This window comes from Macrotis lagotis, chromosome 2 (assembly GCF_037893015.1).
Source record: "Macrotis lagotis isolate mMagLag1 chromosome 2, bilby.v1.9.chrom.fasta, whole genome shotgun sequence".
Classification (NCBI taxonomy): domain Eukaryota; kingdom Metazoa; phylum Chordata; class Mammalia; order Peramelemorphia; family Peramelidae; genus Macrotis; species Macrotis lagotis.
In genome coordinates this window covers 9408557-9552735 of record NC_133659.1, presented here as the reverse complement: position 1 = coordinate 9552735, position 144179 = coordinate 9408557, and the positions used below count along the sequence as shown (strand labels likewise).

The 144179-nt window shown below is 36.5% G+C and overlaps 1 long non-coding RNA gene across 1 annotated transcript; it reads left to right on the top strand.

Moving 5' to 3' along the window:
* Positions 1 to 34824: 34824 nt before the first annotated feature.
* Positions 34825 to 99371, top strand: LOC141510917 (uncharacterized). The gene is made up of 3 exons (XR_012475190.1): positions 34825 to 34958; positions 92568 to 93060; positions 99214 to 99371. It is a non-coding gene; the product is annotated as an uncharacterized LOC141510917 (long non-coding RNA).
* The last annotated feature ends 44808 nt before the right edge of the window (positions 99372 to 144179 follow it).

The window sequence follows — 144179 nt, the reverse complement described above, 5'->3', positions numbered from 1 at the left end:
CAATCTTACTAGATGAAATTTCTTGGCTGAAATTCTGACTCCATTGCTTTACAGATATGACATTCCAAACCCACTGTTTCTTTTATGTGGAAGCTGCTAAATCTTGTGTGATCTTGATTGTGACTCCACAATATTTGAATAATTTCTTTTTTATTTTATTATATTTTATTTCCCCCTGGTTACATGAAAAGTGAATTTTAACATTCACCTTTAAAACCTTGAGTTCTGAGTTTTCTCCCTTCCTCCCACCCCAATCTCTCTCATTGAGAAATCAAGTTATTTGATATAGGTTAAAAATATGTAGTCATGAAAAGCACCATCATATTCATGTTGTAAAAGTAATCATACCCTCACAAAAAAAGAAACCTCAAGAAAAATAAAATAAAATAAAATAAAATAAAATAAAGCTATTCTTCATTCTGTATTCAGTTACCATCAACTCTGTTTTAGGGATCAATAGTATTCTTTATCATTAATCCTTCAGTCCTGGGTCACGGTATTTATTACTGAGAAAAGGTAAGTCATTTGCAGCTGGTCATCCTACAACATTGCTGCTAATTTATATACAGTACATTTCCCATTATCTCTGCTCATGAGCTGTGCTCACTACTGAGAGCATTCTTTTGAGCATTTCTTAGAATAGCAGACTAATTTTTAAATATAATTATAAAATAATTAAATATACATTATATTAGATCATATAATTGTCTAATATAATTAAATATAAATATAATGATGTCTTTATTCTTTCTTTCTTTCTGACTTTTAAGTAATCCAGTAATTTAAATGATCTCTCTTCTATCTAGGTGATAGCTCACATTTTCTTTTTTTTTATTATTCTGGATTTATTTTAATTTTTCCTGATATTTCATGGACTCATTAGCTTCCATATACCCAGTTATAATTTTAAGGAATTATTTTCTTCATTGAATTCTTGTACCTCTTTTTACCATTTGACCAATTCTGCTTTATAAAGATTTTTTCTCTTCAGTGCATTTTGTGTCTCTTTTATTGATTGGTCAATTCTGTCTATAAGGTGTTATTTTCTTTGGCATTTTTTCTCTTCTACCAAACTATTTATTATTTTTTATAATTTTCTGCATCACTTTATTTTATTTTCCAATTTTCCTCTACCACTCTTAACTCTTCCTTTGACTCTCCCAGGAATTTTTGTTGGGATTCATTCTAAATTGCATTTTTCTTTGAGGTTTTGCTCCAGGATATTTTCATATTTTTGTCTTGGGAGTTTGTATCATGAGCTTTCCTGTCAATAGAGTAGCTTTTTTCCAAAAAAATTGCTATTTATTTCTCTAGTCTATTTCTTGAAACTGAATATTATACTAAAATAAGGTTTGGATCATCTTGGTGTGAGGAGGCACAGTCCCTTATTTCAAATATTTTAGTGCTGTCCTTTTCAGAGCTAATTATGGTGTTCTGTAAGTTTTCAGTGTTTTCCAAGATGGTGAGATGCCTGGAAAAATATGGTCCCTGGATCCTGCTCTGTGCTCTGGTCTTTTCCCAGAAACAGTTCCTGATTGTTACAACCACAAGTTTTAGTACTACTCTCTGCCCTTGAAATGCAATGAAGATCCTGATTCCCTTGTGACCATTCATAAGGGCTCCTTTCTGCCCTGGAACTATGAACCAGAAATGCATAAATCAATGGACTAACAAGTATTAACTCAACATCCCCTAAAATGTCATTTTGACCAGCTGTCCAATACTATCCCCATCTCTGGTATGAGAGCTCCAGAAGTTGCTTCTGCCACTATCCTAACTGCTTCCAAGATTCACCTCTTCTATTGCTGTAGCATGGACTCTAGGCTGACCCCCATCACAGTATCATAGACCTCTTCATCCATCTTCCTAAATTGCCTTGGGCTAGAAAAATGCCTCACCTTAACCCCTTTTTTTGGTTATGCCTTTCCAGAATTTAATTTGATAAATTATTTCAAAGTTGTTTGGAGGGGAATATTGAATAGTTCAGCTCAGTTGCAGACTCTACTCTGCCAGCTTCCATTTTTAGACTTTTGAAATAATGGAACTGCTCTCAACACCCTTTAAATTTTAACCTGGAAAAGAAAAATAAAAACTTTCATTGCCTTGCCCTGTTTATAGTTCTGCATTCAATATAACATTAATTATAAATAAGGCATTTCTCCTTCCAGCTTAGACTTACTGCTTTCATGGGAGTTATAGTTAGGGATGCCATTTATATTTTTCATTGCTTTGTTACAGTACTCTCAAAGCAAACTGATCCCCAACACTTACCCATTTTTCTAGAGCTCTCTCAAATTTTTTAATATTTGAAGTTCTTTCATTCAAAGCTCAGGTTTTTAACATTTTCAATGTTAATTTGCTTTCCATCTTGTTTTAGGCACTCGGGTACAGTAGGTATATGTTTAAAGTAGTTCTGATCAAAGAAAAGGAGACATGAGAATTTTTGCTATTTGCTTGATTTCCTTAATTATGTATTAATTCATTTGTTAGTTCTTTGAGTAGTCATGCATCTACTTGCCTTCTAGCTGAAAAGGAATTCAGAAAAAGAAAAAAGTCTAGCAAAGTTGAGCTATAAATATAGGATAAAAAATAATACTTTCTATTTTGAATCATCCATGTTGTTTAATAAATAAAATACTAACATTAGATTCAAGAAGACTTGTTCAGATCCTGCTTTAAATACTAGGAAAATCCCCTTGACTTTTCTTGATCTCCATTTCCACATGTAGAAAATGCAAATAATAATAGCATCTATCTACAGATGTTATGCTCTATAATAGTGTTACATGAGACATAAGAAAAATATCTGGCTAGGGCTTTGCTAGATTCGTTCTTTCAATTCAATTCAATCTCAGCTGAGGTAATACTTCTAAAGTGCTTTGTGAAGGCTAAAATGCTATATTATATTTTAAAATGGATCATTATTTGTCTACGGTAAATAGAAAAGTTAGTATAGACAATATGGAGAAATTATACCACAGCAAATTAATGGAGATTTCTAGAAGTTGGTTTAGTGAAAAAAATCTACATTTCCATTTCAAGACATCTTTAATGTTATGATGCTCATTCTATTTACATGCAATTTGAAAGATTGTCCATAGATGACGGATCATTTCCCCTTCCCCCAAAATTCTCAGAAGTACAAAGAGCTATAATAACAATGATCGGATAAATTGTGAGGCCAGAAGACAGCAATTCTATTTTTTCCTTTTATTTATTTTTTTTAGGTTTTTACAGGGCAATGGGTTTAAGTGGCCTGCCCAAGGCCACACACCTAGGTCATTATTAAGTGTCTGAGGCCGGATTTGAACTCAGGTACTCCTGATTCCAGGGCCAATGTTCTATCCACGGTGCCACCCCAAGACAGCAATTTTAAATGTAAAAACCCAATGATTCAGTGTCTGCTCCTCTACCACAGAGCTTTTGTTACTATCTATTGTTAAGAATTTGGATAAGGGGCAGCTAGGTGGCATAGTATGCGTATTTGCATATTATGTGTAAAAACATGAAAAAAAGAATTTGGATAAGATTTTTGGTACCAACATTGCTTTGTGCCATTGGCTTTAATGTCATTTGAGATTTTTACACTCAACAACATACAATATTTTAACAAAAAGATAAATTGAAATGCAATTTACATGTTATATATAATGTTTACTCTCATTGCTCTACTCACTTATAAATTAGGAAATAGGGACTTGATGTTCTCTTTCAGAGATATAGAGAATTCATAAATGAGAAAATATGGTGTCCCAGGGCATGTAAGCATCTTCTAAACCCCTTTGCATTTGTATATACAGATGCATGTATAATAAATTAAAATAAAATACATGCATCCATATTTGTCTATACATGTATATGGACATATCTGTATATAAAAGATGCACATATATTTACAATGGTGAAAATTGGGTTACACAGAGGCAGGTGTGTGTGTGTGTGTGTGTGTGTGTGTGTGATTACACTGAAAAGTGGAAATAAATTTTGAGTGACTAATATGTTATACTTCAATTCATACTTTGATTTTTCAAGTGTATTATTATATTCATAATTACGCAAGTAGACAGAAGTGATACTGAAGACTGAAGTAGAAGTATAGACAAGGAGACAGACAGTGCAGCTCTGGTTAGGAACATACCAGATATGATGTTGATGATATTTGTTGTTACATGGGGTTCAATATCATGTTTCATGCAGTATCATGTAATGAGATATGTAGGTTGTTATAGTGTAGTGAGTCTCATGTCAGGAAAATTTGAGTTCAAAACAAGTCTCAGAAAATGACCAGCTGTGCTACTCCAGATGAGTCATTTCATTTCTGTTTGCCTCAGTTTCCTCAACTGTAAAATGGCATAATAGCACATGATTCCCATGGCTATTTTGAAGATCAAATGAGATAATATGTTTAAAGCTCTTAGGATCTGACACTATATAATTGTTACTTGTTAATATTATTAGAGCATGAACAAGAAATGGTAAAGGAACACAGATGGAAAAGCATGGTAAAGGGGCAAAATATTGTCAGGAGCCACTGTGGAACCTAACCCCACAAAATAATGTTTAAAGAATAAAATTATTTCTTCTTCCTCCCTAGCCTCCTCTCATTCTAGTCTTTAAACATTATTTTGTGGGCAGTTAGGTTCCACAGTGGATAGAACACTAACTTGGAGTCAGGAGGTTGGGAGTTCAAATCCAACCTCAGATACTTGCCACTTACTAGCCGTGTGACCTTGGGAAAGTCACTTTGCAGTGATTGCCTCATATCTGGGGCCATCTCTAGTCATCTTGATTCCAATCTGGCCACTGGACCCAGATGACTCTGAAAGAAAAAGTGAGAAAGTGAAGCTGCATGTGTGTGTGTGTGTGTATACAGACACAAAGGGGTGGAGAAGGCACCGACATGCCTTTTTATTTCCACAGCCCCTCTCATTCAAATCCAGTTCATGTGCTTGTGATGGCATCACCTTCTTGTTGGCATGGTCTTCTAGAATGAAGGACAAACATCATCATCATTCTCAGCATCAGCAGCAACATTAGATAAATACCAGACATCATAACTAAATGGATAGAGAACTAACCTAGAACCTGGGAAGAGGGTTCAATATCCACTTGGTTATGAAATCCTGAATAAGTCATTTTAACCAGTCTAGGCTCTTTTCTAAGATTATCCGTTGCAGAGGAGTTTCCAAACTATATTGATAGAAAGTTGCCTTCACTTGGGAATCCCAGGTGTTACCAATGCCATAACTAGTTCCATCCAACTCTTTACTGGCATAGATGGTCTGCTTACCAACTGCAGAGACCACAGAGATCTAGGAGGAACAGCTGAAATTTTGTTTCTTAACTATGTTGAGGTGGTGGTGTATGGGTATAAGAACTCGGAAGTCTCTTGTAGTTCTAAGATATATTGATTTGATTATTTATGATCTTTTAGCTAGCATAGGATTATAGAATTTTAGATTTAGAACTGGAAGTAGATTATTATCTACTATTATTATTATTATCAACTATTATCTATTATTATCTGCCCCAATCCTCTCATTTTTCAGCGAGGGAAAACGAGGAATAGATATGTTTACTGACTTCTTAGAATCACATTTTCACAGGGTTAGCAATGGAAGGGACCTTAGACCATAGTTCCCTTATTTTATAAATGACATATTTGAAACACAGAAAGACTAAGCAATTTGTTCACGGACACACAGCTAGTAATTGTTTATGGGAGGATCTTAGTCCAGGTCTACTGGGTCCAAATTCAATTCCTTATTCTCTCCCCCACCCTGTACCTATCCTGTTCATGCTTGAACAAATGGGAAATAGTAGAGTTGACTTATAAAGCTAGTTTCGCTGATTCCAAATCCATAATCCCATTCCTCCATTCCTTGCCCTCAAGTCTTCTCTTACTATGCTTAATATCCTTAATTCCTAAGAATAAGTTTCCTGGATCACTAATATTCCCTAATTTAAGCAAATAGGATTTTGACCAGTTGGAGGAAGATGAAGTTGTTGTTTCATCTTCCTTTCTTTTAATGATTCTAAATTTCTTTCATCCAATCCCTCTATAGTTGAGCCTGGTAACTCTGCCTTGGCTCCTTCCAGTCTCAAACCACCTGGATTCCTGAGTGATATATTTCTGAAATATTTGGAACAGATATGAGTTCTACCCTTATTCTTGCCAATTAAGCATCTTCCTGCTGACACTCATAAACTACAAAGCAATGCTTCTTGGTCTTCCATTTCATTTCCTCACTTCTCTCATTATTACATTGTATGTTATCTCATGCAATGAACTGCAGGATTGCCAATTGAGTTACCCTTGGGACATGGGTATTTCATCAATTGATAGGCAGTATCTAAAGTTTTTTGTTGCTGATGCTATTTCTTATCTTCCTAGACTTGATAAAAAGATCAAGAACAAAGGAAAAAGATAGGAAAGTCTGCACTAGCATTGTTCCATCTTCAGTTAAATTTAAAGGTCATGCTGTCCTTCAGTGGATGTGTCTCAGGTTAAAGTGAACCACATCTTAACCTTTCCTGTTGAGAAAACCATCCCCATTTCAAAGGAATAGTTTGGGAAAATACTGTTCTGCATTTGGGAATTTGTCATATTTAAGATAGAAGGAAGTTTGGGTCCTAGGACTTTCAGATCCTATATATAATCTCATCTCATAGTTTTAAAATGATAGTGAACCAGGGTTACTCAGTAGATACAGGTTCTTAGACAGCACTGGAAGGAACCATCTAATGAAAAACTGCAATTCGACCAAAGAAGAGAGCCTTAGGACAGTCAAATAAGTTATCCAAGGTCATCCATGTAAAACTCAACAGGAATGAATGCTTGACCTCTGACTCCAGAGCTGATTCTCTTTTGATCTGTACCACAAGACAGATTCATGGAACTCTTAATTCTCCTTTGGATATAAATTACCAAGTGAGGAATACTAATGAAATGAACACTTTCGCTTCCTTTAAAGTAAAAATGAACTATTTTTGCTTTGAGGGTTGGGATAGCTTTGTTAGTATCATCTATGTAGCATTGGTCTAGGCTGTTCCTCACATCAAAAAAAAATAAATGTAACAACTTAGAGTTTAATTTGTATGGGAAACTTTCACTGTGAAATCTCCCTTCTTTGAGAAATATATTTGAAAGGGGCAGCTAGGTGGCACAATGAATAGACCACTGGTCTTGGAGTCAGGGAGACCTGAGTTCAAATGTGACCGCAGACACTTAATAATTGCCTAGCTGTGTGAACTTGGGACAGTCACTTAACCCCATTGCCTTAAATAAATAAAATTTATGTATGTTTGTGTGTATGCCTCTGGGATATATGTTTTTAGAGAGTGACCTAGAGTCCTGAAAGAGTAGCTCATCTGCCCAAGGTCCCATTACTAGGTTTTCCCCAGAGGCATTACTGATTCTAGGTATGGCTTCCTACTATTCAAGGCTCCTTCTCACCTAGCACCTAGTTGTTTCTTAATAAATATTTACTACATGGAATTCAGTTCTTTTTGGGGGGTGGGGGGGGGGTTGAAAGGCAATGGGATTAAGTGACCTACCCAAGGATCACATAGCTAGATAATTATTTAAGTGTCTGAGGTCGGATTTGAACTCAGGTCCTCCTGATTCAAAGACTGGTGCTCTATCCACTGTGCCACCTTAGCTGCCCCCAGAATTCAGTTCTGAAATAGAATCAGATTGTTTGATCTCTTTATCAATTAGGTCAAAGAACATTTTATGCCCCACCACCAGTTGGAAGATGATCCATATTAAAACGCCCAACTTAGAGAAGGTGCTACTCATATTTTGTCTGTATTCTGCCAGTCATTCCAATTCAGTTTAACAAACCTCTATCAAATATTTATCAAATAGTTAAGTCACTCAAAGTGGTTACAAAGTCCCTCAACCTGCATCATCACCTCTATGCTCAAGTGATCTATGAATTAGGAGAGGATAAGACATGTATACAGATAACTGTGATACAAATTTGAATTCTAAAAGTGAACAGAGAGATATAAAAAGAGAATTGTAAGGGGTGGCTAGGTGGTGTAGTGGATAAAGCACCAGCCCTGGAGTCAGGAGTACCTGGGTTCAAATCCGGTCTCAGACACTTAATAATTACCTAGCTGTGTGGCCTTGGGCAAGCCACTTAACCCCATTTGCCTTGCAAAAACCTAAAATAAAATAAAATAAAAATAAAAAAAGAGAATTGTAAGCAGCTAATTATGAGTCTGTGGAATGTTCCAGAGGTAACACCCTTCTGAAACTCATCAGATGCAGTATTACTGCCCATCATGAGATAGTAAAATTTGAGGGAGGGTCCAGGAAAGTATATTCGTATGACACTTTTTTATTCTTTGGATAATCTGCCTGAACTGATTCTTCAGTAGTATCAAACTCCCATCTTTTATATCCCACCTATATCTGTGATCATGAACCCCCAATTATTTTTGTACAAAGTCCATTTTATATTCCCTGCTGCCTTCCCCTTCATTCTTAACTCTTTCATTCAAAGATTTTTACAGCTTTCTCCTTTCCTACCTTTCCAATATTCTTCAACTTTACTGGACCCTTCATTCCACCTCAACCATCCTACAAATAGTCTGTTTTCTAGTGAAATTGGCCTCTTTGTTTTTCCTCTTACAAGACACAATCTCTAATCTAAATCCCCAAACTTAGAATGTTTTTTTTTCCCTCATCTCCACCTTCTGACTTTCCTGGCTTCCTTTAATTCCCAATTCCCAATAAAATGCCATCTTTTGATAAGAAATCTTTTCTATTCTTTCTCAGTTTTAACACTTTCTCTTTGTTCATAGCTGTGGAGACATTATTTCCTCCATTAAACTGTGAACTTCATGAGTTCAGAGATTTTTTTTTTTGTCTTTTTAACCTCAGTGATTAGCGCAGTGTTTGGTGTTTAATACATAAATGAAGCACATTGTGGATGTTTAATAAATGATTAAAGATTGCCAGAGTACTCTTAGGGACTGACAATGTCACCCGGTTGATCCGTCCATTCCTTTACACTGTGCTCTCTGATATGCCTGCTCCATAGTTATGAAATTGGTTTTAAGCTTAAATCTTTTCTAGTTTCACTGATTCCTGGCTCCCTCCTGTTGACATGGAAACCCAGATCAACCTTTAAAATACTAATTGCCTTTTCATTCCTATTTTTGCCTGACCCTTCATCCTACCTCTAACTCACTGGTCATTTGAGATGAGTTCAAATATTCCTTACTCCTTATTATATGCAGACTCTCCCTCTACCAAATTCTCCTTTAAAGTTCATTCAATCTATATTCTAGTAACTATTATCTACCAATCCTTAGGATATTCTCTTCCCTTTTTCAATGAGTTCAGTGCTTGCACCTCTGCTCCTTCCCTCATACTTGAGAATATTTGTACATACATCCATAAATAAAATTTGCATGCCTATATATATATATATATGTATATGTATATATATATATATATATATACATATATATGTATATATATTCCCCTTAAGAACCCTAAAGTCCTAGTTTCTCTATTCACTAATTTTTCATGACTTTTGCTTCATCCTACCTCAGCTACTTACAGAGTAGCTTGGATTTCTTTGCCATTACCCATAAGTATTAACATTCCTGGTTCATGAAATTTAAAATCATTTTATATGCTCATAATTTTTATATCATTCTACTTTCTCTTCTGTCTTACAATTATTTACCCTGTTTTTCATTTTCAGTGTGACTTTCAATTTCTTTAGGCCTCAGCCTGCAGCAAGCCATCACTCCTACACTGACTCTCTAACCTTCTCTACCTTGACCAGTGGGAACCAATTCAACTCAATACAGATAAGCAAGGGATGACTTGTGATTGAAAGAGAAGGAAAGGAACTGAGTGTAGAAGCATATTTGTTGATTGGTAAGGCACTGAATGAGTTGGTTAATTTAGAAAGACTTGTCATTTTTATTATAATAGAAATGTGACTGCGATCCAACAATAGGCAATGCAGAAGAAGCTTACTTCTGATTAGAGCCAAAGGGGCTTGAGAGGTCTGGGTTGAGAGGTCTGGAAATTGCCAGTCACCCTGAAGTTTACTTTTGGTTTGTTGGGCCCCAGTCTGCTCTAGTGCAATCTGCCCTGAACTGCACTCCTCTCTCACCCTGGTGTAATATCTTTCCTACCAACCTTCTATGTTGTGTTGGGCTAGAAAATCCTTTTGTGAGTTTTGCTGCTCTATAATTTGTTTAGAGCCTTTTTTACATTTGGGAGAGAGTCCTGCCTTCATGTTGCCATTTTGGCTCTCCCAGTGAGGGAATATGTCTTATGATTCCTATTTTATGAGTAAAATTCTTTTACATTCATATTGAAGCTGAGAGATACAGTGACTTGCTCACAGTAACTCAACTGATAAGTGTCACAATCCAGTTTACAACTCCTCCATGACACCAAATCCAATGGTTATTCCCCAAATCCTCTGTCATATGGGGAATATTGTTGCTGCTTTCTCTCCCATTGTTAACTTGTATATACCTTTTATTTTGGAGACACTTCTATGCAAATGCAAGCATTTATGACTTTTTTCTCTTTCTCATGGCAGGAAGTATGTTGTTATAGCCTAATCTTCCACAAACTATGGAAACGTTTATGGGTGATTATTCTTGGCACATTGTCCTCTCCTATTAGACTATAAGATCATGGAGAGTAGGGACAGTTGTGGCCTGTCTTTGTATCCTCAATGCTTAACACAACAGTAAATACTTAGAAAATGCTTGGGAATTATACCCACAAAGCTACAAAACTGCCTCCTTTGCATTCAATTCATTATCATCATTATTAAAAAATATACTTATATGAAAATAAATATATATCTACACATGTATATAATGTAAAATATATATGTGTGTGTGTGTGTGTGTGTGTGTATGTGTGTCCTGAGTGAATCGGATACACTTTGGGAAACTTTATTTCTTTCCCCAGTTACCATGTCCTGAGATTTGGAATTATTTTTATTACTATTCTGGGTCGAGAGTTTTCATTTTCCTGGCTTGTCCTATACCTGAGAATGTAGGTAGAGCCTCAGGGCTATCCCTTGTCAGTTTGGTATGAAAACCTTCAATCCTTTGGGTTTGATATCTCCCAGGTGACTCAAAGCCATTTGCTAATGGTCTGGTTGGGAGACACCCCCATATCTCTCCTGCTTGATCAGAGAAAATATTCCTAAATGAGACAAGGTTATCTTCAGATTCACTCTGGTTCTGGGAAGAGAAGCTGAGCCGGGGCAAGCATCACCATAGAGATGTAGATATGTTCTTTGATTAGACCACTGAGGGGTGAAGGCAGCAGAAGGGGCAAGTTGTGATTCAAATGCCATGATGGGATTGATATAATAATTACAATTATTTTTATTATTGCTGCTTTATTAATATTGCAGAATAGAATTTGAAAAAGTCTTTCTTGCTACCACTGTGAACAAAATGAAGACAATATAGGCCAAAAATTGCTTTGCTTTGGAAGGGATTAAATGACTAAATTCAAAGAGTAGTCATTAATGGTTCCATCTCAACTTAGAGGAGGTCCCTAGTGTTACTGTTTTTTAATATTTTTATGTATATCATATTAAAGGAGAGCTGGCATGATTATTAAATTTGCAAGTGAAATAAAATTAGGAGGCACAGCTTATAGTGGCTTGTAGTGACAGCATCAGAATCCAAAAAATAAAAATCTGGAGCCAGATATGATCAACTCAATTTAAGCAAACAAAAGCAAAATAACTGCCTAGTATATCAAAATGCAACCAATGAGCATTTATTAGATATTTACTGTATGATAGAAACTCTGCTTCTCCTTGGGAAAACTGAAAAAATACATTTCCTCATAAAGCTTATATTCTACTAGGAAGATACAGTAATGAAATTATAGGTATGTGTGTATATATGTGGTAAAGACAAACACATATATGCATACATATATCTTTTTACTCATGCATTTAAATACAAAAACAACACATGAAAGGAATGAGTACATATAATCCAAGGCATGATCCCCTTGTGTGAGTAGAAAGAGGGAGACCTGTGCCTGCATTACCGGCAGTTGAGATAAAGGAGATAGCAACACTGAAGCCATAATTGGTGAGTCTGATTGATCCCTGCTATTTCTTTTTGACATGATAATTTTATTATACATTTAAAAGAAACATCAAGTTGTACATACTACATTTGCAGTTTTATATACAATCATCTTTTTTCTATTCTTTTTAAAACATGTTTGTAATTTTTTCCATTTACTTGTAAAAAATAGTTTTCAACATTCATTTTTGAAAGATTGAGTTCCAAATTTTTCTTCCTCCCACAATTCCCTTCCCCTTCTCAGGACTGCAGTTGTTTTTATAGGGTATATATGTTCAATCATTTTAAACACATTTCTATATTAGTCATGTTTGGAAAGAAAAATCAATACAAAAGGGAAAAACATGAAACAAAAATCAAAAAACTAATTTTAAAAAGTGAAGCTATGCTTTGTAAAAAATTGCAAGTGTAAAAATGCACTGATCTGCATTCATATTCCATAATTCTTTCTCTGGATATGGATGGCATTTTCCATCACAAGTCTTTTGGAACTGTCTTTGATCACTCTATTGCCAAGAAGAACCAAGTCTATCATAGCTGATCAGCACAAGATGTTGCTGTTATTGGATAAAATGTTTTCCTGGTTCTCCCCACTTCACTTAGCATCAGTTCATCTAAGTCCTACCAGTTTTTTCTAAAATCTACCTGCTCATCATTCCCATTAAACAAGAATATTCCACCACCTTCTCACAACACAATTTGTCAAACCATTTCCAATTGCAGGGTATCTTCTGAGTTTCCAATTCTTTGCCTCTATGAAAAGAATTGCTCTAAATATCTTTTACATATGGGTTCTTTCCCCTTTTTTTTTGATCTCTTGGGGATACAGACCTAGCTGTGGCATTTCTGTAACAAAGGGTATGCATAATTTTATTGTCCTTTGGGCATAGCTCCAATTGCTCTCCGGAAGAGTTGGATCAGTTCACAACTGTACCAAAAGTGCATTAGTGTCCCAATTTGCCCACATCCTCTCCAACACTGATCATTAGCCTTTTTTGTCATTTTATCCAATCTCATAGGCATGAATTGGTACCTCAGAGTTGTTTGAATGTGCATTTCTCTAACCAATGATTTACTTTTTTCCCTATGACTAAAGTTAGCTTTGGTTTCTTCACCCCAAAACTGCCAGTTCATAGGCTTTGACCCTGTCCCACTTCAACAGTGTTTTGCTTCTGCCACTGCCTCTCTCATACTGACCTCCTTTATATCTGCCTCCCCATTTTATTTACTCTTTCCCCTCCTACTAAAGCTCCCCCTTGTGCTCTCCCTTGTGCCCTTCCTACCATCACTTCACAATTTTTCTTGTTTTTCTCCTTTACCCTCCTACTTCCCTATAGGACCAGATTACCCAATGGAGTGTGTATATTATTCCTGTTCTGAGCTAAATCCGATGAGAGTAAGTTTCAAACACTTCTCCTCCACTCCCTTCTTTCACTTTAATGTAATAGATCTTTTGGGCTTCTTCATAGGATGGAATTTTACCTATTCTGCCTCCACTTTTCTCCCAACACAATTTTTCTCAGACCTTATTTTTTTAAATATCATAACTTCAATATCTACTTTTATACCCTCTATATACTCCTTGTCTAGTGGCACCTCTTGTGTCAGGCTTCCAGCCCTGGTGATTCACCTTCTTTCCTGGGTCTGGAGATCTCACAGATGACCTCCTGTGCCACTAGTCTGCTGAAGCAGGACTGGGGAGCTCTTTTGCTGAGCTTTGCCTTGGCTAAGTGTCTCCCGCAGGTTTGCCCAGATGCTGTCTGTGCTGGGCTGCTCTCCCCTTTTCCCCAAGTGAGACAGAGCTTTCTTAAATCCTACTAAGCTATCTTAAACTGCAAAAACATTGTTCTACTACATCTTTATGTGGGTTCTGTTCCTCCAGGATGAATTTAGAGGCTTGTTCTCGTGTTGTTTCTGAGGGAAACTGGGGAGAACTACAATATCTTCCTGGATTTTCCCACAATCTTTATTCAACCTCTCTTCAATAATTTTTCAAGTAAGAAATCCATTGCCTCCTCTAGGTGCTTCCTGATCATGTTAATCTCTCTGCCTATGTTTCTATCTTCACTTGTCTAAATCATATGTATCCTTTAAGATCAAACATTTGTCCACTTCTTAAGCAAGACTTATCTGGTTTTTCTAATTGGTAGGTAAGTCCCCTATCCCCCTGGATCTCAGAGTTTGCCTGTTAGATGAGATGACTTTAGAGGCCCCTTCTACTATGAAGATCCCAGGATACCTTCAATCTTACTGTGCATGTATGTTAAATCTATTTTGCATATATATATATATGTATATACACACACACATATATATGAAGAAATGAGAATATTATAGTACCAGTCTTTCTGATCCCAAATCCAATGTCTATCTCTTAATCCATATAATTGTCATCATTATGCAAATGATAATGATGATAATAATATCTATCAGCATGTATATAATGGATTAAGATCTATAATATTTATATATGTTATTTCATTTCTTCTCTTCACCAAAAACATTGGTGCTACAATTTGGGGAGCAGATCCAAGTTGGCCATGCTCTCAGGTTTCCCATCCCCTTCTGACTTTCTAACTCTGCAGTTTATATGACTTGGGACCCACATGGGTCCCTTTGCCCACTCTCTGACTTTTACCTCTCAGCCCTTTTTTGTCTGTTTGTTTTCTCTGTTGTCATCTTCTTGAAGGCCATGGCTGTCCTTATCTTTGCTTTTATTAGGATTCTTAGCACTTAGCATTTTGCCTATACATAAATAAATGCCTGTTGTCTAGAGCAGATGCTATCATTTCTATTATTTTCCAGGTGAGAAAACTGAATTATAGAGAGGTGAAGTGAATTACTCGTTTTAGCCAGGGTCACATGATTTGTTATAATCTGACTAGGTTTCTCATACTCATCTTTTCCAGATTCTATTTTTTTGTATACCATTCTTAAGCCACATTGAAACAAGCATTTGGATTAAAAGCTCCTTGAAGACAAGAACTTAGATCTTCACTTTTGCATTTCCCTGGTTCCAGGCATTTAACAGTCACATTTGTTGAATTACAATAACTGATATTGCATATGAATTGGAACTTGGAGGACAACTCTTTTGTGTTCACATAGAAACAAAACATCACTAGAGATCCTGGGACTAGTGGTCACCCAATCTGAACTTTTGTAGACCCAGCTTCAGTTTCTTGATGAGCAAAGAGTGCAGTGGAAACAAAGCAGAGGAAAGAAGGAAACGAGGGAGAGTATTCTAATTTTAGGTTTTGCGTTCTGCTGCCTAGTTTTAATCACGCCTACCCAGCTTCATTTTAAGCTCAGCAACATACTTGTTTTTATGACTGCCCCCTTGCCCCTGCCTCATCTCATAGCACATCTTCAGCCTTAATAAAATTAAAGTTGTCTGCTGAGGCAGGAAAGGTCAGGAAGCCTGTGTGGGCTGAGAGATGTTGAGAAAGGGGATTATAGAATAGTGAATTTCTGGGTTAGAAAAGACTTACCTCAGCAGCCATCTAGGCCAGCCCAAAGCTGAGCAAGAATCCCCTCCCTCTTCCTGGTTTCCCTTCCAACATGCCTGACAAGAAATCACCCAGGCTCTGCATAAAGCCCCTGAGTGATGGAGAGTCTATTGCTAATTCCACTTTTGGACAGCTCTGATGCAGAGGGAATTTCCCCTAACCTAAAGCCACATCTGCCATTCTGCACCTTCCACCCAGTGCCCCTAATTCTGCCCTCTGCTGTCAAGTAGAACAAGTCTAATCCTTCTTTGTGTCATCTCTTCAGCCATCATCCTCATCCCACCCAAATTCTTCCCTAAGTTAAACAGCAGTGTCCCTTTCCATTGCTCTACCTAGGTCAGGACCTTGGACGGACCCCTTCACTGTTGAGACTGCCTCCTCTGGATACTACAATTTATCAGAGGTCTTCCTAAATTGGGATCTCAACAACTGAATATGCTCCAGATGGCGCTGGCTAGGCCAGAGAGCAGCAGTCTACAATTCTTAATCATACAATATGTTTCTTTTAATGCCATTGAAACCCAATGTAGTTTTAGGGTCATAGGATCCTGGAATTAAAAAGAAAGACAACCTTGCCAGATCTAAAATTATATTATAAAGCATCAGTCATCAAAACTGTCTGGTATTGGCTAAGAAATAGAGTGGTGGACCAGTGGAATAGACTAGGTGCAGCAGCAGGAAACGATTATAGTAATCTGCTGTTTGATAAACCCAAAGAGTTCAGCTATTGGGATAAAAACTCTCTCTTTGATAAAAACTGTTGGGAAAATTGGAAGTTAGTATGGAAGAAACAGATTAAACCAACACCTCACACCCTACACCAAGAGAAGATCCAAATGGATACAGGATTTAGACATAAAAAACTGTATTATAAACAAAGTAGGAGATCATGGACTAGTTTACCTGTCAGATCTATGGAAAGGGGAACAGTTTATGACCAAGGAATATATGGAGACCATCATTCAAAACAAACTAGATAATTATGATTACATTTAATTAAAAAGCTTTTGCTCAGAAAAAACCACTATAACCAAGCTCAAAAGAAATGTAGTAAACTGGGAAACACTTTTGACAACTAATATCTCTGATAAAGGACTCATTTCTAAAATATACAGAAAACTAAGTAAAATCTTTTAAAAATCAAGTCATTCCTCAATTGACAAATGGTCAAAAGATATGCAAAAGTAGTTTACAGCTGAGAAAATCAAAGTGATCCATAGTCATATGAAAAATTGCTCTAGATCATTATTTATTAGAGAAATGCAAATTAAAGCATCTCTGAGGTACCACCTCACACCTCTCAGACTGGCCAATATGACCAGAAAGGACAATGATCAATGTTGGGAGGGATGTGGGAAATCTGGAACACTAATGCATTGTTGGTGGAGCTGTGAACTCATCCAACCTTGCTGGAGAGAAATTTGGAATCATGCCCAAAGGGCAACAAAAATGTGCATACCCTTTGATCCAACAACACCACTATTGGGTCTATATTCTGAAGAGATGATTGAAAAAGGGTAAAAACATCACTTGTACAAAAATATTCATAGCAGCCCTATTTGTGGTGGTAAAGAATTGGAAATCAAGTAAATGTCCTTCAATTGGGGAATGGCTTAGCAAACTGTGGTATATGTATGTCATGGAACACTATTGTTCTATTAGAAACCAGGAAGAATGGGAATTCTGGGAAGTCTGGAAGGATTTGCATGAACTGATGCTGAGTGAGATGAGCAGAACCAGAAGAGCATTGTACACCCTAACAGCAACATGGGGGTGATGATAAACCTTGATGGACTTGCTCATTCCATCAGTGCAGCAATCACAGACAATTTTGGACCATCTGTGATGGAGAATCCCATCTGTATCCAGAGAAAGAACTGTGGAGTTTGAATGAAGATCAAAGACCTTCAATTAAGGAAAAAAAACCCATTGTCTTATTAGGTATTTTTCATATCTCTTATACTTTATGTTTCTTCTGTAAATATATGATTTCTCTCTCACCACATTCAGTTTGGATCAATGTATACCATGGAAACAATGGAAAAACTAACAGACTGCCTTCTGTGGAGGGTGGAGGGGGGAAGCAAGTAGGGGGGAAATTGTAAAACTCAAAATAAATAAAATCATTTTAAAAAGAGGCAAGAATGAAGGAAGGAAGGAAGGAAGGAAGGAAGGAAGGAAGGAAGAAAGAAAGAAAGAAAGAAAGAAAGAAAGAAAGAAAGAAAGAAAGAAAGAAAGAAAGAAAGAAAGAAAGAAAGAGAAAGAAAGGAAGGAAGGAAGAAAGGAAGGAAGAAAGGAAGGAAGAAAGAAAGAAGAAAATGAAGAAACAAAGGAAGGAAGGAAGGAGGGAGGGAGGGGGTGAAGGAAAGAAGGATTGGAGGAAGAAAAAAGAAAGGAAGGAAGAGAGAGGGAGGGAGAAAGAAAAGAAAAAGAGAAAGAAAGAAAGAAAGAATAAAGAAAGAAAGGAAGGAAGGAAGAAAGAGAAAGATGAAGAAAAAGAGGAAAAGAAATAGAAAGGAAAGAAAGAAGAGGAAAAAAGAGAAAGATGATAAATTAAAAATTGTTCCATATCATTACTGTGCTAAGGGGCTACACATAAAAATAAAAGCGAGAAGGACAGTCCCTCCCATCAAGAATCTTAAATTCTAATAGAGGAGGACATCACATATGGGGCCAAGGTTGCTGGGGAAGAGGTAGAAGGCTCTATAGAGTCCAGGTTATATGAAGTTATGAGTGAAATGAGTATGGATGACTAGGGCATCTTACAACATGGTAGCTAATACTACAAACTCCATAATTAGAGATGAACATGAATGAAGACAGAGGATGGAGAACTATCTGATAGAGATTTTATAAATCAGATTTTAGAAATCTTTATAAAGATTTTAAAAAATTTACACAGAAAGTCCAACAGATGAAGAAACTGAGGATTAAATATTTTAACTGACTTGCTCATTGTCACAGTAAATACACAAGGCAAGATTCAAATCATATCTTCTTAGCATGAACCAATGATCTTTTCATTGAACCACCTCAGAATTCCAAAATTGGAAGGAAGATTAGAGGATAGCTAGCAAAAATGGTATCTAAATGGATCTCCTTTACAGCATAACTGAGAAACAATTGGGTACTATAGCAGGGGTACTCCATTTAGATTTATAGGATCTGGGTTTAAATTATGGTTTTATTACTTGTGGCCTTGGAGATGTCATTTGGTTGAGCCTCATTTTCAATGTCCATAGATATCCATAATTTGATTATCTGCTTCCTTATCTATGACCCTAATATGTTTTCTCTTCTTGTCTCTTCTTGCAAACTTTCATTGAGAAAGGGCTTCCTGAGACAACCCATTCCAATATTGTTCAGTGTTAATTGTTATGAAAACTTTTTTTGACCTCAAACCTAAATTCTCTTTTATGCGACTTTCTCCCTTCATTCCTGGTTCTGCCCACAGGAGTCCTGTGTGATTCCTTTATTCAGATACTTAAATAGGGCTATTATTTCTCCCTGTCTCTACCATTCCATTCTGAGTCTTTTCTTCTTTTCTTATGGCTAAATGTTTCTACTGCTTTCAACTAATAATCATTTGTTGTGGACTCAAATCAGAGTTTAGAATCTAATTGTGGTGTGGACATGAGAGATTAATGGAAAATAATAATATAATATTCTAGCATGATCCAAAGTGCCAAATGAATGATAAAGACAATAAGGACTCTAGCTAGGTCCTGATTAGTGTGAATAATGAATCTTCTGAAGTGGTCCATTTATCCAAATTCACACTCTGAAATTATAATTATGGAAAATCTGATAATTGCCTCCAGTCTAATGGATATATGCAGTTTGAATGGATATGATTCAGAGGTAGGAGTGAGCACTGTGGACTGTGGTGGTCCCAGCTTCCTGTAGGTTAAGGAGATTCAATTGTATGCAGAAGGATGAGTGGAATCTGATAGACATAGAGAATGAGAGGACATTTCAAGCGAAGAGAACAGAGAATTAATTAGTCAAGAGCCTAAATTGCCAGTGATATTATGGGTCAAATTGATAAATTTTGGAATTTATGTACAGAAGGCTTATAGCAAAAGGTAATTAGAAAGAGAGAGATGAAGTGAATTATGCAGGACTCTGAATTCTAAATGAAGGGATTTGGACAGTATCAAGTGACCCATGTTAAACTGACATTTTAGGAAAATTAATCTATGAGTGATCACATGGCAAGGAGGAGATCATGCAGTCAGTCAATGATGATTCAGGTTCAAATCACACCTCAGGAGGATTGGGAGAGGTGGTTAAGTGACTTTAATTTGTAGTGACCCTGGACAAATCTCCATGACACTAAGGTACAAAAAAAAAAAGTTGCTGGCAAATATTTGTAATGGGTTTTATTGTCTGGTTCCCTACACCCACCCAATCATGAATCTGGAGGAAAAATTGTAGAAGTTGTTACTGGTTAGAGGTTGATACTGGATCAAACTGAAGCAAAATGTTGATCAATCAACAAGTATTCATTAGGCACATAAGTCAGGTCCTCTGCTAAATTAAGGAATCATAAGGTAGTTAAATTTCCCCTGCCCTCAAGGAGCTTGCCTTCCATTTAGAAAATACCACTTGGGTATATGAATAAATACAGAAGTCTTTTTATAAAATAAATAGAAAGTGATTGTGGAGTATTTGCAGCTGAAGAATAAGGCAAAGTCTCTTAAAGGACAATTGAAAGGAGCTTTGAAGGAAGATATGGCTAAGGTATAGAAAGACCCGGAGAGGACATTCTAGTGCAAAGTAGAGTTGGGAGATAGAATGGTAGCAAATCTGCCAGATAAGATAGTAGAGAATGGATGAAGGGAAAGAGAAATTAAACTAGTGTGTATTAAAAAGAACTTACTTGCTAATGCATTTTTGGTAGGTTGTTTTAAGGCCAATGACACCACAGGGTGATGTTTTGACTTGATTGAAGTTGCACAAAATCATCCACCTAATTCTTCAGGTGTCCTTTAAGTCCACCAGTCACTGAGGATGACTGTGATAACCTGAGATGGAGTAGATGACCTTGACTTCCTTGATGCCTGATTAATCTCCAGAATGAGATCAGGTGTGTATGAGATGAAGAGGAGAAAAGAGAGAGCTCCTGAGACTTCTGGCCAAGATGGTGGAGAGAAGACAGGCACAGTTCTAAAGTCTCCTGATCTCTTTCCCATCTATCACATGAAAAAAAAACTTTTAAAAGAATTCCCAACCAGGAAACCCAGAAAGAAAAGCCAGGAGAGGAAAATCTACCTCAGGATTTGTCTCCTGCAGCAGCCTTGGCTGAGTACCGGCAGGTGAGTCTGGGCTCCGAGGGAAGATCAGCCCGGGATCAACCAGATTGACAGCTGAATTGGAACCAGGAGTCTGAGGGCCCGAGAGGTGGACCTGCTGGATCAGAGGTGGGGTTGTACAAGGGGGGCTTGGGTCCGCGGGGAAGCAGAGGCGCTGGTGTTGGTGCTGTCCCTGTGGAGCTTGGGGAAGGGGCTGCGGGGAGAGGTCTGGTGCAGGAGAGCTGCAGACACCATCCCTGGGCTCCTCAGGTCTGAGAAACTCTGAGTCCATGCCTCCATTGCACAGAGGCCTCCTTCCAAACAAATGCAAACTAATTCTGCCTCAGGCCCAGGTGTGTGAGCAGAAGAACCAGCCCAGCTGAGGAATAACCTCAGGCCAGGGTAAAGCCCACCATTGATTGAAGGCAAAAGAATTCAATAGTTCCAACTCCTCCCTTTGGGCAAAGGGAGAAGGCCTCTCCACCAAGGTCACAGACACTCCAGAGAGGGCAACCAGAAACTCCTACTGGCCAGCCAGAGAAACTGCACTCAGTAAAGCCTTTAGCAATCCCAAGCCCAGGTGAACCAGCCCCCCCCCCCCCCCAACTCAAGGTCTTAGCATAATGAAGAAGGGTCAGCAGAAAGGTGGATCCATAGAAAAATTCCTGGAAGAGAAAGACCCCAACTCACAGAGACCTGGAACCTCTAAGGAGAATACAATCTGGTCTCCAGCACAGAAAGACTTCCATGAAGAAATAAGGAAGGAGCTTAAAAATTTGGGAGAGACAATTAATACCTTGCAACAAGGAAAAAAACCTTAGAAAGTACAATTGGACAAACACAAAAGGAGAATAAATCTCTCAGATCCTCAAATGAGCAAATGCAAAAAGAAATTAATTCTCTCAAAACCTCAATTGGTCAAATGGAAAGCTCTTTCAAAAGTAGAATTGACCAATTGGAAAAGGAGTTGCAAAAGGTTAATGAAGAAAGCTCCTCCCCCCAAAAAAGAACAGAGTCTACAGAAACTAATGACGCCATGAGACAGCAAGAGTCAGTTAAGCAAAATCAAATAGAAAAAATAGAAACAAATATAAAATACCTCATCAACAAAACTACTGACCTTGAGAATAGATCGAGGAGAGGCAACCTGAAAATTATAGGACTTCCTGAAAACATTGAAGAGAAAAAAAGCCTGGACTTAATATTACAGGATCTGGTGATGGAAAACTGCCCTGATATCATGGAATCGGAGGGCAAAATAGTTATTGAAAGAGTACATCGATCCCCACCAGAAAAAGATCCTAAAATGAAAACACCAAGGAATGTTGTGGCCAAAATGCAGAACTATCAGATAGAAGAGAAAATCCTGCAAGCAGCCAGAAAGAAGCAATTTAAATATCAAGGAGCTACAGTAAGGATCACGCAGGACCTGGCTGCATCAACTTTAAGGGATTGAAGGGCCTGGAACAAGATATTTCGAAGAGCACGGGAGCTTGGAATGCAGCCAAGAATCTACTTTCCTGCAAAGCTGAGCCTTCTCTTCCAGGGAAAAAAGATGGACATTTAATGAAATGGAAGAGTTCCAAAAATTTCTGATGAAAAGACCAGAGCTAAAAAGAAAATTTGGATATCAAACAGGAGGTTCAAGAGACACATGAAAAGGTATAAAAAAGGGGGGGGGGCGGTAAAATGAAAAAAATGCAATCCAGTAAGTTGAAACTGGCTATATTCCAGCATGGGGGTGGGGAAGAGACTCTCATAAATCATAAATCAAGAAAAATGTAACTCTAACAGAGAGAATACATCTAGCCAGAAATGATGGACATTCATGACCTATCCATGAGACTGCTATCTAATGGGATGTAACTGGATTTAACCCCACTTGGGAGAAAGACTCTAATAACTCTCAGGAATTTGGACTCTATCCAATAGAATATACTGAACTAAAAGGGACAAACATTCAGAATTTTCTATGACCTAGATAGAATGATCTAAAAAAATACACTACCTCCCTAAAAAAGGGGACAGGAAAGAGACGGGAGGAGGGAGGGTATTGAATGGGACAAATCTCATTACACTAAGAGGTACCAAAAACCTATGGTAATAGAGGGGAAGAAGGGAGCAGAGGAGAAACACCTGAATCTTCCTCTCATCAGACTTGGCTTAAAGTCAACCTACACATACTCAGTTAACTTATAAAACATCTAACCTTTCAAGTATTAAAAGGGGAAAAGGGGAGGGGGGGATGGAGAAAGGGAAGGGGAGTGGGGAAAATAAGGGGAAATAGCAAAAGGAAGGGAAGGAAAAAGTGAAAGGAGAAAGAAAGGGGAGGGTGTGATATAGGAAGACAAACACACTGAAGGGGTGGTATTCAAAAACAAAATACTGGGGAATATGGATAAAAGCGGGGGGGAAGGGGGAAAAATACCAACAGAGGGAAGATAGCACAGAGGGCAATAAAGAATTAGTAATCATAACCTTGAATGTGAATGGCATGAACTCTCCCATAAAACGTAAGCAAATAGCAGAGTGGATTAAAAACCAGAATCCTACAATATGCTGCTTACAAGAAACTCATTTGAAGCAGAGAGATACATATAGAGTAAAGGTAAAAGGTTGGAGCAAAATATATTTTGCTTCAGCTGAAGTAAAAAAAGCAGGGGTAGCAATCCTTATCTCAGACAAAGCAGCAGCAAAAATAGATAGCATTAAAAGAGATAAGGAAGGAAACTTTATCCTCCTAAAAGGTACCATAGACAATAAAGTCATTTCAATACTGAATGTATATGCACCCAGTGGGACAGGACCCAAATTCTTAGAGGAGAAGGTGAAAGAATTACAGGAATACATAGACAGCAAAACTCTACTAGTAGGAGACCTCAACCTCCTGCTATCAGATCTAGATAAATCAAATCATAAAATAAACAAGAAAGAAATTAGGGAAGTAAATAGATTGTTAGAAAAATTAGATATGGTAGACTTATGGAGGAAACTGAATGGGGATAGAAAGGAATATACCTTTTTCTCTGCAGTTCATGGAACTTATACAAAAATTGACCATGTACTAGAACATAAAAACCTAATGATCAACTGCAGAAAGGCAGAAATAATGAATACATCTTTCTCAGATCACAATGCAATAAAAGTCACATGCAATACTGGGCCAAGGAGATAAAGACTCAGAGCAAATTGGAAACTGAATAACCTCATTTTAAAAAATGAGTGGGCCAAAAAACAAATTATAGAAAGAATTAACCATTTTATCCTAGATAATGATAATAATGAAACAAGATACCAAAACCTATGGGATTCATTTAAAGCAACTTTCAGGGGATATATTATAGCTCTAAATGCTTATATGAATAAATTGGGGAAAGAGGAAATCAATGAACTAAACCTGCAACTAAAAAAATTAGAGAAAGAACAAATCAAAAATCCCCAATCAAATACCAAATTAGAAATTTTAAAAATTAAAGGAGAAATTAATAAAATTGAAAGCAAAAAACTATTGAATTAATAAATAAAACCAAAAGTTGGTATTATGAAAAAACCCAATAAAATTGATAAACCTCTGGTCAATTTGATTTAAAAAAAGAAAGAAGAAAACCAAATTGCTAGTATCATAAATGAAAAAGGTGAACTCACCACCAATGAGGAGGAAATTAAAGTAATAATTTGAAATTATTTTGCCCAACTCTATGCCAATAAATTTGATAATCTAAATGAAATGGATGAATATTTACAAAAATATAAGTTGCCCAGGTTAAATGAAGAAGAGATTAAATACCTAAACAACCCTATCTCATAAAAAGAAATTCAACAAGCCATTATTGAACTCCCTAAAAAAAAAATCTCCAGGGCCTGATGGATTTACAAGTGAATTCTACCAAACATTTAAGGAACAATTGGTTCCAATCTTATATAAACTCTTTGGAAAAATAGGGAAAGATGGAACTCTGCCTGACTCTTTCTATGAAACCAATATGGTACTGTTACCTAAACCAGGAAGAGTTAAAACAGAGAAAGAAAATTATAGACCTATTTCCCTGATGAATATAGATGCAAAAATCCTAAATAAAATCTTAGCAAAATGACTACAAGTCATCACTAGGATAATACATTATGATCAAGTAGGACTCATTCCAGGAATGCAGGGTTGGTTCAATATTAGGAAAACTGTTAGTATACTCAATTACATCAATAACAAACCTATCAGAAATCATATGATCATAGCAATAGATGCTGAAAAAGCTTTTGACAAAATACAGCATCCATTCCTATAAAAACACTAGGGAGTGTAGGAATAAATGGACTGTTCCTTAAAATAATTAGCATTATCTATCTGAAACCATCAACAAGCATTATACTCAATGGGGAGAGGCTAGAGGCATTCCCAATAAGATCAGGGGTCAAACAAGGGTTCCCATTATCACCACTACTATTCAATATTGTATTAGAAATGTTAGCATCAGCAATTAGAGAAGAAAAAGTAATTGAAGGAATTAGAATTGGGAAGGAAGAGACAAAACTCTCACTCTTCACAGATGACATGATGGTCTACCTAGAGAATCCCAAGAAATCATCTAAAAAAGTACTGGAAACAATTAGCAATTTTAGCAAAGTTGCAGGTTATAAAATAAACCCCCATAAATCCTCAACTTTTCTATATATTTCTAGCAAGAAACAGCAGGAAGAGCTAGAAAGAGAAATCCCATTCAAAGTAACCTCAGACAGTGTAAAATATTTGGGAGTCTATTTGCCAAGACAGACTCAGAATCTTTTTGAAAACAATTATAAAACACTTCTCACACAAATTAAATCAGATTTAAATAACTGGGCAAATATCAACTGCTCATGGATAGGGAGAGCTAATATAATAAAAATGACAACTCTACCAAAACTAAACTATCTGTTTAGTGCCCTACCACTCAAAATTCCAAAAAATTACTATAATGAGTTAGAAAAAATTGTAAGTAAATTCATATGGAGAAATAAAAGGTCAGTCAAGAATTGCCAGGAGCTTAATGAAAAAAATGCAAATGAAGGTGGCTTAGCACTACCCGATCTAAAATTATATTGTAAAGCATCAGTCATCAAAACTGTTTGGTATTGGCTAAGAAATAGAGTGGTGGACCAGTGGAATAGACTAGGTGTAAAAGCAGGAGAGGAGTATAGTAATCTGCTGTTTGATAAACCCAAAGAGTCCGATCACTGGGATAAAAACTTCCTCTTTGATAAAAACTTCTGGGATAATTGGAAGTTAGTATGGAAGAAACTTAGATTAGACCAACACCTCACACCCGTTACCAAGATAAGATCCAAATGGTTACAGGACATAGACATAAAAAATAATACTATAAGCAAATTGGAAGATCAAGGACTAGTCTACCTGTCAGATCTATGGAAAGGGGAACAGTTTATGACTAAGGAAGAGTTGGAGAACATCACTAAAAGCCAATTAGATGATTTTGATTACATTAAATTAAAAAGCTTTTGCACAGATAAAACCAATGTAATCAAGATCAAAAGAAAAGTAGTAAATTGGGAAACAATCTTTACAATTAATGATTCTGACAAAGGACTCATTTCTAAAATATACAGAGAACTGAGCCATATTTTTAAAACAAAAAGCCATTCCCCAATTGACAAATGGTCAAAGGATATGCAAAGGCAATTTACAGATGAGGTGGATCAAAGCAATCCATAGCCATATGAAAAAATGCTCTAAATCATTAATTATTAGAGAAATGCAAATTAAAGCTTCTCTGAGGTACCACCTCACACCTCTCAGGTTGGCCAGTATGACCAGGAAGGATAATGATCATTGTTGGAAGGGATGTGGGAAATCTGGGACACTATTATACTATTGGTGGAGCTGTGAACTCATCCAACCCTTCTGGAGAGCTATTTGGAACTATGCCCAAAGGGCAACAAAAATGTGCATACCCTTTGACCCAGCAATACCACTACTGGGTCTATACCCTGAAGAGATGAGGAAAAAGGGTAAAAGCATTACTTGTACAAAAATATTTATAGCAGCCCTGTTTGTGGTGGAAAAGAATGGGAAATCCAGTAAATGTCCTTCAATTGGGGAATGGCTTAGCAAACTGTGGTATATGTGTGGAACACTATTGTTCTATTAGAAACCAGGAGGGATGGGAATTCAGGGAAGCCTTGAGGGATTTGCATGAATTGATGCTGAGTGAGATGAGCAGAACCAGAAAAACACTGTACACCCTAACAGCAACATGGGAGTGATGTTCAACCTTGAAGGACTTGCTCATTCCATTAGTGCAACAATTGGGAACATGTTTGGGCTGTCTGCAAAGGAGAGTACCATCTGTATCCAGATAAGGAGCTGTGGAGTTTGAACAAAGTACAAGGACTATTCCCTTTAATTTGGAAAAAAACCAAACCAGATATCTTATTGTCTGATCTGGTTACCTCTGAGAATTCTGTTCTCTTTAAGGATATGATTTCTCTCTCATCACACCCAATTTGGAGCAAGGTACAACATGGAAACAAAGTAAAGACTGACAGAGTGCTATCTGTAGGGTGGGGGTGGGGGGAGGGAAGCAAGTTTGGGAGAAAATTGTAAAACTCAAATAATATCTTTAATAAAAAAAATTTAAAAAAAGAATGTAAGCTCCTTGCAGCAGGTACTACTTTTGCTAATTCTTTGAATTCATAGTGCCCAGCACATGCTAAGCTCTTAATAAATACTTGGGGAATGATTGATCAAAAAGAAAGAGAGAGAGAGAGAGCTCCTGATGAGGGACTTTAGCATTTTAGATGGCATATAAGGTGAAGTCCTTAGTTAGAACTGGGCAGGGCGGGGTGGGAAGGAGTTAGTGGTAGGCTTGAGGAGAAAACAGATTTGGAATGGCTACTATGACAAATGGGATATAAAAGTCAACCAGGTAGGTAAAGGATGACCTTAAGATTTGTTAATGTTGTTAATGTTGGTTTTGAGTTGTGTCTGATTCTACAAGACTCCATATGTGATTTTCTTGACAAAGATAGTGAAATTTCATTTACTTCTTTAGCTCATTTTACAGTTTAGGGACTGAGCCAAATGGGGTCAAGTGACTTGACCAGAGCCACACAACTAGATGTGTCTGAGGCCAGATTTGAACTCACATAGAGTAGTCGTTCTTTCTTCAGGTCTGGTGTTCTCTCCAGTGAGCCACTTAGGTGAGATTAGGCAACATAATTTTCAGAGTCTAGTCAACACTGATTCATGACTTCCTCCAACTTTGTCCAGCAATACAAGAATGGATGAAATCCAAAGAGGGTTGAACTAATCCAAGGTTCAGGATTTGACAAGGAATAAGTCAGAATGACAAGGGAACAAGGGATTCTAAGGAAAGAACAAGGAAGATTTCCACATGCTTCCATGGCAGTGAGTTGCACCATGGATGAAGAATAGAATCTAGAGTCAGGAAGACCTATTTTCAAATTGTGCCTACTATCTGTGTGACCCTGGGCAAGTCATGTAACCTTTGTTTGCCTCAGTTTCTTCAAATATCAAGTGGAAATAATAATTTACCTCCAATATAAAGTGAGAACTCTCTGAAAATGTCGTGTGAGCTTCAAATGAGATCATATTTCTGAAATGCTTAACACATAATAGGTGCTTATGATTATTTCCCCATTTAAATACTTAGAAATACAGGAGCCAGACTTTTAAGGTCCATGACCCTTAGCAAACCAAACTTAACCTGTTTCTTCATTTATGAAAGGGACATGATAACACAGGTTGGAGTATTTGATTTTCTATAATGTCTTAATGGGTAATATAAAACATATATATATGTATGTATATGTGTGTGTGTGTGTATGTAGTAGTAGTAGTAGTTTTGTAAACCATGAAAAGTTAGGAATAGTCTGGAGACTAGCTTTTTGTTTCATTAATATTATTGTTATAGGCAAGTCCTAGATGAGGAAATCCTTTTTTAATGATATCAACACCTTCTCTGTGACTTATTTTTACCTAGAACAGTGAAGAATTAAATGACTTATCCATGGTCACTTTTAGTCATTATGAATTTGAACCCAGGTCTTCCTGCCTCTAAGGAGAGTTCTCTAGCTAGTGGGCAACACTACAAGGAATATTCTATAAGGGACAGTTATTTTTAATCATTCTGGAAAGCCATCGGAAGCTGATTTTGTTAAATCATGACAAGGCATGTCCTAAGATGGCAGCTAGATGTTCAAGGGAAAACCAGTGGTCTGAATGCATATTGAAGGCTGTTCACAATTTTATTCTTTATGGAAATAAGAGCCAAGAAAATCATCATCCACAGCTTCAGTATTCCTGGGCTAGTGATGGAGTATTTCTTGGGACAGAAAGCCTAGACATGGAAGGAACTTAAGAAATGGAGAATCACAAAAAAATTCCCTCCCACGGATGTCTAAAAATGATGTTGCTAACAGCTTTAGGTATCACGGTTGTGCAGGCAGAAAAGTATTTGATTAAGTTTCCTGGCATCTCTTTGTAGTGTGGGTGTCTTTGAATCAACATACATGCTCTTCCCAAAATTTCAGCTGCAGTGAGGGCCCCTGTTGGAGTTCTGTATGGGCTCTGTATGGTAGATGGCCTGCCCTTTGACTCACATTATTGACTTTCTCCTTGCTCTTTCCAATGGCATGACCACCTACTTATCTGGCACAGTGAGTCATTTGACCTTTATGGAAAGTTGTATCCAAATAGATGAAGGCTGACATTTATGGAGACTGTATGAATAGACTTGAGAGATTTGGTATTCTTTAAAAAGCCAGGAGCTATGTTGGTTCTGGGATAGGTCATTTATTTCTTGTCCTGGTATCTATCACATTACTCCTGGTCACCCCCCCCACCCTCCATGAGTAAACTGTTTATCCTCTAGTTTCCTCATTTGGTTCAAACTGACATTTTTAATATTCTTGAAACTAAAAAAAGAACATTTTATAATGAAACTCACTAGTTTTTTTTTTCAGTTTTACCAAAACACATAGTTTTTCATTGTATCTCACTTAGACTTTTCAAGGAAAATGGTTGAGGTCTTGTGGGGTATTGGGGCAGGGATGTTATTTTTTTTCATTGTGGTTTTCCTACTGGATGAAGTAGTAGACCCGAATGTAGGAAGACCTGAGTTTGAATTCTGTTCCATCTGTGAAACATTGAATAAGTCATTGTTTCATCATCTATATAATGGGGATAATGATAATATCTATTTTTTGAAATTAAAGAAAGCTAACAGCATTTTATTTAATTTAATTACTATGAAATTTATATTTAATTATTATATTTAATCACTATGAAAAGTAAATTTTTTGGTCATAGTTCTGAAGCAGGGGTTCTTGAAGTCACTACATATATTTTCTTTATTTATATATTTTATATATATATAATATGTGTGAATGTATATGGATATATAAGATATCTGCATAAACACATGTGAATATGTATATAAACATATACACATTCATATATGCACATTTTGGACAACTTTCAAAACAGTTTATTCTTAATTATATTTATTCAGTTTTCTACATTTAGAAAGTAATTCTGATAAAGATTCTCTAGATTCCATCATCAACCAAAAGGGTCAATAACACAACCAAGCCTAAAACTTCATGATATAACTGGGAGTCCTGCAATTATCTACTCCACTAGCTTATTTTATGGAGAAGAAAATTGAGTTGGGAAATGACTTGTCCAATCTAGAAAAAAAATCAGAGGGAAGATCTGAACCCAGGTTCTCTGACACTGGATGCAAGAACTGAGTCACAAGAATCCTCATTTTGGCTATTTTAAAATTTATTTTATAAATATTCTATTGATCCATTTTAAGCATTGCTGTCATTTCCCACTAACCGCCATTTTCTTAATAGAACTCTAAATAATGATGAAGAATTAAGGGAAAAAAGACCATGACTCAAGCAATAACAGACATTGGTTCCCCCCTTCCCTAGTTTCCCCCAAAGGGAGACAAACCATTCATTCCACATGAATATGCCCAGATAAATCAGTATATCTGGAAAACTTATGTTGTATAACCCTAAGTCAGTTGAAGATTCCTTACTCCAATTTCCAGTAATGCCTAGGAGATGATAATAATAATAAAATACATAAAATTATGATGATGATAGCAACAAAATAATTACCTAGGCTATTCATTATGTAGAACTTCAAGGGTTTCAATTTGCCTAGAAAGGCTAAGTGAGTGTCTAGGGTTAGAAAGCTAGTATCTAAGGTAACTTTGGAGCCCAGGTTTTCCTGACCCAACTAGACTTCAATGTGCTGCTTCCCCAAACAGGAGGAAAAAACCATTCTTCCAAAGACAAATGGATAACTTTGTCTTCTTGATTGGAATGGAAGCTCCTTGAGGATAAGGGTTATTTGCCTTTTTCCTCTCTATCTTCAATATAGTGTCTGGCAAATATTGCTTGTGACTTATTAACTCAGTCCCACATAAATCATATTTAAAGACTGAATTAGTTTCCAAAGTACTTTCCTTCTTATAACCATGAAAGGAAGCTAGTTTGATAGTTTTTATTTCTATTTTGCTGATGAATCAATTCCTATTCTCTTGATCCCATGCCCCTTGCTCCAATGTCAACACTGCCTATTGATTGACACCCCAGAAATGAAAAGGATAGTAAAGGCCCGGTTTTGGTGTCTTGCTCTAATACTGTCCTCAGAATTTATTCACAGGGTTCTATTTGACATGAGGTAAAGTTAGAATGAGTTTCTCCTGGTGTTTCCAGAAATAAATCCTCTTGGGCAGATACCAGAGAGGAGATGACATACTAGATTTCAGGTTCCTGTGAATAGAGGTCTATTGAGGTTCCTGTGTATTAACAGGCTTTTGAAAAAAGGGCATCTCTGATAGGCAGTGTTGACATTAGCCTCTCTGGTTCAGAGGCGATGGGATTCTTGATTAGGTACAGGTTGGTCTTACTAACCTCTGAGGAGCCTTACCATAGAGAGATTCTATGATTCTTTGAGTAAAAAGTGATAAAAAGATTTTTCTAAAGAAAGTTTTATTTTTTAAAGATTAGAAATCTATTTTCTCTCTCTCCCAACTGTACCTATTTGGAGAAAAAAAAGGAAAATGTATTCCTTTCAATAAATGGGCACAGCTAGGGAAAATGAATTTCCTCATTGTATGCATTCAAATATGTCATGCCCTTCCTCGAATCCCTCATCTCTATCATCAGGTAAATAAAATTTTCCATCAGCACTGATGGTCATTGTGGTGATCAGAGTTCTTACAACTTTCAAATATATTTGTAATTACATTATTATTTTATAAATTATTCTCCTGCTTCTGCTCATTTCATTCTTCATCAGTTTATAAAAATATTCAAGAGGGTAGGGGATGTCTCTCTTTCTTATTTGCATCCTCAGCATTTAGTAGATACCTAATAAATATATATATTGAATTCAATTAAATTCAAAATTTTTTTTATAATACTGATGATATAGCATGTCATTCTCCTGGTTCTTCTCACTTTCCTCTTCCTCCATTTGTACAGAGTATTTCTCATTTCATATAGCATGATAATATTAATATATACTGTCATCTATTCAATAATTCCTTGGTTCTTAGACATTCCTTTATTTTCCATTTTTTCACAGTTACATAAAGGCTAATTATATATATATGTATATATATATATATATATATATATATATATATATAATCTTTTTCTCTTTCTTGTATCTCTTTTGAGTCTAGCTGTGTCAAGGAGCATGCACTAATTAGTAATTTTTTGCATATAATTCTGAATTCTCTCCCATAATCAAGACCCTTAACTGCACCAGTGCACCTGTTGTTCTATAGCTTCTCCAACATTTGTCATTTTCCCTTTTTTGTCATCTTTGCCAAATCTGAGGGGTTTGAGATAATTATCTGGCAAATGGCTCCAAGTAATGTTGGCTGCAGGTCAAGACAAGACTGAGCAGCAATGGACAATGAGGTAATGAGGTGAGAATCAAAATGGGGCAGCCTTTATTTTCACACTGTGTTTCCTCATGGTCAGCAATAGAAAAGTGGTCAATCTGTCAGACCAGAATGGTAAAGAAAATGTGATTTTTCTCCATGGGGACCCACCTCCATCATGAAGGCAATGCAGTACAATGGAAAGAACCTTGAAACTGAAATTGAAGGTGTTGTGTCTGAATCCTTTATCAGCAACTTATTACCTGTATGATCTTAGACAAATTTTGTTTTCTGAGTTTTACTCTCTGGGAAAATAAGGCCTAGATAAATATAAGGTCTCTTCTATGATTGAGTCTATGACAAATTCATTTGCAAAGTACCAGCTAAGGTGTGTGTGCATGTGTGTGCATGTTTGTATGTATGTGCACACATGTCTGTGTATTTAGGGCTAAAATTGAATTCCTCAAATAAATATCCAAGTATTCGTTTTTCTTCTTCAAATCATCAATTAATCAATCAACTAACATTAATTAACTATTTATCTTTTGCCATATACTGTATTAGAAGCTCACAATGAGAAATTAGGGTGAAAAGTCTGAATTACATTTTATACTAGATCTGAAATCAGTATAGGTAGTGAAATTATGGGAGCAAGTTGCCTACACTATCAGGGAAACTGCCACTCTATTGCCATTAGATAAAGTAAAAATTCTACTGGCATTGAATGACCTTTCCATCCTGACTCCAGTTTGCCTTTCCAGCTATTATTAATGTATCTTGCTTTCTATGATCTACCCACTCACCTGGCTATTGTCCTCTACCCAGACTATCCTTCCTGCCTAGAGTGCCTTTTCTCCTCACCTCCCCCTTTTAAACTAATGCCTCCCTCCAAAATTCATTCAAATGCCACCCTATAGTATCTTTCCAAGCTCTTAGTGGACCCTGTAATTATTCCATACATCTTTTATATAACATTATATTGTATATGTTCATAACATCTTCCTCCCTCTAGAATGTAAGCTCCTTCAAGATAGGGAATGTTTCTTTGTCTTTATATGCTCTGTGTTAGAACAGTGTTTGACATATAGTAAGTGTGTTTAATATATGAAGGTTATTTCATCAGTTGGTTGATTGATTTTGTTTGTATTAGCAATTGCCATCTCAAGGAAGTCCTCAGAGCTACACCCATGGAAAGAACAACATGATAGTCCACAAAAATTGCTTTGGAAGGAAAAGGACAGGATTAAAATTATGAACATGGAGGATAAGTAAAGAGATAGTGCGGAACTTAAAGTGACATTTGAATTCAAGTCTATATTGTCCATATGGAATTTAATGTTGGATCCTAAAAGGGTTGACAGATATATCTGTTGGGCCACTCAGTTCATTTCTGAAAGACTTTGGAAACCTCACTAGATATCAGTAGAGTTGTAAAAAGATTTTTGAAAGGACCAAAAAGATCTTTTAAAATAAGGAAGCAAAAGCAGGCAATAAACTCTAAGTCAATGAGCATGATTTTGATCCCTCAGAAATATCTAAAATGAATTATGCATAAACAGATGGTTGGTAAACATGTAGAAAAAAAGGATTGCTTATGAAGAGCTAACATGGTTTCCTCATTGCGTTTTGTCAAAGTAAAATCAGTTTTATTTTTATTGATAGATTTGATTATCTAATTGATGAGAGAAGATTGTGACAGTCATTTACATATGTGAAGATTGAAATCTGTGAACTAGACTATAACACAATTAAATGGATTCAGAAGTGGTTTGATTGCAGAACTCAGAAGTTGTGATGGTTCAGTAGCGAAAGGATAAGTCTCTAATGAATGACCTCAGAGAGATGTGCTCTACTGTTTCACATTTTCTTTTTTTAATATTTTATCTATTTATTTTTCCAACCACATACAATAGTAATTTTCAACAAACATTTTTGCAAAGTTTTGAGTTTTATATTTTTCTTCCTCCCTCCTGACAGAAAGCAATCTAATATCGACTATACATGTATATTCATGCTAAACATAAATCCATGTGAAGCAAGAATCAAATCAAAATGGACAAAAGCACAAGAGAGAAAAAAATAAATCAGAAGACAACTTTTAAAGATTGAAAATAGTAAGTTTTGAACTGTATAGTTCCTTCTTTGGATATGAATAGTATTTTTGATAATGAGTCTTTAGAATTGTCTTTAAATATTGTATTGCTAAAATTTAGAACAAGTCCAGTGTGGTTGATCATTACCTAAAATTACTGTTAGTGTGTCTAATATTCTTCTGGTTCTGTTCACTTCACTTAGAATTGATTCATACAATTCTTTCCAGGCTTTTCTGAAGTCCTGTCCCCCATTATTTCTTACAGAACAGGAGTGTTTTATTACATTCATATACCGCAATTTATTCTTTCATTCTCCAATTAACAGGCATCCCCTCAATTTCCAATTCTTTACCTCTACAAAAGGACCTGCTATGAATATTTTTGTACATGTTTGATTTTTATGCTTTTTCATTATTTCTTCAGGATACAGACACAGTAATGGTATTGTTGGATCAAAGTGTATGCCATTTCCTTACCCTTTGGGCATAATCACAAAATGCTTTCCAGAAAGCTTGGATCAGTTCACAACTTCACCAACAATGCATTAGGGCACCACATCCCCTCCAATATTGATCATTTTTCTTTTTGATCACCTTGGTCAATCTGATCAGTGTGAGGTGATATCTCAGAATTGTTTAAATTTGTATTTCTCTAAACAGTAGCTTCACATTTTCAAAAATGGCTAGGTTAAAGGCATATAATACTTATTGAATCTCCATTTAACCAAAACCTTTCAGTTTTGTCATGGTAGGGCCAAGATCTAAAAGGCTGGAACAGTAAGATGAATCTAATAAGATGGGAAGCAAAGGAATGAAAGATACATATACAGTCTTACATGACAGAAATAAGAAAGGGATGGAAAGAGTGACAGTATTTATGGATTTTCCTGGACTATTGAGTACAGTCATCAGTGATAACTGCAATTAAAAAGAAAACAAAACTAATGTGCCTTGGGTTCCATCAAGAGGGACAAAGATGACACAATGAGATGACACTCCTGCTGTCCTCTCCTTTGTCAGACCTCATTGGGAGCATCATTTACTGACCCCGACAGTTTAGAAAGACTATTGATAACTGTAGAATACCCTCAAGTGAAGGACCTTGCTTCTATGTCATATAAGCAACAGTTCAGAAATTTATGTTTAGCCTAGCGAAGAGAAAAATGGGGCAAAGATACATCATTGGTTATCTCAAGGATTTTCATGTGGAGGAGAAAGTAGAGATACTTTGAGTTTCCCCTGATAGACAGAAGCAGGTCCTAAAGAGAGGAGGTAGGGACAAGACCAACTGGTCCCAATTCTTTGAAGAATTGTTTGCTTGTCTTAGTATAATTGTTTTCATATTGTCTCCTTTATTGCAATGTAAGCTCCTTAAGAGCAGGGACTGTTTATACTTTTATTTTCCTCTATAGCACTTAGCTTTCAGCCTGGCCCATAGTATCTTTTGCATGAATATTTCTTGGCTTGATTTAAAAGAAGGATTAAACTTGATTTTATTTTGGTATTAGAGGACAGAACAAAGAACTATGTGGGGAGGGAATCACAAAGATACCAATTAGGTCCACATTAGGGAAACAAATATGAATCATTGGAGCTGCTGAAAAGAATGAATTGTCTCAAGAGGTAGCAGTTTCTCTCCTTGGAGCATCTTCAAATACAGGTTCAATAATTGCTTATCGATTATGTTATAATAGGCATTCGTCTCATGAATAAGTTGAAACAGATAGTCATTAAGGTCCGTTACAACTTTTAATTCATGTGATTCTTTAAGAGAAAAAATTACTATACTTATTCTTTTATTTTTTCTTCTTGTTCTAGCTCTTGCTCTCTCATGGCTCATTCTACACTAATTTATTTTAAAATTATTTTTTAAAATTATTTTATTTTTAATAATTTTTAATTAACATTTTATTTTCATTACCTCCAACATTCCCACCCATGAAGGGAGGGATCCAAACTCTAACAATTATGAATATTTAATCAGAATGAATTAACCCAGTGGCCATTTCCAAAAATATATCTTAGTAGCTTGACTCCATCCTTTCTCTGTTAGAAGATAGCATGCATCATCATTGCTCCTTTGGAATTTTGGCTTGTAATTTCCAAGTTCAAAGTTCTCAAGTTTTTCAAAATTCTTTACTCGTACAGTATTTTGGTTATTATAGAAATTGTTCATTTGAATCTGATGAAATCACTCTGCATCATGTTATAATAATTTTTCCAGGTTTTCTCTGAACCCATCTTAGTAGTGATTTCTTACAGAACAACAAATTCCACCACATTCATAATTTGGTTAGCCATTCCCCTTAAATTTAGAGTTCTTTGATACAACAAAAATAATTACCATGGATTAGATTTGATTTATGTTAATGATTTCATTAGACTCATATTCATTAGCATATACATTGCTTATAAGTAGGAGATCCCACACAAGGGAGAGAAAGACAAGAAACTGGCTCATTTGCAAGGTGAAGTCAGGGCTCTTATCTGGGGGGAAAATGATGAAAAAAATTCTAAAGCACAGAATTTCCAAGTTGACAGACAATGAGAAGATGTAAGCCTAGGTACTAGCCTTATCCACCTCCAGTGAACAAATTGATAGAAATCAAGGACAGTTTGGTTTCTCTATTGAGCTCAAAAGAATTTGTAGGAGTTACAGCATAAAATCACTGAGGCAATTTCTGTTCTGGTTTGATTCCAGTCCAAACAATAACTCCCTCATTAAAGAAGGACTAAGATTCTGTTTATGACTATGAAAGTGGTCTGGGGAGACCCATGGGACAGACCACAGAGATCCAGGAATTACTGCAACACATTGAATGGTGGCATTTGCTGTGTAATTTTCTTGGCTTCTTCTCTTTCTTTGCAAGAAGCATTCAACCTCCACCCCCACAAGCACATGCATTCTAGGATTGGGGGAATGTAGCTATTTCTAGGTTCTTGGTAACAGTGACAAAATTCCCAAAGAGAAGCCAAATGGATAGGTTCAAGAGGTCACTACTGATCCATCACTGGCATTCCAGAGCCACAGACATGTTGGTCTCTGTTGGAGCTTTTCAATTCTCTGCTTCTATTTCTTCAATGGAAGAATTTCCTCAGAACTTTCTGCCTCATAGATTCCATGAAAATTTCTGACAAGATCACACAGTAGAGCAAAGGTCTTTCCAGGAAACCAGCTTGCATGCTCAATGTGAGTTCTCAAGACCTCTTAGCAGAATAGCATTATGGCTTTAGGTACCTTCTATCTGGGGGCGTGGTCCAGGGCTATTGTTTTTTGATTCAGCTATATTGGAGGAAATGAGTCACAAATGATTAGGGGGTTGACACCACCTACTCTCCAAACTGTGCAGCTGGGGGCAGGATGAAAGAGAGTGCCATGGCATGGTTGAGGTTCATTCCTTTGCCTGAGTTCCATCTCCTAATTTTTGCAAAAACTGCCTTCTATCATATCTTTTTCCATAGGCCAGTGACTACACAATCATGTGTCCAGTGCTTCAAGTTTTCATATATATATAGCTTAAGAAGCAATTTCTACATAATTCTGATTTGCACAATGCCTTATAGAGAGATGTAATCGGTTGCACCAGATATGAAGACTTGAAAAAATTCAAAATCAGTTATTCTTTAATGTATTGTTATATAGACTGATATTTATATACGGTTTCCAGAGTTCTTTTCATAATGATCTTCTTTTATAATTACCTTCTACCATGAAGCCCCATTCTCATGATGATAAAGTTTGTCCTTTATTCTTTTTTTTAAGTTTTTTTCAAGGCAAATAGGGTTAAGTAGCTTGCCCAAGGCCACACGGCTAGGTAATTATTAAGTGTCTGAGACCAGATTTGAACTCAGGTACTCCTGACTCCAGGGCTGGTGCTTTATCCACTGCGCCACCTAGCCACCCCTTGTCCTTAATTTTTGAGGAAGATGATGACATCAGGGAAATGACACCATGACATGCACATGAACAGGATTTGAGTGAGGGAGGGGCTGTACTCAGTCATCTCACTTTCTGTTCCAGAGTCATTTGGGTACAGTGGACAGATATGAATCAAGACTACTGAAGATGGTCCTGGGTATGAGGCAGTCGGATTAAGTGACTTTCCCAAGATCATACAGCTAAGTAAGGGTCAAGTGTCTGAGGCCAAATTCAAATTCTTGGTCTTCTGACTCCAAGACCAAAAAAATCTTGATTTGGTGACTGACTTCCCAGGCCTACTATTTTAGGCTTGCCCAACCATGCTTTATTTGACATGCCATTCTCTGTCTTCTTGACATCTTCAAAAGTAACTCTACTACTGCATACCCTCCTAGAATTATTCTTTGAAGGTATGTGTCAATGGTGAGTGAATACTCCTAATAACCATTCTTACAGATATGTAGGCTTTAGGGAACTCCTCTGCTACCAATCCTCTCTATATATTGCTTCCTCCATTAGAATGAGTTAGATTTGAGGACAGAAAGGAAGTTATTTATAGGGTTCATTGTTCTGCAACTACATCATTTCTTAGTATGTGACATAACATTGCAATCTTCATAGTCATTGAGTGTTCAATGCCTTCTGGGGAAAGTTTCTCTTTATAAAGATACCAACATAGATATGTTAAAATTATCAAAGTTCTGAGTTTTCCCCAGTAAAGGGAGAAAGGGAAAAAGTACTCACAGTGAAAACACACTTTAGACAGGGAGGAGGAATTTATTCCCACACAGAAAAAGGAAAATTAAGGAATACGAATCAGCTAAAAAAAACAGAACTTAATAACTCTTTACTACTGGTTCAACGATTTGGACAGTTAAAATGTAAGCCTCCCAAATTGGATGTTGGCAAGACTGCAAATTAGTTAGTTATGGGCAGTTACAATGGAAAGAGCACTGTCCTTGTAGTCAGGAGGATGGGAGTCCAAATCCAACCTCAGACACTTGTCACTTACTAGCTGGTGACCTTGGGCAAATCACTAAACCCTGATAGGGCCATATCCAGTTGTCCTGGTTTCTCTCTGGACCCAGATGGCTCTGGAGGAGAAACTGAGGCTGGTGACAGCACAGTCCCCTTCCTACTCAAACCCAATTTATGTGCTTTTTATGGAATCACTTTCCTGAAGTTATGATCTTCTTTAAGAAGGAGGGACAAACATTAATTAATTAGCTGTTTCACATTTCAACTTTGCATTGGCTGGCATTATCCTAGTAAACATTCCATTCAAGTGGGTATCATTTTCCTGATGACCTATTCTCTAATTCTCCTCCTTTCTTTGTGGCATGTCCAGTATTGTAGTTTTGTGATTACTGATATGCCCCCAAATATCAGGTAGATGCTTCTCTTATTTACAACACCCTGGGATGTAGATGATCTTTATAAGTCCAGTAGTGGAGAAGTAGAAGATTTTTTTAAAAGGCAAGGGTCAGAGTCTTCTAGTGGGAGCCTAGGAAGTTCAGTTCATGGTCCACCTGTGCAGGACTCTTTCTTCCTCCACCTTCAAGTGAAGTCACCTCTTATTTCCTAGCAGATCTGATACAAGCTACCTCAGTCATTGCCAATCAATGAAATTTGGGTTCTTCAATTACCTGGGTGTCCTACACCATTCTCACACATAAGAGCAAGGTCATATTAAGTAGTAGTAATAGCTCTCAAATCCTACATACAGACTTTTAAGGAAAGATGGGAAAATTGGTTTTCTCTGAGTATCCATCTTCTCCCATATGACCTTGGTGGTAGAGCCAGGCTGTGAGGCCAGGGTTGGCTGTTCACCTAAGCTCCCATTGCATCCTATACTCTCCTGGGGTCACTGATGCTGCTCATATACTTTCTTGAGGTTCCAAAGTCACTATTTTAAGAAAATTGGTTTTGTCTTTATGATATATCTAAAGTGAAAGTGATTTTAACATCCCGTTGGTTCTAGAAGGAAGTAAGCAATTTTTAGTGGGGTGGGGGGAGGGTGTGAATCGGACAATGGGATCTAGGATTCACAAAAGAAAACTATTTCCTGGAACATTTGTCCTTGATATGGTTTTCAACAGTCCTTATTACCCTATTTTTCTACACAGATACTCATTAATGGCATAGAACAGAGTCCTGGGAACACAAGAATATAGCAATCTATATTATAGACCATAGAGCATCTTCCCTCAAGAAGGATCTTAATCAATATCCAATAAATTCAGTTTGATGAAAGTTCTGAATTTGGTGGCAAAATGTGAGCAACCAGTGAGTGTGTGGATTGATCTGATATTATAAGAAGGCTTGTCCCTTTCCTATGATTGACCGAGTTTTAGTAACAGGAATGAGGATGGTCTTACAAGTCAGAAAAGCTTCATCATCCCAGTCTTCAACTCACCATGTAGCCAGGATCTCTTTCCTTTTTGTCCCAAAATGAGGCAAAGAATAACCTAGGGAGTTACGTATCAGAGTTTGTGGCACCTTGGTTATCAGTTATGGAGGTCAGTATGGATATAGTAATTCTTTGCTATTATAGAACACATAAAGCCATGCACTCTTCACAAAAATCAAATCAGTCAGCCATAAGGGCCAGAAGCAAGCTATAGATAATGTGGAAATGGATACTTGTTGTACTAATGAAAAAAATCCAAAATATTTTGATTTTAGTGGAACATTTGATCCCTTTTGTGGAGGAGCAAAGCAGTAAAGAAGCTATCATATATTTATCTATATTTATATTCTTTACTAGCTAAGTGCAGAAGATAGAGGGTTGGAGCTGAAGTCAGGAAGATCAAAGTTCAAATTCCTCCTCAGACACTATCTATTTGGTCCTGAAAGATAGCATGACCTCAGTTTCCTCATCTATAAATTTGGAGATAATAAAAGAATGATAGATATAGTTAAAACTCAATGTAGACTAGGGTAAAAGCACAACAAAAGACATTGTTAATGAGACCTTGCAACCACTAACTTCTAGATTTCCTCAAAACTTGTGTTTAATGTTAAGTTTTCTGAAATGGTTATATTTTCATCACCTTTGAAACTGGGGGGAATTTAATGTCAAACTCGTTTCTTGAAACTGAAAGATCTGAGAGGATCTAAACATTGAAAGAATAAAGTATTGAATCAGAAAACTTTTATAAATACAAATTTACTCCAAAGGAAAGTATTCTCAGCCTGATTCCTAGAAGAATGACCAGGGAAGACAGTTTCCCCAAAATTTACCATTTCAGTTTTGAAAGGAGGTATATAACTTATCTCCTCCTTAGCTGAAGAAAAACCCTAAGATGTACCAAGGGGTGAAGACTTCAGTAAATGGTTGGGTCAACTTCTTGGCACACCAACTTTGACCAAGATAGAGTACAAATATCTGTTCTTAGGGAAAGCTTTTCCTGATTTGTGTAGTTTCTCCACATTCCACAAACCCATCAAAACTACTTTGTTTTTGTATCTCACAGATACAGATGTTGTGTGCCACACATAATCACATGAAACTATATCCATGAGTACAGCTCTATCTTATATATTTATATCTATCTGTCCATATATGTCTATGTATATGTCTACACCTTTCTATATCTCATTCTGTCTCTGTCTCTCTGTCTCTGTCTCTCTCTGTCTCTCTCTCTGTCTTTCTGTCTCTTTCTGTCTGTCTCTTTCTCTGTATCTCTGTCTGTCTCTCCCTGTCTCTTTCTCTTTGCTTCTGTCTCTGCCTCTCTGTCTCTGTATCCCTGTCTCTTTGTCTCTTTCTGTCTCTGTCTCTCTCTCTCCTTCTGTCTCTGTCTCTCTGTCTCTGTCTGTCTCTGTCTCTCTGTCTTTATTTATCTGTCTCTGTCCCTCTCTGTCTCTGTTTTTTCTCCCCCCCCACCCCGTTCTTTGTTTTGTTTCCTTTTGTTTTTCTGAGTGGGAAATAAGTTCCTTAAAGGTAAAGGGCTAGAACATGCTTTGTTTTTTAACTTGTGTAACCCACCCACTGGTGCATAGTTTGGTGCTAAATTAATGCCAGTTGTAATGAATTATATACACAGCAGGAAAACCTACTGATTTCTACTAGTCAGGAAAAAAACTGAACTCTGTCCCCACCCTCCTTCAAAGACATTGAACCTTTTCCCTTGGGATGAGGGGAACGGAGCTTGACCCACCTTCTATCCATATTAAATTGAACATAATCCATGGAGTTTGGGGGTTTGTTTTTAAATTTTTTAGAGCCTTTAGTTTAATTATAGACTTGGGGAATCAATTAGTTAAACAACAAACATTTGCTAAATACCTATTTGTCCAATACTGTGCCAAGTGCCAGGGACATAAATACAAAGAGCAAAATAATGGCACCCCTCAAGGATTTTGCTGCAGACAAAGAAGTGTATATATAGAATAAAGAGAAATAGAATTATTAAAAATTATCATACATGATAGAAAAAGACATGGATGTATGTTGGGGTGCTCAAAAATATCATGCAAAGGTTTCCTGCTTATATTGTGGTGGCACCCTGAATACTAAACACCATATGGAAATGGTCTGGGTCAAAGAATCTCTCTCTCTCTCTCTCTCTCTCTCTCTCTCTCTCTCTCTCTCCCTCCCTCTCTCTGTCTCTCTCTTTCTCTCTATACACACACACACACACACACATATATACATATATATATACATACATACATATATAGGTAAATAAAATTTCCCCCAATATCAAGAAAAAAATTGTACATTTCTTTCTCCCCCTCTTTCACTGTCGTCTGAAGAAATGCTCAAATACCAAATAAACAATAGTGATTATTCCCACACTAAAAGTAGGCAAAGGCATGGAAACCCCCTACTTGGGTTAAAGTCAATGTTCCAACCATTTCCTTTTATCAGTCACAGATGATTAGGGCTCTTAGTTACTTAAGGCCCAAGTCACAGCAAATGGTAGATACCAATGGGTGGGGCATAATGAAAATTTCTAGCTATGCTAATTGGTTAAAATTTCAAAGTATACTGAGGTGACTTTAATCTCTAGACCCTCGTAATAGGATCAAATGGGATAATATGTGTGAGTGACTGGCTCAATGGATTGGCCTAATGGATCAGGCTCCGGCTTTTCTGAGCCAGGGAGAGGTGTGAAAAGATTTCCTTTTAACATTAAATTTGCTATCTTCTTCATGCAGGTTCCCACTAATAGAGTCACTTTCAGATTATTTTCCTGTGATGTTTTTCCTCCAGGTATTCAGAAAGCCAATGTGAATAATAGGATCAATGAATTAAAAAAAAAAAAAAGATGGCCAGATGAATAGATGGGCAGAGAAAGAGGCAGAGAACAAAAGAATGAGAGAAAGGGGAAAAAAAGAGCATCTATTAATCACTTGTTATGTCCAAGCCATTAGGCAAAGTACTGGGGATACAAACAAAAAAATGAGAGTCTTTATTCTCAAAGTGTCCACCCTCTTCCTGGGGAAGACAAACCATCAAAACACATTTTGCTCATATGTGTCTGGAAGGCCTGGATATCCCAAGGGTTTGATGGTTATTGCTGTTGTTTAGTTATTTTATTATTTTTGTTGTGTCTGATTCTTCATGACACCTTCTGGGGTTTTCTTGGCAAAGATATAGGAGTGATTTGTCATTTCCTTCTTCAGCTCATTTTACAAATGAGACAAACAGGATTAAAGTGACTTGCCCAGGGTCACAGAGCTAGGATGCATTTGAAGTTAGATTTGAAAAGAAATCTTCCTGACTCCAGGTCTGCCTAGAGTCTTTCCACCTAGTGATTGGATAGATATTGAAGCTCAAAGGCCTATAAAAGTATGTCAAGCTAAAATTCTGGAATTCTTTCCCCTAGGCTTAGAGGTAGTGTAGATGGCAAGGCTGATGATTATCTCATTAGATGGGATAAAAGAGACCAGTCAGAAGGCTGAGAATTCAGATCCTATTTCTGATGCTTCCTAGTTTGTCACCTAGGTCTAAGACAAGGCAGCTGGCCTTAGTTTCTTGATCTCCAAAATGAAATTAATAATGCTTGCCTTCCCTTCCTCAAGAAGTTTTAGCCTTAATTAATTAATGAAGCCATAATATACTCTGACACACTGATTTAAAGATCCTTGGAGATGGTATGATATTCTCAAAGAAATCCTAGAACTGGAGGGAGACAACCTAAATAACTCCCTAATTTACTCCCTAAATAACTATAAATAAGTGACTGAAGTGCTTCTTATCTGGAAAATGAGGACAATATCATGCCCCAGTAAATGGTGCCAAGCCTGAACTCAGGAAGATTCATCTTTCTGAGTTTAAATCTGACCAGGATCTTCCTACTTGTGGGATCCTGGGAAAGAAAATAGAAGTTGTCCCCCAATCATAATGACATTAACTATATGTGAAATTACCAGTTAAGTAAATGGAGAAATATTAAATGCTCTGAATAAGTTCACTTACTTTCCAGGGTTGTACACATAGATTACAAGACTGATGCATGCATGCATTGCCAGAGGAAGCTCTGGGTTTGTTAGACTCCAAAGAAAAGTGTGAGAGAGAAGACACATTGATCTGGTCATCAAACTGAAGGTCTACAGAGCCATTGTGTGGACCTCATTGCTATATGCATGTGAAACCTTGACAGTCAACCAGTGCCATGTCAGGAAATTGAATCTTTTCCATTTAAATTGTCTTTGGAAGATTCTGAAGATCATCTGGAAAGGTAAGACAACAGAATATAAAGTCCTTTCTCAAGTTGAACTGCCAGGCATTGAAACTCTATTGCAGAGAGCACAACATGGATAGGTTGGCCACATTGATCAAATGTCAAACATAGGTTTGCCTAAAAGATTATTTATGGACAATTCATTCAAAGAAAGCACTCACATGTTGGTTGAAAGAAGCAATACAAAAAAGAAAGATGTTGTAATACAAGGACATTCTCAGGGTTACTCTGAAGAATCTTGAAATCAATTCAGAGATATAGGGGACACTGGCATAAGACTGTCCAACCTGTCATGCCCATATCAAAGAAGTGCTGTGCTCAGTGAGCATAACAGAATTGTAGTAATTCCAAAGAAACCTGAGATGTGCAATTTTAGACTTCTCCACTCCAAATGTTCTACAGACTATTTGTGCCCAACCTGTGGTAGAACCTTCCAAATTCATGTTGGTCTGATAATCCAGTGAGGTTAACTAATCCTCTCCAAATGGATTGGATTTAAATAATAATTCTAATCAAATTCTAGAGTGACTGAACCCACAAAAAGAGTGAGTAAAACAATTTTCCAGTCCGAGACAACTTGGAAGATCCATGGGGAGGGTCTGTTGCATTGGGGTTAGAAAGGGTCCACAGTACAGCCCATTCTACACTGGAGCTAATTGACAATAGTCATTCAGTAAAAATACAGTATGCCTGGGTCTGTGGCAGTGGTGGTAGTTTCCAAATCTCTTGGTTCAGCTATTTCCAAAGGCAGTTGGGAAGGACAACAAGAAAACACTTCTGCATCAGAGTGAGAGTGGAGCCCAGTCCAGGTCAGATCTCAACAGAAACCTGTCACCAGGGGACCAGGAGAAGGTCTAGGAGCTACCCAGCAGGAAGCTACTGGTAATTTGCTTCCAGAATGCTCAGCCCATTACAGTAAAGGGGTCAGGGGAGATGGCAAAGGTCTCTTGCTATCTCTGAGGCAGGACTATGTTGCTTTTCACATGCTAAGCTCCAGATCCCAGTCTGGGGTCCCAGTCTCAGGAAAAGGAGAAAAAGCACAACAGAGTTCACTGCCATAGCAGAGCAGGGATCCTCCACAGACCAGGAGAGCAGTTAAAGCCTCTCATAAGACCTTGGATAAATTAAGAACTTGCAGGTTCCCAGAGTTGTCCCTGAAAACATCTACAAAAATCCTCAAAAGTTTGGGAGTGTGTCCTCTACCCTGGAAACTGAGCCCCACCTTAACAAAGAGCCAAAATCAAGTCATAAACTGGGGAAATGAGCAAACCACAGGGAAAAAAAATATCAGCCATAGACTTTGGAGTATGGAGTATCAATGGAGCATCAAAATACATATTCAGTAGAAGATAAAGTTGAAACTTCTGCATCCAAAATCTCCAAGAAAAATATGAATTGGTCTCAGTCTATGTAAGAGTTCAAAAAATATTTACAAAATCAAGTAAGGGTGGTAGAGGAAAAAATGAGAATAGAAATGAGAGCAATGCAAGAGAATCATGAAAACTGAGTCAGCAGCCTGGTGAAGAAAATAACATCTTAAAAACCAAACCAATTTGGGTCAAATGGAACAAGCAATCTGAAAGACCAATGAAGAAAAGAATGTCGTAAAAAGCAAAATTGGCTAAATGGAAAAGAAGATACAAAAACTCTCTATAGAAAATAATTCTTTGAAATAGAAATTGAAGCTAAGGGAAAGATGACTTTGTGAGAAATTAAGAAACAATAAAACAATACCAAAAGAATGATAAACTAGAAGAAAATGTGCAATATCTCACTAAAAACCTCATATGGGAAATAGATCCATGAGAGATAATTAAAAATTATTGGACTACTTGAAAATCCTGACCAACAAAAAGAGCCTACCCCTCATTTTTCAAGAAATTCTCCAGGAAAACTATCCTGATATTCCAGAAGCAGAGGGCCAAATATAAATTGAAAGATTCCACTGATCAATTACTAAAAAAGAGTTCCCAACCTAAAAACTGCTAAGAGTATTATAGCCAAGGAGCTATAGTTAGAATAACACAAGGCTTAGAAATTTCTATGTTAAGGAATTAAAGGGTTTGGAATATGATATTCTAGAAGGCAAAAGAACTTGGGTTACAACCAAGAATCAACTACCCATAAAATCTCTCAGGGAAAAATATGGACACAATGAAATAGGGGACTTTCAATCTTTCCTGGTTATATTACAAGAACTGAACTAAAAGTGTGATCTTCAAGTACAGGACTCAGGTGAAGCATTAGAGAGGGAAGGGAAAATTATGAGGGACTTAATGATGTTGAAGTGCTTGTATTCTTACATGGGAAGATGATACTGATAACTCATATTAATTTTCTAATTTAGTAGCACATTTAGAAGGAGCATATATAGACAAGGCACAGGAATGAGTTGAATTTGAAGGCATATTATATTGCATAATGGATTTAATGGGGGAGACAGGGATGATCTAGGAGAAAGGGAAAGGAGAGGCAGAATGGGGAAAGTTATTTCACATAAAAGAGTCAAGAAAAAGCTTTTGCAGAGGGGGAAGTTGAGGGAAAGTGAGTGAGCCTTACTCTCACTGGAATTGATTCAGAGAGAGAAGAACATACACAATTGGTTATACAAATCTATCTTGTCCTAGAGGAAACCAGGAGATGAAAGTGAAAGGAGAAAGGGGACGGGGAGGGCCTGGTACTAAAATGGAGGGAAGATAGTTGGAAAGCATAGCCAGATGCAACACATTTTTTTTGAGGAGGGACAGGGTAAATGGAGAGAGAAAATAGAATAAATGATAGTGAGGGGGAATAGGATGAAAGGAAATACAGCTAGCAAAAGAAACTACAGGAAAAAATATTGAAAAAAGTTTCTCTGATAAAGACCTCATTTCTCAAACAAGAGAACTGAGTGAAATGTATAAAAAAAAAGAACCATTCCCTAAATGATAAATGATCAAGAGTTATGAACAGATTTCAGATGAGGTTATCAATACAATTTATTTAAATATATTTTTTTTAAATGTCCTGTCTCACTATTGATAGGAGAAATGCAGTCTGGACCAATTCTAAATTATTACCTTCCAACTACAAGATTGGTTAATAGGACAGAAGGATAAAGTGACAAAATTTTAAAGGGATGTAGGGAAATTGAGACATTGATGCATTGTTGGAGGATTTGTGAAGTGATGCAACAATTCTGCAGAGCAATTTGGAGCTATGAACAGAGGAATATAAAACCATGCCTACCTTTTGGCCTAATGATGCCAATGGCGGGTCTATATTCCAGAAGAGATAAAATACAGGAAGAAAGGAATCTTTATGTACAGGGATATTTATAGCAACTCTCTTCTGGTGGTGTGGAGCTGGAGACTGAGGGAGTGCCCAGTGGTTGGGGAATGACTGAGCAAATTGTGGTTTGTGATTGTGATGGAATGCTGTTCTGTTATGGGAAAAGATGAAGAGGATGCTCTCAGTAAAACCTTACACGAGCAGATGCAATGGGAAATGTACTGTATACAACTTAACTGCAATATTGTAGGATGATCAGCTGTGAATGACCTACCTTTTCTTTACAATGCTATGATCCAAGAGAACTCTGAAGGACCTGTGATAAAGATAGCTATCCATCCCAAAGACAGTTAATAGTATCTGAATACAGATTGAAACATACTTTTTTCTTTTCTTTCACTTTATTTTTCTTGAGGTTTCTCTTTTTGTGGATGTGGGGAGTTTGACTATTGTAGTAATATTTTTCATGGCTACACATTTTTAACCTACACCAAGTAACTTACATTCTCAATAGGGGAAGTGAGATGGGAGGAGAGGAGAGGATTTGGAACTCAAGGTTTTGGAAGTAAATGTTGAAACTTGTTTTTCATGTAGCTAGGGGAAATCATTTAAAATAAATAAGAATGCCTGGACTATTTCAGAACTCCACTAATAATGATTTAGATTCCTATTTTATGACAAGATTTGTAATTTTTTTCTCCAGGATTTGCAGTTTTCCTTTTCTATCTTCTTAGAAAATCTAATATGACTATGGTGGTAACATCTCACTTTTTATGACTTGCATAATTCCAGTGTGAGTTCCAGTCTACTGCAAAGCAGAGGGTACCCAAAACTATTATTGCTTAGAGGGCTTTAGTGGGTACCCATGATCAAGACATGGGAGTGATTGATTAGTTTACAAGATTCTAAAGCAGTACCCACCCTTTGGCTTTGGTTATCAAAGCAATCTGCTGCTTGCTCTACTGCTACTACTTTTATTTTGTTTGTATGTAATCATGGATTCTTGTAGCCACAAAGATGAGTTGGAAATCTGGTATAGAGTAAGTGCTTAATAAATTCTCTCTTTATATGATTCTATCTCTGTCTTTCTCTGGCTGTTCTGTCTTGGTATTTACCTACTTAGCATATGCTAAATGGCTTTGTATTTAATTATTTAGCATCAGCATCTTGCACTTTAATATATTTCCCATCTTGAATAAATCCATTAAGCTTTTATGCTTTGCTTTTTGTTTTTTTGTTTGTTTTATTTTTGCTAGGTAAAGGGTTAAGAGACATGTCCAAGGTCACACAACTAAGTATTAAGTGTGTGAGACTGGATTTGAACTCAGTTCCTCCTGACTCCAGGACAAGTGCTCTTTCTACCACACTACCTAGCTGCCCCTATTGAGTTTTAATTAATTAAGTATAGGTGATGAAATCAAAAAAAATTCAGATGTGGAAAGAAGCTCACAGATCAGTTTGACCATCACCCTGGAATCTCTCTATGAAATCTTGACCAAGTAATCCTGTGGACTTTGCTCAGTATGCTCCATCAATGGAGCACACATTACTTTCTGAGGTAGCTCATTCAATCCTTATCTAATTCTGATTTTTAGAAATAGTTTACCTTTTAATGAGTCAAAATCTTTCTCTAGACCAGGACTGTCCAACCTTGCCTTCAAAAGTTTTTTATTGAAACAATAGGCAATATATTTTGATTTGTCATTTTAGTGAGAGCCCTGTGGTAGTTCAGCTAAAGCATTTAGGAAACCCACAGATGGATCACATAAAATTGCCCTGTGGGCCACATTTTGGACAGCCCTGCTCTAGACTGTCCAGACATTGATCCTAGCCCTGTATTCTGAGCCAAGCATAAAAAGTTTATTCCCTGTTCCAATTGTGAACTTTTCATATACTCTAAGATAGCTCCCATGCCTGCCCTCTCCTCACTTTCATACTTTTTTTAACTTTTTCTGGCTAAATGATCCCTGATCCTTCAAGTGATCATAATATGATATAGTTTTTACATTTCTCATTCTGGTCCCCATCCTCTGGATGACTTCAAGTCCTTCTTCAAATATGGCATCTCAACTTGAACACAGCTCTCCAAATGCTGTTCTGACCAGACAGGACAGTTAATGAATGAAAGGATAGAGAGGAAATGGATGTCTTTGTATAAAGAAAAATGTCATAGAATTGTCATATTGTAGGAATGAGAAATGATTTTTATAAAATGGCAAAAAATGGATATTTTCCAGTCATATTTCAGTCAGGAGGAGGAATATGAAAAAGATTATATTACTGAGAGTTGTTGGACAGATTACAACAACCAAGAGAGGACAAGTTACTTAATTTACTTAAATTACTTAAAGCTGTTTCTCTGTGTCAGAGACCACATTCTTTGGGTTTGGGTATAGTTAAAATGTACCTGAAATATGACATGATGAGAGAGCACATAGGTTGTACTAAAGCATTTCAATCACTGGTCAAGGTAAACCATCTCCCATAGTACTATTAAAAAAAACCCAAACAAATGCCAAGGCAAGCATAATGGTCAAGGCATGATCAAATGAAGTCAACAACAACTTATTTCATAAGTATCTACCTGGTGCTAGGCACAGTGCTAAGTTCTGAGGACATATAGAGGCAAAACAGGGTCTCTTCCCTTAAGGATGTCTCCATCTATGGACAGTCCCAGAGAAAGGAATAGCCATCACAAGATGGCAGATAGGGAAATTGAATGGCAACCTTTAAATAAAGGAAAACCCTTAAAATATTGGAAATGAACCTCTCAACATTTTAGGGTATACATTATTAAAGGGGTCATTTGTGTGCTTGTAGAGAGTAGTGATCTATAAAAGCCCTTATATTTTCTTCAAAAACAAGCCATTACCCAACTAGTCTGATTTCTTTTTTGTGACTGAGTTACCAGAATTAACAGACTGAAGGATGGTCATGACAATAGGTCAGCTAGAATTCCACAAAACACCAGGAAAAGTGTCTCATATGAAATCCTTTTGCACAAAATAAAAACCTATGGGCTGGCCGACACTTCAGGTAGAAGTATTAAGAACTGGGTAAATGACCTACTACTTTGATTTTTGATTAATGCATCATTTTAAGCCCAGAGTACAATGGTTAATGGCATAGCCCAGAGATCTGTGTTTGGCCTTGCGCTGCTACTCATTTTAATCAATGACTTGGGTTAAAAAATATGTGCCACATTTATCAAATTTGCAAATGACACAATACTGGGGAAAATAAACCATATGTCAGATGAGAAAATCATCAAAAAGGACCTCATTAGAATGTACTGAATCTTATAAGGTGAAAGACTCCTCCTCTTCTACCCTGGAGTTTACAAATCACCTACAAGAGTATAGGATTGGAGAGGTGTGTTTGAAAAGCAACTTGTATGTGGAAATATAAAGAACTAACTGGGAGCTTTAGGGGATTGTAGAAGCAATGAAGCAGCAGTGTTATGTGAATGCCAAGATAAGAAAAGAAACAAATAGATGAGTGAATGATTAAATGCATAATGGAAGAGAACCATGAGTCCAGAAGTAGGGAAGTAAGAGCCTTGTTTTTATTTATAGTGGTTGGAACTCTTACATTGTATTACTAAATTATGGAAAACACTATCTAGGTAGGACTTTGCAAAACTATACAACTTCTAGAGAAGTGACTATTTTCTTGGGGGTACTAGAAACTGAAGGAAACAGGAACTTGGCAGTGGTTAGACTAGAAAAGTAGACCTATGGGTACATAGTAAGTTTCTTCAAGGACTGCAAGGATTAACATGTGGAAATGACATGAATTTGGCTTGATTCTATAACTAAGAGAGATAGTCATAGAGACCACCTTTAACTTGATATGAAAAAACAGAAAGAAAACATAATATAAAAATTTAACAATTGAAATTGCTTCATACAAATGGACTCCCTCACAAAATGTTAATGGGGTTAAGTGGCTTGCCCAAGGCCACACAGCTAGGTAATTATTAAGTGTCTGAGGCTGGATTTGAACTCAGGTAATTCTGACTCTAGGGCCAGTGCTCTATCCACTGTACCACCTAGCCTCCCCAAAAAGCAAATTCTATTTGAAATAATTGCAGACAAAAAAAATTAAAAAAATAACTGCAGACTGTGTAAAATACTTGGAAATCTATTAAGTCAAATCCAGCATCTATACCTACATAATTACAAAACACTTTTCACTCAAATCAAGTAATATAAAAAGTAGAGAAATATTAATTATTCATGGCTCAGCAGGGCCAAGATAACTTTTTTAAAGGATTTTTGCAAGGCAAATGGGGTTATGTGGCTTGCTCAAGGTCACATAGCTAGGTAATTATTAAGTGTCTGAGGCCAGATTTGAACTCAGGTTCTCCTGACTCCATGGCTGGTGCTCTATCCACCGTGCCACCTAGCTGCCCCTAAGATAACTTAAAAAAGGACAATTCTGCTTAATTTAATTTTCTTCTTCAATACCATATCAGCAAAACTTCCAAAGAAGCTTCTGGAAGAACATCTGGAAGAACAAATGGTTAAAAAATAACATATGTGAAAGAAGGTGACCAGATTTCCAGCTACATTACAAAGTGGCAGTCATTAAAACTATCAGGTACTGATGAGGAAATTGAGTAACAGATCAGGATAATAGATCACACACACACACACACACACACACACACAGTTCACAAGGCATGATATCCCATGTAGTTTCAGACATTCTACCAAGGGGAAGGATAAAACCTCAAGCAAATGAGACTTTTTGTATTCATAGGTAAATTGCAATCTTTGGTCAGCATATAGTCCACCAGGAAAATGCACCCAGGGAGGCCCAAGAGATCTTTGCCCCACTCCTGGATCAATCCAGTCCTATCTTTGTCTCCTTTTCCTAATTCATTTTTTGTGAGGTTGGGGTAGAAGCTAGGGGTGGGGTTGTCATATACTTTGTCATATCACCAGATGACAAAATTATGGTTAAAGGTAACATCAAAATAAAATTGGGGAGAAAACTGAATAATTGAGATCTACCCTTTGCCCTTGACAAATAATAAAATGAAGGTTTAGAAAGATTACATGGCTTGCCTCATGTTGTCACAGACCTACAAAGCATCTGAGTGGAATTGGAACTCAGGTCTTCCAGGCTCCAAATTTGGAAACAGAAACCATTGAAGCTATACATTGATTCAGGAAACCACAAATTAAAAATATTTCTCTTTTTTATTTTTATTTATTCCATTAAACATTTCTCAAATGGATTTTAATTTAATTTGATGACGTCTGCCTTTGATAGTAAGAGAAAATCTAAATATAATAAATCGTGGAATCATAGGACCTAAGTGTCCCCCAAATAGAGTGCTATCCAAGACATCTCTACCCTAGTATAATAGCCATCATCTAGGGGATCAAACCTTGTAGAAATGAGGCATGACAACTGTCCAAGCAAAGGCTTCAGCCCTGCCTCCCGGTATCCATCTGCATCCCAGCTGTACTCCTCATCTTCTAGAAAACTCTTCGATCTGGAAGCTCAGACCAGTCTTATTAATACACAAAGTGAAAGTATGCCCCACACATCCCCTCCTCTTGGATATTTCTTTTGTGTGTTGTCTTCTCCCACCGCACTGAGTTCATCTCTAGTCATCCTGATCTTTATCTTACCACAGGTCCCAGAGGACTCCAGAGGAGAGGGTAAGGCTGATGACTGTGAACAGTTCTATTCCATTTAAATCCCATTCACTTGTGAGTCATGACATTATTTCCTGATGTATGATCCCCTTTGAAGACAATCTGCCATTAGATGTAAATTCCTTGAGGGGAGGGACTCTGCTGGTAATTAGTTTTTCCAGTACTTAGCACAGTGTGGCCCATAGGGAACGCAATATTTTTTTTGATTTTCTGGCTACTATAGGGTTTTTTTTGGCAAGGCAAACGAGATTAAGTGGCTTGCCCAAGGCCACACAGCTAGGTAATTATTAAGTGTCTGAGACCGGATTTGAACCCAGGCACTCCTGACTCCAGGGCTGGTGCTTTATCCACTACACCACCTAGCCACCCCAACTATAGGGTTTTGGACTAGAAGTTCTCATTCCTGAAGTCGATTGCACTTCCAGTGGTTCCTTGTGGGGAACCTCTATGTTTTTTATCAATGTGAATGACTGATAATACCATGCCTTGGTTTCATCTCTTCAACCTAAGGACCATTTGACCATTGGACTTACAGCTGAACCCTTGTAGACTGGGTGTTCTCATACTATTCCAATGCAAGCTCTTTGAAAGGAGGGATTGTTTTGTTTTCCTTTGTATATTCCCAGCACTTTTCCCTATAATAAGTCCTTAAATAGTTCTCATTTTCATTTATAGAATAATAGTGTTAGAGCTGCAATCAACTCTAGAGGTGATCTGGTTCAATTCTACTTTTTGAAGTTTAAAGAAAATAAACTAGAAGAATGACTTTCTCAATGTAAATCAGGTTGTAAAGGGAAGACTGGGGTTTGCATCCAGGTCACCTGAACTCCAACCCCATACTTTGGCCATGGCATCGCACTAATTTCTGCTGATTGATAGGGCAAACATTAGCAGATTTGGTGCTTGGGTTGCTGTAGGTTAATTGCAACAACAACCACCACAAACCAAAGCTCATGTTTATAAATTACGTACTAGGAGCCAGTGCTATATACTAAGCATTATTTCATGTGAATCTCATAACACCCCTGGGGACTGAGGGGGGTGAGGGCTCTTGTTATCCCCATATAACCCATTTAAGCCAACTACTGGATCAAAGATTTCACACTGGTGGCCTTTGAACTCTGCAAAACACAAGAGTTCCAAAACAGAACTCCTTTACTGCACACATGCTCCTCACAAAACCCTTGTTCTTGCCTCTTTTCATTTTCCATGAATACATCTGATAATGTCTCAACTACCCTGGCTGCAATGTGTTTCTCTTGAATGTGACATCATCTCAAATTGGTTTCATCCCAATTATATTGGGAGTCTTGTTCAGCATCTTGTTTTGTTTGTTTGTTTTTGTTAGGGTTGTAGAAAGCAGAATCACCTGGAGAGAGGTTATATCATCCTTAAGCACTAACTTTCTAGGAATATTGCATTTCATGTTGAAGATGAATACCAAATCCATGATTCTGTCCAATAGCTTAGGATGATTCTCATTAATTTGTCAAGACAGAGAAGTATTTGCAGCTTCCTTATTACCTTCATCTAAACATCAAGACCAAACAAAAATTGCTTTCACTTTGGGGAAAGTTCTGCAAACTATAGAACATGACCGAGTGTGAGTCACAATTCTAGGCCGATGAGATCTAGAATTATTGACTGAGAAAAGGAATTATTCTGAATCAGAGGGATTTTTCTTCAGTGTCTTTTATCCATCCCCTTTCTGCTGGCTTAAGGACTGCATACACAAACACATACATAGGTGTGCATATTTGTGTAATATAGCACACATACATGCATATATATGTATATGTATATCTATATGGAAATAGATATAGATATACACATATAACCAACTATAAGGGTAAAATTAGAACTTTCTGGAAGGTGTGGTTTACTTGGTAGGAAGAAAAATAAGTCTACAATGAAACTGCAGGGAGCAAGTAAAAGCCATGCATTTTCCAAATTCTGTTCCTTTTCCTTCATCCTCTCATAAAGGAATACAAGATCAACATTTTATTTCACATCTCTAAAAATAAATAAAAATCTCTGATCACAAAAATAGGGGGAGGCCGGGGGGGGCGGACTTCACTTGCATTTTAAAAAACTTTAAGTTTTGTCAGTTGCTGTGACAATAGTATTAGCTGCCTTTGTTTCCCAGCTGGGCATCCTAGAGAAGCTATAAAAGAGAAATAACACTGTAGTCTTACAGACTTTTAAATGATGACAAGTCACATTGAGTTTATAAAGCACTCTTCCCCACAGCAGCTTGGTTGAGAGAGATAGTATGTTTTTATCCTCATTTTGCACATGTGGAAAGAGAGACTTTGAGATTCAGGGTTAGAGATCCAATCCAGATATCCTGGCATTTTAATGCTATTTTACTGACCATATGCTGTCTCTGGAAAAAGGGGAGATGATTGCAACTGATATCCATATAGCATTTTAGGGTTTCCCAAACACTTCATAAATTTCATGGCATTTGATCCTAACAATCATTGTGAGATATAGGAATAGCTAATCTTATCATCTGTATTTCCCAGATAAGTTAACCTTACTATAAAGGTTGATTGATTAGTCTAATATAAAATAACTAATAAATCAAATAACTAATAAATAGCTTGAAATATAATCATAACAAATGAACAGGATATTAAGAAGGGATCATTCCACTGCACATTGTTCTGGTGAATTTCTGAGTATTTCAGTCCATTCTCTGTACCACCAGGAAATCACCAGACTTAGTTCTTTGAAGAGAAAAATCAAAATAATTAAGGATCTCAGGATGATGTTATATGAGATTTGGGTGAAAGGCACATGGGGGGGTGGTCATTGGGTTTAAGTCTAGAGGGGGGAAAATCTGGGAATTGAGAGTATTATTCATAAAATATATTTGATTAAATTTGTCCTACTTGATCCCAGGATGAAAAATTATGGATAAAAATGGCAAAAAAAAAAATAAATACAGTTTTGGTCTAAATTCCAGAACAACAGCAACCAGAAAACATTTCCCTAATTGGAATTATTCTGAGTAGAAGAGGCTACCATGGGAGGTTATGGTTTTCCATTTATTGAAGGTCTTTAAACAATGGCTATATGCCAAGATTCTTATTTGATGGGTTGTAAAAGACATTCTTTTGTGAGTACATATTAGTTGGAATCGGTAGACCTTGAGATCCCCCATATATCTCAAGTTTTCAAATTCTGAGATTTTGAACTGGAAGAGAATTGAAAAAAAAGATAATTATAGAACATATTTTCCCCTCTTTTTCACTGTACTCTGTATCAATTGATATAAATCACCCCAGTTTTCCTTGAAATCATGTCTTTTGTCATTTCTCACAACACAATAGAATCCATTATGTTTGTGTACCATAATTTATTCAGCTTTTCCCCACTTAAGATGCCCCTTAACATCCATTTGGTGGAAACAGACACTGCTCCATTTTGGTCTTTGCATTGTTAGTTCCTCTCACGGTACCAAGAACACAATAGGCCCTTGAAATGCCCAGGCAAAGTCACACAACCAGATCTAGGGAGAGTAAACTAAGGCGTAGTTTATAAAAAATAACAACTTTGAAAGCCTGAAGAGCTTTGATCAATGCAATGATCCACTATGTTTCTAATGAAGTGATTCATTTCTTGCCCTGATATAGAAGTGATGGCCTCAGTGCGCAGAAGGAAACACACAGTTTGGTGAATACCGTTGGGAGAATTTGTTTTGCTGGACTTATGTTTTACAAAATTTTCTTTTTGTTCTCCTAAGGAAACAATTCCACTCTCAAAGAGCTTAGATTTTACTGTAGGAGAGAACAATGTACAAATAAGTCAATAAAATTTTAATATGCGCTTATTAAGTGTCTTCCCACTGTCAGAAACAAAGGCAGCATGGAAGAGTGCTGAGAGTTGACTTTTGAGAGTAGGACATCTGGGTTAAATTCCCACCTGTGACATAATCTGCCTGTGTCTGGGATATCGTAAGTCCTTAATAATTGCTTTTTGACTGATCTAATTATGTGATTCTGAGCCAGACAGAACTACAGATGTAACCTACAGAGCAGTTACCAGATAGCTTTGGGAGGAGTGTCCTCACTGGCAATTAACCTTTGCAATGACTAGTACAAATACACAAAAAATGTGCCAGGACTTGTTAGAATCTGGTGATACAGATAAAAACAAGAGTTCCAGCCCTCAAAGAATTTGTATTTTACCCAGAGGAAACCTGCTCAGAAGGTTCATCTGCAAATATCAACATAGTTTAGTGAAAAGGGTCTGAAATTGGAGACTTAGAGTCAGGGAAATATTACTAACTATGTATTTGGCTAAGCACTCCCTTCCCTTCTCATCTCACTTCCCTCAATTGTGGAAACTGAGCCAATAGGCTCAAGGTTCTTTCCAGCTCTAAATCTTATGTTCTTTCTCTCCTGCTATGTATCATTCCCACTACTATTTTAAGGATTGAAATTTGATTCTCATAAGCTATTCTTCCAAGGTAGACACAATTGTAGTAGTAAAAGAAGTAGTAAACAGTAGTAGTAATAGCAAGTAATAGCAGTAGTAGCCATGGTAGTAGTAGAAGTAGTAATGGCAGTAGTAGTAGTAGCAGCAGCAGCAGCAGCAGTAGTGGTGGTAATGGTAGCAGTAGTAATAGCAGTAGTAGTAGTAGAAGTAGTAGTAACAGTAGTAGTATTAGTAGCAATAATCATAGTAGTAATGATAATAACAATGATAATTACTTTCATATTAAACTTTAAAGTTTAAAAAATTATTTACCTATTATGTATTTCATTTGATACTCCCAACATTTATGTTTAAGGTGGTGGTATTTATTGCTGTTATTTTAACAAACAAGAAAACTGAGTCACAGAATTTAAATGATTTGCCCAAGGTCACATGGTAAGATTGGATTTGAACTCAGGTGTTCTTGACTCTGAAATGATTTTTCAAACTTTGATCAATTTATATTTCACCCTATTAAAAAATCTTTGCCTTATAACCATTTGATTAAGGTCTCTCCTTTCTCCTTAAAAATCACTTGTTTTTATTAATACTTAAAAATGTGGCATGGAAAATGGGCTTCTCTGAGATGGTTCAAAGGGACAGATCTGGGAGGTTGGGTTTGTGATTCCTTGGATTCCCATTTCTCTCTTCTCATCAATAAAACACATTACCACATTGCTCTCATGCTCTGATTGTTGTACTTACGTGCCCCAATTCTCCTATTAAATCCAAATTGTATTTGTAGTTAAATGTAAATTGTATTTAGCATATCCTTAGTGCCTGACTGGTAGAATGCTCCCAGAGATACCCCCCCCCCCAGGAATTGAAACCCATTGCTTCTCTGATGCCTTGAAAGCACCAAGATGAGCAGGAGTCAAAGACATGGCCTGAGGCTCCCCAGGGAGCAGCACCCCTTAGCTGGGATTTCCCTAGTGGAAAAGGCCCCATCACTTGCTCCACTTAAACATACAATTATTGTAATGACTTCCAGTGCTATAGTTGAAGTATTTTTGTGAAATTCTGCCTCACTGTCAAGAACACATCTGATTATTATTGGGTTTTTTGGAAATTTTTTGCTTTGTGATTTTAATGAGAATTGTCTGATCCTGGCCCTTATGAATATCTTGGCATATATTTGCCTGATTCAGTCCCTAAGTGGACTTCGGAGCAAGTTATCTGCCACAGACCCATATGGATGAGGCAGGTGGATAGAGCATGGGCCCTGGAGTCAGGAGGACCTGAATTCAAAGGTGACCTCAGACACTACCTAGCTGTGTGACCTTAGACAAGTCACTTAATCCCATTCCCTTGCAAAAATTAAAAACAAAAACAAAAGAACCAAAAAAAAAAAAGAAAAAGAAAAAAGTAATCAATTTAAGAGTCAGAGGACCTACCAGTTAGAATAGTCCAAAAGTGGCATGGACTTCTTCCAGACATACCCAGCAGAGGGAATTTTCACACTAAGGTATTTAATAAAAGTTAATTGCATTAAACTTAATTCAGTTCAAGGAGATAATATTCAACGTTTTTGTGAAACAACAGATTTTATGTGTCAGCTGTTATTGTTCATAAGTGGGACAGTTAGGTGGCAGAGTGGACAGAGCATCAGCCCTGGTTTCAAATCCGACCTCAGATCACTCACTCATCTAAGCTAGATGACCTTGGGAAAGTCACTGCCATCTCTAGTAAACCTGATTCACATCTGGCTACTAACCCAGATGGCTCCAGAGGAGAAAGTGAGGTCAGTGACTTAAGCACAGCTTCCCCTCACTCAAATCCATTTCACGGGTTTGTCATGATGTCACCTCCCTGATGTCATAATCTTCAAGAAGGAATAACAAATATCATTCAAACAATGTTTATTTTGGTTTACTAAGCTTGAAGATGAAATTGTATGACTTCATGTTGGTGAGTCCCCATATGGCTTCCAAAGCCATCTTCTTCTTTCTCCTTCCCTCTCTTACTTATTCCTTTTTCTTTGCCCCTCGATGTGATTCTCCAGTGTTTTCTTGAAAGACAAACATTTCCAGGCTTGTGACTCTTCTCTCCCTTGAGTATTTAGGACTATTATTAATGTTTCTTAATTAGAATGATATTTATCATTCTCTAAAGACTTCCATGCTTGTCTCCAACCCCTTTAGTTTTTCTGAAATCTCTCCTTAATATGTAACACACATTCTTCAGGTTGCCATAAAAGGTTCTTTGTCTTTAAAATCTGCTATGGGCTTGTTATAATGCATGGCTGCAATGAAGACAGAAGATATGAAAAAATGTCAACAAAAATAACAGCTGGATCATTGACAGGGAACACATGCTGTAGTCGCTTATAATGTTTAGGAACAAGGAAGGTTAGATTCAGAAACTTAGTTAAATAAAGGTCAGCCTTCTTGAATAGACAAGTCAATAAAGGCAGTTCCTTACAGAATATTTGTTGAGTTATTTGTATGCCTTTATATTCTAAGGGTCATGTCATTTTTCTCAATATTCAACTTAAAATCGAAAAGAGAAGATTATACCTATGATAGGCCTGAATTCATGTTATACTAGCTAGATTCCAGAAAGTAATACTATTTATTGAAGAAAACAAACAAATTCTGATGATTTGGGTCAATAAAAATTAAAAAATTAATCAAGAAAAAGTGAAGGGAAATTATCTTCTAATTATCTTCCTTTTTTCCTCCTCATGAAACAGAAGTCATTGAAGTTCTGATTGGGATGAAAATTAGAAAGCACTATATAAAAATGGGTTAAGTTAAATTGAATCGAATTTGCATTTATTAATTGCTTCTTATGTCCTAGGTTAGCTGGCACAGCATTGGGGTTACAAAAACAAACAAAAAATCAAACAAATAATCTCTTCCCTCCAGGAACTATTTAATGAGAGGAAAGGATAGAAATAAAATAATGAAAATAGCCTCACCCCCTAGGAGTCTTTGTTTAAATTGGAACAAGTAAGAAAATTTTTTAGGTGTGATTATATTTGGTTCCATTCACTAAGAATGGAGTGAATTTCTATTCAATCATCTTACTTTCATCCCACCTACTCACAAACTAGCAAAACCATCTTCTGAAGGGAAAAAAACCCCGACAAATGTTATTTCCATTTGTTGGTTCACTGTTACTTCTAGGATAAAATGTAAAGACATTTACCAATCATTTAGGGTCCTCAACAATATAGAGCCAAGGAACCTTTTACATTTTATATCCATTATTTCAAGTACTTTTATAAGATGATTTTCTAGCATTCTCTAATCACTCATCACTTAGGAAACCACTAATATGTATTAATCACTTGCCACACAGGAAGAAGTTAGTGAAATCATGTGGCTTCAAAGAAAGGCAAAAATATAATCCCTGCCTTCATTGAGCTCATATTTTAAAGGGGTAGAAAATATGAAAATAGATATGTACCTATGAGATGTTTACAGGAAAAATTAGAGACAGTCCCAGGAAAAAAAAGCACAAACACTGCTGGTCATTGAGAAAAGCCTCTTAAATTTGAATAATTTGATTGAGACTTGAAGGAAGCCTGGGAATTGAAGAAGCTTAGATGAGGACAGAGAACAATCAATGCATAGGAAACGGCCAATGAAAAAGCTCTGAATCAGGAGATAGAGTGGTCCAGAAAAAATTAGTAAGTCAGTGTCACTGTGTTGGAGAGTGTTCAGAGGGGACTAAAGTATGAAAAAACTGGAAAGATAGCAAATGGCTAGGAGAGTAATATTTACAGAATGATTTATGTGGGTTTATTTTTTATATACTCCAACTTTGATAAAGTTGATAATTATTTCAAGTCATATTTTTCAGATGATTTTCTAGAGTTCTCTAAATATACCATCATATCATCTGCAAAGAGTGAGAGTTTTGTTTCTTCATTATCTATTCTAATTTTTCCAATTCTTTTTTTCTCTTACGGCTAAAGGTAATATTTCTAAAACAATAGCTTATCCCTATTACACACAATACTGGTTGATGGTGTTAGATAGATGCTACTTATCATTTATAAGGAACGCTCCATTTATTCCTATGCTCTCAAATGTTTTTGATAGGAATGGGTACTGTATTTTGTCAAAAATGATTTTTGTCATCTTTGTCAAAGATGCTTTTTCAGCATCGACTGAAATAATTATATGATTTTTATTAGGTTTGTTATTGATATGGTCAATTATGGTGATAGTTTTGCTAATATTAAACCAACCCTGCACTCCTGGTATAAATCCTATATAATCATAGCATTTTATCTTGGTGATAACATGCTGTAATTGCTTTGGTAATATTTTATTTAAAATTTTTGCATACATATTCATTAGGGACATTGATCTATAATTTTCTTTCTCAGCTTTGACTCTTTTTAGTTTAGGTATCAGCATCATATTAATTTCATAGAAGGAATTTGGAGGATTTCCTTCTTCGTTTATTTTTTAAAAATAATTTAAATAGAATTGGAACTAATTTTTCCTTGATTGCTTGGTAAAATTCACTTGCGAATCTATCTGATGCTGGAAATGTTTTCTTAGATGTGTTCAGTTTCTTTTTCTGAGATGGGATTATTTAAGTATTTAATAGCCTCTTGTTATAATCCAGGAAGTTTATATTTTTGTAAATATTCATCCATTTCACTTAAGTTGTCAAATTATTGGCATAAAATTAGGTATAATAGGTCTGAATCATTACTTTAATTTCCTTCTCATTGGTGGTGGATTCACCTTTTTTCATTTTTGATAATGATAACTTGGTTTTCTTTTTTTAAAAATCAAATTAACCAAAGATTTATATATTTTATTGTTTTTCCTTCATTAAACCAACTCTTAGTTTCAGTTAAGGGTTCAATAGTTTTCTTTCTTTCACTTTTATTAATTTCTTTAATTTTCAGAATTTCTAATTTGGTATTTCATTGAGGATATATATAATTTCTCCTTTTCCTATCTTTTTTAGCTGCATGCCCAAATATTCGATCTTCTCTTTCTCTACTTCATTCATATAAACATTTAGGGATATACTATTTCCCCTAATAACTACTTTGGTAATTATTTAAAAGTATTTTAAAGAATATTTTAAAAATTGTGACTTTGGATGAATTTGTCAAATTTATATAGCATTTTAGTTGATTATTTTCTCTGAAATGAATTTGTATGTTGCTACCATTAGAACTTACAATAATGTTCTACTCTGCAAATATTTAAGACTCAAATAAAGTTTCATTGTTTGCAAAAAAAGGAATGACTTTGAGCAAATAAGTCATTTTGACTATTATAAATATCCAAATTTAACTATCCAACTCTTTAACTATCAAGGACATATAAAAAAAGATATTATCTGCAACCAGAGAAATAATTATTAATTGAAGGAAGTATAGAGTGATTTTACATAGACAACTGTATTTGTGTCTAATGGTATGCATCTCTAGGGTGGGAGGGAAGAGGGAAGAAAAAAAGAAAAGAAAAGAAAAAAGAGAAATTGACATAATAGTTTTATTATAGATTTTAGAAGAATAGGATAGTGAGCACAATAAATTTGCAATTTCATGTGCTAATGTGTTTCATTATGCTATGATTTAGAAATGTTTGTTTTATTCCATATATCAAAAATAAAACAATAGTAAGAATAGCAGTTATAAAAACATTCTTCCCTAAATTGTGGCGTGCTCTATCTTTGCAACTTGATGTCTCTTGAAGGGAGAGTGTGGTCAGTCTTAAAATGTAACCATGGTAATAAGGAGCATTTTTGGAGAATACATGTGACAAAAGGTTAAATTACCACTCCTAGTTGCCAGAAGATCATTTCTGCCTCCGAGGAATCCTCACAATGTTTGTCCACTGGGATCAAATAATAGTCCATAAATAAACTGGCAATCTGGCAGAGGTAGTCACACTTTGGGATGCCATTTTCTCACCTGAATGGCTAGGTCAAGGTTCATCAATTTGTTTTCTTGAGTATGACTTTGCTGATTTGAATTGGGCATGTTATCAGATGCTTGACCAGTCTCTCTAGTAACATGGTTGATGGGGATGGGAGGTGGCCTAAATTACTTTTCTGAATTGCTCATTTTCCCTTCTTTACCCTGATGCCTTCACCTATCATCACAATAAAGTATGATGTCCTCTACCAATGATGGCACTCCTACTGACATTCCTTCATTTATTTAAATTCCCCAAAGACTAAAGGATTATTGATTGGATGAACCAATTGGATATTAAATTCTTGACTCCATCAAAGACATTTCTCTCTTGTGAAGAGAATACAGGCATTGCTTGAATCCCCATGGTTGAAATCTGAAAAGTTTTTCCAATGTTTATATTGATTACATCAATGGAAATGGGAGGCAGAACCTCCTCCTGGCAGTGGTGACAGTTTAGTCTCTCTTACAAGTGTTCTGCCTTATCTGAAGGCCAGCGACAGTCCCTTTTAATGGATGAATCAGTTCAGAATCAGAGATCCTGCCCTGGGAACAATATGTTGACTTCCTCAAGCCAAATAACACCACTGATTGGATCCTGTCTATTGCTAAGGTCACAAGCAAAGGAGGAAGTAGTGAATCAACCCTCCTTGGTTCCACAGAACAGAAGGCAGCTGGGCTCCTGTGGCTAATTATGATGCTGCCAAAGATGACTAAGGAGGTGGCTCATTGTACCCTATTTATCTGTGTGCATATATCACTTTCACCAAGGAAATAATAGCTTTTTGAGGGCAGGATAAATGTCAATTTAAAATCTTCACCTTTTTCATACCTCTAGCTTTCAGTTACTGTTTAATAAATTTCTGAGGAATAGCTATTTGCTAAATGTAAATGAATCTGTTACCTCAACCAGCTTCTCCCTAGCTATTTACCAGGGAAAAGAAGAGTGTGTTTGTGGGGGGGGGGGGATGGGAGGGTGCTCCGTTTAATTGATAAATCAATCAACAAATATTAATGAAGTGTCTGTTGTATAACTGACACTGTGCTAAGCAGAGAAACGTAAGTCCATCCTAAAACATTTATTCTTAGAACCCTATTATTCTTAGAGCAGAGATCTGACCATGTCACTGTGATACTCTAGAAGCTCCAATGGTTCCCTATTACTTAGGATAAAGTACATCTTATTCAGATAGTCATTTAAAACCTTTCACAGAATTCCAATGTAAGATTATGCCATATGACTACTCCAAATTGATTTTCTTTTTGTTGTTCCCTATATACAACATTTGATCTCCTCTCTCCATGCCTTTGCACAGGCAATCAATAGCCTATTCCTGGAATGCATCCCCTCCTCACCTTTATCACTGAGAATCTGTAGCTTCTTTTGCCACTCAACCCAAGTTTCTTTCCATACAAGAGGCTTGAGACTATTCAAACTTCCTCCTTGTTGCTATTGTACCACACACCACCCCTCTCCTCCCTGCCCCCCACCAAACTTTTTTGTATTTCCTTCAAGTGTATTCTTGTGCACAGACACATGTTTTTCTCTTTAGTAAAATTCAAAATCCCTGAAGATAAGGACTATTTCATTTTTTTCTATGTATTCCTATACCTATCTTAGTGCCTGCCAATATCCTAATAAATATTTGCTGAATGAGTGACAAGGAAAGACAGTTGGTCGGAATCTTAAGATCTGGGTAGGAGGTAAGAGTAGGCTGAGGATAGTGCACACCAGTTTGAGAGAGCTGATCATTCCATTTTCAGTGTGAGCATTTAATAGACAAATGTCACACATCAGGATTCAATTTCATATTTTGAAGATTTCCTACAATTAAGAAAGGGATGGAAAATATTAATAATGAAGATTAAGCTTAAAAATAGATCAGACAGGGATTATTTTCCCCCAAGAAAGACTGCTGATGCAACACTTCCCAGCTTAGCCCTAATTGGAAGGCAGATCTGCTCATCTCTGGTTGTTATTGACATTTATCTGTCACTTGTAAGGAGTGTTAGATCACAAATTTAGAGTTAGGAGGGACTTTAAAGTTGGTTTAATTTAGTTCTATCATTTAACAGATGAGAAGGCCTGCCAGATTTAAATGACATCCTTTCCAAAGTCTCACAGATATTAGAATCAAAGGCAAGATTCAGACTCTGATGCTCTGAATTAAAAATTCACCATTCCCCCCCCACCAACTCCCCCAAATTGCCAGTATATGATGGTTTTGTGTCTGAGTCAGACTATATGATTTGTTAAATTCCATGATATTGTGTGAGCTTTACTATGTTTTTGTATCTCTCTGGGCCTCAATTTGTACACCTGTAACGTAAGGATACACATTTTGGCATTATTATCATGGAAGAAGGAACTTTAATAGAAAAAGCAGAAACTTCAGTAATTGCTTGTTCACTGATTGATTTGGTTTTAGGTAGGCATCTTATAAACCAAATGAACTGGTATACACAGCAGCCACTCTGATACGTGCTAGGGAGCACAATGGATAAAGTTTTGGGCTTAGAGTCAGAAAGACCTGAATTCACATGCCTTCCCTCAGACACTGACTAGCTTGACCCTGAGAAAGTCACTTAGCTCTAAACACCTCAGTTTCCTCATCTCTAAAATGAGTCTTCAAAGGAAAAAAATGACAAACCAGTAATTCTTCCAAGAAAACCATAAATGGAGACATGAAGATTCAATAACAGCAATGATTATAACAATAACAACAAAATTATATTTAGCATGAAAGAAGACTAGATTTTGAGCTGAATGAATCCCATGATCAAGTTCAGTCCCCTTCTTTTATAGATGAGGAAGAAGGAAAACTAAGTTTGAGTCCTGGGCTCAAATTACCCCAAGTTGCCAATGAAAGAGCCTGTGACCTCTGCTACTAAATTCCACACCCCTTTGGCTGTACCCTTTCCTCCCCCAAACTGCAAATGGATGATTCATGGATATTGTTCTCTACGTTGTCTCAGAGGGTGGCTCTTGTTTGTTCTCTCATATTGTGTTGTTAGTGCTGTTTGTCATCTAACTTCTTCCAGATCTTCCCAAAAGGAAACTCCTTTTGTGCTTCAGCATATTGGCCTTCAAGACTCAGCCCTTCTCTCAAAGCTCCTTACATTTTATTGGTAATAGTGGAGCTCATATCACAAGCCACAGATCCCTTTTTGCTCATATGATTGATGATGTCACTTCTTACACTTGGGTTACCATTGACAAAATGAAATATCTCATTGCTACCATCCAGGAGTCTCATAATTGTCCTTTGGTTTGCCCATCACTATAATAACTCAAAGATTATTTTGTTCTGAGATTCACAACAGAGCATCACTGCCAAGGGATATATTTATGCTGAGAAGACTGGTATTGCAACAGTCTCCCTGTTGTTTTGTTTTGTTTTTTGCCTGTATCACTGCTAATAACATAAGATCATTGATCAGAGGTAGCCAGAAATTGTGTCTAGTATTCACCACATACATGATACCATTCATTTCAAAGGAAAAAGCACTGTCATTTTTTCTTTCTGTTGGGTCTTTTTTATGGCAATCAACCAAAAAATTAATGGCAGAATGAAGTGTTCTCTGTACTTTTCAACTTCTTGAGTGACTGTAAATTTTCTTTGCAAAAACTTTGCTGTTTCCTTTTCATAAGTTCACCAAGGTTAATTACAAGATACATTTAACTTGTTCTCAGAAAGATTTTGCAAAGGTGATAAAATACACCTATGAGTGGGCAGTTATTTATATGCTGTTCATTCCATTTCTTGGATAAAAAAACCCAAAAGTTTATTTTGATGATGCTACATGGGATAGTGGAGAAAATACTCAACTTGAAGTCATGAAGACCCAAGTTGAATTCTATCATATGATCATAGCTAGCTCTCATCACCTCTTTGAATCTTAGTTTCTTCATCTATAAAATGAAAGAGTTGAGTTCAATGACCTCCTATAAAAGTTTCTTCCAGCTCTAAACACTTGATACTATCTATTATTTGGGGGATCTGCTTTTTATTTCAGGAAGGTATTCTTTTTTTAATTTAAATTTATTTTTTATTAAAGATATTATTTGAGTTTTACAATTTTCCCCCAATCTTGCTTCCCTCTCCCACCCCCACCCCACAGATAGCACTCCGTCAGTCTTTACTTTGTTTCCATGTTTTACCTTGATCCAATTTGGGTGTGATGAGAGAGAAATCATATCCTTAAAGAGAACAGAATTCTCAGAAGTAACAAGAACAGACAATAAGATATTTGTTTTTTTTTTTCCAAATTGAAGGGAATAGTCCTTGTACTTTGTTCAAACTCCACAGCTACTTATCTGGATACAGATGGTACTCTCCTTTGCAGACAGCCCAAAATTGTTCCCAATTGTTGCACTGATGAGCAACAATGAGATGAGCAAGTCCTTCAAGGTTTAACATCACTCCCATGTTGCTGTTAGGGTGTATAGTGTTTTTCTGGTTCTGCTCATCTCACTCAGCATCAGTTCATGCAAATCCCTCCAGGTTTCCCTGAAATCCCATCCCTCCTGGTTTCTAATAGAACAATAGTGTTCCATGACATACATACACCACAGCCCACTAAGCCATTCCCCAATTGAAGGACATTCACTGGATTTCCAATTCCTTGCCACCACAAACAGGGCTGCTATAAATATTTTTGTACACGTAATGTTTTTACCCTTTTTCCTCATCTCTTCAGGGTATAGACCCAGTAGTGGTATTGCTGGGTCAAAGGGTATGTACATTTTTGTTGCCCTTTGGGCATAGTTCCAAATAGCTCTCCAGAAGGGTTGGATGAGTTCACAGCTCCACCAACAGTGTAATAGTGTCCCAGATTTCCCACATCCCTTCCAACAATGATCATTATCCTCAGGAAGGTATTCTTTTAGAATCTTCTACCTTAAATATCTTGGAAAGTGATTATTTAATGCTTTTAAGACTGTGTTACCTTCTGAATATATTTCCTCAATATATGGGTTATTTGGTCAACCCACTCTTTTCTGTTTCATTGCCTTACATGAAAACACATTTTTTTCATCATATAACATTTAAGGAACTAAGATATAAGAATACAAATTCTATGTTTATATCTAAAGATGATTTAAATGTTGTTATGTAGACATCAACAAATGTGTTCCTTGACATATTTTTGACTTCCTATCAGTTACCTTATTGCCTTGAGGACTATGGGTTCATTTGGACCTTCAAGAATGACAGAAATACTCTCAAAGCTATTCTTTCACTTTCACTTCCACTGTTTTTACCTTTTTAATGAGGTCTCACTCCTCTTCATCTCTCATTAACTTCTTCAGGATTTTTAACAATTAAATTTCTGTTTTAAGCCAATGTTGGCCTTGTCTGGCTTATTTCTCCCCATCTGGCAAGGAATTTGTGTTTGCTGCCCATGACAGCTTGTTGTGGATATTCTAGGGCTTGTTTATGAAGTTCTTATTGGTGTAACTATTTAAACTTTTACATGTACATGTGGTCATCAAAGTTTGCCTTTTGCCATTCCCAGTTTAGAGACTGACATGTCCAAATGTGTTCATTTGAAGCTGTAATAAATAAATTTTCTATTCTGATTTTCTATTTCTGATTTAATTAGCTGATTGACTATAGTCAAGAAATGGATTCTTATCTAACACAGAATCATAGGATCATGTATTTGGAAATTGAAGGAATCTTGGACATCTGTGAGTCTAAGCTTCTCATTATTCAGATGGGTAAAAATGTGACCCAGAGAGCTAGTTTTATAAAATGCCCAGATCATATATCTGTAATGTATCTAAGATGTCATTCCCACCCAAATCTTGCTGATTCTAAGCCCAGTGCTTTATCCCCTAGACCACATTGACTCTATACGTCATTGCACATCATTTCTGAATTGTGAAGATAGTACAATTTCATTTTTTTGTTTTTTTTATTTTGTTGTTTTTAAGGATATGTTTTTTGTTTTTATATTTTTTTTGCTCAATCTCATGTCTATTATCTTCTCCTTCTTCTGGATGAATTTTTTACCTTATAAATAATCATGGGGTTTCCAGGTGAGTTAAAAGACTGACTCATTTTATTTGTCAAATCTAAGCCCCACATCCATCAGAATTTTCTCCATTCTCTCCTGGGGCAATCTTTAATATTGTTAGTTATTATTATTTGAGCTATTAGTCAAACTGGGATTCTTCTACCATATTCAGTGTCATCTATTCTGAGCTTAGCTATCTCAGTGCCTACAATGTCCCCAAAATACAAGTTAGGTACCTTTGGGAGCTAAAGTCTTTCTGGCCATCCACCTACAACCAAGTAATTAAGAGGCACATGATCAGACACTAAACAAATATGATGACATAAGTGTTGATTGATTAGAGCTGTCTTTTTCATTTGATGAGCAGGAATCTGGCACATAGGGGGTGAAAGACTGGCCTTTAGTCACGGAGTAAATGGATTGTAGAAATTAAAATTCAACTTGTGAATCATGATTTATCGATTGCTGCTCATCTTTCCTTCACAGCTGTTGAGCGGAAACTCTTAATCCATTGCCAACATTGGAAAGTAGTGTCCAGAGAAGAACTCTGGAAGAAGAGCCAGAGAACCTGTGTTCTATTTATTACTAGTTTTGGAACAAACATTTTGTGGAACATTGGAAAATATATTTGAGTTATCTGTCAGTTTTCTCTTCTACTGAATGAGAACAAAAATAACAGCCTCCTGATCTTACAGTATTGTGAAACTCAAACTCAATTCAATTTACAGAAGCACTTTGAACCATCTCAGAGGCTATTTCATTATTATGCACTTCTAGTCTTTCATTTCCCATGATGCCCCCTTCTTATATATGCTCTCATTTTCTTCCATTTCTGATACATATCATCATATATTTGTTCTGTTCTTTTCAACTAAACTCCTTGAGAAGCAGAACTGATACCCTTTATTCTCTCAAACAGTTTTAAACCCTCTTTAGTCTGGACTCCAACCTCATCATTTCATGGAAACTACTCTCTCCAAAGTCATCAATGATTTCTTAACTTCCATATCTCATGGATTTTTCTCAATTCTAAATCATCTTTTTAAACTTTATTTTTATTTATATTTTTCCAAATAAAGGTAATTTGTACCATTCATTCTTTAAGTTTTTGCCCTCTGACCCTTTCCTCCCACCCACCCCCCAACATAGGCTGGAGAGTCATCTGCCCTAGGTTACTCTTATTTCCTTATTAATTACACTGGGAAAGCAGAAGTAGGAGAAAAGTGCAAAATCTTGAGTAGGTAATAACAAACAAGCCCTCAACAAATTTTAAAAAGTGAAAATAGTATGGTTTGATCTGCCATCAGATTCCATAGTTCATAGATCTGGATGGAATTTTTCATTACAAGTCTTCTAAAATTGTCTTTGATCACTGTGTTGCTGATGAGAACTAAGCCTATCATAGCTGATTGTAGTACATTTTTGTCCTTAAATGTATACTGATCTCCTGGTTAGGCTCAATTCACTCAGCTCCAATTTCGATGCTTTTTCCAGTTATTTGACTGAAATCTGCCTGCTCATCATTTCCTACAGCATAATAATATTCCATCACATCCCACAAACCACAACTTGTTCAGCCATTGCCCAACTGATGAGCTCTCCACCATTTTCCAATTCTTTGCCATGAGCAGCTATGAATATTCTTGTACATGGGGTCTTTTTTCCCTTTATTATAATTTCTAGAATATAGACCTAGTAGTGGTAATATTGGTTGATCAAAGGCTATGCAAAGTGTTTTTGCCCTTTGGACATAGTTACAAATTGCTGTCCATGACATTTGGACCACTTCACAGCTCTGCCTTGAATTAGTCTCATAGGTGCCCTATATCCCCTCCAACAACTATCAGATTTCTGTCCGATTAGAAAATCTGATTGGCGTAAGATAGGGCCACAGACATGGTTTTGAATTTACCTTTTTCTAATTAGTAGTGACAGAGCATTTTCATGCCTATAGATAGACAACTTAAACTTTGCCCTTTGAAAACTGTCTTTTGATATCTTTTGACTATTTTTCAATTGTGGAATGACTTGTGGCTCAGTTCTCTATATAGTTTTAGAAACGGGTCCTTTATTAGAAACGCTGGCTAGAAAAATTGTTTCCCAGCTTTCTGCTTTCCTTCTAATCTTGGTCATATTGGTTTTGTTTGTGCAAAACCCTTTTAATTTAATGTAATCAAAATAAACTATTTTGTATTTCATGATGTTTTCTTTCTCTTCTTAGGTCATAAATTCTTCTCTTCTCCATAGAACTGGCTGGCAAATGATTCCTTGCTCTTCTAATTGAGTTTTGCTATTACCCTTTATGTCTAGATCAAGTACCCATCCTTATCTTACCTTGGAAGAGCTATTGGTCTATGCTTTCTATAGTTTTTGCTATACTTTTTTCCAGTTTCTCAGCAGTTTTTTCCCCAATAGTGAGTTCTTATCCCAGAAGCTGGAGTCTTTGATTTATCAAATAGTAAGTCATCAGAATTACTTACTACTAAGTCTTGAGAATCTATTCTATTTCTCTGATCCACCATTCTATTTCTTGGCCATTACTAAATAGTTTTGATAACTTCTGCTTTATGACATAGTTTGAGATCCGGTATGGCTAAATCAGATTCCTTTCTGTTTTTTTTTAATTCATCACCTTGATATTCTTGAGGTTTTGCTTTTCCATAAAAATTTTCATGTCATTTTTTCTAGCTCTATAAAATAATTGTTTGGCAGTTTGATTGCAAAAGGACTGGATAAGTAGATTAAGTTGGGTAAAATGGTCATTTTTTTATTCTATTAACAAATACGAATTCTTTTTTGATTTTAACATTTTGACCTTATTGATCATCTGCATCTCTTGGATACTCTCTCTCTCTTCTCAGTCTTTTTTTTACTCTGTTAATTCTGGGGTTTCCTTCTACACTTGTGACTTTGCCTTTTCAATCATCTTTGCTGGTTCTTTATGTCAAAGATATGAAGTCTAATTATCCTTCAAGTGTCTGTTATCGATCCTTCCCTTTTCTCCCTCCAAACTAACTTGATCTAACATCAAAAAGTTCCAAAGGTCAGCTTTCTACAAATGACTCCAAAACTTTATATCTAGAAAAAGATTGGATATCCTCTAAGCATTTTACTCAAAGAAATGACTCAATATTTTCCCCAAAATGCCTTCCTCCCTTCCCAAATTCTACTACCATCTTTTCACTAACTTAGGCTTATTGAGTAATTGCTTTATTTATCACCTTGACAACTTCCCTTTGATCCTTTATATAACTTCCAATGAATGAAAAGTGACAATAAAATGGTTCACCAAAGAGAGAAGTTGAAAAAAATTAATGACAATATCTTAATGATACTCTAAGTAAGTTCATGGGCTACAGTTTCCTAAACTTTAATCATGACAACAATAGTGGTGATGAAGATGATCATAATCATAACTATGATAATGACAATAGCTAACTTCAACATGCTATACAAAAGTTTGTAAAATGTGTTACATCTCCTGTCTCATTTGATTCTAGCAATAACTCTGTGAGGTAATTAGAATTATCATCATTTTAAAGTTGGTGAAACCAAGAATAAAGACTTCTGGATGGTCACAAACATAATATATGAATGAGGACATAGTGAAACTTATGTCTCCTTGTCTGGAAGTTTACTGCTTTCTCTGCTATATCACCTGGTTGCCTACAATATGAGAGGATTGTTCTATATGAGATCCCTTTCAGATCTATGATCCTGTCATTCACTCTTTGACCAACCAATGGCTTAAATGATAGCCTTGTGTGGTGTAGGAAAGAGAGGAGTCTGGGGAAGGTGGGTTGGAAGGCTAGAGTCATTAGTGCCAAAGACATTGTGAATTAAATACACTGTGGACTATCCAAGAGTTACATGATTTCAAAATGAACAGAACCACAGAAATCACTGAAGGTGAACCAATACTATGTAAAGTAGAAACTCCACCATAAGAAACCCCAGACTGAGTGTTCTAACCTTTAGTTGAAAAGTTACAGGAAAGGTAGCCCCAGTAACTGAGGAGGAAGAAGGAAAGAGAAGGTAAAGGAAAAGGAGAAAAAGAAGAGAAGAAAGAGTGAAAGAGAGATCGAGGGATTAAGGGAAGGAGAAAAGGAAGAAGGGAAGGGGGAAGAAAGGAAAGAAGGAAGGAAGAAAATAGTTTGATTAGGTCCATTCTTAATTAAACTAAATGATTATTTCTAGTCATCATCCTTTTGCACTTGATCATTATGTCTAATGTATTCTAGACTTGTTCCTGGAATCAAAGTCTAGGTCCATTTGCCCTTAGTTTGAAAATTGATTTTTTTTCCCTTTTTTCAAAGTTTTGAAAAAATGTACCTCCCTAGTTTTTCCATGGCTCTCTTTTTTTAAACCACAATCTTGAATACATCACTGATAGTGGCTAATTTGTCCTGTCCATTAGTTATTTCAATATAAGACTGTACTTCAAGGTGGTTATGTGACTTAGGAAGACCTGCGTTCAAATCTAATCTTAGACACTAGTTTTTTGGGGAAGTCACTTAATGCTGTTTGCCTCAGTTCCTCATCTGGAGGTAGAGAAGAAAATGGCAGGCCACTATAGTATCTCTGCCAAGAAAAACTCAATTGGAATCATAGAGTCAGACATCACTGAAATAAGTGAACAGCAAGACTATAGTTCACCTGAACCAAGTTATCTGAATCCCTCAAAGACATCTAAGATATTTCATAGCATTTCCATCTTTATATTCTTTCATCTTCAGAATAGTTCCTTTTGATCTCTCCTTTAATCTCTATAAATCATTGGCTTTGACAGAGAAAGTCAAAGCATATCAAACTTGCTTTTTTTGTCAGTACTTATGATCCCATCCAAACAAAGCAGTGGGCCTGTATTCCTTCTCTGACCCTCCCCCTTCCCCAAGCACTGGAGCTTTAAAACCCCTTTCTGATTAGTCCAAGTCTCCATATTAATTATAAATGTAAACATCCTTCCAACATCATTTTTGTATTCTTCCTGTGTTATATGCCCCGGATTACATGATTTTTTTGTATGTATATATTTATATATATAATTTTTTCCAAAAATATGTTAGTTGATTCTCTCTGAGTCTCCATGTGCCTCTGCAGAAAATTTATATTTTTCCTGTTCATCAGAACTAATATTCTCTTTGTTTCTACAATCTCTTTCTTGAGATTTTTCTTATCCATTGTATGCAGATTTCCCCTGCAGAATTTTTTTTTCATCATATAGGCTAAAGTAAAAGATTGAATTGGAGGTGGATAGGAAGGAGGGGAAAGGATGTCCTAAAACACTTTTTTTGGCCTTATTTCTCTTTTAAGACCAGGCTCTTCCTTGGTTATACTAATCTGTGTTCTAGTCTACTTTCCCCACTCCCAATCCTATGTAATAATGGAGACTCATACAGGCAATGATGATGCCATTTCACTTTCCCAGTGTCTAAAACTAAACTCTGTACATTGTAGGTGCTTTGCTCCTCTTGTTCAATTGTTTCAGTCATGCTGGCTCTTTGTGAAACCATTTCGGTTTTTATTGACAAAGATGTACAGTCGTTCAGTCGTGTCCAACTCTTCATGTATCATAGTGCTTAGATACTATACAAGGAATTTTCTTGGCAAAGATATTAGATTGGTTTTCCAATTCCTTTTCCAATGGATTAAGGCAAACAAAGGTTAAATGACTTGCCCAGGGTCTTGCTAGTGTCTGACACTGAATTTGACCTCAGATCTTTCTAATATCAGATCCCACTATCTGTCTACTGAGCCACCTAGCTGACTTAATAAATGTTTACTGTGCCCTAGTCAGACCACAAGGGGAGTATGTTGTCTAGCTCTTGGGATCTCATTTCCAAAAGTTTGAGAAGCTAGATTGTTTTCCAATGGGACCAACTAACATCACGATGGACCTCACACAAGGCCTGGCTTAATAAATACTTGTTGGTTGAGTAGCTGACTAGGTGAAAACTGGTTGAAAGAATTGGGAATGATTGATCTGGACAAAAAGCTTTGAACCAGTCTCTGTTCTTTTCTACTGAAAACTCCATTGTGGAAGAGCATCTCCTCATCCTATAAGGTATCAATCACCAATATTTTTGCTTTCACCAGTGGAAACAGTAGTTTAAAAACAAAATATGTCATCAAGCAGAAAAGCAAAATAAATGATGAGCAATAGCTTATACATAGGTATGATATTCCCTGAATCACCATATTTCCAGTGATAGATGGGAAGTATTCAGGAAGAGGATAAAAAAAAAACTTCATGCTTAGAGGACCTGCCTTGTCTGGAAACAAACATAGCTGGGGTAACTTGTGCTCTTTCATTAAAAGCTAATTATTTTCTTTGGTGATTTGGATCTCTGCTATGCAGTTTCTCTTTGAGATTTTCTCTCTGTGGGGTATTTTTGCTGGGTTGTTTCTCTGCTAGTCAACAACTGTGGTGTGATTTTTTCCAGAGCTGCTATGATTCTCCATTGCCACAGATTGGCTTTCCATTGTGATGCAGATTCTTCATGTTTAGAGAAGTGACTGTAAGCCTTTTAAGTTGATAGATCCAAGGATCATAATTAACTCTTTTATGGTACAAATCCCAATCAACTTCACCCATCTGATTTATCATATAAACATTTAGGCATTATTAAGTACGGTTTTTTAAAACTTCTTTTCTTTTGCAACATTCTTCAATATCAGTCCTTCTCAGAATTATGTCTATATATTATTTTAACTATTGTTATATGCTTAAGTCATTAGCCTAGGTCTCTTTCAAATAGTTTTAAGAGCTATTTTGAGAAAAAATAGATCTTTCAAAAGTTCTACACACAACTTTGGGGATGCGATGATTTTAATAACTCATAATGCTGATGACTCATGCAAAGCAATTAGTAAGCAAGACTGAAATTTGCCAGGTAAGGACTGGTGGATCTAATTACTTTTACCTTGCAAAAAAATCAATCTACTTCCTCTGCATGGAAGGTATGCAAACCATCTTTGTCACAGAAGTTAGGACCAGGGCTGGTGAGTGATTACAAGGTATTAGACTTCAGTTCAGCATAAGGAAGAATTTCCTGCCACTTGGAGTGACCCCAAAAGGCCTATCAATCCTGTTATAGACTGTGTATCACGATTCTATTCTCAAATAGATAAAAGGAAAAAGGGGGGAATTATTTACACAAATATTCATAGCAAGTCTTTTTGTGGAAGCAAAAAATAAAAAATTGAGGGCTATTCATCAATTGGAGAATGACTGAACAAGTTGACGTATTTAATTGTAATGAAATACTACTGTGCCATAAGAAATGATGAGGGAAATGGTTTCAGGAAAAAAAAAAACTTTGGAAGACATATGAATTGATGTGAAATGAAGTTAGTGGAATCAGGCATGGTAACAACAGTATTATCATGATAATCATTTGTGAAAGATTTCACTATTTTGATTAATATAAGGGATCCAAGACAATTCTAAAGGATTCATATAAAATATGCTATCTATAGATCTGATAAACTCCAAGTGCCCAATGAAGCTTAACCTTTTTTTTACTCTCCTCATTATTCTAGTTTTATTTGTGCAATACATGGAAATATGGAAATAGTGTCACATGATATACATCTATAGTTTATATCTTATTGCTTACCTTTTTAGGAGGTAATGGATAGAGTAGAAGGATAGAAAGAACTGGGCTTTTTTAAAATGAATTAAAAATAAAAATAATGTGAAAATCTATTTGGAGTGATTTGAATTGGAATGGGAATATTTGATGCATAAGTTTATCTTCAATGGAATTCTCAAGTAGGAGATGAATCAATTATTTAGAAAATTATTGCAAGTCACACAATAGAAAATATTGAATTATATGATCTGTGAGTCTTCTTCCATTCCTGGAATTCATGATTTTTTCAATGACTCATTAGGGAATGACCACTCCTAATAATTGCCAACTATGAGTCTATATGTTATAGATAGAGCTCCAGGTTTAGAATCAAGGAAACTCAAGTTCAAATATGGCTCAGACACTTTACTGGCTTTGTAACACTGGGAAAACCACTTAATTTCTGTTTCCTTAAATTTCATATATAAAATGTGGATAATAATAGCCTATACCTCAAGGGGTGTTGTGAGGATCAAATGAGATAATCACTGTTTAGTTCTTAGCACAATACCTAGCACATGGTAAGTGGTGTGTAATAATAGCAGCTATTTTATCATTATAATAAAAATTATTAAATATTTTCACATTATTAAATATTTTTAGATCATTTGTCTTCAATTCTCTTCAATGATCTTGAATCATCTAATTGGCAAAGTGGGTAGAATATTGAATTTGTTGTCAAAGAAAAACTTACTTCGCATAAAGCCTCTAATATTTACTAGCTGAATGACTCTGGGCAAGTCACTTAATCCTTTTTGCTCAACTTCCTCATTTGTAAAAGGAGCTGGAGGAAGAAGTAGAAAGAACCACTCTAGTATCTTTGCTAAGAAAATCCCAGTGTTGGACATGACTGAAACAACTGAACAGAAGTTGATGATGGAGAAGGAAGAGAAGGAAGAAAGGGAAGAGTGATAGTGGTAGTAGTAGTAGCAGTAGCAGCAGCAGCAGCAGCAGCAGCAGTAGTAGTAGTAGTAGTAGTAGTAGTAGTAGTAGTAGTAGTCGTAGTAATAGTAAGAGTAGTAGTGACAGTAGTAGTAGTAGCAGTAGTAGTAATAGTAATAGTAAGAGTAGTAGTGGCAGTAGTAGTAGTAGTAGTAATAGTAGTAGTAAATTTTGCTTAGTAAAATTATCTGATTTGAAATGCTATCTTTTCACTTCACTGGAAATTGGAGCCCTAGCCTAGATCCTCTTCTTCTTCCATCTACTGGTTGCTATGGTTTGCATCTTCTCTTCCTACTATCCCCTTTGCTACCAGTATGGTCATACAACCCACTGAAGACTTTGGAAGATAATGTAAAATAGTTGCAAGAATAAGAAATATTAATCATCCAGTGAGTTTGTTTTTCCCTTGTCTGGTTCTTAAAAAGTGAAGTCAATAAGCATTTCTTAAATTCCCACTCCCTATCAGCCTCTGTACTTAAGCCATGGGAATTTAAGCACAATCAAAAGCAAGACTCTCCTTATCCTTAAGGAATTTTTATTTTAATAAGGGAATATGGCCCATCAAAGGAAGCTGAAGAAGGGAAGACATAGTTACCCAGGCATGGTAGAGGGAGTCTGGGAAGCAGCCAGAAGAGGGGTAAGACAGAGCTGGTCTAGGCATTCTTCTAGATTGGGTTCTGTGGGAGGAGTCATTGAATCAAGGGAAGAGACCAAAGTGATAGATGTTCTAACCCATCTGTGAATTCCAGGACTAGAGAGAAGATTCATGATAAGATCTGGGACTTGACAGACAGTCCAGAATCTATTCTACTATGAGGTAGCACCATAAAAGGCAAGAAGGACAAGAGATTGAGTTTCAATCCTTGCTTCCTACTTTGGGCTACTGGTGATAATCAGCAGTTGGCTTGTGTCTCCACTTTCAGCCTCTACATAATAAAATACCAGTTCTAAAATTTCTACCAAGTGTTGGTCAACCCTACAAATCACATCTTATGCCAGGAAAGTGGCCACTACATAAAGTTACTGCTATTCTATTTATTTAATATTCAATTAATTTACTAAAAATGTATTAAGTTTCTCCTACTTAATATGAAACCAGGAATCAAAAGAGCATAAATGTCAAAAATCCTCTATCTCGGCCATTCATGAAGCTCACAATCTACTGTAGATTTATACATAGCACAAATTGAATATGAAGTCATATGGGAGAAGAGGGGTGGAGGAGCTCTTATCATTGATCATTGATTAATGATTTTAATTTGAGTTGGTGATTTGTAAAAGATTTAAATCTGATAAAAGCACTACATATTAAAAAAAAGATGAAAAGAGTTTTACATTTTGTTTTCAGTATTAAGTTGACTGATTTTGTTGTTATTGTTTTGATTCTGAATTTCCAAAAGAGATTCAGGGCAATTTTTCAAAACTCTTGCAGACATTTCTGCTTTTTGATTCTAGATTTGGGCATTCAGCTGATTTTCAGACTGTAATTAGAATCAAGTAAATCATTAAGCTAGTTTCCAAAAGGACCCCCTTCCTTTGACTAATGAATGGGAACGCATGTGAAATTAACAAGCACCCATTTCCCTCTTTCTTTTTCCGGTAGAAACCACATGAGATAATTGTAGAGAGTGAGGAAACACTTTTTAGGTCAACTTGTGTTTCTCATATCCCATGATATGAGAGTCCCATGATCCTTCTTGTATGAGATGCCTCTTTATTTAACTTTCCTCTTCATTTAGTTGGTTTCCAAATCTTCTCATTTTACATTCCAAGGACTGGAGAACTTTGCAGGACCTCAGAGAAGTCTTCCAACATCTGGACAAAAGAATCAAACTGTAATAAAAAACTCTTATTCAATATGCATAATCTGGATCACTCAATGTTTAGTTCTAGCTGACTCTTCATAACTCCATTTGGGTTGTTTGTTTGGGTTTTTTTGGCAAAGATGCTGGATTGGTTTGCCATTTCCTTCTCCAGATCATTGTAAGAAAACTGAGGCAAACTGGGTTAAGTGACTAGCCCAGAGTTACACAGCTAGTAAGTGTCTGAGACCAGATTGGAACTCAGGTTTTCTGCCTCCAGGTCTAGCCACTGTGCCACTTAGAGATCTAAGCTAGCTAATGTAGCTATTTTTTCCATTAAATTCAAACCTTCAAACAATCAGCTGAGAAATCAATAATAATCGATTCGGCATCTACTCTGATTCACTTAATTTCACATGTAATAGAGAAATACAAAAGTCTATAGCCTCATACATTCTGAAAAAGGGAGGGGCAATCAAAGTATATACAAAATAAAAATATGCTTGATTTCCCAGCTCCCTTTCTTAAAAGAAAAATTGAATTAAAGGCAAGTAACCTCATCTACAATGAACTTTTCTTTTTATTATGTGGATGGATGTCTTATGACAGTTTTCTGTCATAATATACTCCTTCCTGGGAGGATGGAGCTTCCCTCTTTTGATTCTTATTTTCTAGGACTGGCCTCAGATCCAAACACTCACTAGGAGTGTATCTGTCCAAAGGCAAAGTCCCAAGACCCAAGTGATATGTAAGGAAAGGCCTATTGAAGACCTACCAATAATGGGGGGGAGAGATGGTGGCAGTTCAATATGTAACTTTTGCTGAAAAATAATTGGGAAGATTATAGGGAGGGAAGACATCAGACATTTCCCTATTAACTAGCCATTATCTTAAAAGTAGTTTGCAGCCTTGATTCAATCATTTACTTGGATACAATTCAATTCACAAGTGACTTTTACTAATTGTGAAGCAATGTGCTAGACACTAGAAATACAAAGAACCAGAAGAAATAGTCCTACTTTCATGGAACTTGTAGTCTGTGGTGCTGTTTTTCTTTAAGGTTTTTTTTTTTTTTTTTGTGCAAGGCAAGGGGGTTAAGTGGCTTGCACGAGGCCACACAGCTAGGTAACTATTAAGTGTCTGAGCCCGGATTTGAACCCAGGTACTCCTGAGTCCAGGGTCGCTGCTTTATCCACTGTGCCACCTAGCCACCCTGTGTGGTACTATGTTAAGCAGGTTTTGCATCAATCCATCCTCATGCTCTTCCATTCCATCATTCCATGGACTCCATGTTTGGTTTTGGAAGAATCCTAATGGAAGAAGCCTAAATGAATCTCACTTTGCTCATCTGGCACCCCAGTTTAAAAAGGACAGGGAGAAGGAGGGTAAAAGGGTTTAAGTGGTGTTTGGGCTGGAGAAGAGAAGACTCACAGTAGATCTGAGAGCTCTCTTCAGGTGTAGTGGGTTATCATGTGGAAAATTCTTTGTTTTGTTTGGTCTCAGATGGCAAGACTAGGGCTAAGAAATGCAAGCTACAAAGAGGTGTGCCTGGGGAAAAAAATCCAACAAATTTTGTGCCATATAGAGCTAAGCCAGAGAAGAATGGACTATCTCTAGATATAGCGGCTTTCTCTTTTAAGATATGATTTATCATTGAGATCCCTTCCAATTCTAAAATTGGGGCTCTATAATGAGTCATATTTCTGTAGTGCTTTAAGATATTGAAAAGTGGTTTATTGACACAAGGTAATAGGGAAAATATATTTTTTTTAGTTTTTAGGGGAAGGAAACTGAGTCTCAGACAGGTTGAATGACTTATCTTACTTTGCCTAGCTAGTAAGTGTCAAAAACTGGTTTTAACCCAGGTCTTCTATTTATAAGAACAAGAGTCCTTTGCATTTCATTTCAGAATTATGAAGAAGTTCCCTAGCTTAATCTTTTTGTATATCAAATGAACAGTGGATATTGTGGGATCAAGAGACAACTAGGTTGTGCAATGAATAAAACATGAATCTTGAGGTCAGAGAGACCTGAGTTAGAATCTTGCCTTGGACACTTAGTAGCTCTGCGACTCTGGATGAATCACTTAACCTTTGTCTTTCTTTCCGCATCTGAAAAAAATGGTTAAAGTAATGCATCCCAGGGCAGCTGGATGGTGCAGTGGATAGAGCACCAGCCCTGGAGTCAGGAGGAGAGCTCAAATCCAACCTCAGACACTTAATTAAGACCTAGCTGTGTGGCTTTTGGCAAGTCACTTAACCCCATTGCCTTGCAAAAACTAAAACAAACAAACAAACAATGTATCTCACCTCATAGGGTTGTTGTGAAAGTTAAAATAGCATGTATAAAGTGTTTTACATAACTCAAAATTCTTTATAAATGTTAGCTATGATAATGATGATGACGATGATGATGCCATTTTAAGAAAGACGGAATGTAATTCCCAAAGTGAACACTTGGAGCAAGTCAATTCTTCTGAAAGTCTCATTAATGTCACTATAATTCTTGGACATATATGTTGAAGACTTCTGTCTGAGTCAGTTTTGATATAGGGAAGCAGAGGCGAAGCAGAGTGAAGTAAAACTAGTTGTCATTCATAACTCAATACAGAAGTTCTGCTTCATCCTCGAGATACCTATAAGATCAAAACAGCCTGGGACAGTTGTATTATGAAAACTGGCTAAGTTGAGGCTATCCCCACCTTCATTGCCCAGGTATTACAGATCCTGAAAGTCACTTAACCTTCTTTCAGACTTTCTTATTCCTGTTGAAAGTATTATCAACATCTTTCCAGATACTGGGCCTCATCCACCTTAGTGCCAACCTAGGGCTTTTCATTCTCCCTTACCCTCCACAGCTAATCCATTAAAATATTTTACTTCTACCTTTACAACATCTTTCAAATGTGTCTTCTCTCCAGTTACAACCTTAATTAAGACCCTTATCACCTGTTATCAGGTCTATGAATTGGACTTGAATTGCTCTTTCAACTCAAGTTTCTCCCTACTCCAACCCATCCTTTATATACTTAGCTAAGTGATTTCCCCCCCTACACTATGGGTCCACTAATATTGTTTCCTTACTCAATAAGCTCCATTATTTTGCTACCACTTCTAGGATCAAATAGCTATTTGGTATTTAAAAATCTCTACAATCTGGCCCCATCTAGCCTTTCTAACCTTATATCTCACACAGTCTATCTCTCACCCTCATTTTTCTCCTAGGTATCCTCCAAGCATGAACTTCTCTCTGTCCTTACCTCTACTTCTTGGAAGTAAAGGTCATTTAGTTCAACTCCCTCTCATTGTCCCATTGAAAAAATGGCAGCTCTTGGAATTAAATTTGTTCCCACCACATTGGACTTTTAATAGGGATTTAATAGATATTTGTTGATTTATTATCTGAGCTCATATATCTAAGTCTATCTAGTATCCAATCTTCTTCCTCTTCAACCCCCTCCTGCTACATTTTCCTGCTTGTCATTTTTTTCCATTTCCCACCATGCATTGAGTCCTTTTTACTCCCTCTGCAGTCTCCAGTCCCTGAAAGCTTCATGTCAAAGTCAATGAATCTTTCCCTAGCTCTGATATCCTCCTTTCTACTCTCGAATTCTTGGTCAACGACCACCATGCTGACTTTCCTCAGAGCTTGGTTTTTAAGGCAAGCCTGGATTAGCCCTCCTGCCTGATTTCTCCACTTCTGTTCCTGGGGCACAGAACAATTCTGGAGCCAACAGACTTGGCCCAATATGAATCTATATGTTCCAACCACAACTTGGCCATTGACTCTATTTGGCATCTGCCTTTTTAATCCCTCATTGAGTTTCTGGCTCATTAATGGTACTGTATGTCCCAGCCTCTTTTATATCCTTCTTTGTCCCCTCTTCCCAAGTACCTGTTACAGCTGACAACATTACCTCTTATTCCATTGAGGCACTGTTCCATATCCCCAGCTAGATCCTGCTTCAATGCACCCATGCTCATTTTCTCATTTATTCTTTCATTTTCCCTACAATTTCAGAAATGGAACCTCGCTAAAGAAAACCTATCTTTATCAGCTTGGAAAGCAGTTTGGGCCAGTGGAAAGAATGGTAAATTTAAAAAATCAGAAAACTACCATTCAAATCCCACCTTAGTCATTTGATATCTCTATAATCTTGGATAACTCACTTCAGTTATTTGCCTCCATTACCTCAAATGTAAAATGACAGGATTAGATTAGATGACTTTGAAGCTTCCCTCTACCTCTAAGCCTCTGAATCCATTTGTCAGTAAAGATTTTACTTCTTCGCTCCTACTTTTCCTGCTCAGCTCTAAAACACTTTTTTTGGAGGGGGGAGGGAGAGGAAAGGAACAATCTGACCTACCATTTTAATTGTATGGAGAACTTTCTGGAATGAAACCTGGCTGTAGCTGGCAATTTTTCTGAGCTCATATATCTAAGTCTATCTAGTATCCAATCTCCTTCCTCTTCAACCCCCTCCCGCTACATTTTCCTGCTTGTCATTTTTTCCATTTCCCACCATGCATTGAGTCCTTTTTACTCCCTCTGCAGTCTCCAGTCCCTGAAAGCTTCAGTCCCTTTAAGTCTTCAGTACTGGTTTGGGGGTCATTGTGACATTGGGACATTGAATCACTTGCCTTTGGTCACACAGCAAGGGAGGGAAAGGGAATCCAGGCCTTCCTGAATCAAGATCAGGGCTCACTCCATGATCTCATGCTGCTTCTTTTGTATTAGCTAATATTTATATAATACTGACTCTGGGCCAAGCATATGGAAGTGTTGTATCATTATTATTTCACTGGATCCTCACAACCAACTGAGAGATTGGTGTTAAAATTATCCCCATTATTGATGAGAAAACTGAGGCAAACAGAGTTAGATGACATTCCTAGAATCACCCAGCTAGTAAGTGTCTGAGCCTGGATTTGAACTTTTCCTGCCTCTATCCAATGTGTCACATAACATTTTCTTCTTCATCTCTTCATTCATTCACTCAATCACTGAATTATCATGTTCATTGAACACTTACTATGGTTTCAGCATTGTTCAAGGGATATCAAAACACAAATGAGACAGTCCTTTCCTTTAAAGGCGATGACATTCTGACAATGCATTGGCCAGATACAACTATAAGATAATTCTACATTGGAAGATAGTTCTAGATCTGGAAGACAGAAGCTCAACAAAAGCTTCACATGAGCTGAATCTCCCAGAAATCCAAGAGATGCTGATAAGTATAATATGAATGGGAAATAATTAATACAGAGACACAGAGATGAGAGATAGAACATTGCCTAATAGCAAGAGCGAGACAGATCTGACTGGAGCACAAAGAATATGGCAGGGTTGATGGGTGATTGGAGAGACAGCCAAGACAACTTGAAAGGACAAATGATTTGAGTTCTATGGATAATCTTGTTCAGGACCAGTCATAGTGACTATAACAAAGCAAATGTTCAATAAATACACATTGAGTTAATAAATGGATAGAGGAAGACAATCAAATCATTTCCTTCCTCAAACCATTTTTCCTTTCCAATTTTCCCATTTTTTTCAAAATCAAAACCATCCCAATTTTAATTGTATTCTGGGCCATAAAAAAAGATATCCTAAAAAGGAAGTTAGACATGCATTAAATGCCAGTCCTAACAAGAACAAATATTTCTACAAACTTGATTTCTTCATTATCTTCTGTATAATATTTTTAAAATTTTCTCAAAATAAATGAAGACTGTAGTTATCTTTGACCTCCTTCTTGCCTCATATTCAGTCACCATGTTCAGAATTCCTGGGGATTATTTCTTTGTAATAGCTCACAGTGACACCTTCCAAGGACAAATTATTTTGGAGAAGAGATGAGTCATTGTTACCTTGATATTTCCAGCAGCTCAGGGCCTGGAAAGAGTCAGTATTTATTGATAGTTGTATTAACCTGAATTCATCTCCCTTCCAAGCTAGCTCAGGTCTCCCACTCCCAGACCTATGTTTGTTGCAGTAATCTCGTTATTCTCACAGATTTATCTCTTTTTGGTCTATCTCTTCTTTTCCACTTTCCCAACTGCTGTCTGATTCTTCTTTCTAAAACACTGAATTTGTCATTGTTTACCAGTTCTAGTACCTCTATCTTCCTATTTCTTGTTTCTCCGTTCAGATACAAACACTTCATCCCGATGTTCCCCACCTTGTCTCAGTCTTATTTTCTAATATTCATCTTATCTAATATACTCTAGTAGCCTACTCATTATTCCTTAGAATCCTACAGTCACATTTCATAGTTAGAATCCCTGCCATGCTCACCACCTGGTCTGATCAATGCCTGAAAAACGTGCCTTCCAATCTACCTAACAAGCAGTCATCTAGACAAAACCTGGAGATCTCCAATGAGGTCTTCTATGAGGGCTTCCATCATGACCCACCAGGTGTCCTTTTAAAAATCCCTAATTGTTTTTTTTTAGGATTTTGCAAGGCAAATGGGGTTAAGTGGCTTGCCCAAGGCCACACAGCTAGGTCATTATCAAGTGTCTGAGACCAGATTTGAACCCAGGTACTCCTGACTCCAGGGTGGGTGCTTGATCCACTTTGCCACCTAGCCACCCCCCAAATCTCTAATTGTCAAGAAATTCTTGTTTTTTTCCTGATTTCCAGTTTATATTTGACCTTCAGGAACTTTAACTAATTTATGTATATTTTAATTCATTTCTTTATTATTTATATGCTATATAATTTATATTTATGTAAGTGATAAAATAATAAATAATGATTTAATAATGCCATATGGGTTTAAACAAAATAAATCTAATTTCTCTTCCATATGGCAGTCTGGTAAATACTAAACTGCAACTCTTATAACCATAACCTTAAACTTCTGATTTCTAGGCAATGTGTCCCCCAGCTCCTTGACCAAATCATCATATGACTTTGACTCAAGAAATTTGAACATTTTATTCTTCCCCTGTGCACCCTCCAGTTGATCTATTCCTACCCTTACTCTGAGGTAGACAGAACTGAACAAAATATTCCAGATGTATTCAGATGAGATAACCATCACTTCCTCATTACTGAAATCTAAACTTTACTTAAAATCTCTCAAAATCATATTAACTTTCTTCAGTGCCTCATCACTGTTGACAAATTGAATATGCAGTACAAAAATACCCTCAGGTCTTTTATCAAGCTTCTCATTGTTCTTTCTCCATCTTGTACCTGTGATGTTGACTTTCTGAAAATAATTATAATAATTTACTTTTATCTTCATTAAATTTTATCTTATTTTTAGTCCAGTTTCTCTAAGCTATCAAAATCATTCTGGACTCTTTCTCTGTCATCCTGAATGCTAGGTGTCCATTTATTAGCCTTGCATCACTTGCAAATTAGATAAACAAGCCATCTTTGAATTATTTAATTTTCATTTATTATTTGTTTTTATTTATTTATATTATTTATTAATGAAAATATTGAGTAGGATCAAAGTGCCCCCTGAAAAATATTTCAAAGTATTTGTCCTATTTCTCAGGTTTTTAAAAATGTTTTTCTGTTCCCTAGGATGTAATTTTCATTATCTTCTCATTCTTTAAGACTCAACTCACTACAATCTTATCTTCCATACCTCATTGGGCAAAGAGGTGATTTTGGATTCTTGAATGTCATGGCAGCTAATGACCACTTCTGGCAGAAAGACTTTAGATATGGGCCCCAAGGTCATACTGTCATCTGAGGAGCAGCAAAACACTTGTCAAGGAGATTTATCACTATAATAACTGCCAGCTAGTGAATTTGGAAGTCACCGAAATTTTCGAGTGCTAACACAATAGTAAGTTTGAAGACTTAGCTTCAATCAGACTCCCTTTGTCAAGGGTTCTAAACTTGGCCAAATGTGAATCGATTTCTCTTTTATCTGAAGATCTATTGTAATTATTTTATAATTGAGTTAGCAATTGATCATGAAAGCCTTTGAGACATCTTTTCAGATTTCCTTCATTTGTTATTTAGATCTTTTTATATGGTTTATGAATTTTCTCCTCAATTAGACTGCATATTCCTGAGGGTGGGATGAGATCTGTACATTCTCCCCTATAATATCTAGTTCAATAGTGTGATGCATTACATAAAACCAATATTGTGTATATATATATGAAATTTATATAAATATGTTTATATATGTACACATATAATACATACATACATATACATATATATATGTATATGTACACATACCCATCCACACATACATATCTGACCAAATGGCTCTGAAGGAGAAAGTGAGACTAGTGACTTAGTACTGCCCCCCTCACTCAAATTCAAACCCTGTGCTTGTCATGGCATCACCTTCCTTTTGTCATGGTCTTTTTTGAGAACAAGGACAAACATCATCATATTATATATGCATATTAATACATATTTACATTTTATATATATTTGATTAGTTTTATTATGTAATGTATTAGTATATTTTATATAATATGATTATTATTATATTTATTTATTATATAAGGTCTTCAGTATACTGTTGTTCATTCTTATTTGCCCAGATACAGCCTTTTCTTACCAATGGTATGTTTTGGCATTTTTCCAATATGCCCACTCCTATGCCCACAGAAATTTTGTCAATCTTAATTGTAAATTTTATTCTTCCTTTGGGGTTAAGTCCATGGAATTGATAGATAGGGACAGATAGATAACCCAGCCCCTTTATTTTACAGGAAGTTGCCCAGAGAGGTGAAATTAAATCCTCCAGTTCATAGGCTAGTTCTTGAATGAGATAGGATGACAACCAATTATCTGGCTTCAAAGACAGTTCTTTTTCATGGTGCCCAACTTTTAAGGGCTACCTCATTTGGCATTGATTCATTCTGGAAACCACCTAATAAATATTTATTCAGTAATAAGTATATTATTGGAGGGCTTGGCATCATTGAAGAGTTGGTGAGGGTCAGAAGTCTACTGGAACCTAAGCTTTCCTGATTCTAACTGTGCCCCCAAGTTATACTGTCTCTTATACTATGTGTCAGCCTCATAGTAGGTGCTTAGTCCTTGAAGACTTGATTGAATTGAAAACAAGAACCATAATCAGTTGATAAAAAGTAATGTGCCATATCTGAGACGTCCTCCCAGACAATGTAATCCCATGTCTATTAGTATTGTATGGAAATAAAAGTGAGAGGCTTTACAAAGTCATCATGAAAGAGAGTCCACACTGGGTCCATTAAACATCCATGAAAAGGAATAGTTCTGAAATCTTGGCTTCTTTTTCATTTATCATGTAGCCTTTTAAAGGTTATTTCCAAAAGGAAAAGTGATTTTCTTGAAAGCAAAATTTGTATATCATTTCTTTAATGCACATTAAGCCAATTACCATCTAGCTAATGAATCCTTCAAATTGAATTTGCATAATTGGTGCCAATTTTGACAAGAGGAATTCACCCTGCTGTGATAAAAGCATCACTGGACCCACCGATACAGTAAGGATTATTTAGCTGGAAATCAGCATGGACTTCCTCTCTGAGAGCTCGGCATCTACATTGGTGTGCCATTTAGAGTCTGTAGCACACAGGCTTTGGAGCTGAGCATGGTCCTGCCACAGCAAATACAGAAGCAGTCACTCAAGTTGGGGGGTTTCCACTGAAATTGCTTTTCTTTTAAAATGCCAACTCCTACACAAAACTTTTCTCAATGATGCACACCCAGGCCCAGTCATTAGGACTCTCTCTCTCCTGAAATCGTTTAAGATATATTTTGTACTTGTAACTTCTGTGTAATACAAATTTTACACTTCCTGGAGAATAAATCATGTCATTTTTCTCTCTCTAACCAAGGTTCTCTTCTCTTGTACCCTTAAATGCATGGAGATGTTCCTGGGCTCTCTGCCACTGACTCTGGTCCCCACAGATGTTATCCCCTCAGTTGTAGGAGGGAGGTTCCTAGCACCCCAGGTCCATCAGCTTCTCAAAGTCAGATTAACTTTTTTGGGGTTTTTACAAGGCAATGGGGTTAAGTGACTTGCCCAAGGTCATACAGCTAAGCACTTATTAAGTGTCTGAGGTCCAATTTGAGGCAGGTCATCCTGATTCCAGGACCAGTGCTCTATTCACTGCATCACTTAGCTGCCCCCTCAGATTAACATTTACAAATAAAGTTTGCCTATTTCAGAAGGTTTAATCACAACTGTGCAAAGATACTCCCCTGATACAAAGGGAATAACTATCCTTACCTATACCCCTTTAGTCTCTGGGATGGGAAGAAGATTAGGTTAATAACATAGCTTGGTTCCTATTGAGCATGATGCCAGGTCTGAGTCCCAAACCACCTCTCTGACTGGTAGCTCCTGGTTTTCACATTGGAATGACTGGCTGCACCACTCCAAGTGCCATCCTGGTTCTCAGATCCCATGAAGAATGTTTCAGCACCTGAAACCAAGACTAAATAATCCATAATGGAAGCAAATATAATTAGACCCCATTTCTTAGAGTTGGTCTAAAAGAGTGGGAGCAAGAAAAGGCATGTCTTTCCCCTCGCATCTGTTTACTTTATAACATTCATCTTCATCTTGGAGTGGTAGGAAAGAGTTGCTAAATTGGGGAGAAGAAAGGATGTATTAGAGAGCACAGATGAACAGAAGTGAATGGATCAGTCTTGCCAGATTTAAAGATACAGTCAGTCAAAGAGGTTACCTATACCCACGTGGCAGAGGTACTGTAGTAGGTCTGTTGGGCCAGTGGGTCATACTCCAAAATTTCCTTCAAGGCTTTCTTGCCCATGTTGACGCTCTCTTCAGATTATCCTGTACTTAAAGAGTAACTATTCTGGGTAGATTCTAGGAGACATTTCAACACATTGGGGTAATTGTGAGAAAGGAAAGGAGGTTTTAGCTAGGCAGTTACATGGTTGTAAAGGGGATCAGAGGGGGTAGATTGGTATGCCCTTCTTAGTAGTTATGATTTCAACATTATCTGGTGGGAATGTGGGATTAAATTTAGTAGGGTGTGCAACATGGCAGCAGATGATAAGGTGCCCATGTTGAGTGGTCTTTGTTTCCTTAAAGGAAGCTAATTGAGATATGAAATGGTCTCAGACTAGCTAGATACATTATAATTGATTCTATTGGGATCTTCTTACTGATATTAAAACTAAAAGGTATATTGATCATGTAATGATTGGTATCAATCATTGAGAATCTAAATGCTGACAGAGCCATCCAAATGGAAGATTAGAATTTTTTTTCAGTGCTCAACTCTCAAAACTCCACAAAACAAGAATTATGTGCAAATAGTAAAGTAATTATACCTCTCTTTGTAGGACAAGACAGCAAAAGGTCTAATGAGAAGATACAGAAAGAATGAATATATACTCCAAAGGCAAGGAAGTTCAACATGCAGCTCAAATGACAGATACTCCAAACTTGACCCTAACCATCCATAGACATCATCATCATCATCATCATCATCATAACAATAATAATAAAATAATAATAATGATAAAAGATAGACTGGTGAAGCATTCCCTACAAAAATGAAAATATTTAGTTTAATTTGTGTTGAAGAGAAACACAAGAGAGGTGCATAAATACAACTATCAAGGAATCACAAGAAATGAAATAAATTACTCCAGGAACAATGGGAAAAATAAACTAGAAAAAAATTTATCTATAGAGTCAAGCACAAATAAAAACAAAAATTAACAGAAGGATCATTGAGATTTCTTTCTAAAAGTCCATAAGGAGACAATAGAAGTGATGGGAGAGAAACAGATCTAAAACATCAGGGACAAAACCTCAACACCCTGCCTACAGGTGAGTCAGTGCTATTTGAAGGACTAAACTGCAAAGTGGGAGGGGCATATAAAGGGGCAAAAAGGAAGAAGAAAAATGGAGGAGAATTGTATCCTAGATCAAGTCAAAGAGGGAAAAAAGGGGGTATAATCCCCATAGTCTCTTAGAAGAGAGTTCTCAGAGTGGAAAGCAAGTGATATGTTAAGGGGATGAATTGAAATAAGGAGAAAGATGGGTGTCTAGGTGACACAGTGGATAGAGCACCGGCCCTGGAGTCAGGAGGACCTGAGTTCAAACCTGGCCTCAGACACTTAATAATGACCTTAGCTGTGTGGCCTTGGACATGCCACTTAACCCCATTGCCTTGCAAAAACTAAAAAAAAATAAGGATAAAGTAAAGGAGGAATCTCAATTTAAATATAGGAGAAAGTACCTTGGGAAGATGGAGAAATTTAAAATGACTATAATCTTCAGGTGTTTAATGCTTGAAGGAATACTACATATGAGAGAAGGTTGAGTTTCCACAGATTGCATCCTGCCTCTTAAGATGGAGTATTAGTAACTCAAACCCATGTGTTTGGGGGATTGACTCTCCATCCCAGGAAAATGCTTTGTGAGGGGTGATTTCTCAGGAAAGACAGAAATCAGGATGGCAGTAAACAAAAAGCGGGCATAAAGTCTTTGCCAGGGCTATTCTTAACAATTAGTGCAGAAGGCGATACCCAAAACTCAATTTTTTTATGGTTATCCATGTAAATAATGAAGAACTGAGTTGGCCCAGGCTAATTGTTTCTATGTACTACACAATCGGTTTTACTTTAGAACTGTGATGGGTGAAATATGAAATAACTGTAGAAAAAGGTTCATCTTTTAACCATATTGATTTATTGGCAGGGCAAGTTCAACAAATCAGGTCCAGCCTCCCTCAGTTAGGCACTGGACTCTGGAATAAATAGTGAGAGAGATTTTTTATGCATTACAATATAATAAATAATTGTATCTCAGCTAGGATACAAGCTTATTAAACTGATTTCTAATTGAAGGAGAGATTAGGGTCTTTCCAAGATGGGGGCAAGTATACTGTGAGAGTTGGTGGAATGAACAAGTGGACCTTTCTGGATGGGAAATAGGATGTTACTCAGTTCCTAAAATTAGCAAGCAGATTAAATTTACAGGGAAATGAAACAGGTATCAAAATGAAATCAGTTTTACAAATAGTTTGGTTTGCACAATTCCCACACTTCTCTCAGAACTAGGCAATTTGGGAAACTTGGACACCAGGGACCTCCCTGAAATTGCCGAAGCTATCCATAATTTTCCACATTACCATCTTAGTGAGATGCAAAAGGCCGTTTCTGAACTCCCCAGTCCCCAGTTATCCTTAATGGAAGAACCTGGTTTAAGGAACCCAAGACTTTTCTAATAAGACTATGAAGAGAAGGGTTTGTTGTTATTGTTCAGTTGTTTCAGTCATATCTGACGCTTTGTGACCCCATTTGGAGTTTTCTTGATGAAGATCCTGAAATGGTTTGCCATTCCCTTCTCCAGTTCATTTTGCCGATGAATGACAGGGTGAAGTGACTTGTCCAGGATCCCATAACTAGAAAGTTTCTAAAGTTGGATTTGAATTCAGATCTTCCTGACTCCAGGCACTGTGCCACCCAGCTGGCAGAGGGAAGGGATCATGTCTTATCTAACATATCATCATGTTGTCTTTTCTAGAATCTATAAACATATTATCTCTTCCTTATTACTATCAAGGGAATCATGGAGTCCCAATGAATTGGTTTACAATCTAGGTGTCATCCTTATCTCTTCATTGCTCTTTCACTCCTTCAATCCTGACATATTGCAACAAGAGACCTTTGCTCTCCTGTCACAAGTTTCTCCTCATCCAGCCCATTTTCCACACAACTGCCAAAGTCTTCTTTCTAAAATACTTTCCTGATCATGTTACTCTCCCTGCTCAAGCAATACTGTGACTCCTTAAACACAGGATTCTCTGTTTGGCCTTCAAAACCCTTCATGACCCAGCTTCTCCCAAACTCTCCAGTGTTGTTGGAACTTACACCCTTACCATGCCTTCTGACATCCAGGGACACTGGCTTCCTTGCTGCAACTAGAGCAAGATATACTGTCTAAAAGATTCTAAACATTGTCTCTGCCTCTTCCCTGGACCTGAAAAATGTTCCCTCTTTATCCCCAGTCCTAACATTCCTGACTTCCTTTGAGTTCTAGTGAAAATAGAACTCTTATTCATTCCTAATTCCTCTCTCTCTCTCTCTCTTAGTTAATCCTATTTATAGTCTGTATATACACAGTTATTTACATGTTTTCATCCCCATTAGATTGTAAGCTTCCTGAGAGTAGGGTCTTTCTTTTAACCTTTCTCATTCTGGCCACGAATCAGCATAACACTAGTAAATAGGAGATTATTATCATTATTATTAATAATAATATATTGACTGAGTTATTATTAACTGCCTCTCAACCCACTGTTCTGAACTCAATGAATACTTTCACAGCTCTTGGGATTTGCCACCCAAATCAGATAGACATGTCACTGGAAATGGAAGCACTTTCATCGGGGATATTTCAGTAACATTCTTAGAATGGGTATGAGGTATCTGAAAGGTTGTCCCTTTGAGATTCTCAGAATACAATCTTTTTACTCCACAAGCTAAGATGAATTTCAAAATGTTCTTAGCTTTTACTTATTCCTTTGCTGATGAATGGTTCCCTTTGTGAGTCTGTATTACTAAAGCCATCCCTTACATTTTGGGAGAATACTGTGCCAGGAGATGGTCCAGGAACTGAGTCAGCACAAACAATAGCCAAAGTAGGACAAAAGAAATGTGAAAGTCAAATCTGACAACCATGGGTTGAGAGGGGAGAGGATGTGCTAATGAGATCTGGTTTTCTAAGAGGTTCAATAGAACAGGACCCATTTTCTAAGAACAAAGATGATAAAGTGTTCCACATGGCTGATCATTGCATGATTTGTCTGGCTCATATATTACCAGTGATTTGTATGAAGATCCAAATGGCATCCCCATGAAAGGAAGGCTTGATAGGCAGTTGGGAGAACCCGCTAATAAATTAGCTGACAAAAATCGGGCATTTGAAAAGATTTTCCGACAGCATTGGATTGAAAAAGTAAAATGCATTAAGAATAGATATTAACTCTTGAACTTCATATCAGTAAAATTGGACAAAAGAAAGAAGAGGGGAAATTACCAGAGAGAAGTTCATTTTCAAAACAACCAACTGACTAAAGCAATCCTAGGGATTTGAGAGGGTAGAGAATTCATTGAGTTAGGTTTGTAATGTCAATAAAAATGAGATAATAGCTGATACTTTTATTATACTTTTACAATTTTCAAAATGATTTCCCCACAACAACTTTATAAAATTGGTAGTGTAATGTTTTTATCCCTATTTCATAGATTATTTAACGGAGACTAAAAATGATGAAATTCCTTACCTAAGTTACAAAGCCGGAGGGTGCAACTACCAAAATGAGGGTAAATTTTTCAGACTCAAAATCATTTTGTCAAAAAAGAACAAAAAAACCCAAAGTAGTGATTTGGAGAACCCATTAGCAGAAGTATTACATGTCTACAAAGCTTCTCAGCTGTACACCAGTCTGATCAGATCACAAGGGCAGTGCTACATTCAGTTCTTGGTGTATGTCTTAGGAGAACCATTAAGAAGAGCTCAATTCTCTCTGGAGGAGGCTGATATCTTTATTTTAAACGGTTTGGGTGAAATGCCTCTGTTACCTTCTCTTTCTGTGTCTTGCCCTCGCATAAAGGTGCCTTTGGGTTTTCAAAGATCATTGAAAACAAAGCACAAGTCCTGAACATCCCCACTAATGTGGACTACAGTCCCACCAATGGTTGACATATCAAGGAATGGCTGGGCCAGTGTCATAAATCTCTCAATTGTTGTAGTCAAACAATTCTTCAAGACTATTTACTAAGTTAGAGATGGGTTGAAATCTGCCTCAGGGAAGAAATACCTACTCCAGTGGAAGGACAGATGTCAGAATACTATAGAATCTCAAGGCAAGAATCAGTACCATTAATTGTTAGAATTATATATGTATTGCAAGAACAATTCATTTTTTAAAAAAAACATCTTTTTTCCCATTGTAATATCTCTGAGGCTATGTTTTCCTGATTATTTTTATGGATTCCACAAGGTAAGTTAGTCACAAGGGTCTCCAGTCACGTAGGTAGAAAACAGTCAGTTTTTCCCTTTTTTTATCTGAATGATTAGGCCAAAAGTTGAAAAGATAAACACTTAATATCATTATATTGGCAAATCAGAACAGGGTGAAGCCAGGAAGGTAAAAGCTGATGAGCTCCCCTGCTAAGGAGAGTGACTCTGTGTGAGGCTCAGATAAATAGAGTTTGGGGATCAGGACTGTAAAACAGAATGGAAGCTTTCTCTCAGCCCTCCCCTACTTGCTTCTCCATTATGCACTTGGTTTTTCTCCCCATTTATCTTGAGTAGTTAGCTGCCCAGGAGATGAATTTGAAGTGATAACAACAGAAACAGTGGGAGGGTCCTTGAGTGGGTGAATCTGTGGAAGAAAGAGACAATTTGGGTATGCACATGTCCCTGCATGTGTGTTCTAGAATACTTTTAGACACAGAATTTTATGTATGTATGCACCATGTGAGCCTGTGTGTACACACATCCACATATGGGCTAACAAATTTATTGTTGTTGTTTGCTTGTGACTGACTCTCTGTGATGTCATTTTGGGATTTTCTTGGCAAAAATACTTCTCATGTTTCTCTCTCATCACACTCAGTTTGGATCAAGGTACAACATGGAAACAAAGTAAAGACTGACAGAGTGCTTTCTGTGGGGGGTGGGGGTGGGGGGAGGGAAATTGTAAAACTCAAATGATATCTTCAATAAAAAAATCACAGGAAAAATACTTTTCATGGTCATTCCTTTATCCTCGGCTATTCTTATGAGGAAACTGAGGCAAACAGGTGAAGTGACTTGGCAAGATCAAACAGCTAGTAAGTATCTGAGGCCAGATTTGAATTCAGAAAGAGAACCTTCCTGATTCCAATTCTAGTGGTTTATCCACTGTGCCACCCAGCTCTCTATATCTCACAATTACTTTAAGATAAATGGATTTCTCCCCCCACCATTTTTCTTATAGTACTTCTGTTCTTGAAATCATTCTTATCCTAACTCACACTCACATGTCATTAGCTGAGTTTCCAAAGCAAAACTATATTTCCCCTTTAAGGATACCTCTGAAAGGGGAAGGGATAGATTTCTCCAATGCTATTTTCTCAAGTCCCAGTTTCATTTTTTTCTATGCACCAACCATTAGTGATTAGAGATGTTACTTTCATTTACCCAATTATAAATTAATTTTTAAAAGCAGTATTTACTTTGAGATGAAGTAAAAAACAGAAATATTTACAAAAATTTTCCCTCGAATTCTCCCATCGATTACCACTTGGGAGAAGTCTTGGGAGAAGAGTGGGCTCAGACTTAAACCATTAATTACTAAGAATTTGTCCTATTGAGTTTACATCCAAATGCAATGCAGTCAGAACCAACTGGTGACTCTGAATCTGTAATAACTGGGCTTCATTGAGCACTTTACTCTTTCATATCACCCATCTTGCTCTCCCAGAACAACAGGTTGAATTTCCAGATCCTAGATTTCTGAGGCATTATTATCAAGAATAGAAAGCAAATCACTTAGCCTCTCTCAACCTCAGTTTACTCATTTGCATAATGGAGATAATAATAATTCCTACCTTATTGGTTTGTTATGAGGATCAAATGAGTTGATAAATGTAAAATACTTTATAAACCTAAAAGTACCTAATTCTTATAATCACCATCACCATCATCATCATCATCATTTACATATAATCCTTCCCTATAAACCCTGTTTCAACCAAAAGTAACCTCTTCCTCCAAGTGCTAAGTCCCTTGACGCTAAATAAAATCTTACTAAATAAAATCTTAATTGATACAAAATAGATTCTTGGCCCCCCAAGGACTATACAAAATAACCCTGTCTACTTAGCGGCAGAGACTGGTGCACTCTCCATCTCCATTTAGCCATCAGTAAATCAATCCAATGCTGGTAAATCAGCCATAAGTATCTTCTTTTGTTTCAATTCACAGGAATCCTTGAATCTCGCATCCAGATCCCAAGATACTAGACTTAGAACTAGAAGGGACATTAGCAATAGATTGCAGAGCAACCACATCATTTTGCAGATAAGAAGCCAAGAAAAAAAGAGGTAAAGCAACTTGTTCCAGTTTTCAAAACTGGTAAGTATCTAAAGCAGGATTTGAAATTAGATCAGTCTGGTTAAAAGTTAGTTTATTATCCATTAAGTCACCATATTATGGTCACTTTAGGAGCAAGTGTGTGAGGTACTCTATAACCCTTAAAGTTATCCTTTAAAGATAACTATTCCTATTCAGCTATTCCTTTGCAAGGACAAGTTTTAAAAAGCAGTTCCAAGACTGGAAATTTTTTGCTGTGTAATCATTGATTAGTGATTTAAAAATATCTCCTTTTTTGTGTTTTGCTACTTTTCATGTATATGAAAATCTGGAGCTTCCTTGCTTGGGGAACAGCTCTTCCTGGAATGCCATCCCTTAGGAGACAATCAATTCATTCCTCCAAATGTCCTCTCCATTTTGATGGATGATGTCCTTTACCCCTTTCTCTCCAAACTCTTGTCAAACTTTTTTGTTATCCCTACATATTTCAATATAAACCCAGCGTGGGTCAATTCACAGAGAGAGATGTTGAAATTTAGGCCAGAGAATCCTTTTTAGCCCCAGTCTTACATAATGGGTAAAGTTTCTCCAGCTGAATAGACATAATGGAAGATTTATTAATATAACACAACATCACAATCACCATTGAGATCACTTCACTCTTTGATCAGAGCTAAAACTACAAGAACACAGCAAGGGGTTCACATCCTTAAAGGGAGAAGCTCAGAGATGCAGAAATTTAGGTTGTATTCGTAATCTCTACCCACATATCCATTGATAGAGTTGTTCTGATTATTTTCATCAGAATATATTTTACACATAATAAGGGGCCAACACAGATAATACTATGGGAAAGCTTCACCTGTCTAGCAAAACCATAACTAGAACCCTTTACACTAGGGCAGATAGAACAGAATTAGTGTGTTGTTCGGAGGAAAGATGCACTGGTCCTACGTCCTATGATACCTCCAGAGCAGATGATAGAACACAGTGGATGGAGAAAATAAAAGAAAGACAAACTGTCAAAATATCCAGTCATGATGGAGGAGGAAGCTGTCTTCTGAAAACTTCCTAGCTGAATGAATTCTTCTAGCCAATCAGATGCTAAGTCAACTCCATGTCTAACCTTAACCTAACCCTAATTTCATGTCCAACCTTTATTCTATCATGCTGCACAAAGATTTTACTTGTTTTCATCATCCATTATGAGAAAAGTCACTAATCTTTTCATAACCTTTGACATAGAACTTACATTATTGGTTTTATATTCCAAAGAGGTCAATAAAAGTGAGAAAGATTCCATAACATATAATCAATCAATCAATCTCTCTCTCTCTCTCTCTCTGTCTCTCTCTCTCTCTCTCTCTCTGTCTCTCTCTCTCTCTCTCTCCTTCCTCTGTCTCTGTCTCTCTCTGTCTCTCCCTCTTTCTCCATCTCTCTCTCTCTTTCTATTTTATATATAGACATTTTATATACGTGTATATGTTCACATATAGACATATAGAAACTCATATCTATAATTATATATGTCTGTATATATAGTTATAGTAATTCTGTGATAGGGAAAGCTAACCATGAGAATTTCTGCAAAACAATGAATCTGACCAGATGCAGAGGGAAGAAAGAAGAACAAAGAAAATTGTATACACAATGACTATAAACATGTAGTTATAACACCAGTAAAAACAAACAGATGAATTTAATGTATAATCCTAGCCCTAGAGAAGATAAAAGGATGCAACCCTTTATTGATGAGGACTATGAGTATGGATCAGAGCATACTCTTCAGATATGTTGCAGAGTTTGTTAGTTTTGTTTATTTGTTTTTCTTTATTATAATCAATCAATCAATGAACATTTATTATCTACCTACTTGATATCAGACATTGTATTAGTGATATGGTTGGAAAAAGAGGCAAAAGTTTTTTTGAGGGGTCCTGTCCTCAAGGAGCTTGCAGTTTAATTGGGGAGATAACATGCAAATATATACAAAACTTATATACAGGTAATGAGGAAATAAGAAAAGGAAGACACTAAAATTAAGGGAGGGTGTCAGAAGAGGTGGGGAGCACTATGGTGTAAAATACTAAAGCAACAATAATGTCCTCCTACCAAAATTCTACCTACAATATGGAGATGTATGCAAATGTGTGGGTATGTGCACAGAATTTTATAGCAGCCAAGAAAACTAGAGATAAAATGAATAAGTTTGATGGAAAAAGAAAATAGTTTATGACCCAGTCCCAAAGAAGGGCAATTCCAAAGAAGCTTCAAATTCCTGAGCTCATTGTATACACCAGCAAAATTGTGAATAAGATTCTTCAAGCTAGTCTTCACTAATATGAAACTGAAAATTATAGGAAGAGAAGGCAGAGGAACTAGAAACCAAATTGCCGACATTTGCAGAGTTTTGGAAAAAGCAAGGGATTTCTAGAAAAACAACTCCTTCTGCCTCATTGACTACATTACAGTTGTTGCCAGTCTCCAAAGAAATGGGAACACCAGATCATGTTATTTGTCTCCTTAGGAACCTGTAGGTGGGTCAAGAAGCAACACTTATGATTGAACATTGAACAACTGATTGGTTCAAGATTGGAAAAGAAATATGACAAGTTATATATATATATATATATATATATATATATATATATATATATATAGTCATTCATTTAACTTCTATCCAGAGTACTTCATGAAAAATGCTAGGCTGGATGAATCAAAAGTTGGAATTAAGGTTCCTGGAAGAAATGTCAACAATTTCAGATATGCAGAAAACATCACTCCACTCCACGAGGAAGTGAAAACAATTAAGAAACTTTTTGAGGGTGAAAGAAGAGAATCTAAGAATTATCTTGAAGCTTAGCATAAGAACAACCAAAACAAAAACTGAGATCATGGCAACTAGTCCCATTACTTCCTGGCAAATAAGGGAAAAGAAATGGAAGCAGTGTCAGATTTTATAGTCTCAGTCTCAAAGATCAATGTAGATGTTGACTGAGGTAAAGAAATTAAAAGACACTTGCCCCTTGGAAGGAAAGTTATGGCACATCTGGATAGCACACTAGAAAACAGATATCACCTTGGTAACAAAATTCCAGGTACTTCAAAGTATGGTTTTTCCAGTTGCAATTTCAAGTTTGTATTGTCCTTTTCCCAAGACTAGGAAGTCATATAGCTGCCTCTATGTTGACTGGTTAATTCTTCTCATACCAGTCTTGAAGCTATCTCTCCTATAGAGGCTTTCTTGATGCCCAGGCAGAAAGTAGCAACTCTCATAGTCTACTTTCTATCATCCTTGCCTGGATGCATAACCTTTTCTCTGTGACTATAACTTCTTTGAAGATAGGGATGACTACTTTTCATCTTTCTGTTCTCTTAGTATCCAGTCATGTCATATGCCAAGGACTGACTAAAATAAGATTCTTCTCCCTGAACTGCCTCTTGTTCATTTCTTTCCTTTATCACTAACAGTTTTTAAAACTTTGAATTGTTTTCTTTTGTTTTCATATTATTCATATTTCCTAAGATAACCCTTCCTTCCCCTTCCCCTGGGGACAGCTATTCTTTCAGCACCTTTGACAAGAGGCGAAACAACACATGACTTTCATTGACCTCCAATTATTGACTCCTGACCACTCAAAGTCAGTTTTGTAAAATCCTGCTACTAAAATCATTCTCTTAGGTCATCACTGATTTCTTCATTGTCAAAACCAATGGATTTGTCTATGTTTCTAGTGGTTCTGTCCAAATTTCTAATGGAAACTTCAACATTAACCTATTTAAAACCTGAACTATAAGGAAAATTGAATGCTTCAGAATTAATTCTTTCAAATTCTGGTGCTCAAAAGAAAATGTGAGAATTCCTTGGACAGTAAGGAGATCAAATTGAACAATGTATAAAGAAATTAATTCAGTCTATTCACAGGAAGACAAAATTCTGAAGCTGAAGCTTAAATATTTTAGCCACATGATGAGATTGGTATTCAATGAAAAAACCCTAATAGTGGGAAAGATTAAAGCCAAAAAGAGAAAGGGATGGCAGAGGATGAGCTGAATAGCATCATGGAAATAATAGACTTGAATTTGGGAAGACTTAATAAACTAGCAGAGGGTAGAAGGGCTTCGTGAGTGAGGGTCCATAAGGTCATGAAGATTCAGAAAAAACTGAAAGACTGAACAACAGGAGGGACAAGATCTAATGGTTAAGACTGGGGATAAGGTGAGAGAGGTTGATGAGAGATTGTGAGAGGAAATGGATTGTACTCTCCAGGCCCCTCCCCAGGGAGGTGTGTGTATATATATTCTTTTTTTGCTGCACATATTAATGCTTTTGATCACTATTCCAGGAGAATAAAATGGACTTTCAGCTATTTTTTCAAAATCTTATCCCCCCCCACACACACACACACCTTGAACCCTGGGATGACTAAGGTAACAAGCACTCTAAAAAGAGAGAGGAACAAGGAACAGTTAGTTAGTGAAGTGGATAGAGCACTGGCCCTGGAGTCAGGAGGACCTGAGCTCAAATACGAACTGAGATACTTAATAATTACCTAGTTGTATGACCTTGACCAAGTCACTTAACCCCATTGCCTTGCAAAAAAAAGAGAGAGTGGTAAGAACTGACTTCATTTGTATGAGGATTATCAAAATGAAAATCCTTCTACAAATTCAGGCCAACACTTTTTCCTTGTTTTGAAGTTGCATATAGTATAGTATAGTCTATATTCTATATAACTGATAAAGTCTTATAGTTGCCTGGAGCAGAGCTATCAAGCAAACAGTCCCCAGAGCACCCTGGACCTGGACCAGATTTAAGTGTAATTGGGAAATATGTAGCAAAAGATATAAAAATATAATAATACACAGGCAATATTACATTGTAAATTGAGGTCCACATGCCAATCTATAGGGATCCTTATGTGCCAATTAGTGACCCTGGTTTCTATTTGACTTTGTCCCCCTGGCCAAGAATCCAGGGAGATTTAGTGACTTGATCAGGATCATAGACCCTGTAATGCACAAAAGTAGCACTTGAATTCAGATCATTTTGGCTTCAAGGGGAGTTCTCTATCCATCATGGCACACATTCTCCATAGTCCACTGAATACCACTGGAAACTATCAAATGCAAAATAATTATGACATCTACCAGTGAGCCAAATTAATTTCTTTCTTCTCTAGATAGATTTTAGAAATATTAGCTAATTAAATTTTCCAAAAAAAAATTTTCAATAAATACAACATATGGTCAAAATTAGGGGGAAAAACATCACAGGAAAAAACAATATCGCTGCCACATACAAAAACACCAGAAATATGTTTTTTCCTCTTGATGATGTACATGTCATCAATGCCTTTTATATTTGGGTTATTTCCTGAAGAAACTTCATTGAAACATTCTAAAGACACAAGGGTGCTTTCTAAGCATGTGAGGATATATTCTGATTCCCATAATCATTTTAAAAATAAATTGTTTTAGAAACTATTATCAACAGCCCAATTTGAATTTTAAAAATCATGTCATATTGATATTGAAATCAGCACACAGAACAGCATTATCCTTTGTCTTGCCACATCAGATCTTTTGATGATTTGAGTATGGTCATTATTCAAACCATTCTCATGACTCATTTCAGATTGGTCTCAATAATCTGATGGAATGACTCTATTAATAACCTTAAATGCGGACAATTCCCCAGCTCTGGCTGATTTTTATTTTTTTTCAGAATGCTCTGCCTTAGGTTGGGCACAAATAGTTGATGTCTATAAGATACAAATATGCACATATATGAAATTGATATCCTAGAAAAATGGAACTTATAAATTCTCTTTTAAGGGAACTTCACCCTTATTTCACAAAGGTGAAATTTCTTGTTATGTAGAAAAACACAACAAAAATCAAGTAAAACTCTTGTTTTGAATATCTGGCAATTTAGTCTGCATAAATCCTGAGTGTAGAATTTTCAGTGAATGTAAGTTCTCATATATATTCATGTAAAATATTATTATGTAGATCAAGAAAAATCTACTAATTCTAAGACAAAATACTTTTGCTTTGAATAATCATAATCTTTCACAATCTGGCTCCAACCTCCAGACTCCTTTTGTGTCTCTCAGGTAGCAATGTAGTTTTGGTTCTCTTCAATAATGAAGGACAAAAACCAGTCAATAATTATGTCTAGTATAGATAGAATATATTCATGGCCTTTCTTTTAGGTTATTTTGCAAGGCAATGGGGTTAAATGGCTTGCCCAAGGCCACGCAGCCAGGTAATTATTAAGTGTCTGAGGCTGGATTTGAACTCAGGTACTCCTGACTACAAGGACAGCTTGATCCACAGTTCCTATTTGAGACTGCTTGTGTCACTGTGTCTATCTGATTCCATAGAGGATCTGATCTGCCATCTTATTCTTGCTTGATTTCACATCCTACCTTTCTCAGCTGTGTAACTTCACTCTTAAATCAGGATAGACTCTAGGTTGAGAAGATGAAGGGAATTCCCAGAGCAAGGAAACCAGACCTAGGATGGATTGTGAGTTACTCTGATAGTCCAATATATCCAATTATAAACCATCATTTTCCAAATGAGTAAATAACCTCTGGTCAAGACTGCATGGGGAGGGGGTACTTCCGGCCAAGATGGTGGAGAGAAGACAGGCACAGTTCTAAAGTTTCCCGATCTTTCCCCATCTATCATATGAAAAAAACCTCTTAACAGAAATCTGACCCACAAAACCCAGAAAGAAAAGCCAGAAGAAAGAACATCTACCTCAGGATTTGTCTCCAGCAGCAGCATTGGCCGAATTCCAGTGCTTGAGTCTGGGCTCAGAGGGCGGTTCAGTCCTGGAGCAGCCAGATTAGCAGCTGAATTGGAGCCAGGAGTCTGAGGGCCCAAGAGCAGGACCAGCTGGATCAGCAGTGGGGCTAGATGGCAGGGGCTTGAGTCAACTAGGGAGCAGAGACACTGGTGTTGGTGCTGTCTCTGGAGCTTGCCAAAAGGGCTGAGGGGAGAGTTCCGGTGCAGGAGAGCTGTGGACACCATCCTTTGCTTCTCTGGTATGAAGAACTCAGAGTCCCATTACAGCTCAGACCCCTGGGAACAAACATTTGCAAACTAATTCTGCCTCAGGCCCAGGTGTGTGAGCAGAAGAATCAGCCCAGCTGACAATGGAGAGTGAATGACCTCAGGCTAGTGCAAAGCCCACCTTTGAGTGAAGGCTAAAGAATTCAATAGCTCCAACTCCTCCCTTCAAGCAAAGGGAGAAGGCCTCAATAAAGGTCACAGACACTCCAGAGAAAGCAACAAGCACCTCCTACTGGCCAGCCAGAGAAATTGCATTCAGTGAGTAAAGATTTCAGTGATCCTAAGCCCCTGTGAACCAGCCCCTCCCCAACTCAAGGTCTTAGCAAAATGAAGAAGGGTCAGCGGAAAGGGGGATGCATAGAAAAATTCTTGGAAGGGAAAGACCCTAACTCAGAAAGACCTGGAACCTCTGAGGAGAATATGATCTGCTCTTCAGCACAGAAAGACGTCATTGAAGAAATAAGGAAGGAGCTTAAAAATCAACTGGAAAATTTGGGAGAGACAATTAATACCTTGCAACAAGAAAACAAATCCTTAGAAAATACAGTTGGACAAATACAAAAGGAGAATAAATCTCTCAAATTCTCAATGGGACAATTACAAAATGAGAATAAATCTCTCACATCATCAATTGAACAAATACAAAATGAGAATAATTCTCTCAGAGCCTCAATTGGGCAAATACAAAAAGAAAATAATTCTCTCAAAACCTCAATGGGTCAGATGGAAAGATCTTTCAAAAGTAGAATTGACCAATTGGAAAAGGAGTTGCAAAAGGTTAATGAAGAAAACTCCTCCTTAAAAAAAAAAGAATGGAGTCTGAAGAAACTAATGACTCCATGAGACAGCAAGAGCCAATTAAACAAAATCAAAAAATAGAAAAAATAGAAGAAAATGTAAAATACCTCATCAACAAAACCACTGACCTTGAGAATAGATCAAGGAGGGGCAACCTGAGAATTATAGGACTTCCTGAAAACATTTAAGAGAAAAAAGCCTGGACTTAATATTACAGGATCTAGTGATGGAAAACTGCCCTGATATCATGGAACTGGAGGGCAAAGTAGTTATTGAAAGAATACATTGATCCCCTCCAGAAAAAGACCCTAAAATGCAAACACCAAGGAATGTTGTGGCCAGATTCCAGAACTATCAGATAAAATAGAAAATCCTACAAGCAGCCAGAAAGAAACAATTTAAATATCAAGGAGCCACAGTAAGGATCACACAGGACCTGGCTGCATCAACATTAAGGGATTGAAGGGTCTGGAAAGAGATATTTTGAAGAGCAAGGGAGCTTGGAATGCAGCCAAGAATCTCCTTTCCAGCAAAGCTGAGCCTTCTTTTCCAAGGAAAAAGATGGACATTTAATGAAATGGAAGATTTCCAAAAATTCCTGATGAAAAGACCAGAGCTAAATAGAAAATTTGGAAAACAAACAGGAGGTTCAAGAGACACATGAAAAGGATAAAAAAGGGGAGGGTGGCAGTATTAGGAAAAAAATGCTATACAGTAAGGTGAAACTGGCTATATTCCAGCATGGGGAAAAAAATTCTTACAAATCTTGAGAACTGTAACTCTAACAGAGAGAATATACCTATCCAGAAATGAAGGACATTCATGATCTATCCATGAGAATTCTGTCTAATGGGATATAACTGGCTTTAACCCCACTTGGGAGAAAGACTCAAATTACCCTCAAGAATTTTAACTCTATTAGATAGAATATACTTAACTAGAAGTGACAGATACTCAGAATTTTCTATAACTCAGAATGATCTAAAAAAAACACTACCTCCTTTAAAAGGGGGACAGGAAAGAGACGGGAGGAGGGAGGGGATTGAATGGGGTAAATCTCATTACACTAAGAGGTACAAAAAACCTATGGTAATAGAGGGGAATAAAGGAGCAGCTGAGAAACACCTGAATCTTCTCATTAGACTTGGCTTAAAGTCAACCTACACATACTCAGTTAACTTATAAAACATCTAACCTTTCAAGACTGTGTTGGGGAATCACATTTTTTCTGTTATATTTAATCATTTTAGTCATGTCTGACTCTTTGTAACACTAGGCTTTTCTTGGCAAAAATACTAGAATGATTTGCTGTTTCCTTCTCCAGTTTATTTTTAAATTGATGAAAATGAGGGAAACAGTATAAAGTGATTTGCCCAGGGTCATATGGCTTGTAAATAACTAGGACGGGATTTAAGCACAAGAAGATGAATCTTTCCGACTCCAGGCTCAACTCTATCCAGAACTTCCCAACTGACCCCTCTCCCTTTTTTCCCCATTGTCCATAACTTTGTGCCAGACTTTTCAAGCTATCTGCAATTTCTGGGATCTGTTTTGTTTTATTTTGTGTTTTTGGAATAAGGGAGATCAGAATCAACTGGAAAATGTGGTATTTCATTGTGCACGCGCGTACACACACACAAACACACACACACATACACATACACGCACAAAAACAATCTTAGTCCTGTCTCGTCATATTTTCTTCAGTAATCAGAATATTTTCTCTTCCCCTGGTTCCTCTTCCTCTGGTCTCAACTCACTCCATTTCTCTTAGGAGTTTATCATATTCTCTGTTTGCTTGGGGCCTATGATTTTATTTACAGGGAAACCCTCTTCCTGGGGTAGAATAGCTTCAGACAGATATATTCTTACAAGTTTACCTGGGAGCCTTGAGGGATTAATTTGAGTTGCCCAAGTCACAAAGCAAATATGTGTCAGAGGCAGGAATAGATCCCAACTCTTGATCCCAAGATAAGTCCCCCCCCCCCCCCACTACATTGAGTTGACCATCATTTAAAGAAAAATCAAAATCTTCCACCACCACTGGGAAGGGTTAGAGATGAGATTTCTATTTAGCTTTTCCTTACTTTACCATCAATATCCTGCATTATCCAGGATACTTTGGACTAAATATTTGTTCATAGAGTTCTTTGTTGTTTTGTTTTGTTTTCTCCCTTGTTTTTTTTCTTTTTTAATTAATATTTTATTTTATCAAATACGTTATTAAAGTTTTTCCAACATTCACCAATATGCATATGTATATTTTTAAGCTACAAAATATCCTTCCTTCCCACCCTCCCTTCCCATCCCCCTCCCCTCAACAGCGAATAGTCAGGTTAACATTGTACAAGCTTATTTTTGATAAACATTTTTACAGATTAGTCATTTTCAGTATGAGGAATTAGGATTAAATGAAAGAGAAACATAAGAGATAATTTTTATAAGGGTTTTTTTAAATTTTATCCTGTTTTTTTTTCCTCTGGATAGGATAACATTGTCCATGGACAGTCTAATACAGAATTGCTAAGAAATGCTGCTTCCATCAGGGTTGATCATCTCACAATGTCATTGTTAATGTGCACATTGTTCTCTTGGTTCTGCTCCCTTCACTCAGCATCATATCCTGTAACTCATTCCATGCTTCTCTAGAATCCAACCATTTATGGTTTCTTATAGAACAATAGTATTCCATAGTATTCATGTATCATAACTTGTTCAACCCATTCCCCAATTGATGGATATCCCCTTAATTTCCAATTGTTTGCCACTACAAAAAGAACTGGTCTGAATATTTTGGAACATGTGGGACTTTTTTTATGATTTCTTCTGGATATAGTCCTAGAATTGGAATTGCTGGGTCAAAGGGTATGAACATTTTCTTGCTTTGGGGTCTATTTCCTCATTGATCTGCAGAAAGGTGGGATCTGTCATAACTCCACCAGCAATATATCAATGTCCTAATCCTCCCATAACCTCTCCAACATTGATCATTTCCCTTTTTCTCATCTTGGCAATCAGATAGGTGTGAGATGATACCTCATTGTTGTTTTAATTTGCATTTCTCTAATCAATAATGATTTGGAGCATTTTTTCATATGATTATATATAACATTAATTTCTTCATTTGAAAGCTGTTCATATCATTTGACTATCAATTGGGGAATTACTTATAAGCTTATAAATTTGAAGCAATTTTCTATATATTTTAGAAATGGAACCTTTATCAGAACTCCCAGCTGTAAAGATTGTTTCCCAGTTTTCTGCTTTCCTTCTAATATTGATAGCATTGATTTTATTAATGTAAAACTTTTTAAACTTAATATATGCAAAATCATTCATTTTGTTATTTATAATGTACCCAATTTCTTGTTTGGTCACATATCTGATAGATAATTTCCTTGTCTATTTTTTATCTATAGTGTCACCCTTTATGTCTAAATCCTGTACCCATTTTGACTTTATTTTGGTAGAGGGTGTGAGATATGGGTCTATACCTAGTTTTTACTACACTAATTTCCAGTTTTCCCAACAATTTTTGACAAATAGTGAGTTCTTATCCCAGAAGCTGATATCTTTGGGTTTGTCAAATAGTAGATTGCTGTAGTCATTATCTGCAGTTTCTTTTGAACCTCTCCTAGTCCACTGATCCATTACTCTATTTCTTAACCAGTACCAGGCAGTTTTGATGACTGCTGCTTTATTAAATAGTTTAAGATCCAGTAGAGCTAGGTCACCTTCAATTACCTTTTTTTTAATCAGTTCCCTTGCTAATCTTGACCTTTCGCTACTTCAGATGAATTTTGTAACCATTTTTTATAGCTCTATTTGGTAATTTGATTGGTATGGCACTGAATAAGTAATTTAATTTGGTTCGAATTGTCATTTTTAATATTTTAGCTCAACTTAACCATGAGTAATTGACATATTTCCAATTATTATTATCTAAATTTATTTGGGTGAGAAGTACTTATAACTGTGTTCATACAGTTTCTAGGTTTGTCTTAAGAGGTAGATTCCCAAGTATTTAATGCTGTATATAATTATTTTAAATGGAAGTTCTCTTTCTATGTCTTCCTCTTAGACTTTGTTGTTCTTATATAGAAACACTGATGATTTATGTGGGTTTATACTATATCCTGCTACTTTGCTGAACTTGTCAATTTTTTCAAGGTGGTTTTTCATGATTTTCTCAGGTTTTCTAGGAATACCATCATATCATCTATAGAGAGTGAAAATTTTGCTTTCTCATTGCTAATTCTGATTCCTTCAATTTCTTTTTCTTCTCTTATTGCTACAGTTAGCATTTCTAATACTCTATTGAATAGTAATAATGATATTGGGCATCTTTGTTTCACCCATAATTTTATTGGAAATGTCCCAAATTTGTTCCCATTACAGATAATATTTGTTGATGGTTTTAGAAAGACAATTCTATTGTTTTAAGGAAATTATTTATTCCTAAACTTTCTAGTGTTTTTATTAGGAATGGATATTGTATTTTATCAAAGGCTTTCTCATCGTCTATTGAGATAATCATACGATTTCTGTAAAGTTTTTATCTGTTTAAAGGGAAAGGGAAAATATTTTTCTGCTTGGCCTCAGAGGGAATAACTAGAATCATTGAATGGAAATTTCAAAGAGACACTGAATTTGAGGAAAGGAAATACTTAATGGTGTTACCTCTATTAGTAATGTATTTGAACTCATTAGTGATCTTCAAGGAAATGATGCCTGGCCACTTGATATGATGGTCTATGGTAAAGGGGATTTCTCTTCAAGTTCATTGGTCCAGATGTTGTCTTCCTAATCTGAAATTTTGTGCTTCTGTGACCAAGGTTTGAATCTTTCCCCTACCATAGCAACTTGACTTTGATGAATTTGGATGACATTTGACATAACATTTCAACCTTGGCTTCTACATCTGTACAATGAAGGAATAATACTATATTATTCTGAATCCTTTCAAATCTCTATCCTGTGATTCCCTGTGACATGGGGACCCAATATGGTAGTGCTGAGAAGTATTCCTTGCAAGTTATAAATGAGGCAACAATCATAGAAATAATCACTTTGTCAAAGTGAAGAAAGAAAGGAAGAGATTCCACAAGGACAGTGTGCCTACAGCTGGGATCCTTAGTCAAAGATGGGGCAGATGAACATAGCACAGACTTTTGAGGTAGTCAAGGGCCAAGTTCTTCATTGTTCACTCCAATGAGCATTGCCAGTGGAGAGGAAGGCTTTGGAAGATAATGAAATCACTCAAGGAGCAACCAATGGGAGCAAGGCCCATCTGTTCCAACAGGCTGGAGCTCTCCAGGACCAAAATTCTTATGACCAGCATTGATTGATACCTCTTAACCCAGATTATGACAAAAGAAAAATTTGAATATGACTGAATTATGGAAGAAACCAAAACCCATGACAATGAGCCAAGAAGGTAAGACGGGGAAAAGAGAAAGACAATTATAAAGATTCCATTGTGACTTCTCAAGTAAAAGTCATTAAAAAAACAATCATAGTCTAGGATTAAAATATCATAAAGAGAAGAAAATAGGAGCTCTAGTTTTGTGAGAAAGCTTATTATGTCCATTTAGCCTAATAGTCATCAAAGTCAAACTAAATATGAAGGCTTAGTTTAAAAAGTATTGGACTTGTCTCTGGGCCTGAATTTAAGTTTTGTTACCTATTAGTATGTGTGAGCTGAAATGACTTGTGGTTTTAGAGTTTCAGTTTTCTCATTTGTAGAATGGACATAATATTTTTATACTTAAATCATGACTTTTTGTTAGGATAAAATGAATCCTTTTATCTACAGCATTTATTAATGCTTACTAGTCCCATCTCTCTTCTTTCCACCTACTAGTAATTTCTTCTCAGATTACATTCTATTTACATAGTATATAACTTATAGATATAGTTATTTGCCCATTAAAATATACTGGTTTTGCCCCGATCTTTGCCCATTTTCATATTACACAGTAGAGTATGTAACAAATGATTGTTGACTGTTTATTAATACATGAAAACCAAGTACAAGAAACCCTTTAAAAGAGGCAATAATATGTGGGAGTGGGGTGAGAAAGATTACATGGAGGATAATAGAGATTTTAAGAAGCAGAGGAATGACGGGAAAGCCTTCCAAGTATGGGGGCAGCTCATGCAAAAATGTGGAGATGGAAGACTGAGAGTCCTATTTGAAAAATATCAAGTCCCATGGATTGTTGCTGTTTGACCTTCATTCTCAAAAGGGGCTAATGACATAAAAAAGTCTATGCCTTGACTTGCACGTGAATTGGATTTAAGTGAGGGAGGGCTGTGCAAAGTCATCAGCCTCCCTCACTCTTCCAGAGTCATCAAGGTGCAGTGGCAAGAAACAGTGGCAAGGGTGACTGAAGATGTTCCTAGATGCAGTGGGAACCTTTGGTCTTCTTAAACTAAGGTCTTTTGGAGGTCTCAGTTTGTCTGAAGTAGTCCTTCAGTGATTAAAGCTAGGTAAAAAAAAAATAAGGTATAAAATGGCCTCTTTGACCTACTCAAAAAAATCAATCTGGGAAGGGAAGTCTCTCAGGGTTTCTGGCCAGAACAGAAACAATTGCTATTTACCTTTACTCTGAGACATCAAAACCCAAACAATGGGTCAGGAACTATCTGTCAGTGACAGAGTGATTTGGGTTTAAGGCATAGTCATGTATGTAGCTCATTTTAATCTCATAGCCTGGTTTTCAAATGAATGTTTTCTAAGATATCATAATTGAAACTCTGTGTGGCAAATGAATAAATTGCCCTTTTGTTGTTATTGTTGCTTTGTTGTTTTGTTATCTTTTTTTGAAATGATAGAATAAATGAGAAAGAGGAAAAAAAATCTTGCCCCTAAATCCCAAGATATCTTGCAAGATTTCAAAGATCAAAGTTACTATGTTCTTTAAATTTAATAGACAGTGGTGGCATCTGGGAAAATGTATGACTTGAAATACAGACTTTTGTATTAGGAACAGTAACCACACCTAGGAAACCATCTTGGCAGATGGGATAAACCAAGTTGAGGGTAACCAAAAGTCCTTAGACCACTCAGTGAGTTAGAAGGGTATCTGTCCTAAACATGTGAAGACTTTCCCCTTCAAAATTGCTGGTTGAGACTAATTTGATCCAATGGCCATGAAGTCTGCTGAGACAGATACTATAGAGTGCTTAGATCTTGGACCAGTCAAAGATACCAAGTTCATCTATTGCTTTCTGAGCCAGTGTCAATCATGGTGTCTTTTGTTTTACCACTGAATCAGGAAAAGAGAGCAAGGCCAAAGACTTTGCATGACTCTGCCTTCCTTTAATCCAATTCATACACAAGTCAAGACATCACTGAAATAATACAACAACTACGTGTCAGGAAATTTACTATTTATGGGGATACCAATAAAAAGGAAAAAGATAATAACCCTCACTCTTGCAGAGCTCACAGTATAATGGGAGGGACAACCAGCAAGCATCAGTGTCCATCTAAAATCTTAGTTGATAGGAGGTGATTTAAGAAGGCGGCATTTGAATTGAAGTAAGGCTGGGAAATCAGAAAGCAAGAGTCAGGAGAAGTATTCTGGGCCTTGGCAAGGAAGAGTGAAAATTCATGTCAGTGGAGCAGCATGCATCAACAACATAATCAGTCACTAGATGATAAAGTTTATGGAGGTGTAAGAAGATGAGAAAGTAGAATGAGGTTAGGTTTTGATTCTGAGGCAAGATTTGAACCCAAGGATTCTTCATTTCAAATTCAGTTACCTATTGAGTGTATCATAGTAACTACTTCCAGAAAGCTGAAAGTAGAGCAGCAGAGCAGCTGACATTATTTTTCCTATACTTCAGGTCCACAACTTTCCACTGGGCATCTTTCAGTGACAGCTGAATTCAATGCTTAGCACTACATACTCTCTGACCCTTTAGAAATTCAACAGGCTTGCCCTAAAGCTTTGTATTGATATATTATTATTATTATTAATAATTATTATTATTAATAATTATTATTAATAATTGTTATTAATAATTGTTATTATTATTAATAATTATTATTATTAAATTACAGAATACATCCTTCATAAGGCATCTGTGTTGCAATCTTGTTGTAACCTTGAATATGCATGTTTTTTTCCCTAAATATTTTTCCTTAGGGGTCTCTTGGTGTGACTGCTCACAATGGCAGTTCCTTACCATTCCACTTAATACTTTCTTTCTTCTTTGCAATCCTTTTATACCCTGGTTTTCATTTTGCCTTTTCCCTTAGTGCAAAGTTTCTGAAATGACCTTGAAGGAGACCTGGCAAAGAAAACCCCTCCTATCAGCTCTACCAGCCAGCAGGAAACTTGCTTTCTTTCTCCTCTCCCCCATACACTTCTCAGAAAATCAACTATTTCCTTCCCTTCAAATTATGGGCAATTACCCAGATCATGCTTGTACTTGGCCAAGTTAACCCTCTCATTACCTCCTCCCCAAGCAGGAGGTGAGAGCCAGTCCAGCCTCCGAATTCTGAGGGGGCTCTTGGGCAAACATCAGAACAGCAGGAAAGACAAGATGGGGCTTATGGCATGACACATGTCTAAGAAGGAATTACTACCCTGTCATTTAAAATGATCTGCTGTTCATTCAACTAAGAAGTCATTCAGTCTGACATTTGTTAAGTGTTGTCAGGAAAAAGGGGAGGGGGAGGGGGAGAGAGAGAGAGAGACAGAGATAGAGACAGAAAGACAGAGAGAGACACAGGAGAGAGAGAGACAGAGAGAGAGAGAGAGAGAGAGAGAGAGAGAGAGAGAGAGAATTCTTGTTGTTTGAGAAGACATCAATACTGAATGTGAACTTTAGGAGGAATCTATATCTATCTAGTCTAGTTCTAGTCTAGTCCAGTCATTTAACCAATAAATGAGAGAAAGAGAGATTAAGGGAGCTATTCAAAGTTACTGAGTCAAAGTCAGAGCAGGATTTGGAACAAAATTCTTTACTCCAAAGCCTGATATTATCCTTTTCATTCCATGTGCAAAGCAGCAACTATGTCCTGAGGTCTAGTGCTAGAACATGAACATTATTGTTTTCCAGAGTGCAAAACTGAGCCTAAATAAAATATAATAAGAAAGCCTAAAGTTACTCAAGTAGTAAGTAGCAGAGGCAGGATTTGAACCCAGGTCTTCAAACTGCAAGTCCATTCACTTCTCCACATACCACATTGATACTCACTAAACAAGACTACAGAGAAGATGGAAATATTTTGTATGGCAGTGATGATGGGGAAATGAGTAGTGCCACCACAAAAATTAGGGTCCTTGGAAGAGAAAAACTCACAACTAGCCCTGGAGATAGGAAAAACTCGGGACTTTTGTTTCATAAAACTACAAAGTTCACAGTTTCAGCTTTTTCCTGGAGAGACAATAATTTGCTTAGGGGTAGCTAGGTGGCTCAGTGGATAAAGCATTGGCCCTGGAGTCAGGAGTACCTGGGTTCAAATCTGGTCTCAGACACCTAATAATTACCTAGGTGTGTGGCCTTGGGCAAGCCACTTAACCCCATTTGCCTTGCAAAAACCTAAAAAAAATAAGTTACTTGAAGACAGGTAGAAAACCATAGGTCTTGTTGAGAATGACTGAGGGAATGAGAGAGAGAGGAAAACAGCCATAAGAAGTGATTAGGCTTGGACAGGAGTGAGTCTAGCATGGAGGGGAATGTGGGACCACTTCTAGTGCTGGGAAGGGTCAGGGAGAAGAGGGTTAAAAAATGACTTAGGTCAGGTACTCTGGAAGATTATGAGGCAGGAAGCTGGAGAAGAGAATGAGGGACGGGCTGAGGTTGCTCTGTTATTGGTGAATTCACATTTAACAATGAAGTTACATTGGACAATTGAGAATTTACATTTGATTAGGGCCCACTCTGTGGAGAGAACCCTCAGAAAACATCAGACAAGTACAAATAACATTTTCTTAATATTAAAAAACTCAGCAATATTTCCCTTCATGAGAAGGACCAATTTTAAAATCAGGAAGACCTGAATTCAAGTGCTGACTTAACTCACTTTAGAATCATTTTTTTTCTTTAGCAGAAGGTATACAGTCTGTACACCTAGGAACCTGGCCTCATTCCAAGGAAAAAGGAGATGATTAGGTTGCAGACTGAGCTCATGATATCAGAATATCCTTTGTGAGAGCCATAGTGTCCTTTTAATCCAGCTCCTCATTTTATGGATGAAGAACTTGATGCCATAGGAAGATAAAGTAGCTTCTCTAAGACCACATTGACAGTAAACATCATGAACATTTGATTGCAGCAGGAAAAGTACCCATTTCATGGAGGCATAATGTCTCCCAGGAAGGCATGATGATCATCATCTCCTTGACTTCCAATGGTTCTTGATAGTCGCTGAAAGATGTTTGTACTGGGGGGGGGGGGGGGATGTAGAGGGCCAGTTACTGTAAAAATTGAGTTATCTAAGAATTATTTTGCATGGAATTATATCCTAGACAAAAATGTTTGCTCATTAATTGTAAGGTATTTGGAATAATCAGGATTAGAGAGGACAATATTAACAATTAATTCTGAAATTGCGCATGGATCTGTTCACAAAGATATCACTCAGTAGAGGCATGGGATGAATGAACATGGGGAGTGCAGAGGTGAAAGACACTCTGGCTGCTCTTTCTGCAGGAAATACAAAGACCATGGTTTGATTTCAAGGTAAAACATTATGTGATCTCTAAATTTGAGCAACAAACATTGATGAAGAGATTCGTCATTCCTTCAGGAGAGTATTCCCTATACCTGATCACATCTCAGCACATCTAGGCCTTCTCTTCTTGGGACATCCATATCTATGATTTCCAAGTGTTTTATAAGGGAAAACTCACTGAATATAAAAGCAAAAATCAAACCAAAACAAAAAAGCACACCTGAGTTTCATGCCTGGATCTATTACTTAATTATGAATAATCTAGAACAAGTTATTCCACCTTCCTTCTCTGGACCAAATAAATAAGTGTGAACTAATATTTAATGATTCTTTTAACTTTGAATTCTAAAACAGTGCCTTTTAAAATAATAGTGGTCCAATAAGATAAATAGGAGTCTTGTTTAGATGTCCTAAGTTAATGAAGCAACTTTGACCTCAGAGATATCACTGAGAGATGGTGGGATGAAACCTGCAACTGAGACATACATCTTAAAAGGTATATTTTGGGGTTGCTAGGTGGCGCAGTGGATAAAGCACCGGCCCTGGAGTCAGGAGTACCTGGGTTCAAATCCGGTCTCAGACACCTAATAATTACCTAGGTGTGTGGCCTTGGGCAAGCCACTTAACCCCATTTGCCTTGCAAAAAAAATCCTAAAAGGTATATCTTATAGGAAAGAGATATGGCAGGTAAAAGAGAGTGTGGTGGGTAATATTGTTTAAGGAAAAATATTCTTGTGAGCAAAGAAAAAAGTGGGGGAGAAGAATCAAGATGGAGAATAATTAGGTAAGAAACACAGGAGAGACAAGCAAGTGACTTAGTCATTGAATTTTCTGCCAAACTCCTAGATAGATGGAATGAAAAGATAAGGAGTCTAGGAAACAGCACATAGGGCCAGCTGTAGTCGTGATTGAGGACTTCAATTTTCCAGACAACTGATGGCGTTCTCTCACATCCAAAATCAAATGATTTGAGAAAGTCTTGCATGACTCTAATGATATTTTCCTCCTTGAAAAGATAGAGGAACCAACAATAGGAAAATCTATCATGGTTCTATTTCTAAGAGAAAGGGACCTTCATATAGAGAAATAACTTTCATCCCAGAGTTTGTGACAGAGAAAGAGAGAAAATCTATGTATAATCTGAAGTTCCTAGATTTCAGGAAAACAGATTTCAAAGGGGTCTTTGGAAAGGCAGTTGCTTCAGGGAAAATTAGTGTGGAAGAAAAAGAATGGTTAGGAGAAACCCCTAGGGAAAAAAAAAAGAAGAAATAATTCCATTTAGTACAGAAAATGGTATTTGAAGGGACTAGTGTGGATTTATGAGAAACTCACCAACCACATCAGAGGGTTATTTATTTAAATGTACAGAAATTTAAGCATATTCAGGTAACTGAATAGGCTAGACCATATCCTTATGGAAATATTGTCAGGAAGACTAAAACTCCCAAAGAGTTTAGGCTGGTAAAGAAAGTGAAAGACAAATACAATTGATTTTGTTGTGTTTTGTTTTGCTTTAGTTACATTGGGAGAGGGGGAAAAAAGATCTAGGATAGTTCTAATGAATGGGATGCTGATAACCATCAATAGAGAGAAAGCAGAGCTGTTCAATTGACTTTTCAACTGGAAATGACCGAACAAAAATCTCTAATAGGGAGTTAATACTCTTAAGAAGACAGCAAGGGAACACCCAGTTGCCCCCCTTTTTCTTCTAATCCATGGCATGTGGCTGAGATAAGCTACATCTCTGGGTAATAATAAGTCTGGGAGATGTGCTTCCCAAGCTATTTTGAGACATGGGAGGGTTGGGAGGGAAGGAGAGAGAGATTTCTGGCCCAAGATGGAGAAAAGTCAGGAACTGTGTAAGTTGTCCTGGGTTTCCCTCAGAAATGACATGAATCAAGTCTCTTAACAGATTTTGGAGCATAGAACCCCAAAAAGAACAGAGTGGAACATTTTCCAGCAAGGTCTGTCACAGGGGGAGTGTGATTGTACCCAGGCTAGAGAACAGAGACCCAACACACTAGCCGTGGGGCAAAATGGAGATTAACCTGAGATCCTTGCTGTGGGACTGAGGCTTTTGCAGTTTGGCCTGCCTTGTGGGTAGGCTAGGAGAACTCCCACACTTTGAGAAAGCTCCAGAATGGGGTGTGCAGAACTCCCAGTCAGCTGGTAACTTGTCTGGATGGCCCAAACTAGACATGAGTCCCTGGCATTGCCAGCCTGGAAGGCCAGTACAAGAGCCCAAAGATAGTCCTGGGTGTTCCTACCTTTCCCAATGACTCAAGGAGTGGGTGACTGGGACTCCTCCTGGTATTCCTTATTAGTTAATCCACTGAGCACCCCCTGAGTTCTTAACATCAGTGGCCCCAAGTGAGTAAGCAAGCCTCTAGTTCTCAACACCAAAGGTCTTGAGGTAAGCTCCTCCCCCAAAACTAGAACTTTGGCCAAAATTGAATAAGAAAGGTCAGAGAAAAGCAGAGAAAGCTACCATGGAGATGAGGATGAACAAACGTATTAGCTTCAAAAAAAGAGGGAAGAAGAGGTGCCACATGCAAAACTTCAGAGGAAAAAATGAATTGATTTCCAGCTCAGAAAGAATTCTTAGGTCAGAAGGTATTTTTTTTAAAAATCAAATGGAAAAAATAGGGAAAGAAAAACAAGAGAAATTGACACCTTGCAACAAAAAAGTGAGAGAAGAAAACAAATTCTGTAAAATATAATTAAGTAAATACAAAGAAGAAAATAATTCCTTCAAAAATACAATTGGGCAGGGGCAGCTAGGTAGCGTAGTACATCGAGCACTGGCCCTGGGGTTGGGAGGATCTCAGTACAAATTCGTTCTCAGACATTTAATAATTATTTAGCTGTGTGACCTCAGACAAGTAGCTTAACCCTATTGCCTTACAAAAAACAAAAGAAAATACAATTTGGCAAATGGAATAAGATAATAGTTCATTTAAAAATAAACTCGACCAAATGGAAAAGGAGATGAAAAAACTAATTGAAGAAAATACCTCTTTGAAAAATAGCCTGAGACTAGTGGAAACTAACAAAGCAATGAGGCATCAAGAATCTGTTAAGTAATATAAAAAAAAATAAAAATTAGAAGAAAATGTAAAATCCTCCATTGGCAAAACAACTATTGGAAATTAGATTCAGGAGAGATCATTTAAGAATTATTGGACAACAAGGGAGAGATTAATAAAATTGAAAGCAAGAAAACCATTGATCTCATAAACAAAACTAGGAGTTGGCTTTATTGGCTTTATGAAAAAGCCAATAAAATGAACAAACCTTTGATTAATCTGATTTAAAAAAGAAGATAACCAAATTATCAGTATCAAAAATGAAAAGAGTGAACCAACCACCAATGAGGAGGAAATTAAAGAGATAATTCACAGATACTTTGCTGAACTGTATGCCAATAAAGCAGATAACTTGAGTGAAATGGATGAATATTTACAAAAATACAAACTTCCTAGATTAACAGAAGAAATAAATTACTTAAACAACCCCATTTTAGAAAAAAAAAGAGATTGAAGAAACCATCAATATATTCCCCAAGAAAAAATCTCCAGGACCAGATGGATTTACAAGTGAATTCTACCAAACATTTAAACAACAAGTAATTCCAAATCTACATAAACTATTTTTTAAAATATAGGAGGAGTTCTGCCAAACTCCTTTTGTGGCATCAACATATTTCTGATACCTAAACCAGGGAGAACTTAAACAGACAAAGAAAATCATAGAGCAATCTCTCTCATGAATATTGATGCAAAAATCTTAAATAAAATTTTAGCAATGAGACTACAGCATGTTATTACCATAATAATATATCATGATCAGGTTGGATTCATACTAGGCAGGAAGGGATGGTTCCATATTAGGAAAACATTTAACATAATTAAATATATCAATAGCAAAACCAATAGAAATCAAATGATTATTTCAATAGATGATAAAAAAAATCCTTTATAAAATACAATACCAATTTCTATTAAAAACACTAGAAAGTTTAGGAGTAAATGGAGCTTTCCTTAAAATAATAAATAGTATCTATCTAAAGCCATCCATAAATATTATCTGTAATGAGAATAAACTCATACAATTTCCAGTAAAATCAGGGGTGAAATCAGAATGCCTATTATTACTCAATATGGTATTAGAAATGTTAGCAGTAGCAATAAGAGAAGAAAAAGAAGTTGAAGGAATCAGAATTGGCAATGAAGAAGCAAAGAATTCACTCTTTATAGATGATATGATGGTATAGCTAGAGAACCAGCAAAAATCTTCAAAAAACTCCTTGAGTTAATTGACAAATTCAGCAAAATAGCAGGATATAAAATAAACCCACATAAATCATCAACATTTCTATATATGAACAACAAAGCCCAAGAGCAAGAGATAGAAAGAGAAATTCCATTTAAAATAACTGTAGACAACATTAAATACCCAGGAACTGTATGAGCATAATTATAAAGCACTCAAATAAAGTCAGAACTATATAATTAGATAAATATCACATGTTCATGGTTAGGTTAAGCTAATGTAATAAAAATGACAATTCTACCCAAATTAAATTGCTTACTCAGTGCCATACCAATCAAACTTCCAAATAACTATTTTACTGAGCTAGAAAAAATAGTAACAAAATTCATCTGGAGCAACAAAACGGCAAGAATAGCAAGTAAACTGATGAAAAATATGTAAAACAAGGTAGCCTAACTGTACCAGAAATAAAATTATACTATAAAGCAGCAGTCATCAAACTGACTGGTCCTGGTTAAGAAATAGAGTAATGGATCAGTGGATTAGGAAGAAACTTCAGTAAATGACTACAGCAATCTACTATTTGAGAAAGCTAAAGACATCAATTTCTGGGACAAGCACTCACTATTTGACAAGAATTGTTGGGAAAACTGGAAAATAGTATGGCAAAAGCTAGGCATAGACCCACATCTCATACCCAATACCAAAATAAGATTAAAATGGGCACTAGATTTACTCATGAAGAATGATACCATAGATAAATTAATAGACCAAAAAATACTCTATCTGATCTATGGAAAAGGGATAAATTTATGACCAAGCAAGAATTAGAGCACATTATAAACTGCAAAATGCATGATTTTGATTATATTAAATTCAAAAGGTTTTGCACTATTAAAATCAATGCTGACCAAATTAGAATGATAGCAGAAAGCTGGGAAACAATCTTCACAACTAGGAGTTCTGATAAAGGTTCCATTTCTAAAATATATAGAGAACTGCAGTAAATTTATAAGATCACAAGTCATTCCCCAATTGATAAATGGTCAAAGGATATGAACAGATTCTTTCAAATGAAGAAATTAAAGTTATATATAATCACATAAAAATGTTCCAAATCATTATTGATTAGAGAAATGCAACAATGAGGTATCATCTCACACCTATTAGATTAACCAAGATGAGAAAAAAGGGAAAATAATCAATGTTGGAGAGGTTATGGGAAGATTGGAATATTTATGCATTGCTAGTGGAGTTGTGAACAGATCCAACCTTTCTGGAGAGCAATATAGAACTATGCCCAAAGAGCAATAAAACTGTTCATACCCTTTGACCAGCAATTGCAATTCTAGGTATATCCAAAAAAATAATAAAAAATGGGAGAAGTCCTACATGTTCCAAAATATTCATAGCAATCCTTTTTGTAGTGGCAAAGATTTGGAGATTGAGGGGATGTCCATCAATTGCAGAATGGCTAAACAAGTTATGTACATAAATACTATGGAATACCATTGATCTATAAGAAACGATAAAAGGTCAAGTTATGGAGAAGCATGGAATGACTTATAGGATATGATGCTGATTGAAGGAAGTAGAACCAAGAGAACAATGTATACATCAACAACAGCATTGTGAGATTAACAACCTTGATGGAAGCAGCTCCGTTTAGCTGTTCAGAGAGCTAGGACAACCATATTTAACTGGCTATAGACTATATTATCTATCCCCATCCAGAGGAAGAAAAACAAAATAAAACAAAACACCCAGAAAAAACAGCAACCCTTCTGAATCTGATAGATACTTTATAAAAATCATCTCTTATATATCTCTTTCTCTTAATTCTAATTCCGCATGCCAAAAATTACTAATTTGTAAACATGTTTACAAAAATAATGTATGTAAAATGCTAACCTGACTGTTTCCTGCTCAGGGGAGGGGAACAGGAAAGGATGGTGGAGGGAAATTTTGTGACTTGGAAATGTGCATGTACAAATGGATAAACATAAATAAATAAATAAATTTTAAGAAAAGAATTATTGGACAATCTGAAGGCATGATCAAAAAATAAAACTGGATAGAATTCTTCAGGAAAGTATCAAGGAGAACTTCCCTGACCTCCTAGAAACAGACAGCAAAATATATTGAAAGAATGCACTGATCATTTCCTAAAGGGATCCCAAAATGAAAATACCATGGAATATTGTAAACCAATTCCAGAATTATCAGATCAGGGGGGAAATCCTAGAAGTGGTCAAAAAGTAGCAATTTAAATACCAAGGAGCCACAGACAGGATTACACAAGACCTCACTACATAAACATTAAAGGATTGAAGAGCCTAGAATGTGATATTCAGGAAAGCAAGGGAACTTGGATTACAACCAAGAATCAACTACCCAGAAAAATTTTAAATACTCTTTCAGAGTAAAAGATGGATATTTAATGAAATAGATGACTTACAAACTTTCCTGATGTAAAGAACAGAGTTGAACAGAAAATTTGATCTTCAAATAGGAGACAAAAAAAAGATACATGAAAAAATGTATGCAGAAGAAAAGAAAAAGAATGCTATTCGATAAGATTAAACTGGTTATGTCACTACTCAAGAGGAAGATACTTATAATTCTTGAGAATCATAATTCTATTAGAGGGAGTATACTTAAGTTGAACATATGGAAATAAGTTTATTTTGGTGGAATGATTTAAAAAATTAAGACATTAAAAGGGGAGAATTGTAATGAAACAGGAGAAAATAGAATCAGAATAGGGTAAATTGCCTCACACAAAAAGATGCAAAGGGTTGATTGCAGTAGAAAGAAGGGGGTGGCATTGAGAACTGCTTGAATCTTACTCTCATCAGATTTGGCTCTAAGGGATAATAACACATACACTTCTTTGAGCACTGAAGTTTATCTTATCCTTCAAATATTAGGAGGGGAAAAGGGGGAGGGAAGGAAGGACTGAGAGAAGGAAGGGAAGGAAGAAGGTACAAAAGAAAGAGGGAAGAGAGGGAAGAGTGGTTGATGGAAGAATAAACTGAGAGATGCAGTATTCATAAGCAAAACAGTGGATGGATAGGGTAAAAGGAGGGAGGAAATACAGATGTAGAGTAGATAGCAGGAGGGGTAATAAAGATTTAGTAATTATAACTATGAATTTTAATGAAGTGAACTCTCCCATAAAATGGAACTGGATAGCAAAGTACATATTCAAAACAAGAATCCTACAATATGCTGCTTATAAGAAACACATCTGAAGCAGAGAGATGCCCACTGAATAAAGGTAAAAGGCTGGGATAAAATATATTATGCTTCAACCAAAGTGAAAGATTCAGAAGGGTTGATGTTTTTTTCTGGGTATTTTGTTTTATTTGTGAAAAAAAGTGAAAAAAAATTAGTGGTAGCAATCCTTTCCTCAGACAAAGGAACTGCAAAAATAAATCTTATTAAAAAGGATAAGGAAGGAAACTGCATCCTCCTAAAAGATGCCCTAGACAATGAAATAATTTCAGTACTAAACACAAAGCAGTATAACATACAAATTCTTAGAGTGGAAGCTAAATGTGTAACAGGAAGACAGACAGCAAACATTTACTGATAGGGAACCTCAACCCACTTCTCTCAAAATTAGATAAATCTAACTATAAAATGAACAAGAAGGAAGTTAAGGAGGTGAATAGAATGTTCAAAAATCTAGGTATGATAGACCTCTGGAGAAAATTGAATGGGGATAGAAAGTAATATGCTTTTTTTCTGTAGTACATAGCATCTTCTCAAAAATTGACCATGTATTATGCCATAAAAACTCCACAATCAAAGACAGAAAGGTAGAAATAGTAAATGCAGCCTTTTCAGATTACAATGCAATAAAAATTGTGCAATAAAGGGCCTTGGAGAAATAGAACTAAAATTAACAGAAAACCAAATAACCTAATTTTAAAGAATGAGTGTTTCAAACAACAAATCATAGATATAATTAATAATTACATCCGAGACAATGACAATATAAAGATACCATATGAAACCTTATGTGATACAATCAAAGCAGTTTTAGGAAAAAAAAATTATATCTTTAAATACTTATATGGGGGCGGCTAGGTGGCCTAGTGGATAAAGCACCGGCCCTGGAGTCAGGAGTACCTGGGTGTGGCCTTGGGCAAGCCACTTAACCCTGTTTGCCTTGCAAAAACCTAAAAAAAAAATATGAATAAAATAGAGAAAGAGGAGATCAATGGATTATGAATATAACTAAAAAAGCTACAGACAGGGCGGCTAGGTTGTGCAGCGGATAAAGCACCGGCCTTGAAGTCAGGAGTACCTGGGTTCAAATCCGGTCTCTGACACTTAATAATTACCTAGCTGCGTGGCCTTGGACAAGCCACTTAACCCCATTTGCCTTGCAAAAACCTAAAAGAAAAGCTTCAGATAGAACAAATTAAAAATCCCTACTTAAATACCAAATTAGAAATATTGAAAATTAAAGGAGAAATATTAAAATCAAAAGAGACATCATGGGGTAGAGGGAAAGAAAGTTAATAAACTTTTCCATAGAATCCATCTACTACATGGTAAGCACATTTACAAACATTATCTTATTTTATCCTCATGTTAATTCTATAAAATAGATGCTATTATAATCTTCATTTTGCATATCAGGAAATTGAGACAAGTAGAGATTATGTAACTTGTCTAGGTTCACACAACCATTAAGCATCTGAGACTGGATTTGAGATCTGGTTTCTCTGACTATGGACTTAGCACTCTTTGAATTGCAGCATCTAATTTCTTCATGAAAGATGTTAAGAGCTGTCACAAGATTAGTCAGGGTAAATCCTTTTTTATTTTTAAAAAAAGGTAGAAAATAAACAACACAAACTCTAGACCAGTGAATTATACTTATTTTATCTGGAAAATACTCAATAACATAAAAGAGATATTTGGCAAAAATCTAGAAAAGTACACTTTAATTACACAGAGAGCCAGCAGCATCTCTTTATGAAGAGCAGATTGTGCCAGACTCATCTTATTTTTGACTTTGACAGGAGTAATAAAAAATGAAATGAGAGGAATTCAATGGAGTGGTTTACCTAGACTTTGACAGTTTTTAATTTCTCATTCTATGCTTTTGAAGAACATGGAGAAAAATGAATGAGAGAATAATCACATCATTTGGAGTCAGAACTTGTTGGATAATCATAACCAACAAATAGATGCTATTATTTCAGCATAAATCTTTCATAAGTACATAATATGTATACACCCATATGCAAACATACTCATGTGTGTGCACATATGAACACAGTACATATGTGTGTGTGAAAATACACACAAGCACACATATATATAGTGGATAGAGTGCAAATCTCAGAGTCAAGAAGACCTGAGTTCAAGTATTCAGCCACTTCTTAGATGTTTGATTATGAACAAGTTTCTTATTCTCTCTATGTCTCATCAGTAACTTGGAGATCATGTACTATATTATAATTACATCATTTATGTTTACATGTATATATGCATCCATTAAAGCTATTTTTATACCAAGTATTTATAAAGTGCTTAAAGTTTTGCAATGTACGTTCCCTCTATAAACCCACTTGATCTTTACAAAACATTGTATGCAGCTGCTATTATTATCAGCATATTACATACAAGGAAATGAGGGCTAACTTAAGAAACTCTACCATGTGGCAGAAATTCATAAGATGCAAATTCAAGGGATAAATGTAGTCAACTTCCCAAAAATAAGATGTGGAAGGCATGATTAGATAATAGTTTTACCTGAAATATTCTGGTGAATTTGGTGACCTGTGACTAGTATAGACTATGATATGGTCACCAAAATAGTCAATTAGATTCTGGATTGCAGGAAGAGTGTTGACTCCTTGATATAGCACCATCCAGACTATCAAATTTTATTTTGAACATAATAACATATGAAATACATTGAAAATCTAGGGCATGTGCTGAAGGGAAGCCAGAATAGTAAAGATTCTGAGTCCATGATATATATGAATTAGTTTAAGAAATAAAGAATATTCTGCTTGGGGAAGAAAAACAGAACAATACAAATTGTTCTTACATTATTTGAAGATCAATCATGGGACCAGAGATTAAATTTGATTTACTGGGCCCAAAGAAAATAACTAAGAACAATAGATAGAAAGTGAAATAAGGAAAAAAAATGAGCCTTGGGGAAGAAATTGTATTGGCATTTCATGTTAAGAGGTGGTGGGTTCATTCTGGAGACAACTTGAAACTTTACCCAACAGCTATGAAACTGTGCATACTCTTAGATCCAATGACACCATTACAAGATTTGTATTTCAAAGAGTTTTTAAAAAAGGGAAAAGACCCCCCTGTACAATAGTAATAGCAGCTCTTTTTGTTGATGGCAAAGAATTGGAAACTGAGGAAATGCCCATCAGTTAGGGAATGACTGAAAATGTGTCTTTGAATGTTATGGAATAATGCTGTTTTGTAAAAAATAATAAGCAGCTGATTTAAAAAAAGCCTTGGAAAGAATTACACGAACTGATGCTGAGTAAAGTGAGCAAAACCAGGAGAACATTGTACACGATAACAGCAGCATTGTGTGATGAACAGTTAGGCTAGACTTAGCTCCTTTCAGCAGTTCAGTGATCAAGGAAGACTTCAAAAGACTTTTGATTGAAAATGTCATCCACATGAAGAGAAAAAAAAACTATGGAGTCTGAATATAGAAGAAAACATACTATTTTTCACTTTGTACATTTTTTTTCTTTTTCAAAATGTTTTCCCTTTTGTTCTGATTCTTCTTTCACAATTTTACTAATAGGAAAATATGTTTAACATTATTTTATATGAATAACATTAGGTTACTTGCTGCCTTGGGAAGGGAGAAAATGTGGAAATCAAAATCTTAAAAATATTAATTGTTGAAAACTATCTTTACATGTAATTGGAAAAAAATAAACTATAGAAGAAAAAGAAAGAGGCATTGCGTTCTCTTTCCTTTCTGATCTTCAAACTGAAGCTGGATGATCACTTGTCAGGAATGGAATGATGAGGATTCTTTTCACACATGAGTAAAGTTAAAAATCAGTGAGGTCTCTTCCAGTTCCCAATATGCAATTTTTTGGATCCATATAGTGTTTAAAAGGGGAATCTGCCAAGGACACTCATTCATAGTTATTTACAAGATACCAGTGTAACTATTCCTTATTTGATGACTTTTAGTTATTATAACAAGTTATTATAACAAGGTGATTAGGTACAATTAACGTGAGCTTTTCCTAAAGTCTTATTTCAATAGCACATCATGGCAGAACATTCCAATCTCTAACAATTCCAAAGAAGAAGATACAAACCAAGATGATGAGGGATGTAGTGAGATCTGATTTCTGAAGACCAGATGAATGACTGGATTTCATAGCAGGGATTCCTTTGAAGTATGGGTTACAATTGAATAGTCACTGAAATACCTTTCAATGAAAATATTGTGTGAATTCCATGAGTTTTCTGCTTATAACAAATACTCTTCCAAAGGAGAAGCTTGTATGGGAGAAAGGATAAGGCCAAATTATTTATATGTTTTCTCTCCCATTTAAATGTTCATTCCTTGTGTTTTTCCCTTTTTAGTATATATTAGCATATTTTATATTTAGTATATTTAGTATGTAGTAGTGTATTTCATATTTAGTATATATTAGTATATTTTATATTTAGTATATATTAGTATATTTAGTATATAGTAGTATATTTTATATTAAGTATATAGTATATTTTATATTTAATACATAGTAGTATATTTTATATTTAATATATTTTAGTATATTTGTAGTATTAATACAGTATTTGGAACATAGTAATTTCTTAGGAACTTGTTCATTGACTAATGCCTGGCAAAATTCTAGAAATTATATCTAAAGAAGTAATGAGTGAACATCAAGACTAGAAAGCAGTGCTGAATCCATTAAATAAATATTATGACAGAATAATCTAATTTCCTTTACAAATTGGCTAACAATGGAAGATAAGGGGGATTCTATAGATTTATATTTATCTAGAACTTAGTAAAACTCTTACAAAAGAACCTCATGTAATTCTTATTACCAGTCAGGCAGACAAATAGACAAGACAGATTAAGATGATGGTTGGTTGGTTGGTTAGTTGATTGGTTGGTTCTTGTCCTTTGTTATTGAAGATCAAAATGTGAAATCACCATGTTTGAGGAAAATTACAGTGGTGTCAAACTGTGGCTGATCAGACCAATATGAGCTTGAAATGAAATAATGCATGTGAACAACTTGGGTGGATACTCTAAACTTATGAATGTCACATTTCCTTTGAGCTGTTTCAATCCTGCCTTCCTCATAAATTGCAGTACCCTCACTTATGAGGGCATGCCATGCTGGGTGGTCCTGTGCCAGTATCTCCCATACTGTACAATCAATTATAAAGTTCTTCGATGAGACCTTCAGTGTGTTTTAATATCACTTCTTCTGATCCCCTTGTGAACACTTGCCCTGTGTGAGTTCTCCATAAAATAATTTTCTTGGCAAGATGATAGTACAATTGGAAGGGCCTGGGAAACAGCTGAATAGATGCAAAGAGAAGTACTTGATAATTCAATGTCAACCACAAAGTCTTTGAGTAAGTGCTGCAAGGATCCGTTTTTGACCCTTCATTTTTTTTTAATAATTTACTCAGTGATTGGAAAAAGACAAAAATAATATGCTTATTAAACTGGTAGATAATACAAAGCTAAAGGTAGGGAATATATAACATACTGATTGCCAGAGTTGGGACTCTCAAAGATATTATTAAAAGGTTAATATATTTTGGTTGAATCTAATAAGATTAACAAATATGAATTAAGGCAGTCTTGAGGGTGATTTTTTTTAAGATTGCCTTCATCTTTCTAGTGGAGGAAGTGGAGACAAATAAAATAAAGGTAGAGACTTGCCCGAGTTTTCCAAATTCCCTTCCAAAAACCTTAAAATAACAGCTCAAAATTAATTCTGAAGTGGCAGAACCAATAAAAGGATAGCATTAAGCAATTTACCAATCAGGGACATTTGGAAGGTTGGAAAAAATGTCTGTCTCACTGAGTTAAGATTAAAGTTCAATTCAGGGCAGATTTTGTCAGCTCAAGTTGTATCTTCACAAGCCAGCAGCAGGCCTTAGGAACAATGGAATCAGTTGTGGTAGCTACTGGAGCTCTTGGTCCACAAATGGCAAGGATATCAGATGACTAGTGAGAGGGAAAATACAGGGAACCCTTTATTGTCACTGTTAGGAGGACTGAGTTGCATTCCCTTTGTTCAATTCTGGGTTGTAATTCCATTTTGAGGAGGAACATTAGCAGAAGTGGAAAGCCAGGAAGAGAGTGCTTATTATGGTCACTCACAAACTAGAGTATGGATCAGGAGGGCAGTGACCACACTTATCCTTACCCATCTTTGGAATAGCTGAAAACCCACATATCTTTAGATTCAGTTCTGAAAACATTAGGGAAAAAAAAAACCAATTTGTCACAAAGTCCCCTCCCCCTACCCAGGAGTAGAGTCCAATTTTAACATAAAGTCAAAAGTCAAGAAATAGTCTGGACAAATGAAAAGACAGCAAAAAAAGATCCTGGACATAAAAAGTTAGTATGTTAACAGGGAAGATCAAAACTCAAACTCATAAAACAAAGTAAAATATGTATTGGTATTAGGCTCAAAAAATTCTTGGAAAACTCACAAAAGCACTCTAAAATCAAATGGAAATAGAGGAAAATATGGGAGAAATGAAAGTGATGCAAGAAAATCAGGGAAAAGAAAGAGGGAAAAGCTTGATTAAGGGTACAAAAAATACTGAATTGATCATATGATCAGTTTTATTCCTATCTTTTTTATTTTCAGTTTAAAACATTCTTGATTATATTCAAAGGGATATCTAGTTACACAATCTCAGAGTGAGAGATAACCTTAGTACCCCATGCCATTGCTCCATATGCAGAAGCAAATGTCCTTCACATTTACCTTTAAATTCTACAATGAACAAATACTCACAACCTTCAAAGGCAGCCCATTTCACTTAAGAACGACCCTTAGTTTGGAGAGTTTTGTTTTCCCTTGGTGTGAAGTTTCTATATATACTTCTTTGAAATTGTCATCCACTGCTCCTTATCCTGCCCCAGGATAATCCAGGAACTGTTTTAGGTGCTAGTAATACGAAAAGGACAAATTCCTTGTCCTCAAAAAGTTTAAATTCTGTTGAGATAAGAAAACTAAAAAGGATGAGTAAGAGAAACCAAAATAAAATGAATTCCTCTTCGACAATGGTTAAAATCTGAAAATGGCTATTAGATCATTCTGCCTTCCTTCCAGCTAGGCTTCCTTTTGAAGATAACTTCCCCAGTTCCTTCAACCAATTTTCATATATCATGAACTCAAGACCCTTTAACATTCTGGTTGCCTTCTTCTGAATGGTCCCATTTTTGTCAGTCCCCTCAGTAAAATGTGATGATTTAAACTAAGCATAATAACCTTAATGAGTTATGATAAAGGCAGGTACGTTGAAAATATAATAGTAAAATTATCACCTTACTGCAAGTGAAAGCTAGGAATCTCTTAATGCAACCTAAGATCTCATTTACTTTTTTGGCTATTTCATCATACTGATAATTCATATTCTGTCCACTGCACCACCCCAAGGTCTTTTTTTTTTTTTTTTGGTTTTTGCAAAGCAGTGGGGCTAAGTGACTAAGTCACACAACTAGGTAATTATTAAGTGTCTGAGGCTGGATTTGAACTCAGATCCTCCTGACTCCAGGGCCGGTGCTCTGTCCATTGCACCACCTAGCTGCCCCATATCTAGGGTCTTTTTTTGTTAGCAAACTCCTATCTCACCATACTTTCCCCATCTTGAATTTCTGAAGTCACTTTCCTGAACCCATACTTAAGTTTCTTTTAAATCTCATTAGTTACTCCCCAAGTCTACATATCAAGAAGCAATTATTAAGCTCTTTATAATATTCCAGGAACTATTTTAAGTGCTAGTAATACAAAGAAAAGGTCAAATTCCTTGTCCTCAAAAAGTTTAAATGCTGTTGGGATAAGAAAACTAAAGAAAACTAAAAAGGATGAATAAGAGAGAAAAATGGTATTCACCCAATGACATGATGGAGAAAAAATTCCAGTGACTTGTGAGCACAGCAAGGAGAAGAATGAGTGAGTATGCATGTATAACTTGGGTACCTTTGGAAACAGAGTTTCTGGGAAGAACTGGCAAATCAAAGGAAGGGAAAAGGAATATCACAAGGTCACAAAGTTGAAGACACCTTCAGGGTAAAAAAGATGAGACAGAGTGACAGAGTAACCTTCTACCCAGAAGAAGAAGATTGCTGTAGTATAATAGAGAAAGAAGTCTACAGAGGTAGAAGTAGAGTTGCAAGAGGAGGTGAGTTAAAACAGAAATGAACTGAATATGACAAATGGAGAAATCAGACTTTGCTTTCTGTAACCATTTTTATTGAATTACATATTTTCAGGGTTGGAATAAACTCTAGAGTACATTTTGTCCAACCACATCTCAACATATAAATTGCCTCTACACCATCGATAGCAAACAATAATCTAATTTCTATTGGAAGACCTACAGTAATGAGAAACTCACTCTGCAACAACCATATCGCATTGCTGGACAGCTCTAATTATTTGTATGTTGAGTCCAATATGATGCAATGATCCTAATATTGCACTCATGAAGATTTGAATTGGATTCTTGCTGTAGTTATAACTAACTGTGTGAACTTGGGAAAATCACAACCTTTCAGGTTCTAGACAACTTTCTAAGACTTTATATTGTAAAGAAGGTATGAACTTATATTGGTAGATGACATTCCCTTGCCTTTGACTTTCTTATAGCAATGATTTCATATATCTGGCTCTTATTCTTATTCTACAGTAAACCTGGATCCATTTTCTTTACCTTCTTGATTCAAGAACCCAATGATTCTAATTCTGTCTTTGGAAGGACACAGAATAAATGAATCCCTTTTACATGAGGTTCCTCCAAATGTAGTGAGACAATGCATGATGAATCTGGGTTAACCAAATGGCAACCAGTGAAACTCATGCTTATTAATTAATAACCTGTATAAAAGAGAAAGAAAACATACACAAAATAATCATAAGTCAAGAATTGAAAGAAAGCTTTTGGGCCAAATAATTCACAAATTTGATTGGGAATCAAAACTCAGAGAAGTTAACTGACTTGACCACAGGTGGTAAATGGCAGTTTGTGGATTTGAAGTCAGGACCCAGGACTCTATTAGAATAGAAGCTTCTTTTGGGAAAGACTATTTTGCTTTAGTCTTCAAATTCTCCACAACTTCTCCATAGTAAGAACTTAATAAATGATTCTGGATATTAAGAATGATATGATTACAATTCAATACTCTTTACTATGTATGGTCCTCCTTCCATTGTTTCTCAGTATACATGTATTACATCAAAATCATAGAGCTCCTTTAAAAAAATCTTCTGCTTTGCTTTCCAAGCTCCCAGTTTATCTGACAGTCATTAAATTTTCTCCCTTCAAACAATGAACTGCTCAAGATAAGACTTTGTTTTTTTTTCCCATTAATAGAATGGCCTCCTGCCCATTTCCATAATGGACTCAAGTCATCAAGGATTGGTTAAGATGCTCATTCCATCTCTTGCCTGGAAGGATTTTGCTGCAATCTGAAAATCTGCCTTCCATGGAACATTAAACAGGTATTCTCCTGTTTTTCAACTTTGTGGTCTCAATTTCCTGGAGTCATCGTATAGAAAACAGATGCAAATGAAAGGCTCAATTCACAAAAATAATAGGTAGCATTTATAGAGGCTTCCTATGGAGATGAGTCAGAAGAAGTGTGAAAAGCACAGCTAACACTTTCCAATGAACTGTGTGTTGTTACTCTTTCATAAATATTCTCCTCGTTCACTTCCAAATATTGACCTTTCTGTACTCAACTCAGAGACAGTCATGGGTTCCAGCAGAGCAGAGAAGCAAAAAGTCTGCTTTAGAAAGTTCATTTCTCTGACTACTACTTTTGCTTCTGCATGGCCTGCTGGGTATTTTTCAAGTGTGACAGAGTAGCCTGTCAATTCGATTTAATTCAACTCTAGCAACTTGACAACTTTGCTTGAAGCCCCTCCTTTGTGTAAGGTGTGATTCTCTGGACTGGACATATAGTAGTTGGCACAGTGGAGTGAAGAAATTGATATTCAAGCTTTTCTTCACATGCATAGTGATTGTGAGGCAGGATGGGTCACTTCATTTCTCTGAGGTTCTGTTTTCTAATCTGTAAATATATGAATGGCTCAGCAGTTGGATATGCTTTCCAATGACTCCGATCATTATTGCTTCATAGCTGCCCATCCTGTGTCATCCTTGTCCATGTCCTACACCAGGGTAGGTGGTGGGAGTGTTTGCATGGCACATCTTCCTCTTTTTCTACTGAGATCATGAGGGTACTAGTAGAACAAGATGGTTCATTAATTAGTTGTACTCTACAGACAGGCATGGAAATAGCTTTCTCTAGCTACTCATATCCAAACATATGCATGTATCAATTATAGTGATAATAGAAAAGATGATGAAGATGAGAACAAAGCTGGTCGGTGGTAGAAATGATGGTTATGGATATAATCAATCAGTGCATTGATGTAAGAGTGCTTCTGGTCCTCATTTAATTCAACATCTTGCCTCTTTGCTGACAGGATGGATGAGAGGTATAGAATCATATGTGTCTACATACGTACATACCTAAACATGAATAGATGTATATATTTACACATAGTCACAAACACACATGTATATATGATTATATATACCCAATCTTGCTAATTTGTTGAGTCCATTTTGGGCATTTATACTTATTTGTTACCAGGGAGAGTTTCTATTGGTGTGTAGGAAGACAGAGGAAGTCTATGCAAAAAAAGGGAAAAATCAACAATAAACCACTTAAAATGCTTATAAGTGACCATAAATTTAGGAGATAAAAACAGGGTGATTTTAGTTCCTAGAAGTGCAGTTTAATATTGACTTTAAAATACCTCATTGAAGCTCTAGGTTTTACCTTTTTATTTTATTTTTACCTATTATTATTGCCTTTTACTTTTCTTTGAATACTGAAATGTCCATGTTTACCAATGATTGATTGTTCAAAATAAAACAAGAATTTATAAAAATGAATGAGAACTGTATTTTAAATCAAATATTAAATGGCTAGATTAGGCTAAAGTAAGGACTTCTCTAAGGCTTCTTCCAATCCAAAATTCTTTGGGTCAGTAGAGCACCATGGAGTGGTCGTGAAAGTGGAAGAATTTTAGGGCCAGGTAGCATCCCATAGCAGAGAAACCTTGAATGTAGATATTATGGACCAGATGATTGCTTTTATGCCATTATTGAGTAAATTGACTGACTTATCTTAGTCTTTTCTTCTAGAATATGGAATATTTGTATCATCTACCTTACAGGACTCTGCTAAAGACCAAATATGATGTGTGCCAAATCCTAGCAAGCTATAAAAGACATTATACAAACATGAGACATCCTTGGAGGCAACCCACCATTTATGCTAGGAACATGTTTGATAAACATTTCTTAAAATGAGTCAGCATGAGACTAGGATATCCTGTGAAGCACTCATTTTTCATTTCACCTTTCTCCTCAGAGGACAATGATCTTTAGCCTGAGAGTGGACAAAGTGGATACCAAAGATAACCAAGCATAATATAACACTGCCATCACCATCACCAATAAGTAATATTCATTTAGCATTTTAATTGCTTTCAAATTGCTTTATATATGTTATGTCACTAAATCTTCATGGTAACCCTGAGAAATTGATGGTATTATTATCTCCATTTTACAGAAGAGAAAAGTAAAACTTTGAATGGCTTGGTGACTTGTGCCAGCTCCCATAGCTACTAAGTGACTGGGGTGGGCATTTGAATTCAGGTCTTGCTGACTTGGAGTCCAGTGCTTTTTCCACTCACTCAATTTATTGGGACAACATAGGAGTTGAGTTTTGAACATGTTAGTATGCGGTGCTTTGGCAACAACTAGGTAGAGATGTCTAGTGGGTGGTAAGAGAAGTCAGATGATGCTCAAGGATGGGTTTGGTGCTAAATGAATCTCTGATCAGCATGTAGTGCCATGGAAGGAAGAGTCGGTTTTTCCTCCCTCACAACTATTAAAAGAAGAATCTGATCCTCCTCTATCACTCTTGTACCTTCCCCCGGGAGGAGGGCTCTAAGCTTAACATCCCTTTGGGTTACTGCTTTCTCCTCTCTCTTTCTCCTTTTCCCCCTCCCCTCCATATATTGGATGATTAAAAATTTGCTGGAGTAGTCAATTGGAAAGCAACCCAACTTGGATGTAGACAGGATGCTCGTGTAATTTTAGCATAGGGGCAAAGGGTCAGATCAATTCAGTTCCCTTTCTCTGCTATTTTAGGGAGCTTGAAAGAATGATTTTTTTTAGAAAACCATTATTATCAGATCCTCTGACACTCACATAACTGTCAAGCCTGGAAATAGGGGAATACTTATAATTAGCCTTAGGTATAGATCTCTGATCCTTTTGCATTCTGTTATTCAAACAAGTCATGGACAATGATCCTCCTTGGCCATGCCCCCACCCCCCCACTCATTTGTCCTCCATACATAATTAAAGATAGACATCCAATTAAAGCAATTAAAATTGATCTTATCTCCAAGTCTATTTTTTAAAAAAGCAAATAAGCAACTTCAAAAGAACTGAAAATTCAATACAAATATACCTTTCTTTTGGACAGAAAGTGAAGGGTGGAAAGAAGAATGCAACAATTCACTACCTACCTGTATTTTTGGCAAGGAGAAAGTTCACTAATAATAGAGAATGTCCCACATTTTGGTTCCTATTACTATGTCTGCCTTCAATTAAGGAAGATTCCATATGTCCTGGTGAAGGCTAGGGATGCTCAGCATCATTCTCCTCTTCCTCCACCATTTGTCATTTTGTTCACCTATGTCTGGCTTTTGTGGCTCTCTAAAACACATCTTCATGGTGGCAGAAAACTCACCTTCACTTTGGATTCTGCCTCATTTGAGCAAAGAGAAAAATGTTACTTCCTTCAGAACTAAAGAAATAAAAATCCCCATCTAGCCTTTCTACAAGAGTTACCCCTCTAAACAGCACTGTTACCCATAGCTTTCAGAATCACCTGCTAACTGAAGCCATGGGATTGGATGAAATCCTATAAAATGAGCATATGGAGAGAGAAGTGAAGAAGCCTGAGGGCAAATGAAGCAAATGAGATTCAAATGTTTTATTAAAGGTAGCCCAGCTAGTTAATTGGGAGAGCAAAGATTTGGAACCCCGGGTCTGGCCATTCTGCAGAGTCCCTTCCACCACAGGACTGTAGCAATCTACTTCTTGCCCTTCTAACATAGGTAGCAACATAGCTGAGTGATCTGTGATTGCTTATCCTTGCTTCTTGTGTCTGGCATTTAACTGAAATAAATAAATATGTATATATGAAGAAAGAAAGAAAGAAAGAAAGAAAGAAAGAAAGAAAGAAAGAAAGAAAGAAAGAAAGAAAGAAAGAAAGAAAGAAAGAAAGAAAGAAAGAAAGAAAGAAAGAAAGAAAGAAAGAAAGAAAGAAAGAAAGAAAGAAAGAAAGGAAGGAAGGAAGGAAAGAAAGGTGATAGATAAATAGAGATGAGAGATGGATAGATAGATAGAAGATAGATAGATAGATAGATAGAGGATAGATAGATAAATAGGTAGAGATAGATAGATAGACTGATAGATAGACTGATAGATAGATAGATAGATAGATGATAGATAAATTGAATGAATACAAATAGATAATTGGGTGAATCAGTGGATAGATAGAATCCATATCAGCTGTGTTTCCCCAAGCTCCAGATATTTCTGAAGGAATATATTTGTAAAGGAAGAAGAAACAAGAGTGGGCAGGAAATACAAAAGGAAGAATTTCTGAATTTCAAAACATAAAGCTAATCTTGGCTACAGAATTCATTTTGCTCACATAGATCAAAAGTTTGGAATCAGTCTCTTTTCTCTCACTGCTACTCTACATTTAGCAAATTGAATCAAGATATCTGAAATGCTCTTATGGTAGTTGGGGACATTTGAGAATTCTTTTATATTTGTTTTGCAATTGTTTGTCATTCTTTTTGTTTGATGTTATTGTGGTGGGATTAAGTGACTTTCCCAGGGTCATACAGCTGATAAGCATCTAGTGTCTGAGGCAGGATTTGAACTTCTGTCCTCTGGACTCCAAGGCCACTGTGCTACCTGGATCTCTGGGTGACATAGGTACTTTTAGAGTACCCACCTCAGGTGATTCACATGGACGATCTGTGCCTGGCCTGTGGGAGAGAATTCCAAGCTCATATTGGTGTGATAAGCCACAGCCGGACACGCTGTCATTTGTCTCAAACTTAATGATGGCATTTTGGTCTTCTTTGATAATGAAGGGTAAGAAGCAATAGCAGTGGGAAAGGGTACACTCGATTTTGAAACCTTTATTAATCACCTACTATGTATTGGGCAATGTACAACATTCAGGGGATACATAGACAAATGAAACCATCTCTGCCCTCAAGGAGCTTATATTTCATTAATAGAGATACATGGACATATGTAATAACAAATACACATGCATAAAATGCAGGCTGGGAAGGAAGGGGGTATTAACAGCTAGTCAGAGTCAAGAATTACTTTCATGTTTTAGAGGAAATCAAGAGATACACTCTATAGAAGTCCCCCAAAGCCACAGCTGCATCACTTTGCTCAGGGGGAGTGAGTAAACCTCCCAGTGGAGGCTAGCCAGAAAACGATTCTGTCTTGAATTAATTCCTCAAGGAAACAGATCTCCATTAGTGCTTATCTTCTATGGTATTTTTTTCTATTCTAGTTTCAATCCTTTCCCTATCATCATCATCACCATTACTATTATCAAGATCTTGATCTTCATCATTTTCATTTCTCCTCTCTCTGTCTCTCTGTCTCTCTGTCTCTCTGTCTCTCTGTCTCTCTGTCTCTCTCTCTCTCTCTCATGCACACACACACACACACACACACACACACACAGACATTATAACTTAGCAGTTTCATACATGCATTTGGTTCAAACAGCAGTTCACTGGTCAATGGATACTTCTTCCCCACTTCTCTTGGAGCCTAAACTATTAAAAGTGTTGGCCCATTATAACTGTGCATGCCATTGCTAAGGAATTTTGTTTTCAGTTTCTACACAATAGTGACTTCTGGTCTTGGCAGGGGGAGGAGGGGAGGTAGAAGGCTTGGTATGATCCACTCTCTATGTTTGCCTGTGAGTGGTGGTAATGTTGGACTTTGCATTAGACACCTGCCCCATCTCAGGGAGCATGGTGACATCTCTGGGACCATAGATGTCTTTACTCAAGTAGTTTATTCTTTTCCTTGCCTAGAATCTCCCACAGTCACCAAAGCTGTTTCTGCTGTCCTTAGAGATGATTTCCAGGCCTGTAGTCCTTTTTTTCTCTCCTTCCTGTTAATAGAAGTCCCAGATTTATTGTGTATGTTTGAACTGCACTGTTCATTAGTGTACAGGTAAAAAATTGATGTCTCCCCCGTATGATGTTGCCTAAACAATGGGCAGACAAAAGGCACTTTCTGACCTCTGGACCAGTATTTCCAATGCTATACTTCATATGACTAGGATGACTGGTTTATACTATTGCCTACAGTTGAATTTTGCTGTAATAACAAGGTCCATTCATATACCCCAATCGTGCCCTTTCCCAATAAATACAGTTTCTCTCCTGTTTCTTCATTGTGCTCACATCTCTCTCCATGGTTCTGACTGTCAAAGACAATTAGGAATTTGGAGCTGGCCTGGCATAATTGAAAGTGGCTGAAATGACATACAGTATAATCTGCAGAAGGCCAAGGCTGCCTGTGAATAAGGAGTCACTGAGGTGGCTGAAGGGGGGGGTCTCTAAGAATCTGTGGCCAGATCTCCCTAGGACCCCCAAATATGGATAGGGACAGTTCCTCCAGATTGCTGACTAACTGGTTCATAATGGTAGGGCATGTTCTCATCAGGTGAGCCCCAGATACATTTGGCAGGAATTTTATTTCATCTTAAATAAAAACAGTTTTGTATTAGTCACTGTTACAATGAGCTTGTGTATCAAACTTGTATGGATGATCATTTGCTTGAGGGTGGTCAGGAGGAAATGGTGTATGGAAAGTTTTGAACTGTGTGAGACTCCATCGAGTGCCTGGCCATTTGGAACAGATTCAGAATTGATGAAAAAACAGCAGTACCTAGATACAAACCGCTTCAAAATGGAGAGAAGGTCTCACCAATATGAGTCCTGAGGTATAGGAGGAAGTTTTAGGAAAGGAAGAGACTCTATCCAACCCATTGATAGCAGAGCAACCATCTCCAAGAATGCTTATGCCAGGTTAATTCCATTGTGTTGAGAAGGTTATTATAATGACACATTAAGGAAAAATATAGATGATGATAGAGGATAGCTGATAGATAGATAAATGAAGGAATGAACATTTATTGCTCACAATGGGAACTAATGTCTAATTTTGCTGGTTCATCTAACTTCATTTTTTTTCAAGGCAATGGGGTTAAGTGACTTGCCCAAGATCACCACAACTAGGCAATTATTAAGTGTCTGAGGTCGCATTTCAACTCGGGTCCTCCTGACTCCAGGGCCGGTGCTCTATCCACCACCTAGCTGCCCAATGAATGATTTATTAATGTGTTTTCTATATGGGAGATATCATGATGGGGTATAACAGTTTTAAAAACTAAAAATATAGTCCCTGACTCACCCAAGGTCATACAGGTAATATGCCTCAGAGATAAAATCAGAACCCTTACCTTTTGTCTCCAGAATCAGTGTTCTTTCCATTATCCCACATCCTGCCTTATTGAGAATTGAGTGGAAGTAAAAGGCAAATGTAGGTTTGACATAAGGAAACATTTCCTGGGAATTGCAGCTATCTTCAAGTGAAGTGGGATTCCCTCAAGAGTTCATTCATAGGATCCCTTCTCCCTGGGGGTCTTAGTTCTAAGGGGAAGATGTTCATTAGCCTGTTATGTCAGACAAAGTTTTCTTGATTAAGCAGGGGATTTGGTGATTCCTTCCAGTTCTCTGACTCAGTTTTTTATATCATAGTCTTGCATGGAAATTGAACTCTGACTCAGTTGTCCACCTACCAATTTCCTTCAGATTTCCTAATCATGTACCTTCTTCTGGTTCAGACCCACCTCTGATGTGGATGAAGAAAGAGCAATGGTCTGGGTGAGGGAGGACAAACAACCTAAAGGTCAGTGGACCAGTTGTTAAAAGACCTAGGTCTTAACTCCAACTCTTTCTTTGACCAATTCTGTGATTTGATACAATCAAATAACAAGTATTTATTAAATATCAATTATGTGTTAGACATAGTGCACTGAGGTCTCAAGATAGAGGATAAAGAATGAAATGATCATTACGTCTAATAAGGCCATTGGATCAAGTCACTGATTATTCTGATATTCCATTTTCTGATCTATAAAATCTAAAACGTATATTCTGTCTAACTCACAGAATTGTGGTGATATAGGATGTAACTATCTAAAGGATCTTTGAAAATGATGTTATTAAAATCCAAACTGTAAGCATATTTTAATATTGTGAATGTTATTTATCCTTCATTCTTGTAGAGGACCAAGAACTCCATGAGGATGCTTTCTTGACTTACAAATGAATTAGATTTACATGAAGCAAAGTTGTTCAAAGTTGTCAGCTTCACTCTTCCAGAGATAAGGAGGACAAAAGTCAGAATGGAGGGGGGGCAGCTAGGTGGCGCAGTGGATAGAGCACTGGCCCTGGAGTCAGGAGTACCTGAGTTCAAATCCAGCCTCAGACACTTAATAATTACCTAGCTGCGTGGCCTTGGACAATCCACTTAACCCCCATTACCTAGCCAAAAAAAAAAAAAAGGCAGAATGACTGTTGATGGTCCAAGATGCAAGGAATGATGTTTGCACTTCTAAATTGAGGGTTTCCCAGGTCTCAGTTTTCTGAGACAAAGTTCATTCATTGACTAAGGGCTAGATAAGAATTAAAACAAAGCATGGTCTAATTTAGCATCACAAAACTATCAATTTGAAAATAGACTTTCATTGGAATAGTTTAGATACACAAGACACAGTAGTAAATGACCATAGGAATCCATTGTTTGACAAATTCAGAGTCTGCAGTCTCTGGGATAAGAGTTCACTATTTGACAAAATTTCCTGGAGAAAAAGGAAATTAATATGGCAGAAACTAGACCAAAAGACTAAAATCTCAAAGCCTTTTTCAAGAGAAGATCAAAATGGATATATGATTTAGATAAAAAGGTGATACAATAAGCCAATTAGGAGAGCTAGGAATAGCAAGGAAAAATGTATGACCAAAAAGAGATAGAGAATATTATAAAATTTAAAAATGGACAATTTTGTTTATATTAAATTTAAAAATATAATTTGAAAAATATTTTTGATAAAGGTTCATTTCTCAAATATAGAGAAAACTGAGTTAAATTTATAAAAATATAATCCTTTAGGATTGTCCTTGATAACTGTACTGCTGAGAGGAACTAAGTTCATCATAGCTGATCATCACTCCAAGTTTTTTTAGTGTGCACAATGTTCTACTGGTTCTCTTCACTCAACTCGGCATCAGTTCATGCAAAGAGAGCTTTTCTTAAGTCATCTCATTCATGATTTCTTACAGAACTCTAACACATTCACATACCACAGTGTGTTCAGTCATTCCCCAATAGAGGGGCATCCTTTTAATTTCTGATTCATAGTCGATATAGAAAGAGTTGCAATAAATGCTATGTTGCATGTGTGCAACTTTCCACCCCCCTTTTATGATATTTTTGGGATCCATATTTAGTAGTTGTATTACTGGATGAAGGTTAAATATAGTCTTATTGCCCA